The sequence below is a fragment of the Lynx rufus genome, unplaced genomic scaffold (genome assembly GCF_022079265.1).
Source record: "Lynx rufus isolate CCGP_SWC_20201006 ecotype Redwood Valley unplaced genomic scaffold, mLynRuf1.p SCAF_9, whole genome shotgun sequence".
NCBI classification, from domain to species: Eukaryota; Metazoa; Chordata; class Mammalia; order Carnivora; family Felidae; genus Lynx; species Lynx rufus.
In genome coordinates, this window is record NW_025814897.1 from 15,911,669 (window position 1) to 16,033,330 (window position 121,662).

Genomic DNA, 121,662 nt, shown 5'->3' on the forward strand with positions numbered 1-121,662 from the left:
GAGCCCCCAGTCCCTGGGTGGGGGGCGTGATTTCGGCACTTGGCTCTTTTCCCTCCTTCTGCTGGAAATCCCTGGAGGGCCGGGATGGTGTCTTGGACGTAAGCCCCCTCGGCACCCTGGAGGCTTGATCCTTGCTGGTGGCTAATGCACACTCAGGTCCTGGGCAGCGTGCTCAGAAATACCCTGAAGAGCAAGTTTTCAGGGGTTGCAGAGAGGGAGTGGGGGAGATGGGGCCTCGATTCAGGGGGAAGGAGGTTGTCTCCTGGGAAGGGGTCACGTAGGTTCTTTGAAACAGTTAGTTCAGGTGCCCTATCGGTTCCTGCCTTCGGGGAGCTGGAGCGGAGCCAGGAGGGAGAGCATAGGAGGCAGGGAGGGTCGGTGTGTGGCTGGGGAAAGGGGGAGCCCCCAACAGTTCTGGGAGCAGAACCCCAGCCCCGGGTGACCGGGAAATGCTCTCCCAAGGGAAGGAGCTCACTCCAGGGGTGGTCCCAGCTTCTAGCAGGGCAGGCAGATGGGAGGCTCAGTCCCCTGCTAGTTCTCGGAAAGGTGGCCAAGACCCCGGCAGGGGAGGAGGGGAAAGGGCCACTCCTATGAGGTCCCGGGAGCTATTTTAAGAGGAGTTCCTCCTAAGTAACTGGAGCCTGGCAGGGAGCCTCCCCCCACTCCCCCCCCACCCCTGCCCCCACCCCCCAGCCCCTGCGCTGGCTCCCCCATGCCCTTGCCCCAAGGCCCCTCTCCCCCTCCTCCCCCACAGCCCCCCCCCCCCCAAGCGGCTCCTGGCCCTGGCCCTGGCCCGGCCTTGCAGATAACTGAGCTCACTGGCAGTGGTGTAGACTCGGAGACTCGGAGACCACGGGGCTCTGCGGGGAGCCCCCGCCCTCCCACCTCACAGCTCCTCTCCCACCAGCCTGGGATCTACCCCCAGAGGCTGCTTCTCCCACCACCTTCCCTGAGCCGCCCCCGCCCCCGCCCCCTCGCTTATAAACAGAGCCCCAACCTCAGGACGGCGGAACTGCAGGCACCGAGATCCTCCGCCTGCATTAATTTAAAGTTAAATGCCCTCAAACCTTTCCGCCTCTCGGGTTGGGGCTGGGTGCACGCCATCCGCACAAACTTTTGGGAGCCTCCTTCCTAGTGCGCCTGGGTCTGTTCCCTGCCCGTCCCTCCCCGCCACTCGTTCCCTCCAGCTCCCGGTGCCCGCTCAGCCGCCCCCAGCCGCTGGCTCGGCACCCACTGAAGTTTGGCAGGTGCCGAGGGGGTTAACAGGACAGCACGCACCACACCAGCCCGCAGGCACGTGGTCTAGCGGGCCGGCCAGGAGCCGGTCCTGGCCACCGTGCCCCTGCTCCCCAAGCCCACCTCGCCTTGTGGAGTTGGAGTAAAGATCAGCTCTTCCTGAACCCTCCTCACCCACCTCCACTTTCTAAGGGCTCTGGGCACAGGCAGGCAAGGCAGCCACCACCTCCATGCCACCCATCATCCTCTTTTTCTGTTTTCTTCCAGGTTCTATCCAAACATCCTTTCGGGCAAAGGGGGTGGGGAGCCCCAGACAGATGAGCTCATTGGGAGGAGGAGGGCAGAGGGAGGAGGGAGCTGAACCGTCCTGACCAGAGAGGTGCTCACCGGGCGGTCCCAAGCTGGAGAGGGGCGTGTGTGTCCACTTCCAGGAGCAGGCATCCACTTCCCTGCGGCAGCTCAGAGATGGGGTGAGTCCCCGGCATCTCTTTATTCCGGGCCACGTGGGGGTGGGGTGCGAAGCCCCAGGGCAGGGTCTCAGCTACCCCGCCCAGCACCCCAGAGGTTGTTTACTCACTGCTTCGAGGCTTGCCACGACCCCTGCCCTCCCGTCCAGGGAGCCTGGGGACTCAGCAGGGCTGGGGGCTGGGGGCACTGGGAAGGTTTCTTATTCACTGCAGCCTGGTTGCCCCTGGGACTACCTTGTCAGCTGGACGGCCAGGTGTCCTCCCGGACCCGAGACCCGGTTCTGCCCTGAACGGGGCGCTGAGACAGACAGACCGAAACAGCAATGTAAAGTGGTGTGGAGCCCCAGACGGGACTCCCTGAGTGTTCTGATGCGGTCCCGTTTGAACACGGTTGTGCAGGAGCAGCAGCTTTCGGGATTTCGCAAGGGGAGGGCCGGGAGGATGTGGGTAGGAGGGGAGAAATGGCAGGGGAAGAAGGTGGGGGAGATGGAGAGTCGGCTCCTTGGAGTGAAGGGTAACTTGGAGAAGTTGGAGTGTGACCCAGGCCCAGGAGGAGGGGTAGGAACCAGGAGACAGCTGCCCTGAGAGCGAAGAAGGGGTTTTACGTGTTTCCAGAAGCCTAGAGAGGAGAAGGTGGCCAGAGACCAGAGAGCAGAGACCAGGGCTGTTGGCACAGAGCTGTGCGGTCAAGGGCCAGGCCACGGAGGGCGGAGGGGGGGGATGTTAGGAGTCCACCGAGAAGGCTTTGCCTCTGCTTCCAAACACTTTTGCCCTCACCTCGTCCATGGTCATTTCGAGGTTGGCTCTGAGGCACCCTTCCCCCACTCGCTCCTCGATCTCTGGGCTGCGAGAGGCCGGTCCTCTGCCCCTTTCTGTCCTTCCTCGCAGTGTGATGTGATGCCTTTGGCATCGCTCTGCCCTGGGTTTGAGTCCTCTGCTATTTTCTAGCCATGTCACCTTGCGTGTAGACGTACTAAGTATAGCAGAACCTTGGCCTCCCCATCTGTAAAAGTGAGAAAAGGATGCATATTTGGGGAGTTGTCCTGAAGATTCAGTCAGCTGACATCCCTGGAATGCTTAGCTCGGGGCCAGACACAGGGTAGGTATTCAGTAAATGGTGGTTATTCTTACTAGTCTAGCCGGCTCTCTCATCGGTTCCCCCCCACCCCCACCCCACCTCCCCAGCTCTCTCAGGCTGGACTCAAACCCAGCCCCACAACCCTTCCACTGCAGCGGGGTGTCCACACGGTGTGAGTGGGCCACAGGGCAGGGATGGGGAGGCTGAAGCCTTTGGTGAAGCTGGGAGGGCCCACGGAGGAGAAGGCGGTGAAGACTGGCACCTTCTATCTAACAGTCTTGGCTGGAAGGACAGGGGAAGCTTTGCCCTGGCCGGAGGGCCAAGGACACAATTTGCGCTTGGCTTGGTCTTTGGAAAGAAGTCCCCGAGGATGCTTGACCCCAAATGTCCACCTTCTCCCAGACTGTTTCTCACCGCCAATAGGCGCTCGCCACCTCCCCTCTCCCCACCATGGACGAATCAAGTAAAGATGAATAGGGTGAAGGGACACGAGGGTACAGAGGCAAGCTGGGGAAGGCTGGGACTGAGAGGCAGAGGGACAGGAGCTGGCCCGTGCATGTCATGTTAATCTTCAGGCAAGCAAGAGTTAATCCTCCTTCTAGCACTTGAATCTGAAAATGAGGTCTGAAGAGGGTCATTGTACTTAGGAGGCATCCAGAAGTATGCCCTGATGTATGAGTCTTTCGACAACACCCTCAAGCTATGCTTGAATACCTTCCGGGATGGGGATCTCGTTACCTCCGAGAAACTCAACCCTCTGCACAGCTCTGACTTCCATTGGATCTCTGTCTGTCTCTGCCCACCAGCCCTAATGTGTCGCCTTGGGGCACGACGGCACAAGTCTAATCCCTCACCCCGTGGCCACAGACCTGGCCACTGTCTCGGCCAAGAGCTGTGACACACGCTTCCCCTCCTGGTGGGATGAACCCTCTTCGGCTGCCCACGTGCCCACAGGAGGGGCTCGCAGTCTGTTGAGGCAAACAGCTCCTGGTCCCGTGCCACCTGTTTTATGGGCCAGTTGTCCCGGGTGAGAAGCAGAAGCAGCTGTGGTTGGGATAAAGGTGACTCTGTCAGGGCTGCGAGGGAAAGCCCCTCCCGTGGAATCCCGAGTAGCCCAGCTGAGCACCCAGTGCCCACGTGCCCCCTTCCCTAGCACTTCCTGGACGCTCAAAGGTCATTACTGCCAGAGAAAAGGAAGAAGTTACTTTCCCAGTCTTTCTCCCTTTTCTAGCCAGAGGCCTCCTCAGCCCTACAGGGGAGGGGGCTCGTAGGCAAGGCCACCTGGGCCATCTGAGAAGAGCTCCCGCAGCGCCCTGCCAGCACGGACCCTCTGAGCCCTCCAGATGCCACAGAGGAGGGCCAGGGACCTAGTGGGGGCTGGTGCTCCTGTGTTTCAAGTCGCCCAGGCCCCAGGCCCCCGGGCATTGCCCAGCCCCCTCTCACTGATGGCTTTTAGATACCACCCCCACCCCCGCAATATGAGAGGGAGACAAGTCACCTAAGAGGGACCCACATACAAACCGACACGAGGCCGGTCACGCTATGGGGGTGAGGAACGCGACCCTGGGAACTGGAGCCAGGGGACGTGAGTCTTGGCGTCTGATGATGGGTCATCCTGGGGGAAGGCCTTACCTGGGGAGGAGAGACTTGGTTTCCCGCCCAGGCTCTGTCGCTAGCCAACTGTGTGACTCTGGGAGGAACGCTTTCCCTCTCTGAATCTCAGTTTTGTAAACAGCCCTTACAGAAAGCGTGGGGGCCTCTTCTAGCTCAACCAGGCCCAGCGGGGGAGGGGCAGCAGGCTCCTGGGCCGATGTGCCCAGCTGTGCCCAGACTGTGGGAAGAATGGCAGGCCTAGACCTAGAGCCTGAGAAGAGATCCTGTCTTGTCCTTGACCCACCCCGTGGCTTCATGCCAATCACCGCCTTGTGGTCCTCAGCTTCCGCGTCAGGACAGTCAGGAGGCTTGGCCAGGCGGTTCCCAAGACCCTGCCTGTCTCTGATGTTGTAAAGATCTACTCTCCCTTCCCGGTCCTTTTGGCCTTCAGGACTTGCCCTAGAGACTCTGAAAGCCCTCCGGCCACCACGTGGTCTCCTATTCCATGGCAGCAGGCCGTGGGCAGGAGGATGGGGTGCCTAAGCCCTGCAGGGGGCGCCAGCAGGAAGTGAAGGAGCCTTGGGAATCGAGAGACTGGCACGGGCACCTCTATCTCAGTGGGGGGGGGGGGGGGGCAGGGAGGAACCAGGAAGCCGGTGACCAATTCTGAGCACCGGAGTGGGAGCCAGCCCTTCCCCCACGAGGCAGCTCATTCTGCAACATCACAGCTACCTGCCCCCGGGCCCCGAGCACCCTGGGCTAAAGAACATCAGTTTAAGGGAGATGCCTGAGCCAAATCCAACCCTCCCAGGAAGCAGGCCCAGCTCCAAAGTGCTCTGGGAGAAAAGCCTCCAAATGAGGAAGATGCTGACTCCACCCCCGAAAGAACCTGCCAGAATCCCCAGTGCCTTCTGCTGCTCCTCGGTCCACATCCCCTGCCTCAGTTTCCCTATTTGTTAACTAGAGAAGCACCCTCTCTGACATCCCATCCTTGGAAGGACCCAGGCGCTCTGGAAGACAGACATCCTTTTAAAGCAAGGTGTCTTTGGTTCTGTTAAACACCGGGCACCTCCCTTCTGGCTTCTGTCTCAGGTAGCAGCTGTAATCCTTGCCAAAGTTACAACTACCAATATCAGGATCCTTCTGGAATATTCTAAAATGCAGCTGACCACTAACCGCTGGCAAAGGCCTCCGGGTCAGCGGGGAGTAGACAGAAATGACAAAGAAACCAGAAGAAAAGTAGGAACCAGCCACGTCAGCATTTCTTCGCCATTCAGAAAGTTGAGGCTTTTCTTATCCGGTAAGCCCCTGGGCACGTGTGTGTGTGTGTGTGTGTGTGTGTGAGAGAGAGAGAGAGAGAGAGATGCAAAGGCATAAAAACAGGAAGCAAGAGAGAAAAAGACTGAGTGTGTCTGGAACAGTAGAGCTCCTGGGCCAGGGGGTCGTCTTTGGTCCTGAACTTAGGGAGATTCGACTGCATGTAAATAGGATAGGGCGGCACTCAAGACGGGACATGGACAGCCTGACCCTTCCCCACCGCGATCCTCACCCGTGAAGGTGCATCAGGGGAGTCTCTGACCAGCTGTCATCTATTTTCCCTGAACCCAGAGCAGGCAAAAGAAATGTCTGCCTAATCGGACACAGGTTAGAGAAAGGGGGCAGGAAGGATGGCCCCTCCACCCACGGAAAAAATAACATCGGTGTTAACAGTGGTGGGGACTTAAATGGTTGTCAGCATCCCAGAAATAACCAGGCGCCACCCCCAAGAAGTGGGTGTTCAGCCACCCTGTCCTCAGGGTGCTTTCAGGGTGGATGGAGTCCCCCGGGTTTCCGAGACAAGGCAAACGGGGAAAGGGATAAGGCGTTTGTCAACATGGGCAGAGCAGAAGGACCTCGTCCTTGCTGGGGACCCGGCAATGTCAGTGGGGTTACCAGGAAAGGAGCATCAGGGGGCCCCGTCAGGATCCTGGCAAAGCCTCTCCCGCGCTGCACCCCCCCAAAAAAAGCCACACTCAAGGGATGTTCAGGGAGACGATCTGTTTATTGTAGCCAATAGATCCAAGCAATGAGACAAACTGCAAAAGAAACGCGGCAGCTGGGCCCCCGAGGACCGTTGAAGTTTTTCTCCCCACCACCCCTTCCAACCACCCGGTGGCACGTAAAACCTAGAAGGTGCCTAAGTAGTTGGGTTTTCTCCTCCAAGTGCGCAAAGAGCAAGAAGAACATTCTGTAGTTTGCCTTTGGTGAATCGACTCAAAACATTGAGGAATGATTGTTCCCCTCCCCCCACACCCAGTATAACTCGTGGGGTAGATGCAGTGAGATGCTGTATATTTGTGTATATATAATATATCTATACCTATATATAGACTATGTACAAATGCATCAGCAAGCTTCAATAAAGGAAGACATCAGCATGAGGCACAGCAGGAGACACAGGCTGTCGATCCTTAAGACAAGTAGCAAGGGAAATTTCTGGATTCATCCCTCCATCTAACTGCACCACGCCATTCCCATGGCCTGGGACTGTCTTTGGTGACCTGGCCAGTATTCTCAATTGTCCATCTGCTTAACCTGACCTTGTAAATACTTCCCAGCCCGGCTTCCCCAAGGGGACTTAGGAATCCAATTAATCAGCTTTTCCTTTTTTATAAATTGGGAATCACTGTGATTAGTCCCCAGCGAAGGGGCGGATAGCTATTTTCAAAGCCAGTTTCAAGGCACCTCAAGGCATTTCAGTCCTGAAAAAATTGTACTTTGTTCTTATAAGCTAAATCCCATGGGTCGGCCAGCCCAGCTCTTTACAGGGGCCCTTAATTAGGAGGAAGAGACAGACAAGGAGTTCCAAGACAACAGGAGAGGCAGGGGCGGTTGAGAAAAACAGGAGACTGGACCCAGCCGAGAGCGCAGTGACGGAAACACGCAGCCAGAAGTGGGCTTTGCAGGGAGAGGACCAGCTTGCTGGTAGAAACTAGAAAGCAGGAGAGAGAAATAGCAGCCGTGGAAACATGTCACCGGTTTCCCACCTCTACTCGCGCAGAAGCCCCATTTGGTTCCCAACCTCATCGCCCTGGGGGAGGCAGCTCGAGGAGGCCCCTGGAAGAGATTCTAAGCGGCTGCAGGAGAAAGGGCGCATGGGGGTGGGCACCTGGGGCAGAGGTGGCTCCTGGCCCACCTCCATCCGCTCGGGCCTCTGAGGCCCCACTAGGTCAGGGCACTGCAAGGAAGGAACCCGGAAGTCTGGGGCTTCTTTACGGAGAGTGAGGACTTCTTAGAAGAAACCTAGGGGATCGTGCAAAAACTCCCCTAAATGTTAGGAGTCCTGGAAAAAGAAAGCTGCCCCACTTTTCCGATCCTCGGCACAGACTTTCACTGGTCCCGGGAGAGGAGAGCCCTTGAGGGGTTGCCGAAAAGTGAAATCTGCAAGCTGCAGAAGTGCGTCGCCACCTTGGTCTCAGCTGGCATGGGGTGCCCACCACCCGTCGCTCCCCTCTTCGCTGGTTGGCTCCAAGGATGGGCTGTGTCCGCCTGCCCCAGGCATCCTGGTGGCTTAGCCCACCCCCATTGGCAGTGTGTTGATTGGCAGTTAGGTACTGAGCTGGACTCACCTGACTCAGGCTGTCTGTCCCCCACGCTGTGCCCACTCTTCCCGGTCTACCACCCTGTTCCCTGCGGTATCTTTTCCCCCCCTTTCCATCCTTCCTTTCCTTCCCAGGGCCCGGATTCAGGACTTTCTTGCTTCTTCTCCAACTTCAGCCCTGGGAGCAGTGGCTGCACAGGTGGAATTAGATGCACCAAAGAAACCCCAAAAACAAAACAAGACAAAACAAAAGAACTAGTCTTGGCCCCCACGGGGCTGACCTGCAGTTCCCAACTCGTCTATGGCTTCGTGTGCCTCCCTGGGGCCCGGCACAGTGCCAGGCCCACGGGAGATGCTCAATGAACGGATGCTGAATTGGAATGAATTAAACGGAACCTCCCATATCGTTCTCGCCCCAAATCGGCTATCTGATGGGGAGAGGCAGAGGATGGTCCCCGAGACTGTCCCAGTCCTGTCCTCGCCTCCTTTCCTCAGACTCATTCCTGCCCTGGGCACTGACTTCCTGCGCCTGGGTGGCCTCTGAGCCCCTGGAAAGGCTGGGAAGTGCTAAAGAAGGTCAGCCTGGGGTCGGGGGGAGGGGGGCAGGAGTGGGGCCTTGCCAGCAGCTCTGCCCTCCCACTCCACCCCTCCATCCCGCCACCCCTCCACCCGGCCTCAATCACAGCCTGAAGCTGCCGCCCTGGGACAGCAGCAGGCCCGGACAGCCCGTCTCCCTCACCGCACCTCCCTCGTGGACCAGCCCGCAGAGGCTCTTTCCACCCAGAAAACTATGGCTCTGTTGGGTCAAACTGGAGACTGAGGAGCCAGAGGAGGAGACGGCGGGACCCTCGGTCTCTGCCAGTTTGAACCTCAGTTTCCCCATTGGTTGTGAGTGGCTTGCCTGGTTGGTCTCTGAGGGTCTTCCAAGGTAGTGTCCACGTCGGCAGCTTCTCTCTGTCTCGCTCCCTCTCCTGAGGCTTAAATAATCAGTCCCTTCCTGATGTGAGTATAATGGCAGTGAAAGTTGGCTCTCCATAAACGCTACTTGCTTCCCCACAGAGGGAGGCCCGGGGGCCGGGAAGGGAGGGAGCGACCACAGGATCTCAGAGGCCCCAGGAGCCCCCTCACACTTCCCTCAGGGCATTTCCTTCCCTGTTTTCTACCAAAAGCCAGCCCAAACCCTGCTAACTGGGAAAGTTTGAACGGAAGGCCTGAATGAAGCCCCCGCTCTGCACATCGGCTCCCCCATCGTGGCTCCCACCCCTCCTTAGCCCCCCACCTTGGCCGCTCCCGGCCTGGGAGGAGGGAGGGCGGTCAGCCTGTGGGAGAAGGCAGCCTGCGGCCAACTCCACTTCACAATGGAGCCCCTGCCCCTTCAGACCTTAGCCGGCTTCGAAATTTGTCTCCTGTTAGTGGGTAACTATGGTGGGAAATGACCGCCACCTGGGACGCTACAACCCGCCCGTGGCCCAGCTCAGTGACTCTCCGTACAATGCCCACCAAAACTCCCAAGGGATTGGCAGCTGCCAGAAAACCCCCGAGGCTTCCCTGGTAGCAGCTCTGGAAGGAGAGGGGGTAAGAGCAGAGTTTCCTGGGCCGGGGCTCGTCTCCACCTGCCCCCAGCCCCTGCTTGCCTTCAGTGCCCAGGAAATGCACGGTCCTCCCTTCAACGTGGCCTCCACCCAAGTGACAGGACCCATCGGCACCCCAGCCTGACCGGGCCACCCGGCCTAGAGCAGCCGGGGAGCACGGCGATGCCACCGCGCAGGCTTTCTCGAGGCAGCACAGGAAAGCCCCTCTGCCACCCGCCCATCCTCCCTGAGGCCCCACCGGACCCAGTCCACAAACCGGGCAGGCTGGACAGCTGGCCTCCCCCTCCGCCACTGCCCACCCTCCCCGCCTCTCTTTCCAGGACCCTCACACAGGCCTCCTGCCTCCCCTCCGGGACCGGCAGTCCGGAGCCCACTTCCCCCTCCCCCAGGGCCCACGTGTCCCACACCCCATGGCAGGTTTCCCCCGAATGAAAGAGAGGTGGGTCACTCTTGGTGCGGGGTGGGGGACGCGAAGTGAGGGGCTCGGGGGGCCCCGGGTCGGCACTGGGAGCCTGGTTCAAGAGAAGCACACCAAGAGAGGGCAGGCAGGGCACACGGTGCGGGGCAGGGGGAAGAAGACAGGACGCGAGGGAGGGGCGGCCCGGCCGCCGCGTTACTTGGTGCCGTCGTCCGCATTGCCCTCTCCGTCTGTCTTGCCCTCCTCCTCTGTCTTCAGGTCGTCCGTGCTCAGTTTCTGCTCTTTTTTCCTCCTCACGCACTTTACTACCATCAGCACCAAGATGACCACCGCCAGGAAGCCGCCCACGGAGGCGCCCACGATCACCGCCACCGTGGAGTCCCGCTCAGGGGGCTCTGGAGGACAAGAAACGGACCCACTGAGCCCCGGGGCTGGAAAAGGGGGCCTCCCCCGCCGCCCCCTGCCCCCCACAGTATGTGCGGGCTGGTCCCCATGGAAAGAGCCCCATGGCTCCCCATGGAAAGGACGTTGGTCAAAACCAAAATCAACCCAGGCCCTTGACCTCCACGGGCCCGCCCCCAAATCCCCGGGGCACCTAAAAGCCCCAGGGGATGACAGTGAACCGCAGGATTTAAGACCATGGATTTTGAGATCGAATAGACCCAAACCTGAGTCCTAACTGCACTCTTCGTTTATGGTGTGACCTTAGGTAACTGACCGATCTTCTCTCAGCCTGTCTCCTCGTCTGTAAAATGGGGACAGTAACGATGCCTCCCCCACTGAGGCATTCTTGAGGATGACCTGGGATAGCGCCCACGTCGAGGTCAGCCCTCTCACCGAGACATAGCGAGGGCCCCACGCACGAAAAGCCGCTATTTTCGGATGACGATCGCGACCGAGGTCGCGGTAAGGACTCTCCGAGACGCGGCCCCAGTCCCCAGGGAGCAGCGGAAGAGAAGCGGAGGCCTCCCAGCCGGCACAAGCCCCAGGAGGGCACGGGCTCTCCAAGGGCGCCCCGAGGGCGGCCGGCTGGGATCGGGCTCACTCGCCCCTCACCTTCCATGAGGACCTGCAGATAGATCTTGCCGTGGCCCCGGTGGCGGTCGGGCGGGTTCATGATATAGCAGTTGTAGATGCCCTCGTCCTCGAGCTGCACGCTCCTCAGCGTCACCGACACATCGTACTTGCTGGGGTTCCCCGAGAACTCCACGCGGTCTCGGAAACGCTCCAGCTTCAGGTTGACGATCTTCATGCGGAACTGGAGGAACTAGGACAAGGGGCAGGAGGGGAGCTGGATGCAGGAGGAGGTGTGAGAAGAGTGGGGGCGGGGGTCCACGCCCATGCGCCTGTCTTCCCGGAAGAGAGGCGGTTACCTCCAGGTCTCTGTCACCCTCCCGGGCCCCCCCACCCCGGGCGGCACGACACGCCTTCTGCCAAAGCCCTCTGGAGCAGACAGAGCCCCCCCCCACCCCCCCGTCCCCGGGACCACCAGGGTCCTCATCCAGTGCAGGGACAGGTGGTGGGACATGGGGGCTTCGCTCGCAAGGGCTCCTGCCTCCTCTTTCACCCCCACCCACCTCCTTCCCAGGACTCACCATCTCCTCAGAGCAGTTGCTGCACTCCTGGTAGGTCCAGTTCAGGGAAAACTGTTTGTGGTTCACCGTGTAGCAGGAGTTGAAGGTGCAGGGCAGGCGGGCGTCAGAGCCATTGAGGACGTTGAGGGTGGTAGGTACTGTGATCTCCATGCTCCGCGCTGGTGGCACTGCGGATGAAGCCGCAAGCTGGTAAGGAGTCTGGCCGGCAGGGCTGGGGACAGGGCGCAAGCCTTCTGCACCAGGTGGGCGTGGAGAGAGCTCTGGCAGTGGGTGGGGCCCTTCTGGCTGAAACTAGGGAGTGGGGTCAGGTGCGCCAAGCTCATAAGGGGCACCTGATGTGGCCCTTGGGCAGAGCAAGGCTGGGGTGGAGAGAAACCGACCCGCCTGTTGAGGCTGGGGCAGACATGTGGCCCTAAGACTTTCCCAGGACCCTGTCATGCAGCCATTCCATCCGGCTATCCTGCGGTCCTACCACTGCCACCTGCTGGCTGAAAACCTCGGACGAGGGGCTCCGTTGTGCCGACCCCGGCTTTCACCTCCTTCCCCACCGCTTCCAGATGTCTCTGCTGAGCCGAAGCCCCTCCAGTGTCCCCCACGGGGTGGAAAGCCTTGAGGATGGATGGAGACTCAGAAGGCCTTGCTCTCTATACCCCAAGGTCAAAGGTAAGCAGTGTGCCCAGCCCAGCCTCCCTCCCACCCCCGCTCATCCTCCCCGCCCCCCACCGGCCCCTAGCAAACAGGAAAGAAGGCAGACAAGCAGCGGAAGGCTAGAGCCATCCCGGAAAAGTAGGTACGATTCCAAGGGACCAACTGATGGGTCTCCAAGGACAGGAGTCCCTTTGGGAGATGTCAGGCCTGGAAACGCCACAGCAGGGAGCTGATACAGGCTGAGGGGGTGGCCGGGTGGGAACAGCAGGTTTCTGTCACATCCGATAAGCAGCACCAGACCTGGTCCAGAGGAGCTGGGTGCTGGGGCTGAGAAAGTTCTGTCCCACTGAGACATCCTAAGCAGAGCAGAGTCTAGGGGGAGGTGAGCGAAACCAGGCCCTTCCAGCCGAAGCTGCAGGGACCCTCAGAGGGCAGAAAGCCTGGGACACAAAATTTAAGGGGGCGCCCCCCCTCGGGATCAGGCAAAGACCTCCTTAAACCGTACATCGTGGGCACCTCTCTGGCCTCACCCTAGTCCTGACCTTAAGGCTTGGATTTTCTACCAATATCGCCAAAATGTCATCCCCAAAGATTCCTCTTCTTTATAGGGGATAAACAGTGACGTTCAGCATCAGCCATTCATTCACTCATTTACCCGATATTTATAAGCCACCCACCACGCCCGCCCCTGCACTTAGCCTAGACCCTGGGGGACATTGCTGTGACAGGCAGCGTCACTGCTGCGACATGAAGCTTGTGTCCTAGGGAAGGCAACAGACATTAACAAAGAAAAAAATAATAATGTGACTTTAACCTTGGGGGCCAGAACTCAGAGTCAGGATTTTCTTTGGGTGACATACAAAGCCACCAGGGGCCTGGGGGCAGGGAGTCGTGGGCAGAGGGGTGGCTAGGCGCCTGCTGATACAGGAGTAGCATAGACCAGGAGACCCCGTGAGACCCCGTGAGACACGGGGTCCCATGCTGCCTGCAGTCGGCTCGCAGAATGTGGACAAGCCCCTTCACCTTCCAAGCCTCGGTCCCCGGCTCTGCAAAACACGGCTGACCACACCCACCTCCTGGGGTTGCCACGATAATTTTTCCAATTATGCAATGTAAATTGCATGTAAATGCATTGATGGACAGTCTGTCATCCTACATTCTCAAATTCTGCCCCCTAAACAGGAAGGCCTTCCAGGACAGTCTCCTCCCGGCAGAGGGCAGCCCCTTGGAGTTCCCCCAGGTCTGGCACACAGCCCAGGCCCGGCAGCGGAGGCCCTGCAGGGCCTTTGTTTTTCACGCTGCTGTATAGCACAGACCTGCCGGGCCCCACCACACCAGCAGCCGCACCGCAGCCTGGAAGCCTTCTGTTCAGCCCATCCCTTAGGATGCAGTGTCCGAGGCTCGTGGGCAGGACGCTGACGAGCAGGAAATGCAATAAAATGCTGGCCGTAGAGGTCACGACTGAGCCTTCGGTGGAGGGGTTAGGCGTGCGGACCCCCCTGCAAGGCCAAGGCTTCGGGGTGTGGGCTGAATACTCACCAGGGGAACACGAGCTGGGGACGCCGGGTGGGCCGGCTGAGAAGAACAAAGCCCAGTTCCCCCATCCCCGCTTTCATCACCATTATGAAAGCACCTAGCACAGCACCGGGCAAGGAGGAGGTGTGCAGAAAATGCCATTGCCGCCCCCGCTCTGCAGAGGCAGAGAGATCTGCAGGGAAGGAACCTGGCAGGGCCTTGTCCTGAGCTTACCTCTTATCCGAGGACGGCCCTGCTTCTCTAGCCCCTTCCAAGTTCTGCTACCTTCCCAGGGCCCCCTACCCCCAAAAGAGCCTCCAGGTGACCCCAGAAACCAGGTGCTGTGAATCGGGCTGACCTATCCCTGGCCCCTTTCCCACCCCAGCCCACATCACTCAGATTAGAACCTGAACGCCACAGGGCAGCTCCCTCCATAGGGAAGGAGCCAGCACCCTGCCGCGTGGAAGGACAGAGCTGTGGGGAGGCCTTTTCTGGCTGGCAGGAGGGGAGCAGAGGTGCAATGCAGGGTCCCTCTCCAGCACCCCTGCAGCAGGCGCCGGGAGGAACACGCGTGCCCTCTAGTGGTCAGAGAAATCTAGCAAGTCCCAACGGCAGAGAGAGGGATGGGATCACCAAATCAGTGAAAGCCAGGGACAAGCCGGGGCCAGAAGGTGGTTCCTGACTCCAAGGTGCCCACCTCAGCCTGAGTCCCCACCGGGGCTTTAGGCCTTTCACGGATCCAGGCTCCCATTGAAGACGAGGGAGCCGTCGTGCAACAAGGTCAGAGCTGTGAGCAAAATCCTGATAAATTCTGCTGCTTCCGGAAAGTAGCCGAGTCCACAACGAGGGCCACAGAAAGGATTTCACAATAACAAAGTGCTTATTTACTGCAGGCCAGATGCTGTTTTATGCATGCCTCATTAGATGCACGCAGGCCTCATTAGATACGTACAATAACCCTAATACCACCCCACTTACCAGAATATGCAATTGAGCAGAGAGAAGTTACGTTAATAGCCCAAGTATATAGCTAGTAAGTGGCAAAGCTCAATCTGAACCCAAGGTTCCAGACAGGGGTGAGGGGTTGGGGCTGGGTAAGGGTGTGACAAAGCCAGGGACCAGGCCTCCTGCCTCTCCATGGCAGACCCCGCCCCAAACTGCCAGCCCCCAGCTCGGGGCAGGCTGGCCACAGGAGAATGGGCCTATTTAAAGGAACCTCCGTACAAGGAAGCCCAGTGCTCCTGGTTGCCCCACTTGGGACCAGGTCTGGGTCTCGCGATTACCAACTCACAGAAAGGAAATGGGGATCAACAGGGGCGCGGTAAGGATGTGGTTTCTGGTCTTAGTTCCAAAACATCACCGGTGCCCAGCCCTCCCCATTTTCTCCAGGGCGCATCTGGGCACCCCAGGCCCCCTGTTATCGACTGTTCTAACTGACCCATCTCTCAGAGATCACAAAAATTTGCTCACCTCCGGCTGAGCCCTGTCTCCTGCAAGGACAGAAGTGAATTCTCCCACTCCTCTTTCCAACCCTACAGCCCCCTATGAGGTAGGTTGATTTTCTTCTTGCTTAAAAGAGAAAGAATGTGTCTAAGTAGAGAATGCGTCCCCCCAAACTTCTGAGCACACTGTCTCCTGGGGCAGCCCCTGCATCCCAGGAGAGTGTGGCACCCAGATCCTGCCTCCTGCATTCAGACCCTCCCCCGTGCCAGGATCTCCCCCTCCAAGCCCAGTCTAGCCACCCCCCCACCACCACCCCGCGCAGCATGAGCAAGCTGTCCTCATCACCCCTCCGCTTGCTCCCTGTTGCTTTCGGGATCACGCGCAGGCTCCTGGGCACAGCTTCCAAGCCCTTTGCCATCTGGGGCCAACCTAGGTCCTGGCCTCCTCTCCCGCCAGCTCCTGATTCCATGCTTCCTCCACTTCAGTGATCCCTGACTTCTTACTTTTCCCAGCAACTCCACTTTCTCTCACCCCTCCAGGCCTCTTACATTCGTTTTTAATTCCGTTCGGGAAACTCGTTCACCCTTCTACACCCCTTGTATAGCCTACACTTCCCGGCTTATAAGGCATACCTCCGCGGCAGCGGCCCGTCCCTACCGCTTCTACTTGTACATGACCGGGAGGCAGAACGGCATAGTGGCCAAGTGGTCTGATCTCAGGCGAGGTGGTTAACCTTCCAGACCTCAGTTTTCTCATCTGTTAAAAGGGGGGGGGGGGGGCAATAATAGAACCTGACTCCTAGGGCTGCTGTGAGGAGTAAGTGGCTTGCTAACATGTAAAGCTCACAGCTGCCTGGGACGTAGTCAGCGCTTGACAAAGTTTAGCTGCTGTTATTGTTATCGTTGTTATGATTGTTATTATTATGACAGCACCTATGATGTGGCGTTGTTATTGTTTATGTGCCTGGGTCTCTCAGGAGGCTCCAGGGCTGATTTCTAGTCATCCTGGTGTCCCTGGACCCAGAACAGTGTGTGACACACAGATGGGCACTCCGTAAAAGTCTGCAGAAGGAAGGAAAGGCACTCTCCCCTCTGTGTCTGGATCCCCGCCCCCAGCAGCAAAGTGCAGCGGGCGTGACTGAGGACCAGACTCCACTTTCTAGGCCTTGCCCGACATAACCCAGACTTTGGTAACCAGGCTGGGGCTGCGGAGCCAATGGTCTTAAGAAAAACTCTGGGAAGTCCAGTCATGTGGATTGCTTCCAGCTAAAAACTAGTCCCACCTGTTTCTGTTGTGTGTGCAGCAGGTTGCCCAGCTGGTCCCCTTCCCCATGACCAGCTGTAGAGTCATTCTCACAAACCCTGCCCCTGATGCGGCCCCTCCCTTGTCATTTGTTCCTCCATCTTGGAGGCCGATGCCATTACAACCGCCAAAGTTCCATCTTCCACCTGAACCCCTTAGCCTTGGAATGCCAGGGCATACCCCATCTTAGCATCCGTCAAGTTCGAGTTCAAGATCCCCATTCCTGCATTCTCTACCACCCAGGTTCGCCAAGGCTCTAGCTTCCTCCCACCACGACCTCACAACCCCCACTCCCTGACCTCTTCCCTCCAGACCCCATCCTCCCCTGAGACACACCCTGGTCCTGGTCCCAGAGCCGCTTCCTTTCTTCACTCTCACAAGACTGCCTCCGCCTGCAGGAAGCTCTCCTTAACTCCAAAAGGAGTCACCTGTCCTCCATCCCTGGCTCCTTACACACAGGCCACCCACCCAATTCCTCATCTTTTTGCCTGCACTTGATTGAGATTCTTTGATCAAGTATTGTTAATATAGCAGTACCGCTTCTTGAACGTTGGGGGCAGTAGAATTCAACAACTAAGTACCCGCAGTCAGACAAAAGGTTCAAATCTCAGCTCGTCTTATTCTAGTCGTGTGACTTCAAGTTATTTAATTTCAGTCATTTGGTTAATTTCTCTGCGCCTGTTTCGTCATCTGTCACAGGAGGATCATAACAGTGTCTACCTCGCACGATTACCGATTATCGCGAAGACTAAGATACACAGCGCGCGGGTGCTTGAAAACATTCACAAAGTTCAGCTATTATTGAGCACCTGCTTTGTGCCAGACTCACAAAACACACCCAGGCACTCTTCAGTTTACCCATGAAAGAACTGAAGCTCAGGAGGGTCTAGTCACTTGCCTATGCTCATGAAGTAAATGGCCAAGATGGCTTGAAACCCAGATCTGATTCCCAGGCTCGCCCTCTTTGTACTGCCCGAGCTTCCATAACATTCCTGCTCTGTTGTTAATATGTCCAGTAACTCAGCAAAGCCAATAGGCCATATCATACAAGCTGCCAGGGGCTCTGTGTTGTCTCTGTCTAGCACTCTTGCCCAATATCCAACACGGCAAACCAAGAAACAGAGAAACAGAGAGGGAGGGAAGGAGGGAGGGAAGGAAGAAGGGAGGGAGGGAGGGAAGAAGAGGGATTTTGCGATTGGGAATATCCCCACTGACAATCCTTGGACTTGACCAACTGCTACGCCAGCAATGAGTAAGTTTAGGAGCAAGAATGAAACTACCCACAAAGCAGGCTTGCAAATAACTTTGGAGCCCACCTCCTCACCAGGAAGTCATGAGGGGTCAAGTAAGAAATTAACATTTGGATCACTTGACATGGCAGTCTCCAAGGCTGGGCTGGTCTTGAAGCCACACTCAGCCCATGAGTTCCTTTTTTTTCTTCTTCTTCTTCTTTTTCTTTTTTTCCTGATTCCTTCACCTGACCCCTCCCCCACTCCATCTGGCCCAAGTCAGAGGCCACCATCAGCTTCAGGAAGTGTCTCCCCAATACAGAGACCATACCCCGAGCCAACCTGCCACCTGCACCCCCACACATTTCAACAAATCAATGGTACAGATTTCCAGGAAACAAGACCCAGACTCAACTTTCTACCCCCGGCTCCCCCAAGCATTCTTTCCTAATATCCTAAATCCACCAGCTTCCAAAGATCAAGGTCCACAAAAGAAGCCCCTTAAGGGAGCATTAAGGCCCAGGACCCCACATTTGCAGCAGCTGAAAAAAAATCCACGAGGAGACTTGGCAGATCAACCTACCTTTTGCCCCCACCCCCACATAAGTCCGTTTTAGGGAAATCCAAAGAAAAACCACCCCCTGTGATAACTGTCACCCCCAAGGAACACTCAGATCCCCCGACCCAACATTTCTGTGGCCAAGTCATACCCGCGTTATGCAGTCCTCAGCAATGTCTCCCCCGGTCCCCCGGTACCTCCCTTCCCAAGGACAAGAAGGGAAACTCAAGCAATGTCTTCCTTTCTGCCCCCCAGCCCCCACCCTCTTCCAGCTGCAGCTACACTTCTGGACCCTCAGGAGCATGCAAATGTGTCGTCTAACTTACCCAAAGAGAAAAAGAGACTGAGCCCCGTGAGACTGAAGGCAGGGCGAGGTAGCCAGGCATCTCTGTGCATTTTCAGAGACTGAGATGTTAGTCGGGTGGGATATGGGAGAGGGTGGTTTGAGGGGCCAAGGGCTACAAGGGAGGAATGGTTAGATGCTAAAAAAAAATGCACAGATGTACTTCAAAGACACATACAACATTAAGGAAGCTTTATTTCCATCTCTCTAATATGGCCGGCTTATATGTTGCTGCTAAAAAGAGAGAGGGAGTGTGTAAGGGAGAGAGAAAAAAGGGGGATGGAGTAAATTTTGTGGTTGGTGGATTTTGAAAAGCAGGTGGGAGGGCGTAAAAAAAGTCTTTCTGAAAAGGACAAAGTTCCCAGGAATTTTTCCCCTCAAAAACAAGAACTAAAGCAAATCCTGCTTTTCTTCTTCTTCTTCTTCTTCTTCTTCTTCTTCTTCTTCTTCTTCTCCTCCTCCTCCTCCTGAATGATTGTTGGGTTTTGAAAGCTGTTAGAGGAGCTCATTCATTTCAAAACTGCTGTGAAGGGGGGAACTCTTTTTGTCATTTAAAGACACCCAAAAAAGGACATGTTTGTTTTGTGTTATTTGGAAAGGGTTCAGGGAAGTGAGTTGGAGAGACTTTCAGGAAGTAAGGGCTTCCTCATTTTTCTACCATTTCCACTGAAAACAGAACATGTCAAAACAGGCTGATGCAAAACCACCTGAGACTTTAAAATCCAATGTAATACGAACCTTTGGGAATCCTGATATCTGATCAAATCAACAGTGAAAAGACATTTTTTGAGACAACTGGGAAAAAATAAATAGGGACTGGGTATTAAATTATATTAATAATAATTCTTGGAGCTCCTGCGTGGCTCAGTCGGTTGGGCGTCCGACTTCGGCTCAGGTCATGATCTCACAGTTCGTGGGTTCGAGCCCCACGTCGGGCTCTGTGCTGACAGCTCAGAGCCTGGAGCCTGTTTCGGGTTCTGTGTCTCCCTCTCTCTCTGCCCCTCCCCTGTTCACGCTCTGTCTCTGTCTTAAGAATAAATACACATTAAAAAAATTTTTTTTAAATAATAATAATTCTTAATTTTGTTGAACGTGTTAACAATATTGTGGTTTTGTTCTTGCACATCTTTATCTGTTATACATACTGGAGTGTTTATAGGTGAAATGATACGGTGACTGGAATTTGCTTTAAGATACACCAGGGGAGGGGCGCCTGGGTGGCCCAGTCGGTTAAGCGTCCGACTTCAGCCAGGTCACGATCTCGCGGTCAGGGAGTTCGAGCCCCGCGTCAGGCTCTGGGCTGATGGCTCGGAGCCTGGAGCCTGTTTCCGATTCTGTGTCTCCCTCTCTCTCTGCCCCTCCCCCGTTCATGCTCTGTCTCTCTCTGTCCCAAAAATAAATAAACGTTGAAAAAAAAAATTAAAAAAAAAAAAAAGATACACCAGGGGAAAAAACGTGGGGGAGGTGACACAAGACAGGACATCGCTGTTGATTATTGAAACCGGCGACCGTTGCAAAGGGCTCATTGTACAGGTCTCTCTTCTGATGTGTCTGTTTGAAAACTTTTGGAAAAGGAAGGCAAAAATCAACAAGGAGGAGAACTTGGGGTGAAGTCCCAAGATGGCCCTGAACACAGCAGGTGGCCCCAGCTCTTCTGGGGAGACATTTAAGTAGAACAAAGACTCCTGTGTGGCAGTCCCTCACACTTGTGATGGGCCATTGGGCCATGGGCAAGAGGAAGCAATTTAAATCCTTATGCACTAATTCTGTGCCAAGAACTTTACATGTGACATCTCAACTGAACTGTAACTCTGGGCCAGGTGATTTCTTCTTCTCTTTTTATCACCGTAAATTAGGAAACTGATGATGTGGGAAACAGAGGCAGAAGGAAATGGCAGATGAAATGAAATGTCCTGGGGGTGCCGGGGTGGCTCAGTCGGTTGAGCATCCGACTCTTGATTTTGGTCATGATGTCACAGTTCACGGGATCCAGCCCCACACAGGGCTGCACACTGACAGCACGGAGCCTGCTCGGGATTCTCTCTCTCCCTCTCTCTCTGCCCCTCCCCTGCTAGCACTCTGTCTCTCAGAATAAATACATTAAAAAAATTAAATTCCCTTATAACCTGCAGCCCATTGATAAATACTTGAGGCAGGCGGAGTAGAACATGCCTCCAGGAACTCCCTTCCGTCTTAAGGTTCATGCTTTGCTAGAGGGAAAAACGATCTGAGCTTGACAATGGCTAGGCCTCCGCTCTCCTGTGAGTCTTCTTTAGTATATAAACTTTGGAAACTCCCCCTTGCCTTTGCCTCCCCTGGCTCCCAAGTCTATAATCAGTCTCTCCTCACGGTCCCGGGGCAGCTCTTTCTGCCCAGGGTCCCGTCCCCGTGCTTTAACGGAGTCACCTTTTCTGGCACCGAAGACGTCTCGAGAATTCTTTCTTGGCCATCAGCTCTGGACTGCCACCTGTCCCAGGCCCCGTCGCTGCGGCGGACAGAACCGAACCCACCCCAGTTTACGTATGGCCGTCAAGGGCAGAGGCAGAGGCAGGACGCAAGCTGAGGCCTGTGTGAAACACTGGGTTCTCCCGGTACTCTACACGGCCCACGGCGGAGACGCAAGTCCTTCTCTCGGGTTGTTCAGAGGCGCGGGGAAGAGAAGAGCGAAGACCGGAAGGGACAAGGGACGTAGCAAGGAACCTTTGCATAGGATGCAAGAGGAAGGTGCCCCAAGCTGGGTGTGGAGGAACCGAATGGGAGCTCGGAGCAGCGCTTGGCTCATGAGCGGACGCTCCACACACGGGTGAGGCAAAGCTGCCCAGGAGCCCGCCCGAACGAATGAACGAGCGACCGAACGAATGAAGGAACAAGCGAGCCAACGACCGAGTGAATGGATTGGAAGAGGAAATGGGGAAAAGCAGACATCATCGTGAAGGCAGGAAAATCTAGCCGCAGCCGCTAGGCTGGGAGAGGCCAGGTGGCCAGGGTTGGGTGCCAGTCACCGGAGGCAGAGGGGCAGAGAGAGAGGAGGGGCGGCCTAGGGAAAACTGTCCTCCAGTGGCCACGGCCGGTCCCCATCCCTGCTGCCCTCTGGCCCCGGGCCTCCTTGCCACAGCGGCCGGGCTCCCAGGTGTGCCGGGAGGGAGAGGAGGGAGAGACCTCGCCACCAGCCCGGGCCCTGCCACCAGCCCGGGCCCTCCGCTCTGCCGGTCCCGGTCTGTGTCTGCGGAACAGCCACTCAGCCACCCGTGCTGCCGCAGGCACATGTCAGCCAGAGAGTTTTGGTTTGACGTAGCCGGCCTCCTCCTTTTCCTTAATGCAGTCGAGGGAGCCCAGAGGCTCAGGGAAGCAGCTTACTCGGCTCATTGGGTCTCACACAGGGACCAGAAACTTCTATCCTGGCTGGGGACATAAGATAAGACACGACTCTCTGCTTCTCTCCAAAATGTGGCTGAGAGAAACCAGCTGCGTGATTTATAACAGGACGGCCTTTGAGCGACTCAGTCCTCCAGGACTCAGGGTCAAACGATCAGGGGGGCGGTGGCCTGTGGCAGGGTCCCGCGGGAGGAGACAGACCTGGCAACCGTTCATGGCTCGCTCGGGCCTCCCAATGCCCATTTGCTCCAAAAGCGTAAAGCTTCCCCAGGAGCCAGTAAAAGGCTGGGAAGCTGAAACTCAAAGAGGTATTTTGCAGAGTATAGACACCAGTATCAAAGACGGGCTATTTGAGGAGTGAAGCCCTGCTTGTGGCATTTCTACCCGGTGCCATTTACCCCTAACTTTTTACTGGACAACACCCAATCACCTACCCTGCTGGGAGAAGCAGTGTTCTAAATAACCCAAAGGAAGGTGGTTTCCTTTCGCCCTTGGAATGCCTCACTGAGGCTACAGGGAGCCTCCCTAGGTAGTTCGCCTGAAAGCCTGACTTCTCGAAGCGTGGTTGGTCCTTGGACCGGCACCCTCAGCATCACATGGGAGCTCCTTAGAAATGCAGACTCCCAGGCCGCACCTCACACCCAAGAAACCACAATCTGCATTTTTAATAAGATCTCCGGGTGATTCTTGAGCACATTGAAGTCCTGACTTCAACTCGTATTAAAAGGTTGGCATCCCATGAGCCATGGGCGGTGAGAAGCCAGGTTCGGGGGTTGGGGAGAAGGGACTGGTAAGCAGGGACAAGCTTAGGAGGAAATGCTGGTCTCAGGATCTGCAGAGCACCCAGCTGCCCGATGAGAAACCACCAAGGAAGGGATCATCGTTACTCACCTCTCTTCTCCGCCCCGTGCCCTTCTGCAGCCATTGCACACCAGGTGGTTTCTCTGACCCAGGACTTCACACCTTGGTGTCCTTGCCTTCGCTGTCTCCTCTTCCCGGAATGCCCTTCCTCTCTGGTCTGTTCAGCAACCTCCTAGTCTTTCTTCAAAAAGCGGCTACCAACTCACCCGCTCTTTGTCTTCTTCGTACCTCTTCTCTCTACGCAGAGACGTAGAGACGTAGAGATGTAGACGCCTGTGACGCGGGGTACATTCACTCGTTTGTTTATCAACTCTCTCGCTCAGCAAACAAGTATCTATCCAGTGTCCCCCGTGTACTAGGACTAGAAGCTAGAGACTCCGACATGAATGAGATACAGCTCACTCTCGGAGAGCTCACATTCTAGATAGGGAGACAAAGGTATAAGCGCCCCTCTCCAGGGGGCACAGGAACAAAGGCACGCCTGGTATTGCCTGGGTGTCAGAAAATATTGTCACCTTTTGTTTACACATCTTACCCCCCCAACTAAACTATAGCTCTTTAAGGACAGGGACTGGGTCTTATTTAGAGTTTGAGCTAAGCCTCTACTGGTCCCTGAGCACATGAGAATAAATGTCTACATCTGGGGAAAGGGCAGAAACTCCGTCAGCCAGAACTTATGCGGCCAAGGCATGGTAGGACCCGAACTGGAGGCCTCCCGGTACATGCTGTTCCACGCCATTTCCGGGAATCCTATTTAACAAGGGATGGACCCACGTGGTCGCAGAAGAGATGTAAAGAAAAGACACACAAAGCAGGATCTCTAAAAGCTTAAGATCTCTTGGAGAAAATAAAGCCTCACACTCATAAAACAAACAGAGAACATGAGGAGATAAAATCTGGTAAGTGTAGAGACATCTGGGAAGATGGGAGAAATAATCCACTCAGGCAGGACTGAAGCAGGGCCTTGAAAGAACGTTGATTTGGGCAGGCAGAAAGGGAAAGGGAGTTCCAGGCAGGGAAACACCCAGAGCAAAGGCTCAGAAGCAAGAAATACAAAGGTATATGGAGCAGAGGGTTCCATCATGAAAAGAAAATTCGAGGCATGGATGGGTGGACAAGATGGCACCCAAACTCAGGAGGCCATGAACACATGATCTGAAAGTCCTGGGAGAGGCAAATCTCTGTTGTTTGCACCATCTACAAAATAGGAAAGGTCTCTGCTGAGAAAACTCTGAGTTCCCTTATTTTTTGAGAAAGAAGGTACGTTTGGGAGTTGAGTTTTACAGAAGTGGTGATGGACCGCCTCATCTCCCTTGAGGAAGACAGACCACATTTGCAAACCAGCTGGCTAAGACAAAAGGTCAGTAGTGCTTAGAAACTGTGTTTATGCTTCGTAAGAGGATAACTGGTCTGTGTGGGGACAAAACTTGCAACCTAAGGTTCTTTGGCTCTGACTAACTAAGTCAGGGGCAGCAAGACCCCTCCCAAACACACACACACACACACACACGCACAGCGCTAGTATTTTATCAAACAAACTGCCAGTGTAGACATGTAACCATATTGACTGGCCAAAAGGAGAAAAAGTGGGTGGCAAGGGGAACGAAGACTAAAGGGCTGGCGGAAGCTGCAGCCCTTTCCGGGAGGTACGTCTCCAGGTTCCCAGTGGACAGGCTGAAGTGTTTTCAGTTCTGGTAGCCAAGCTCTGAGGCTGCTAGCTTCTCTATTATTCATGGGTGGCCCCACCCGCTCTACTCCTTCAAGGCCAATTTCTGTTGGCAAAAGCCTGCGTACTTCTGGAAGCCTTTGAACATGGGAGCATCTGGTGTTCTAGGGACTTAAAATAGTACAAATTCAAGTAACAAAACTGCTTGCTAAAAGGTCTACTACAAGGAGATCCAGCCTGCATGTTTCCAGCAGCTCTCCCACCGTCCAAACGTGCCCCCTGGGAGCTGGGCAAAACCCTCCCCTCAGCTCAGCTTTGGAGCTCTCTCTTCCTTTGGGTGGGATAGAGGGGTTCGGGGTGCGCGGGGTTCAAGCACTTCCTGCCCACAGAACTAAAAGGTAACGAGAGATGGGGACGGAATCACTAGAAGACAATCCAACTGAGGAAGAACTCATTGGAAGGGGATGGAGGGCCCACACCAGGCACTGGCACCTAAACCACCTCCTCTAGTCGCCACAAAAAACCCTCTGGGTCTCCATTTTATAGGGAAACAGCCTCAAAATCCTGAGTCAACCAATTGCCATATCGAGGAAAGAACAAAGGCAGGGCCAGGGTTGAACCAGGCTTGTTCGAGCTCGAAGCCCATTCCCTCTTCCATATGCCTTCATGCTCCTGGATTGAATAGAGAACCGCCCGCAGGAGGAGGGCATGAGGGAGCAGGCAGCTCTTCCGATGGTCCCCACGGGGCCGTTATAGTTTTAGGCAAAATTAGTATTTGACAGCTGTGGATTTCCACTCTCAACCTTGACTTGAGGCCTGTGTATAAATGAGACATTTGTGGGGAGGTCGGGCTGAGAGACAGAAGGAGGCTTCCTCTTCCCCCTCCTCAATTACAGTTGCTCTACCCAGAATGGAAACCAAACTTTGAAGGAATCAACTTCCAGTTCGGGCGCGTGGAACTCTGGAGGGGGGGGTGCCCCCACTTCCCCGACCCCAGCGCCCTCCGCAGGAGCGTGTGGGTAACTGCACATCCCACCCTCCAGCTCTTACCCTAATTTATTCTCTTTGACCCAGAACATCAGATGTTAAAATCACCATCCGTCCACCTAACTCCGTACCCCGAAGGTCCTCATCCTCTGCAGATAATATTTGAGGAAGTGGAAAGGGACCCCTTAGCCCAGGAGAGCATGTTACTTAATAGCCCAGAAATGAGATCACTTCCTCTCCATGAATCCTTAGGATATGAAAGAGTCTCTCTGCTCACTGTACTTATCGTGGCAATACGTGTCACTTCTCTGATATGTCTCGGACAGGACGCACATATTGCAAAGTATTGACATCCTCCTTATTTAGAGCTAACAGGTGAGAAGGAAACATTTAACGACTCTTAGCCATGCTGCACAAGAACGAAAATGAGGCTATAGGCCTCCGAGTAGACACCCAAGAACAGTTGGTAAAAGAGAAAGAGGCAATAATGGGCGTGTAATGAGAGGGTCCTGATGTATGGAGAGTCAGGGGAATCCTTCAAAAATGTAGCTGCACTTGAGATTGGACCAGAACTCCACGCCCTGAAGGGCTAAGCGGGAAGGATGGGGTACAGAGAACGAGGAAGGGCCTCGGCAGTCGAAGAAAGGAGGCCTGAGCAGAGCCCAGGCTAGAGATGGGAGCCCAGAACCAAAGGATCTTTGAAACGAACCTCGTTACATCTTACAATGGTACCAAACGTATAGGGACCTCCCCCTTCCGACCAAGAGTTAACTCGGCGGCCGTCTACTTTTGGCAAACCAACGAGCTCCACTTTTGAAAAAGACAGACAGATGCCCAAACTCCACCAAGGATGCCTCCGGTGAGGCCCAGGTAAGAGCCACCGGCCATTCTGATACCAGCCAGGCCAACAGCTGCCGGGTTAAATCCTCGAGCCACATTCATTCCAACCCATTCACTCCAACCCATTCACTCCAACCCATTCACTCCCACACTGTCCCAGGGCCAAAACTGGCCTGCAGTCACTTCAGTCTGAGGGACTCCTGACTCTAAATTCCTCACCAAAGACTCCACTCCCCCCTCAGCCGGGGCATAAACAGGATGATTTCCACAAGCCACGTTTATTTAGGGGTAATTTGCCAAAGGAACCATTTGGGTTGTTTTGATTTCTGTGATTCTTCCCAGTAACCCATCCACGGAGACCAACATCCAAGGGGAGGACCTGATGGAATGCAGGAGGCCACTGCGGCGGCTCGGCCAGGGTCCCCAGGGCCAGTGTCCCGCTCCGGAAGGAGCGCCGCCATGCTTCTCTCCATCGAAGCCCGTTCCTCCCGAGCTGTCCCGTCTTTCTGCCAGGTTCTGAACCCTCCTTCTTCAGCCTTTTGACCAATGAGGCAGGAAACCAACTGGGGTGGGGGCAGGGGTCCGGAATGACCAGACAGTGACTCGGGACACACAGAGGACAGAGTCTGTGCCACTGCTAAGGACGAAAGGAATTCTCCTTTCTTCTCAAAAGGCTTGCTCTGGTTTGGGGATTCCCCCAGCTGACTTTTCTTCGGGCGGGTTATTTGGGGCTGACCTCAGAGAAGGCCAAACTGGGTGCTGCAGGGGAAGGGAGGGAAGAAACAGAGCACATTTGTAAGTATTTTGATCATAATAGTTGCCATTTATTGAGCTCTCTCCATCGATCTGGCCTAATTCTGAATTTCACAAGCACTAACTCTTTAGATCCTCACCACCTGGGAGGGAGGTAGTCGTCTTCTCACTTTAAGGATGAGAAAACTGAGGCTCAGAGAAGCTAAGTTACCTTCCCAGGACCATCTAGCTTCTAAATCACAGAGCCAGGATTTGGACTCGCATCTGTCCAGCTTCAAAGCTTGTGACGTCAACCAGTATGCCATACAGCCTCAGAGAGGGGGACACAGGCGTGGTGCCCCCTTCACTGAAATAAATATGATCAATTCAACAACAACAACAAAATTGCAGGTTTATTGTTATCCCTGCTCCCTAATCGAGTATCACCTCTATACCTGAGGTCTCAAACAAATGGCCTGCGGGCCAAAATCTGTCCGGACGCTTACTGAATTTGGCACACGGTCTTTAGAAATAACTTGACCAGCTCCTAAAGGCCTTTGAGTTTTGTGGCTTTGGCCTCTCATCCCCCTTGCTTTATTCGGTTCCGTTTCAAGAGGACAGAAGTGCTGTTTTCCAGTTTCAATCCAAGTACCTACACTGAACATGGGGAAGGTGGACCTCACAGAGTTTCTGCAGATAGTGTCGCCCAGGTGAGGACGCACTCAGCAGCAGCTACCATGCAAATGTCATCAGCAGGTCTCTGAGAGGCCGGACAAGGCCTGGCAGGGACCACAGCATCACAGGGCAGTAGCAGGAGAAGGCCAGAGGGGTAAATATGACTACACGCAACTTCGGAGTGGAGCTACTGTTGCACTTGGTGGAACCAGGCCAGGTCCCTGATCTCATACTTCTTGGCAGGGTCCTTCTCTGCCGCGATCATCTGGGAGTCATGTGTTCTCAGTGCCGCTGTGACGGGAACAAACACAAGCAAGAGGCCAGCCTTTCTGGGCCCAGCAGAACACCACTCCTTTCATGGCCGGGGTGCCTATAATTAGTCTACAAATAGTACCGTGCCCGTCGCCAGCTCACCCCTTCTGTCCTTATTCCTACTCACTGCGCCCCAGTTGCCTTTTCTACGTGCTGTACTTCCCTGTGGAGTGGAGGAAAGGGAAAGAAGGAATCCGACTCCATATTATTGTATGGAATGCAGCAGGCAGCCTTCCTGGCGATCAGGTTATGTCCAAGCATCGTAAGTCACAGAATTTAAAAATGTAAGAATTGGGGCACCTGGGTGGTACAGTCGGTTAAGCCTCTGATTTTTGATCTTGGCGCAGGTCATGATCTCACGGTTCATGAGTTCGAGCCCCACATCGGGCTCCGGGCTGACGTGCAGAATCCTCAGCCTCTCTCCTTCTCTCTCCACCCCTCCCCCGCTGGTGCGCGCTCTCTCTCTCTCTCTCTCTCTCTCTCTCTCTCTCTCTCTCCCAAAATAAATAAACTTTTAAAGACTTTTTAAAAATAAAAAAATAAAAAGGGAAGAACTGGAAGGGACTCTTGGATAGGAAGGAAGATCGCCACACAACGTTTGTCCAAGGATCTACGGTACCCTCCTTATTAGTTGTGTTTAACCTCCAATGAGGCAGGGGTACTTTGCTCATGCCTGATAAAGGTGCCTCTTCTCGCCACTAAAATCCATCACCGTTGGCCCTAGTGACGCTTAACTACTCGAGATTGGGTACGAAGGCAAGATTGGTCTTCTACCCAGCAGGGCTTCAGCATTTCAGACTTCCCTACTACTTAGAAAGCATCACAGGGCAGTAGCCCTCGGCAGAGTGACCTCCCTGGGTGACCCAGCCATGCCCACCGCCTAGGAGTTTGCCATACCCTCGCCAGCTCCTTCTCCAACCCCCGTCACCTGGCTCAGCCAGGCCCAGAACCACTCTCACCATGGTCATGTAGGTGGCCTCTGCCTTTCCACTCGATTCTTCTTCCTCAATCAGCTCCCGTGTGGTTATTGAGGAGTAAACATGTTTCTAGAGGGGGGCATGGGGGGAGAAACGGGATAAACGTTCCCCAAAATCGGCAAATGTTATATGCCAGAGAAAATGGCCATCTGCTACTGTTCACAGGGCATCAACACCAGAGGGTTATTGAGAGCTAGAAAATTATCGTCAATAATGACAATTCAGTCCCCAGTCTTCCCCCAAATTAAGAAAATTGGCTAGTCGGCGAAGAGCACTATCTGAACCACATTCTTTGCTTCAAAAGATAAACATCTTTGGATGGCCATTTAGGGAGCAGCAGGGAACCCTTATCTTGCCAGATTACTTGTACCCTGTGCTTATTTCCTTCTAATTAGAGGCTTGGCACGATGACACTGATCAGCAGCTAACTGCGGTTATCTCTTTGACAGGGTTTATGTGGCAGGAACAGCCCTCCCTGAGTCTCACATCTGTGAGGTCGGTGGTAGTATTCCTGTCACTATTTGGGGAGGCGATGTCATCCAGTGATAAATTCTTGGGCTTCTGAGGCCCCAGTTGCGACAAAATCTACTCTTGGGTCACAAACAGGCCAAAAGATGGAAAAGTAAATACTCAAAGAGGAGTTTTAGAGGAAGGAAGGAAGGGAGGAAGGGAGGGAGAAGGGGGAGGAAGAAGGGAGGGAGGGAGGGAGAAGGGGAAGGAAGGGAGGAAGGGATGGGAGGGAAGGGAGAAAAGGGGAAGGGAGGGAAGGAAGGGAGGGAGGGAGGAAGAAGGGAGGGAGGGAGAGGGGGAAGGAAGGAAGGGAGGAAGGGAGAAAAGGGGAAGAGGGAAGGAAGCGAGGGAGGGAGGGAGGAAGGAAGGAAAAAAGGAAAGGAAAGGAAGTTCAAGGAAATGAATTCATTTCTCAGTCTCTAATAGCAATTATTTATAGCTCCATTACAAACTAATATGGAAGAAGAACTTCTTGATCCTCCTACTTAAGGTCCCTGAATGATTTCATCTGAACTGTTGACTCCTGAATTCACCACAATTCTCCCTCATGGCTCCCTCATGATGCCACAGATGAAGAAGCTCTTGCAGATCATCGGGTTATTTGGACCTTACAACAGGACAAATGGCTCTGAGTCCAGTGCTCCTTCCTCCAGCCCTACCAGGAGGCCCTGTAGCCCCACCCTACTCCCACCCCGGGGGCTCTCGCTCACTTGCTTACTAAAGATTTCCTGAGCCCCTGCTCCGTGCCCAGCACCGGCCAGCATGCTGAGACATAACACTGAGGAAGATAGTTCACAGAGGAATTGATGGCACCACCTGAAATGCTAGAGCCTTATCCACCCGGCCCCGCGCTGGGCCCAGCAGCAGAACGGTAGAGTTCTTCCCTTACCTCTGGATCAGCCTTCTGTATGTTCTCCAGGCTTTTCACCAGGGTTGTGGACGTTGCTGAGCTGCAAGGCATGAAAATCATGGGGAATTAACCGGCCAGCACTGTATGTTCAAGAGTCCCTGCAGGAGACCCCACAGAGCTTTGTGCAGAGGGGGACCTCAGAGGAGGAACTATTCTCTCTAGATGCCCACCGCCAGCACCAGTCAGCCCACCTCGAAACCTGAGGAGTGCATCTCTCTGATGAAGGGCAGGAAGGGATTCTGGACATAGTCTGGGCTGAACAGCAGCGTTGACTTCCCTATTAACCTAACATCTTTCTGCACACACATTTTCAAGTGAATTAACAGTGAGGGCCACGGGATTAGATTTTATCACAACCGAGGACTAGGGAGATGTAGCTGGACCAGCAGGGGGCGACAGAAGCTCAGCGACACCCAGTTTCAAAGGGTTCCCGGCCATCCAGGGGGGGAGGCGGAGCAGAATTGGCGCCACAAACTCCCTGAGCGGCCAGCCCTGGCCCCTTCCCAGCCCTCGGCCTTTGATCTCTTGACCATCTGCCCTCTGCATCTGCCACTGAATACACTTCCTTTTTTCTGCTCTGGCCTAGGCAAGAGCTGAAAAAAATATAAAAATAATAATAATAAAAAAAATCAGGGTTGAAGCTAGAAAAGAAACCGGATTTTTTTTTTGTCTTTAAGTGGAGGAAATATTTTTCGCATATTATCTGAGTATAAAGCTGTGTGTTCTCATTGTAAAATAATTCAAATAATAAAGAAACATAGAGAGGGGTGCCTGGGTGGCTCAGTTGGTTGAACGTCCGTCCGACTCTTGATTTCGGCTCAGGTCATGATCTCAGGGTTCGTGAGTCTGAGCCCTGAGTCAGGCTCTGTGCTAATAGAACAAAGCCTGCTTGGGATTCTCTCTCTCTCTCTCTCTCTCTCTCTCTCTCTCTGCTCCTCTTCCCCACCGCACATGCACACGCTCTCTCAAAATAAATAAATAAAACATTTTAAAAAACAAAAGAAACACAGAGAGTTGGAAATTGAAGTTCCAGTAAACCTCCCACCCTCAGGGGACCTACCTTCTCTTTTCTCCCAAACAGCACTACCAATACTTGGGAATTATTCTCCCAAACTTTCTCAATACGGGCCTAGGGGCACTCACACAAAATATGTTTATTGTATATAATTTTCTTTTTTTATAAAAATGAGATCGTATCATACATTCTGTAATACGGCTTCTGGGACATCTTTCCATGTCGTCCCATTCGGGATTGTGCACCATGTCATTGAATGGAACACCTGTGCGGTGAATCATTACCTTTCTGACTGTCACTGAGGATGATTTCAGTGTTCGATTATCACCCGTGCTACAGCAACCGTGTTTACAAATCTCAGCATAGCCGTCTGCTTATTTCTTTAGGATAAGCGAGTAGACACGGAAGCACTGATTTCATTTCGTGGGAAACTGAGGCCCAGAGTGGGTAGGTGAGTTGACATGGGTGTCTAACTTTGGGCTCAGTGCCACTTTCATGCCCAGCGTAAAGACCCTTGGAGAGGCCAGCCAAGTTCAAACCGAGCCAGCGAGGCCCCGGGGGGAGGAGGTGCAAACCCAGAAGGCACACCAGCACCTTCCGTGGGATGGGTGTTTTACGGGGAAAAGAGACTCAGAAGCCAGAACTACTTAGCCTGAATGGGGGCCTTTGCCCATGAGCAGCATTTCTACAAGACAGCCACAAGACTTCGTCATCAACACTTGGGTAAATGGGGGGGGGGGGCCATGGGCCTGCCAATGGCCAATGAAACACTGCTGCTGGGTCGGAGCACCAAGATCTGCGCTTCGAGGTGAAGTGGGTATTGCGGATAATCCAAAAACCATTTCTCTCGGGCACGGACTGGCACCATTATAGCTCTTGCAAAAGGTTTAAACTCTTAATAATGCTCTCCTTAGGCCACCAGTTACAAAAGAGCTGGCAATCTTTGTGAAATACCAAAGTGAATAAAGAGGGTGTGGGGACGTGCAAGGACTTTCTGGAGCACGGTGAGCAGGGGGTGGGGGTCCCTACCTAGATGACATCTAATTTGACAACCACAAATGATTCTATTTTCAAGTAACCCCCTTCTGGGAAAATGGCACGGTTAGGGTGCTGTCACTCTCCCACTTCGGGTTAGAGGTACCACCAGCGTCCCAACCCAGCCCTGTACCTCGTATTCCTGTGGGTGTTCTTCACGATCAATATCAGAACGGGAAGCAGCAGGATAGTGCCACAGACAATCCCCACAATGATCACCAGCTGATTACCACCCAGGATCTCAGGTTTGAGGGCTGCTGGGGTCACCAATGCTTGGGAAAGGAGAAAAGCAATTAGAGGGTCTTAGTGCTTCGGGAAAAGAGCTGAGAGTCCCACAAGTTCTATACCAAGTAGCAACAGCCAAGTCAGGAAGCTGGGGGAGAAAGCCAGACTCCATCCCATGGGGAAACCCTGGGACTCCAGCGGTCCCCATTAGATGGAGAGCCAAGTCTGGCTCCCTTGCTCACCCCTACAGTATAGATCAAGGTGGGTGGGAGAAGAGAATGGCACCTTACCTACAGCAGAGTTTCCTTTTACATTAACAATTCTATCTTAAAATAAAATAACAGATGCTTCAGAGGCTGTAGATCTTTCTATGAGAAAGTGGTTGCTTTCAAAAGGATAGATGCTACAACACCCAGCCTCATAGTCAGAATGCCAAGTAAGGCCTTCAGGGGCACTTCTACCCATATGGCACCCCTCATTCATTTCCTCATGTCCCTCTAAATACATACGTAAACACCTCCTGGGTGCCAGATATCACTATGCACGGAAGCTCCAGAGACAACGCGTGGTCCCTAATCTCAAGAAGAGGGACAAACACATCGACAGAGAACCACAGACTGCTCTAGGTGCTATGACGGAAGTCCACATGGGGCACAGAGGGGCACAGAGGAAAAAGGGTACCCACTTCTACGGGGGGCAGATGAGAAATCCTCAGCAAAAGTTTTAAAGTTTAAAACCCTTGAGGAAACATCAAGTTTGCTGGGCAGACGATATGGGGAAGGATGGCGGGGCACAGTATGTGCAAAGTCTGGAGGCCTGGCAGGATGGTACATTCAGAAAGTAGAAATCGTTCTGGGGGTCTGGTTCAAGGTTGCATTCGTGGGTACGGTGGAGAATGAGGCTGGATAGATAACAGAGTCCCCAGTCATGAAGGGCCTTGATTATCCCAGCCAGGAGTCTGGTTTTTGTTTCTGTAGACAATGGAGAAACCACTGAAAGATTCCAAGCACTGGACAGAATGCGGAGATCTGTGATTGACAGGATGGCACAGAGAGCCGCAGGACGGATGAGAGCGGGGGCCAAGGATGAGAGCAGATACATGTTGGGGGCCTGCAGGCCAAGCCAGAGGGGAAGACAGCCAGAGCCTAGCATAGGACTGGAAAGAAGGCAGGCCCAAAATCAGTAGTAGACATGACAGGACCTGTTGACCTGTTAGATTGGAGGTCATGGGAAAGGGAAGAATCAGGCACAACTCCCAGGCATCCGGCTAGGTAACCGTGTAGATGGTGACGGCGTTAACGCAGGTGGAGGAGATAAGCTGGAGATGAGCTGCGGAGACGTGTGCAGGGGCAGGTTTGGATATGTTGCGTTTGAAGAATTTGTGGAATATCTGACTAGAATTAGGAAGGAAGGAAGGAAGGAAGGAAGGAAGGAAGGAAGGAAGGAAGGAAGGAAGGAAGGGAGGGAGGGAGGGAAGGAGGGGAGGAGGGAGGAAAGGAGGGGAGGAGGGAGAGGTAGGAAGGAAGGAGAGAAGGAAGAGATGGAGGGAGGGAGGAAGGGAGAAAGGAAGAAAGGAAGGGAAGGAGGGGAGGAGGAAAGAAGGAAAGGAGGGGAAGAGGGAGAGGTAGGAAGGAAGGAAAGAAGAAAGAGAGGAAGAGAGGAAGGGAGGGAGGAAGGAAGAGAGGGAGGAAGGAAGGGAGGGAGGGAGGGAGGAAGGAGGGGAGGGAGGGAGGGAGGGAGGGAGGGAAGAAGGAAGAGAGGGAGAGGGGGAGGGAGGAAGGAAGGGAGGAGGGAGGGAGGAAGGAGGGAAAGGATGGAAGGAAGGGAGGAAGGAGGAGGAGGGAGAGAGGTAGGAAGGGATGGAGGAGTGAGGGAAAGAGAGAGGAGGCAAGGAGGGAAGAAGAGAAGAAGGGAACCCAATATAATATTTACTGAATATAGAGAGGATGCAGTGTCCAATCCTACTCGGGTAAAGGCGACTGAGGACGGGCGATTAGAGTACCATTAGTGATGTGAGGTAAGTAGAGGCAGGAGCAGAAGACAGGTGGCAGTGCACTCAGGAATTCATTGGAGGTGACAGAGGAGACACCACATTCAGCCTCTGAGCAAACTACTTGGCTAAGTCAAGAAAGAAAGACACGACTGATTGCAGTGATGGTCGCACAACTCGGAATTTTCTGAAACCCCTGAGTTGCATGCTTTAAATGGATGAGCTGTACGGTATGTGAGTTGTGTCTGCTTTAAGAGAGAAAGAAAGACACAGAGTGCGAGCTAAAGTAGACGAGGACAGAAGGTAAGAGGAAGAGCTGAGCGTATTTATAGGCCGAGGAGCAGAAGCCAGTAGAAAGCACGAGGTTCCCGAGGGGGAGAACATGTCACCTGAGCACAGAGGTTCGGATCAGCCCGGGGCGGAAGGGAGCCTTGGGGGGCAGGACAGAGGTAAGGAGGGGGGCAGATGGAGGTAGGCCTGCGGGTGGGGAGGCCCTGGAGGTTGAGCGAGCTCCCACTAATGGCGTGTATTTCCTCCGTGAAGTGGAAAACACGATGTTCGTGAGGAGGTGAAGAAAGCCATTTGTCCTGCTTCCCTCTCCGGCTGGGAGCCTGTGCTGTTACAGGGAGGTGCTTCCATCGACCCAGATCTCTGGTCAGAGGTACCGAGCTGTGTTCTGGCCTCATTCACTTCCCCGCCCCCAACAAACCGCAGCCAACCCCCAGGGAAGGGCTCTAGCGAAAGGCAAAGTCCACAGGCCACATCCTGACTGTTACCTGTGCTCTGGTTTAACTTTAACCCCTCACCGATCACCCTCTCCGTCCACACAATCGAGTCTTTATTCTCCCACATACCACTGGCTTTAATGTACAGGGTTGGCCAGAATACAGAAAACACCTCTGTCTGGGGCTCCGGTCTCTTCCTGTTTTCTGTTTGGTGCTGTCTATCCCCAGCTCAGGGTCATTTTCCCTCCCACTACGGAGCATACAGCACCCAAGTAAAAAGTGACTTCGGACACCAACTCCAATCCACCTCTGAGCTCCTGTACCTTTCCATCAGCCTATCACACCGGCAACGAGTGAGTTCTGGCAGAAGGCGTGTGTTCACCAAATACTAGCTCCCTTGACCTTACACATCCTCAGGGCCAGAACTAGAGCGAGGCAAGCAAGGTGCCTAGGGCTCCAAATGCCACTCTCAAGGCCACTGAAGTCTAGGGCACAAGTGCTTGTAAGAGACAGACGCCCCCGGAAATTCTGCACCCTGAATGCCTCTCTGGCCTCACCCTAGTCCCGGCCATGCCCACCCGCTACGAGGCCCCCCATCCCTCCCCAGCCGAATATCAGATACTTCGGGGCTCTTTCAGGATCACGTGCAGCACGGTGGTTTTCTTGAAGGTCAGGTTCCCCAGGTGGATACTGCAGGTGTAGCTTCCTCTGTCAGACTCCCGCACTCCTTGGAGCATGATAGACGCATCATTGCGGGAGGTGTCCCCCACCAGGGTTACACGGTTCTGGAAGCGGCCCCGGTTCTGGGGGTTCCCCACAGGTACCCTGAGTTTGGAGTAATAACGTAACATAACCTCCTCCTAGAAGGGAAAGGCAAAGTATGAGTTTGCAAAGACCAAGGGGGTCGGGGCATGGGCAAGGTTGAGTGGGGGGCTCTCAGGACGTGCAGGGCCCTGCGTGTGTGGGCAATGAAATATCAGACAACATGAGGCCATGCACACACACAGGGGCACAGCCTGTGTCACTGTGAAGGACACCACCGAACCGTGAACGCCTGTCCCCTGGGCAGAAAAGGATGAGGAGAGTGGAACAAGAGGCCTTCCCTTCCCATAAAAGGAAGCACAAGGGCGCCTTGACTTCTTACGGCACTCCCAGTTGGATTTCCGACAGACCCTGGAAACACGTCTAAGACTAAATTCCACATTCTTCCCCCAAACCAGCCCCTTCCAGTCCATCCCACTTTGGTAAGTGGCAATGCCTTCTTCCAGATGCTCCGGCCAAAAATCTTGAAGTCATCCTACTAAACTCCTCGCTTTCTTAAACTCACATGGAAAATCCCTCAGCAAATCCTGTCACCTCTGCCTTGAAGATATATCCCAAATCTAGCCATTTCTCACCTCCTCCATGGTTACCATTCTGACCCAGGCCACCGCATCTCTCACCTCAATTCCTGCAATAAGCTTCCTTACTTGTCTCCCTGCTTTCTCCAAACTGGTCTATTCTCAGCAGATGAGCCCTTAGAAATAGAAGTTAAGGGGCGCCGGGGTAGCTCAGTTGGCTAAGCGTCCAATTTCGGCTCAGGTCATGATCTCGCGGTTTGTGGGTTCGAGCCCTGTGTCGGGCTCTGTGCTGTCAGTTCAGAGCCTGGACCTGCTTCAGATTCTGCGTCTCCCTCTCTCTCTGCCCCTCCCCCATTCATGCTCTGTCTCTCAAAAAATGAATAAACGTTAAAAATATTTTTAAAAAGGGGCGCCTGGGTAGCTCCGTCGGTTAAGTGTCCGACTTCGGCTCAGGTCATGATCTCGCGGTTTGTGAGTTCGAGCCCCGCGACGGGCTCTGTACTGACAGCTCAGAGCCTGGAGCCTGCTTCGGATTCTGTGTATCCCTATCTCTCAGCCCCTCCCCTGCTCATGCTCTGTCTCTCTCTGTCTCTCAATAATAAATAAATGTTAAAAAAAAAAAAAAAGGAAATAGAAGTTAAATCATGTTACCCCTCTACTCAAAACCCTCCAATGCCCCCTCCCATTTCTGCTAAAAGTACAAGGCCCTCCATGATCTGCCCCGCTCCATTTTCCTCTCTGATTTCATCTTACACTTTTTCTTCACTTTACCTCTTCGGGTCACTTCACCACTTCATTCCAGCCACACCGGCCTCTTTGCTCTCCTTGAGTACTGGCCTCAGGGCCTTTGTACTTTCTGCTCCCTATGCCTGGGACATCCCTCCCTCCCAAAATACACATGGTTCACTCCCTCACTTCAAATCTCTGCTCAAATGTCATCTGTTCAGTGAGGGCTCTCTGACCACCTATATACAGTAAGAACCACAAACGTCTGCCTTCTTGTTCCTCATAGCTCTTACTAATACCTGACATAGCATATATTTGTTTCCTCATTATTTTACTGTATATCTCCCTTGATCTTGATTGTAAGTCTCCCATCAGGGCAGGAGCCGTGAGTGTTTGCTACATAGGTGCTTAAAATACCTGTTAAATGAGTAAGTAAATACCTGTTAAAGGAGCCTGCTTAGGATTCTCTCTCTCTCTCTCTCTCTCTCTCTCTCTCTCTCTCTTTCCTCTCTCTACCTCTCCCCCACTCACCCTGTCTCTGTCTCTCTCAAATAAATAAATAAACTTAAAACATTTTTTAAGGCTTTTAAGAAAAGGAAATGGGTATACAGATACAAACATGGATGCGAAACCTCTCTGTGTTTTGAATTCACAGCTCGAAAGGCTCATTCTCAACCTATTTTCTGCTGTGACTCACTTAGCAGTTGACATCTAAACGCATGACAAGCTCCCAGAGGTGAACCTGGGGCCACATGTAATTCCCCATGTGCCACCATGAGGCCCACTCAGACGGCATACAGGAATCGAGTGAGTACAAATGACTTTTTAACAGAGGTGGCTGGGAATATGTCTTAATTTAGAAAAGATAAATCTTGGGGCGCCTGGGTGGCGCAGTCGGTTAAGCGTCCGACTTCAGCCAGGTCACGATCTCGCGGTCTGGGAGTTCGAGCCCCGCGTCAGGCTCTGGGCTGATGGCTCGGAGCCTGGAGCCTGTTTCCGATTCTGTGTCTCCCTCTCTCTCTGCTCCTCCCCCGTTCATGCTCTGTCTCTCTCTGTCCCAAAAATAAATAAACGTTGAAAAAAAAAATTAAAAAAAAAAAAAAGAAAAGATAAATCTTTTATAAACTTTGCACCTTAATTTTTATTAACAGTAACCGACCTGGGATATCCCCCGCAGCGCACCTTGCCCCACATGTACATCAGCAGGCACAAAGGACGCCTATGGTCTCGTGAACTCACCTGTTGCTTGCACGCAAGTTCCCATGAACTAGTCTGCGCGTTGGCCCCCAGGACCTACTAATGCCAACACCTGAAGCACCCATAGAGACAAAGAAAATTCCCTCCATCCCAGAAGTGGGGCGGCGGGGCACAGAAGAAAACTTATAAAAATAACCGAAATAAAAATAAGAATGCAGGGGCGCCTGGGTGGCGCAGTCGGTTAGGCGTCCCACTTCAGCCAGGTCACGATCTCGCGGTCCGGGAGTTCGAGCCCCGCGTCAGGCTCTGGGCTGACGGCTCGGAGCCTGGAGCCTGTTTCCGATTCTGTGTCTCCCTCTCTCTCTGCCCCTCCCCCGTTCATGCTCTGTCTCTCTCTGTCCCAAAAATAAATAAACGTTGAAAAAAAAAATTAAAAAAAAAAAAAAATAAGAATGCAACGATTCTTATGCCCAGCCCGGAGCTTAGAGACAAGGCCACCAAAGTCAACCCCCCCTCATTCTCCCACGGACTCTACAAAGAGAAGGGAAAAGAGGAAGGAAACCAAGAGGCAGTGGCCAAGTCACATACAAATGCTTTGCACGGACGATCCGATACGCGTGTCCCCAGGCCCTAAAAGCTGAGCAGGCAGCAGCAGCAGCAAGAATATCATCCTTCTCCTCTCCCTCATCTGCATCAGAGCCATTTTTCCCACCAGGAAGCTAAAGTTGCCCACAGCCAAGTGGCTGAGCTGAGGCCCAGTTCTGACAAGCTCCAAAGCCCAAGCCCTGCAACGCCGCCACCGCACGGCACCCGCCGCCCCGATTCCCCCTGCCCCCACGCCGTCCTGACGCCATCCGCCAGGGGCTTCGACAGCACAGCAGTGGTGCTTTCTCCTGTACCTCGGCATGCTCTCCTGATGAGAACGTCCAGTCTACCTTGGTCATGCGTTTCTCTCCTGTGCTCTGGAGAACACAGCCCAGCTGGGTCGATTCACCCACATGGGCCATGAGCTCTGGGGATGAAAGGGTAACTCAAGTCAAACCCAAGGTATAATCTACAGAAGTCAAAGAACTTCCAGAAGAGATCACGTTTAGCCAAAGATCGTCAGCCATAAAACCCATGCCACCCCCCAAATACCGCACACATTCACTCCGCAGATGAGCCAGATGATCCCGTGTGGACAAAGCACTCAGAGGCGTCTCACTCACATGACACCCCACAGCTGAGAGAATACCCGTGGCTACCCACACACGTCAACTCTGAGGGGTCTTCAATCTACGGTAAACACATTCTGATCCCCTTTAATTCCCTGCTCCTTCCCCTTCTCCGGAATTTCTCTCCAGTCCCAACTCAACTTCAGGTTTATACTAAAGAAAGGACAGACAATCCTGAAGCCCCCTCTCTCTTTCTTCTTTTCTCGAAGCCCCCCTCTTTCCGATCACCGGCTTAGAAGCCCACATGTGCCGAACATAAACAGGAAGTGGAAAGTTATATAATTCTCATGCTTATATATAACCCACTGGCTCTTTGAGCTGAAAAACTGAATCACGGGTGACTTTCTTCAATTTCTTTCCTTCTTTTTACAGGTTGTCTTAGGACTGGCTTAAGACAGCTCTGGCTATGGTACAGGTCACAGGACTGCTTGCTAATTAGGCCAAGACAATAGACAGCTTTTCTCTTGGCTTGTCTTTCTGTTTTAATCCCTGCCCCCACTCCCCCAACAGATTCCCTTGCCTCTGGCTTCCCAACTCCTAGACTCTTCTTTCTGCTTTTTTTGTACGCGCAACTGACCCCATCATGTGTTTACTGCGTAAATCGTTTCAAGGGGCCCCTGAAAAAAAAAAAAAGCTAGCAAAATGATTCTGATTTTTCAAGAATATGCTACACAAATCAACCCCAAAGTCAGTTAAGAAATGAAAGGCAGGATGGTGTTTGGGGAGACACAAGCCTAGGGCTTAACTGGACAGAATTCCTTCAAAAGAGCATTAAGCAATGCTCATGAAGGAGCAAACGCGGGACCTAAGCCGACCTTTTCATCCAAATTGTTGCTCTGGGAGAACATGAACTTCCTGCCCAGCAGGGGAGATGCACAATAGGAGGAAAGCAAAAGAAAATATTCTGAACTTGAAACTCTATGGAGGGAGTCATTTTGAAAGTAACAAAAATTCACTCCAAAGAAGACGGATAGGGAGGGAAGGTCCCCCTAAATCCAACAGCACATTAAGAGCTGAACTCTATTTTTTTTTAAGTTTATTTATTTATTCTGAGAGAGAGAGAGATATGGCAAGTGAGTGGGGAGGGGGAGGCAGAGAGAAAGGGGGTACGGAGAGAGAAAGAGAGAGAGAGAGAGAGAGAGAGAGAGAGAGAGAGAGAATCCCAAGCAGGCTCTGCACTCTCACCAGGAGCCTGATGTGGAGCTCCAACTCACCCCGTGAGATCATGACCCGAGCCGAAGTTGGACGCTTCACCAGCTGAGCTCTATTTTTAAAATGCAGTAAATATAACTGACCCATTCTGCACCTTTCATTGCACCAGACACGGTGTATGTAACATATCAGCCAGTCATTACAATATTTTGCGACATGCACTAACATTTGCCCATTTGCAGAGGAAGAAGGTGAAAGCGCCCAAAGGCACACGGCCCATAAAAGGCTGAGCAAGCACACACCCCAGACCTAAGTGAAGAAACGCGCAAAAGCTCTCACTCACTGTACCGGGCGCCCTCACGTAAGTGGAAGGATGGCTGGTTCTAGAGCAAAAGTACAGGAAGTTAATACTATTGTTGTTTGCAAGAATACTGTCTGTGATATTTAAAATAAAACCTATGAGGAAAAAGGAATTGAAGGAATAGGATCATGGAAAAAATTCTAAATGGTAGCAGGAGCATAGACAAATTATAAACTGAGGAGTAAACTCTGTAGAGCAAAGTATAGATGACTTCACATGGGGGAAGACAACCTCCACCAAGCAAGCTGGACAACTTTCCAGTGGCCAGCAGGCAGATTTTTAGGAGTTGGCTCTACTCCCTTTCCGGCCACAAGGGAAAAATAAATACAGGTTGCTCCACTGGCTACGGGGGAAATATCTGACAAACCCTAAAATGGTTCTAGCCTGTGTCCATGGATTTTGCAATTCTGAAATTGGCTTCTTTTACTTTATGGCCTCTGCATCTCTTCAAAGAGGGAAAAGGCTCCTGTTTTATAGGCTGTATTTGTATAGACAAGCATTTGGGCATGGCATCAGAGGACAAAGCAGAAAGGAGTAGCCCAAAGATGATCCTTGGGGAAATAGCTGATTCATTTCCTTTCTGGAGAACTACAGCTTTGAAATCAAAAGAAAAATGTCAACTGAAAGAAAGTAGGGGGGCAGGGCGCCTGGGTGGCTCGGTCAGTTAAGCGTCTGACTCTTGATTTCAGCTCAGGTCATGATCTCATGGTTCATGAGATCGAGCCCCTCATCTAACAGGCTCTGTGCTGTTAGCCTGGGATACTCTCTCCCCCTCCTCTCTCTCAAAATAAATAAACTTTAAAACAAAAAAGAAAAGGAAAAAAAAGTAGAAAAGTTTAGGAGGGAGGTCAGAGGCTACCTTCTACAATCCCTTTTACAGCTCCAGTTTTTAGAAACAGGATTCCAAGTGAAGGGTGCTAATTCCAGAATTTCATTCATTCGACAAATGTCTGTTTGTTTTAATTTTTTAAAAACATTTATTTATTTTTGAGATACAGAGAGAGACAGAGCATGAATGGGGGAGGGGCAGAGAGACAGAGAAGGAGACACCGAATCGGAAGCAGCCTCCAGACTCTGAGCCATCAGCACAGACCCTGATGTGGGGCTGGAACCCACAAACCATGAGCTCATGATCTGAGCCGTAGTCGGATGCTCAACCGACTGAGCCACCCAGGCGCCCCTCATTCGACAAATGTTTATCGATGGCTTACTCTGCGCCAGGCAGGGGGTCCAAGGCTGGTCAGAGGACAAAGAATACAGACCCAGGTGAACAGGGAAGACACATCTGGGCAGGCGTGATGGGCATCACCAAAGAGGCGCACACAGCGGGCCAAACCAGCTGGGGGAGGAGAGGAGGTCCAGATTCTAGCAAGCTTTCCCGAGACCGTAGACTCGTCCCTCAACACTTTGAAAGAATACATCTAATTCTAGGGTTTTCAAGGTTTTTTTTAAGGCAGCAGAATTCTTTCTTCAAACAAAATCTTCTCTGGCAGCCCAATGAATAAAACAGGAGAAAGATAAAGGACTTTGGTTGCAGTTGGAGGCCTGAGGTCCTATTAGACCGGATCCTCTATTAACCCTTGCCCTGCTCTCACCCTTTGCACAGCCTACCAGGTTCCTTGGAACTTCAGGGTTCTACACAGCACAGTTTGAACACCACCAGTCTACTGAAGCCACACCCTCCATTTACAAATGGGAAGATGAAGTCCAAAGAAGATACCGAGATCCTCTCATTTCTTTTCTGTCCCCTAGAACGCTTACCAGAGGAACCTACTAAATATGGACATGGCGTCACTGAGGATAACGGATGGGAAGTACCACCAGGACAGAGTAAAAGGAATAGGGGCTTTGATGTCAGAGGCTCCAGGGCTTAAGTACTAGATGCGCCATTTAATAAACATGCGTCCTTAGACAAGTCACATCTAAGCCTCTCTAAGCCTCAAGTTAATTCATCTGTAAAATGAAAAGACCAATATTTCCTCCACGGCATTTTCATGATGATGGGACACATTTAAGGTAATAATAAAATTACCACTGTCAAGATTTTTCTTTAAAGAACACCAATTACTGGGGTGCCTGGGTGGCTCAGTCGGTTAAGCGTCCAACTGCAGCTCAGGTCGCAATCTCACCGTTCGTGGGTTCGAACCCCCCACGTCGGGTTCTGTGCTGACAGCTCAGAGCCTGGAGCCTGCTTCCGATTCCGTCTCTCCCTCTCTCTCTCTGCCCCTCCCCCACTTACAGTCTGCCTCTCTCTCTCTCTCTCTCAAAATTAAATAAACAGAAAAGAATTAAAAAGAAAAAAAAAAAGAACACCAACTATCGCAGATTCACTCTGTGGTAGGGTCTAGACCAAAGGCTGGCATTTGTTCAACAAAGTCGGTTCCCTTCCCTCTTTGCACATCAGATCTCTTGCCCCTTCACCCTTCTCTAGGTAAGCATTTGCATACCTTTGGTTTCTTCTGGTAGAACATGCAGCACCACCGCTTTCTTGAACACCAGGCTCTCCATTTCAAGCCGGATTTCACAAGTGTAGGTTCCCTGGTCGGCCTCTTCCACATTTTGGAGCAGGAGAGAACCATCGCTGCGTGAGATGTCTCCCACCAAGTGCACACGGTTCTGGAAGCGCCCCACAGGCACGCTGAGGTTGGCGTAATAGTATAGCACATAATCATCCTGGAGGGCAACACAACATTGGGGGGAAAATCTAAAGTCACGGGCACCAGACCCAGGAGTCTGGATGCAAAAGACCCTGTTCTGTGGAGGCAACGGCATCATCACCATCGCCATCGTACTTGTCATCATCCTTGTCCTTAGGATTAAAAAGTACTTGGTGCCAGGTAACACTGTAACTTGAACAAGGCCCTGTGCCTTATTTCACACACAAATGGCGGACTATGGTCCACACATATCCATTTCTTACAGTCTGAGGTAAAATGTAACATCCACTCTGAAGGTCACTCTGGGGACTCAAACTCACAACTTTTGAACACCTTCTCTCATCTCCACCCCGTTTTCTGCTATGGCCCCTGGATTCAAGGGCATTCAAAGCCTTGAGGCAATCCCCCAGACCGGTAGTGGTGACGGTCCCTGGCAGGTTGGCCATCACTCCCCACCCCCCCTTCTGCCCTCTTCCAGGCAGCATATCATACAGCTTGAGAAGGAGTCATCATCACGGACTGGCTTGCAGGCTGGGAAGGGGAGCCCTGGGAAATTCTTATTTCTACGTACACCATGGGCCTATCCCTCTCATAATACAAAATACTAATAAAAATTTGAGTGAGAAAAGTATTAAAGGAATAACATGCTATGAGCTACATAAAGAGTATTTCGTTTGTACACTTCGGGACCTTACCGTTAGTAACACGTTACTTAGGATAGATTCCACAAATGATCCTGAGATACAGGCATCTCTACAGAATCTCTGACGGGGTGTATACACAATTCCCCACTCCAAAGAGCTCCCATGAAAGACCCCCTCTCGGCCATGCTTCATCTTCTAATCACAACACCTGAAGCGGCCATGAAGGAGAAAGAGACGATTCCCCGGCACATGAATGGGGCATGGAATGCCGAAAGAATCTGGTCCTCTCCCCGCCAAAAAAGATTATTGTGACATCATTCTTATGCCTCTTCTGTCTAGACCAATGCTCTCACCCTTGTCAGCCCTCCCAACCACCTAAACTACTCTACAAAGGGCAAACATCGAGAAAAGAAACAAAAAGAACTTCATGGGCACGTCTCTCATTGCTTCTCAAGGACCCAAAAGGTAAGCATTACCATTATGATAATGACTTTCATCGTCACAGATGAGGAAGCTGAAGGTCAGCCAAGTGGAGTTACTGGCCCAGTGGGTCGCACGGCCAAAGGGCCGAGCAAGGAAGAGGCTCAGTTCCGACAAGGTTCAGAACCCAAACTCTGACAACACCACCTCATGGCACCTGATGACCTGATTCTCCCTCTCCCCGTGCTGTCCTCACACCATTGGCCAGGGGTTTCTACCACAGAGTTGTATTTACTCCTTGTTACCTTGGCGTGCTCTCCCGATGAGAACATCCAGTCTACCTTGGTCACACGTTTCTCTTCTGTGCTCTGGAAAACACACCCCATCAGGGCTGAATCACCCACATGGACCGTTAGCTCAAGGGAGGAAACAATCAAGTCATTCAGGCCCAGGGAATAATCTATAGAAGCCAAAGGCAAGAGGAGACATCGTTTAGACAAATACCCTCAACCACAAAAATCAGTATTAATCACGAAGTACTATACGTCTTCCCTCCCCAGATGACCCAACACAGACAAAGTACTCAGAGGCCCCTCACTCAAACCAGCAGGGCACTCCCAAGGGTAAGAGAAATACCTTCTAGTTATGCACATGCCTCAAGTTGGAGGGGTTCTGCAATCTTCATATTGCAAAAATGCAAATTGATCCTGTTCTCCTAGCTGGTCCCTTCCCTGTTTCTGGAATTCCTTTCTCCCAGCTCCTTTCTTTCCTTCTATTTTTTAAGTTTATTTATTTATTTTGAGAGAGAGAGCGAGAGAGAGCAGGGAAGGGGCAGAGAGAGAGGGAGAGAGAATCCCAAGCGGGCTTCACGCCCAGCGCAGAGCCCAACGTGGGGCTCGATCTCCCAAACCATGAGATCATGACCTGAGCAGAAATCAAGAGTCAGATGCTTTAACCGACTGAGCCACCCAGGTGCCCCTCTCTGAGTTCCCTTTCAGGGAAACCCTGACGTTCTCCTTCGGGTCATGCATTTAGACACCCACAAACAGGAAATGACATGTCTCCTGCTCCTAGTTTCCCATGGGTTCCCTGTCTTAAAAGCCAACTCACAGGTATTTTTTGCTTCCCTCCTCTTTTCCTTTTCTTTAGTTCCCTTACAAAAGCTTCTCTCTGACTTTGCTGGCTGATTCTGGCTGTCCGTGCAGGTCCTTGTAATTAGACCAGCACGAGCACGGTTCTCCCCTTTGCTTTTTCTTTGTGTCTGTCTCCACCCCCGCTTCCCACCCCAGCTTTGCCGTCAGCCCGGGCTTTTCAGATCCCAGGTGTTTATGCATAGGCACCACTCCTCTATCTATATAAGGCTCAAATCACCTCTCTTTTCATTAAAAGAGGAAACCATTATGCGGCTCTTTCCGTTTGCACAAGATGTGCCCTGTGTGGAGAGACAACATTGAGCAAGACCCCTCTAGGTGCTGGCCAGTTTCTATCGAGGAAGAGCCAAGTGAACACGTATGGGAATAAACAGAAAATGTGCCAGTCTTTTCATGCAAGCTGTTGCCCTGAGAGAAGAGGGTTAACTTCCTGCCCAACAGCAGGCGCGCACAGTAGGGAAGACGGAAAAGAAAACATGAACCCTACACCCTTTGGAGGGAAAGTGTTTGGAAAGACATCAAAATCATCTCCAAAGCCGATCTGGAATTTTCCTGTAAGGAAGAACTGAGCAACTTCACACGCGCTTAAAGGTGTTCTTATACCTTTAATTTAATTTAATTAGTTTAATATTAAGCTAATTTCATTTAATATTAAGAGCGCCCTATGTAGTATTAAGTGAAGGTTAGCTAGAAAGCAGAGGCAGCCACCAAAGCGACGAGAAACTGACACCTGACGGGTAACCTTTGTAGAACAACGGATGGAGAAAATGAGACTTGCTACAGAGGAAAAAGCTTTCTGCAAAGAAATACAAAATGCCCTGATGCCACCGCCTACGGGGCTGAATTGTTAAGTCTCTGGCTGGAAGGGCAGAAATCTAAAGGCTGCCTCCTGTGCCTCTGAGGAAATGTCTAAAGAGCCTCAGAACATGACCAGCCTGCATGGTTCTAAAAGCTTCTCTTAAATACATACCATTTTCATGTGTGTGTGTGTGTGTGTGTGTGTGTGTGTGTGTGTGTGTGTGTCTGCATATTGGTGCACATTCTCTGTTTCCTGGAATTAGAGCAAAGGCAGTTCTTATGTGCACGTTGCTGAGTCAGTGTTTAGGTTACCATGCACAGCTAAAAAACTAATAATAAAGAGGAAAAATAAGAGACTATGAGAGCAAAGCACCTTAGTCATTCATTCTTCCTACAGAGCTATCTCCATGGGATAAAGAGAAAAGGCAGGGAGAAGGATGCCTGCGTGGCTCAGTCGGTTAAGCCTCCGAATCCTGGTTTTGGCTCAAGTCATGATCTCACGGTTTGTGAGTTCGAGTCCTGCAAGGGGCTATGTGCGGTCAGTGCACAGCCTGCTTGGGATTCCGTCTCCCTCTCTCTCTCCACCCCTCCCCCCCTCAAAATAAATAAAAATAAGCTTAAAAAAAAAAAGAAAAGGCAGGGAGAAAGGACGGACAACTTAGAAAGAAGACACGAACTATACACAAGAAGCAGCCCAGAGCACAGAAGTTACATGAACAGGAGACTCCAACCCGACCTGAGGGCCAGGGGCTGGGGCCGGGGTTGGGGGCTGGGGGGCATGGGGGGTGTGTGGCATGGTTCAGAGGAGGTTTCCAGAAGGAAGGAAGCTTAAGGAGAAACCTCAAGGATAAGGAAGCCTTAGGCAGGCTCGCTGGGGTAAGGTGGGGAGAGAAAGTCCTGGCAAAAGAAACTACCCCAAATTGTGAAGAGCTCAGTGCATTTGAGGAACCACAAGAAGGCTGGTGTAGCTACAGCAACAGCAGAGAACAGGGATTCTGGGACTCTCTTCGGTAATTTCGTTTCCTGATCTGAGACTAGCTGTGTTTTTAAGGTCACGATTTAAAGCGCAGGAATGCCAGAGAGCAATTTTCTTCGTACCACATAGGAAGGTCCTAGAACACACAATCAAGGACCCGAAGGCCTTCTGTTTCTAATAGAAACAGAGGAAGATTCAGCTTTCCAAGAAAGAGTTTGCTACCTAGCTTCTAAAACAGCTGCTTCAGCAAAACTAGGATGTTCCAGGTTGGGGTTTCCGTTTTCAGCAAACCAAAGGGAAACGAAAATCTATAAAGCCGGCTTTCGAAAACGCACGAGACTTACAAGAAATCAAACGCCCTCCTTGGTTCCTTGGTTTCTACTTACCCAGTAACACTGGCATCAGGAGGAGTTTCAGTGGGCAACACATGCCTGCTCTCCAATTTTCCAACCTTCAGATAAAAGAAAAAAAAAGATCAGAAAATAGCATCAAGAGAAGTTTGTTAACAAACCACAGTGAGTGCCTCTGTGGGCCAGTCTGTGCCTGAGGCACTGGGCTACAGCCCCGAACAAGGACAAGGACAAGGTGCCACTCACCTGCAGTTTGCGAGTTGGGGTGGGGGGGAGATGGAGGGGGGAAAAAAAGAAGCAAGTGAATGAACAAGAAAATAGCAGATGCTAGAAAGTGCTGTCATGAAACAAAACAAAGCAGTGTTTGGAGAGTCGCTTGGGGGCCGCTTTAGATTGGCTGTAAGAGAAGATTAGATGAAAACTGCTTTTCAAGAGGAAAAAAGCAAATAATTTCAGGATGTCCTTGAGATGACAACCCTGGCCATTCTACAACCTAAGGATGTCACATAAACAAGACGACAGCTTGACTCAGTGTAAGATTTTTGCCTATCTCTCCAACTAAATTAAAATTATTACTTTTAAGCATATAGAGAATGTTCAGGACATGTGGGAAAGGAGCTACACAAATAAGGAGAAAATTTTCAACCCAGTTAAGGCACTCACCACGTTCTGTGGCAGAAAGGAGCTGCATAAAATATACATGGTGAGCTTTTTTTTTTTTTTGCCCTCCCCCCTCCCCCCACCTTTTTAAGGAAGGCAGCAGGGATAGAATGAGATTTGGACTGCACATGGGCAAAAAAGTACTTTTTAAGCATCTATATTATCTCTGTGGTATTAATTTCACTGCGTCTACCAGCTCTGGGAAAGGATTCGTTGTTTTTCACCATGCCCCACAATTTTCTTTTTTTTTTTTTTTTTTTTAACGTTTTTATTTATTTTTGGGACAGAGAGAGACAGAGCATGAACGGGGGAGGGGCAGAGAGAGAGGGAGACACAGAATCGGAACAGGCTCCAGGCTCTGAGCCATCAGCCCAGAGCCTGACGCGGGGCTCGAACTCCCGGACCGCGAGATCGTGACCTGGCTGAAGTCGGACGCCTAACCGACTGCGCCACCCAGGCGCCCCCCACAATTTTCTTAATGAAACAGAACACCAACTCCAGGGAGTTACAATCCAACCAGTTTTGAGTTCCTACCAACCGCTATGTCTGGTCTCGGCCATGAACCCTGCCCCCGGAACATCCTGCCGTTAAAAGAACTCTACCTAGAACCTGCTAGGAGGAAAGCTGCCTTTGTGTGATACCATCACAGTACCCCACCCAGCGCTGGTGGGAAGTCCACATGTTGTGGCCATTTTAACTTGTACACAATGATTAGCTAAGAGATTCCTTACCTGCGTTCTAAACAACAAAATCCTCCATCTGGAAAATCAGGGTCAAACTGTTCAAGGAGGTCCTACCCTAGGTCCCACTTACGCAGAGAAGTCAGTTGACCTTGCGGAACCTCAGTTTCCTTGCCTATAACATGAGGACAATAATGCAAGGATCAAACAGGATAATGTAGATAACAGTGCTTCGAAAAGTAGAAATCATTACCACATAAGATCCTGTTTCTCATAACCTAAAAATCAGATAGGAAACAGAATTTGTAGCGTCGAGAGAGATTTGGGTTCTGAGCGTCTACATTTATAGGAATGGCAAATGATGAATCAGAATGAACTGGAAACTCTTTTAAGTTTCAATTTTTGAACCCCATCACAATGTAGATAATAATTACACTGACTCAGATATACCAAGAGTCATACTAAGTTTCCCCCAAACACCTCTGATAAAAACACAGATCTCTCTCAAGAGAGCAACAGTCGTCTTCTGGCTCCACGACACCCATCCCACCCCACACATCCATGAAAAAGAGCTTCCTTTAGAGCATGCGTCATTGTAATTCATCATATCTGGGATGTCTGAGATCCCTGAACGTTCTGGCTGAATTCCTCTTCAGGGAGTTGGTTGTGTTCCCTCCTCTGTCCGGCAAACTATTCTTGTACATTCCCCCAGAGCAGTGCACCCTCTGCTTGGAGGAGGAACAGTTGATTTACAGGTCTAACACCAAACCGCAGTAAGTCTAGATTCTCAAGAAGGACCTATGTTCCTGTTTACGAGTGTCCCAGGCCTGTGCTGCAGCGCCACTAAAGTGCCTGGCATGTGCTGGGTGAGTGCAAATAGCTGCCAAGATGACCACCACATTGAAACCAACTTACATTCCCTACAACTCGGGCCATTCTATCCTGAGGACACAGGTGATCCCAAAGAGACTCTGAACCTCGTCACCAAACTCCAGTCACTCAGAGCCACACCCAACCATTTTCAAACAAATCTTAGGAAACCTGCAAATAATCTAATAAATACAAGAGATCAATATTTTTTCACTCGTATGTAGATCTTGAGAGACTTAACAGAAGACCATGGGGGAAGGGAAGGGGAAAAAAAATAGTTACAAACAGAGAGGGAGGGAGGCAAACCATAAGAGACTTTTAAATACAGAGAACAATCTGAGGGTGGATGGGGGGTGGGGGAGAGGGGAAAATGGGTGATGGGCATTGAGGAGGGCGCTTGTTGGGATGAGCACTGGGTGTTGTGCATAAGCGATGAACCACGGAATCTACCCCTGAAACCAACAGCACATTTTACACACTGTACGTTAGCCAATTTGACGATAAATTATATTTTTAAAAAAAAGAATACGAGATATCATTTTTGGCTCTAAGTACTCATATGCACCGGTAGAACTCCCTGTGAATGAAGAGAAAAGCAATGAGTTCGTGGAAAAAGCACGGATTTGAATTCCTAAAAAATTCTCTTCCTGGGTCAGACCTTCCATTAACTAATTCTTTGATCTCTGGGAAATCACTCAGTCTCCGGGGCCTCCTCCTTACCATTAAAAGATCGGACCTTTTCGCCTCCCTAGTTAATATAGGACCACGCCAGAAATCAGTAGTTACATATGCATAATTCCGAGAGGGTTACATGCCAGGTACCGCCTGAATGCTCTACACGTTGACCCATGTAACCTTTGCAACAACCCTATGAGGTCTCCAAGACTGGGACGCTAAGGCACAGATTGGTGAAGTGACTTGCCCGATAACTCATAGCAAGCGGCAGAGCCAGGATTCAAGCCCAGGCATTCTGGATCAGAACCTGTCCCCTCACTGCCCTGTACTGCCCCTCGTGTTTCTGAAAGTATTCCATGTTTTAGAGCAAAACTTCGCTGAACTTCATGTATCCAAACAAGATGAATCTGCTCCCCCAACTGAGTGCTTTTCCCGCCCACTTCACCCAGTGAACTCCTGTTCAGCTTTCAGATGTCAAGTCAGTGTGGCTTCCTCAGGGAAATCTCTCCTGAGCCACACTTACCAGGTCAGATGCCCAGCCACATGTTTTGTTTTGTTGTTATTGTTGTTTTAATATTTATGTATTTGTTTAGTTATTGAGAGAGAGAGAGAGAGAGAGAGAGAGCAGGGGAGGGGTAGAGAGAGAGGGAGGCAGAATCCCAAGCAGGCTCCGCCCTGTCAGCTCAGAGCCCACTACAGGGCTCGAACCCACGAACCATCAGACCGTGACCTGAGCCGAAACCAAGAATCAGATGCCCTAACCAACTGAGCCGCCCAGGTGCCCCCACCTATCCCCCGGCAAGCCACATGTTTTAATAAGACTATTTGTCTTTCCTTTGGGGCATTTGTCACAATTTCTAATTATCTATTTATTTGTGGACTTGTTTGATTAAAGTCTTGCTCTCCACGCTCACCTCCCAAGACTATAAGCTCTACTATCTGAACAATGAAGATCAGAATCTTACATACACAAATATATAATAGACGCATAAAATGAATCTGGGTCTTTAGAAATCCAACCAAAGCATCAGATGCACCTTAAGCACCTTGAGAAAAGGACTCCGTTTAAATTCTCAACTTTTACCTCGCTTCTTCAGATCCTGACATCTCCTCAGCAGATGCTCTTAAGATAATTCTGCATGGTCAGAAATCTCATGTGTTGGCCAAACATTTTGACCTGAGCTCACGGAGCTTTCACAATATAACTCCTGGCAAATATCTTCTATCGCTCCCGGTGTGGGAGTGGGGGGGGGGGCAGGTTGTAACCATCGGGATCACCTCTCCCATTGTTAACAGTGCAGAGGAAGGGTTACCCTTGGCACGATTGTGATAGAAAAACCTCTTCAGAAAAGGGACTCGTGACAATGAGACAACCACACAGGATGTGAACAGGACCCCCTAATGTTACAATATCACAAAACCAGATAAGGGGGAGGTGCTGCCTCTGAGTGCCAGTGCTTGCCCCCCATAAGGACAACGAACCACTGAGCAAATAGACACCTGCACAGGCTTCCCTTACCTAGCCCGCTCACCTCGCGATGCTAAGTCCCCTCGATTCACCCCTGGCTGTGCACCTCTGGGCTCTCATTGTTTTGAGGTATAGTTACCCACGTAACCCCTCTGAGGCATGAAGTTCTTGAAATGCATCCTCAGTTTTCCTTCCAAGACCGTTTATCCTACATTGGGCTGGGAGGTCACATGGCTCCTTGTAAGACAGTCTTGACATCACTGGTCAACCCTCTACCTGAAGGGGACTTTGGAAGTCATTGCTCCCGCTCCCTCTTCAGACCAGGTTACACCTAAAGGATCCTACATCAGGCTTCATGAGATCAGAGCTTTGCAAAGGACGTGATTGGTAAGGACAGTATAGCCTAGCTCTCTTGAGAGGTTTAAGTTTCTGACTTCTTAAGGTTAAATATTGGTCTGTCTAGGATTGGGGGAAGAGAAACAGTGAGGGACAAGTCCCACCATGAGTTCAAGGGCAGCTAGTCACTGCTCTACCTAAAACCACAGGCAAATTATAAATGAAAGTCTTGTTCTTCATCATCATCATCATCATCATCATCACCTACTCTTTCATTAAAGGCAAACCCTACCCCTCTTCTCTCTGAGGATCTTAACAGAAGCAACTCTACCCCACAGAAAGGAAAAGTGCACCCACCAGGCTACCTTATACCCATCTCTTCCTACAGAGGTGGAGAGCCCTGCAAACGTGGCCATCAAATTAAAGCCTTCTCCTGAGAGAGCAAAGCGTGAATCCCTGCTTAAGAAATGCGAAGCAATTGCTTACCCAAGATGAGGCGCACCGAGGGGAAGCCAAGCACTGAACTGCGCTACATCTGCAGTACCCAAGTCCGACTGAAGAGACTTCTGCCGGCACAGAAGGTCAGGCTCAGAGCAAACCAAATGCGTGCGTTCTGAAGTGGCTGCAGAGATGCAAACAGGAACCTCTAAATCAAGGTTCTCATTTCAGTTATCTGGCCCATGACCCAATTTTTATTTATATTTTCATTCTAAAAAGAAGATATATATTCAACTTACCGAGGAGAGCCTCATATTCCAGACCTGAGCAGGGGCTGTCTCCCCTTCTAGAGAGCTCTCTGAGGGTGGGGTCTTGAAAGGCATCAGGCACACATTCCCCAAGAGAGAAATCAGCTACATGCAAACAAAGAACAATGGATTTAAGATGAACACAGAACACTTTGCTCTGTTTAAAATACAGCAACCTCAAAAATAAAATAAAATAAGACAAAATAAAATAAAATAAAATAAGACAAAATAAAATAAAATAAGACAAAATAAGGGGCACCTGGGTGGCTCAGTTGGTTAAGTGTCTGACTCTTGATTCTAGCTAGGTCATGATCCCAAGGTCATGGGATCAAGCCCACGATGGGCTCTGAGCTGAGTGTGGAACCTGCTTGAGATTCTCTCTCTCTTTCTCTCTCTCTCTCTCAATCTCTCTCTCTCTCCCTCTGCCCCTCTCCTATGCTTGATCTACAATTTAAAAATAAAATAAGATAATAAAAGGGAAATTACAGCAACCTCTTTTATTTTCTTCTCTCAACACATAGGTGCAACGTAGCCAGGCAATCACCCAATCCCTGCTTCCAAAGAGAAGCCTGCTCAGTCCTCCAGCTTACCATGTTGGTGTCCTCTGACCATGTGATATCAGCATTTCCAGAATGCAAGTAGCATTTTATTCCCCCAGAGAACCCCTTGAGTGATTTGGGCATCGTAGATAAGAACCCAAAGCTTCTTCGCTTCAAACTATCTTTTGCTTTTAAGTCACCACTCCAGCGGTGCCTGGGTGACTCAGTGGGTTAAGCGTTCGACTTCGGCTCAGATCATGATATGATTCGTGGGTTTAAGCCCCGCATCGGACACTGTGCTGACAGCTCAGAGCCTGGAGCCTGCTTGGGATTCTGTGTCTCCCTCTCTCTCTGCCCTTCCCCCGTTCGTGCTCTGTCTCTCTCTCTCTCTCTCAAAAATAAATAAATGTTTAAAATTAAAAAAAAAAAAAAAGAAGTTGCCACTTCAAAATAAGTGTTCTCAGTTGTACACACCTTCAACCTTGCTTGGGTTGGCTTGACCTACCTACACATGGCCATCATGGTTTTTTGGAACTTGTCCTGTATCATTTGAAAAGTTGCTGAATACTTGCTCCTCTCAAGGACTATGCTACACTGTTCTTTTTTTTTTTTATGTTTATTTATTTTTGAGAGAGAGAGAGAGACAGAGTGTGAGCAGGGAAGGGGCAGAGAGAGAGGGAGACACAGAATCCAAAGCAGGCTCCGGGCTCCACGCTGTCAGCACAGAGCCCGATGAGGGGCTCAAACTCATGAACCAGGAGATCATGACCTGAGCCGAAGTCAGATGCTTAACTGACTGAGCCACCCAGGCGCCCCTATGCTACATGGTTCTTGAGGAATAGTGTACTGGTAAGCCAGCAACTTACATAAACACCCACCACAGCCTATTTCAAGCCACCAATGGTTTAACAATCAGTTTGCAAAATTCCTAAAAATTTAACGATCAGCTCTTGCTGGGTGAACTGGCTCCAGCACCCCCACTGAATCCGTGCAGGGTCTTGCAGGGGTAAAGCTTAGACGCGAGTGGCTGCTTGATGCTGAAAACCACAACCTCCTCCCCTTTCACATGACAGCTCTCATTTTACAGGTAGATACACACCAGAAAGTAGCCAGAAAGTGCAAAGCAGTTTATTAACTGTGATGTGGTAAAGATATCAAGAGGTACAACGTCTGTGCACATGGCCCAACGGTGCACACTCTCCCGCAAAACAAAACAAAACAAAACAAAACAACAAAAAAAACCACTGTGAAATGCAGCGGTTAACAACAGTCCAAAGCAGGAATCGAACGAATGGAGGTGCCTCTTCTGGCAGCGAAGTTTCCAGTTGTGCAATTAAATGACAGTCTTGGTCCGCTCTCCGGGGGTCTTCCCGGCTCCCTTTTAGAACCGTAACTGAGTGACACGACAGAACGTTCAGATCGAGGATTTGGCCTCCGGACATTCTCCTTAAACAGGAACATTCAACATTCCCTCTTGAAACACCAGCGCACGATTTGGGAGTTGCGGAGACCTAGTACCTTCTCCACGCAGCCTGGGGCAAGGGGACCCGTGGGAAACACAAAGCATTTCATAAATTCACATTCGCTAACGGAATTGAGAGCTCAATGCACGAAACTTGTAAGATAGTGCAGCCACGAGGAAAGCCTCCGGCAGCCAAAGAAAAATTCTGAAAGGCTTTTAACCCCCTCTGAAGCTTTCAGAATTCAATTCCCTTTCTAGACAAGGCTGGTCTTCATTCGATGTGCTCTGCATACAGAGCAGCGAAAAGAAAACGAGAGAGAGGGAGAATAGCACCTTAGAAGGTATTAAAAAGAGTACGTTTAAAAAAAAAAAGTTATCTTTCTTCCATCTTTAAAAAAAAAAGGAACTGCTTTTTGCTCCTTTTGGGGGTGGGGGGAAGGCTGTAACCCAGACCTCAATGTAAGAGATAAAGAAGAACGCTGACAGAAGCCTTATGACTGGTGTGACCATAAACCCACGGAGACGACTAAATCCCCAGTCTACTCTCTTACCACGAAGGATGCTGTTGTTTGGTCACTTAAAAAGAAAGGGACTTGTTCAAATCACAATCGAGGCTACAAAATAACATGACCAAGTGGTCACACAGCACCGTTTACCTACAGTGACAAGCTTACTACAACTGGATTAATCCTCATAACACACCTGAAAGGAAATTACAAGAAACCCCAGACAAACCCGGTTCCTCAATTCATGAAATGCGGTTTTAACTGGGTTCCTGTCACATCATCTCTTTCTCAGACCCACAAAAAGTCTACCCCACAATTGGGTCTCTATCTTCAAATCTCCCAGAACCCAAATTATTTACTCTTGTTGCTCAAATATGTTTTCCCCTCTCTGCTGTGGTGTCAGAGTGTCTGTCACCAGGCTGGCCCCAGACAACCATATACTTGACAAACAGCCCAAGACTCTGAGGCTCAACCACTGGAAATAAACAGTCAATGTGTCTTTGCCTCTTTCACTTCCTTACGTGACCAGAGGTAAATCGTAATATCTGTTAATGAACCAGACTCTCTTATGTATGGACTAGATTAACAAAAGAGGCCAGGCCAAACCCATATCATAATTCTTAAAGGCTTTACTGATGACTTCCAGAACTAATGACCCAAAATTTTAAACATAAATCTGGGCAAAGTGATTTTTTGTGTAACATATGGGGCGTATTAGGCTATAATATGGAAACCTCCCTAGCCACCTAGTGAAGAACCATGGGAAAACAAAACAAAACAAAACAAAAAACAAAGATGGGAGGAGGGAGGATAATTTTTGTCTCTCATAATCGAGAAGTGAACTCTATCGCTCTTTTACAGAAGACTATACTATCAGCCCTTCCGGACATGTCACACGTATTACTTAATGGCTTGTAGAAAATCCCATGTAAATTAAAATTTGAAATCAGTTGCTGCAGGAAAATGGAGGAAGCTGACATAAGGTACTGAGAGAATAGAAATGAGAAGTATAGACTATAGAGAAGTATAGACCTCACTTCCTTATGTCAAATACGACATAAACAAAAACAGTTTGCAAATGCCTTGGTTCACTCATATTTGGCGCATTTTAGAACTCAAAAAAGTTCTGAAGAATAACAAAGGTCAAAAGATGATTTCCGATAAACATAAGCCTCGTTAAAGTAAATCCAACATATGAACTCTGGAGTGGCATTTGTTAAAAAAAAAAAAAAAAAAAAAAAGATGATTTCCTTGCAAATAACTGATAAAATATTCTATACATTTCGCCACAAAAAAAAAAACCTTTCGAAGCTGCACCTAGCAACACAAAAGAAAGGGGTCCCTCTACGTCACCGTTCCTTTCCTTAATTGGACACTGACGACACTTTAATACTTTAAAAGCCCAGTCAAAGCAAACCATGGGCTCCGGGCCCTACCGACTCTACGGAAATTAGAGTTCCGAGTCACCCAAACACAACGGACGATGTCATTAAACCAATGAGTACATGCTGTGCGCTGATCCGCAGCTGAAAACATTCACGGAGCAAATGCCAAAGAATACTTATCCCAAACATCTCGTCTCGTCGCACATCTGGACACTACAAGCTCCATTTCATTTTTTAAAAATATTTTGGCCTCAGCGGTGTGGCCAACATTTAGGATTTTCCCTCAAGTAACCAGAAGAAAGCACGTAACACGTTCAAGGGCAAAGGCAAAAACAAAAAGTTTCTTTCTATTCAGGAAGAGAATTCCTTCATTCAATTAGAGCATAAGTTATTAGAAGGGGTAGGTAGGAGTTTCTTCTGGGAGTTCTTGAACAGTTCATAAATATAAAAAGAACAGTTGTTCAATAAATAAATGGTTCCTAACGTCTCTACGGATGGCTTCCAGAATCCTCCGGCACAGCGATCCAAGCAGCTTCGATTCTCTGAGAGGCTTTAGCTGCCAGTGGGACGGGATATTTTCTATCAGGTGACTCTTCTTACATCATGAAGCCTTTCATCAATATGTCTCTTCATAGTCTGAATCCTGGAGGGAAAGAAAAGCAGCTGTGGTGTTTATATGAAGTATAATGCCACTGACACCACACCAGGTGTAGTTCAGAGCTTAGACGAAGACCACATTCTAGGACCCCCTCAGATGGAGCTCAGCGTGGGGCGACATTAACGGTGAAATTAACGTCATCGACACACCTACATCCCCATGAAATGTCACAGGACTTCAACATATTTCGTGTCTTTGGGGCTAATTTCTGTCTTGAGACCCTAGTGGTTCCCTTTTCCGTGGCGGATATTCTTTAAAACCTCAACACGCAGGAAAAGGCGCCTGTCTGCAGCAGAACACGCGGGACCATAGTGAGGAGTTGCGGCTTCTGGGTTTCTCTGAGCGCCAACCCCAGCTCCGCCCCTTGCTGGCTGTGTGAACTTTAAAGTTATTTAACGGTCTCTAAGCCTCAGTTTCCTTATTTGTAAAATGAGGGTAATAAAAATACTCATAGACACCTCATAGAAAGGCTATGAGAATTGAATGAGACAGTGTATGGAAATCACTTAGCCCTGTGCCTAACACTGTCAGTGCTGTTAAAGATTGGCTACTGGTACCATTATTTTCATTCTTTTTTTTTTTTTTTCAACGTTTATTTATTTTTGGGACAGAGAGAGACAGAGCATGAACAGGGGAGGGGCAGAGAGAGGGAGACACAGAATCGGAAACAGGCTCCAGGCTCTGAGCCATCAGCCCAGAGCCCGACGCGGGGCCCGAACTCACGGACCGCGAGATCGTGACCTGGCTGAAGTCGGACGCTTAACCGACTGCGCCACCCAGGCGCCCCACCATTATTTTCATTCTTACTCTTATTGTTTATTTTTAAACATATATATATTTTTTTAATGCTTACTTATTTTTCAGAGAGAGAGACAGAATGTGGGCGGGGGAGGGACAGAGAGAGAGGGAGACACAGAATCCGAAGCAGGCTCCAGGCTCTGAGCTGTCAGCATAGAGCCCCACGCAGGGCTCGAACTCATGAACAGCAAGATCATGACCCGAGCTGAAGTCGGACCCTTAGCCCCTGAGCCACCCAGGCGCCCCTCACTCTTATTATTTACATTTGTATTCATTACCTCTAACCTCAAGTGGCCCATTAGAACTACCTGGCAGACCACATTTCTCTAGGCCATTCATTTTCCTGGATTACTGTTCCATAGCCTTCCCTCCTTCCCCAAACCTCCCTCCAGCACCTCCAGCACCTACTCCTCACTTTGTTGTCAGCTGACCACCTTGCTTTCTCCCCACATTGGGAATAGAGTAGTCGGCAGGGAAGCTTCGCAAGCTCCCATCACCGTATGCGCCCACTCACCTGCATCGGGGCCCAACTGTGTGGTCTTCCTTACTATTCTTATGGGTCTGCTCTCCCCGCCTTTATTTAAGGCCAGCATCCCCGCTTGTCCACTGCATCCTGGAGTTACTCCAGCAACCTCCTCTCTCCCTCCTGCAGCATCATTTTTCCCTTTTCTACTGAATCGTTCCCATCACATACACACGTGCCTTAATTTCTCTCATCTTCAACAGAAAGGTAACCCTTGAAACACATCTCCCTGCTACCTATTGCCCTCTTTCTCTGCACCTCTTCACAGCAAAACTCCTTGCAAGAGCTGTTTACACCCACTGTCGCCAATGTCTCTCGTCGTGTTCTTTCTTGACCTTGCCCTGGTCGGGCTTTCTTCCCCGCCAACCCCGCGGAAGCTGCTTCTGCCGAGGTCACCAACGGCCCCCACACCACCAGACCGGCCAGTAATCAACCCTCAGCTCTCATTTTACTTGACCTGACTCAGCAACTGACACAGCTGATCACTTTCTTTTCCCTGAAACTCAAGCTTCACTGGGCTCCCAGGATAGCAAACCCTCCTGGTTTTCTCCTAGCTCGCTGGACATTCCTTCTCAGACTCCTCTACCAATTCTTCTTCCTTTGCCAAGTCTATCCATCTTGGAGAGCTCCAGGGCTCTGGCCTACATCTAATCTACCTTTTCTATCTATTCCACCAGTTGCTAAAGTCAAGAACCAGGGAATTAAGTATCCCTGACTCCTCATTCTTTCCCATATACATGAAATATGTATATAAATCCTTCTGGCTTCACCTTCAAACTATAATCAGAACACAACCACTTCTTACCACCCTGGTTCAAACCAGTACCATCTTCTCTCACCTGCATCATTGCTAAGGTCTCTTAGCTGGGCTTTCTGACTGTCAGGGTCCCCTGACCATGGTCCTACCTCTTGTCAATACAGAAGCCGGGATGACCCTTTGCAAACAGACATCAGTTCACGGTTCTGCTCTTCTCAAAAACCTCTAGCGCATCCCATTTCATTAAGAATAAACGGCCAGATCATTCCCATCACCTGCAATGTTCTATAAGATTGAGCATTCTCTCTCTGATACCAATGAATACAATTCTTCACCTTGCTTGCTTTGTTCCTGCCACGCTGGCTTCCTGGCTATTCCTAGAACATGCCAATCATGCCCCCCCCCCCCAGAGCCTTTGCACCTACCATTTCTTCTGCCCAAAATGCTCCTCCAGAACAGCTATATGGCTTCCTATCTGCTTCTTTTAGGTGTCTGCTCAAATATCATTTCAGTGATGATGATATCCCCGGCCACCCTATGTAATATCATACCGCCTTCCAGCCATCCCGTCTCCCTTCCCTATTTTATTTTTCTCTATAGCATTGAGGACCATCTGATATACCATATGTTCACTTATGTTTAAAAGATTCATTAGTTACTGTTTGTACCCCAATTTATGAGAAAGTGACATTTCAGTTGTGTCTTGGAGTTATCTTTCTTTCTTTCTTTCCTTTCTTGTTTTTTAAGTAATCTCTACACCAATGTGGGGCTTGAAACCACAACCTCGTGATTAAGAGTCCCGTGCTCTACGGACTGAGCCAGCCAGGCTCCCCGAGAATGAGCGTTTTCTAGGCATGGAAAAGAATGTAAGCTATGTGAGGGCAGAGATTTTTGTCAGTATTGTTCACTCGTGCTTCCTAAGTACACAGAATCCTATCTGGCACATGTCAGATGCTCACTAAATAACCGCTGAATGAATTAATATCTGAAAGCTGGATGAAAACCCTCTTACTTTGTGTCATCAAAGTACTCAAACTCCGAAGGGTTATAACTAGGTCCTCTTCAATGGCACTGTCCCTCGCCTTACCCATCACACTCAAGTCTGAAAACGAGAGGAACAAAAGAACGCTGCAGTCATCTGGCCAAGGGCTGAGCTTGGCGATGAGTACAAAGAGAACTCCAGCTTAAACCCGGCAATGACAGGTATGTTTCATATTAGATCGTAAGTTGCTTTTGACCTGTTTCCAATTGCACCACATCAGAGAGTCTTTCCTCCTAGGACCCTGGGACAGCCGCACGAGCCAACCAATCACGGCAAGAGCTTAAAAGGCGAGGGGTGACAGCCTTTTGAAATTTAAATCAAAACTCTGGCCTTCTGACAGGGGTACTTCCTATTGATGAAGCCACAAGTCACCCAAAAGGTTGTATCGCGCTGATTCCCCGGGGGAAAAACTGACACACAGCAGGAAAGTTCAATTCAGGACTCTGAGTCCGACCAGACAAAATCTGCTAGTGTGACCCGGTGGCTGAAAGCACCCATCTTACAGGGTGTTCGCTGTCAGTTGGCACAGTTCTACATGGTCCCTTCCCTAACCTAAGGACATCGCTCTATGCCCATGAGACAGAAAACAAAATAATGGTTAGAATCGGCAGGGGTCAGGGCGCCTGAGTGGCTCCGTCGGTTAAGCATCCAACTCTTGATCTCAGTTCAGGTATTGATCTCAGGGCTGTGAGGTCAAACCCCGTGTTAGGCCCTGCACTGAGCATGGAGCCTACTTAAAAAAAAAAAAAAAAAAAAATCAGTAGGGGTCCCCTGAGACCGAAACGCTTTAAGGGAAGACCTTGCCTTGGATCTATCCAAGCATCCTCTGCTGCCTCTGGGAGCAAGCGTCCCCGTAAGTCAGCAGGAAGAAGGAGCGTGAAGAACAAACCAAGAAATGGCACGGGCTTACCAGGCACTCGGCGCAACGAACACAAAGCCTCGCCATGCAGTCGTCCGCCTCCTCCTGGTCAGTGCTGGAGAAAAAGGACAAACCAGATCTGAACAATGACTGTCCTTGGCACAGTAGAGCAGTTAAGCACGCCGCTGTTGAAGTCAGACAGGTGGCATTTTAAATTCCAGTTCTGCCACTTACTAGCAGGGTGACTAGGCAGGTGACTTAAGCTCTGGGATAAAAAATAACCACATGTAAAACACGTCCCACAGTGCCTGACACATAGGAAGTGCCCAATAAATAGGGGTTGTTCCCAATCGTTCATTTAGAAACGAATGTATGAGCCACCACGGATGAGCCATTGTGCTGAGCTGGGGGTACAGACATAAATAAAACACTGCCCCTTAAAGAGCTCACAATCTCATGGGTGTGTGAAACCTGTTGAAACTTAATGAGTACTTTATGACACGATGTAATAAAATGTTTCAGTCCTTAAGGTCAAACTGCTATGGCAGCAAAGAGGAGGGAGTGGCCTACTCTCCGGGGTGGGGGGGAGGGGGACGACTCAGGGACACTCACGAGAAGGAGACACTTCATCTGTGTCTTCTGGTAGGACAAGGAAGAATTTTCCAGGCAAACAAGAGAGGGAAGGAGAGGATTCCAAGTGAGAGAAAAGCATGTGGGGGGAAAAAAAAAACTTGAGGGTATACAGTGTGTTCAGAGAAGCAAATAAGCTCAATGCAGCTGGTAGGTGGAGTGAAAGAGAAGAAATGTCAGGAAACAATGTGACCTAAGGAGGAGGCTTGTTACATTGTGCTTAGAAATAGACATTTTAGTATTTCTACCAAGAGCTCATTACCTTTTTACCGGTCCCACAGATTCCTTGGAAAGGGCCCTGTCTCTCCTGTGAAATAATGCACACGCATGAACGTGCCCGCACACACACACACACACACACACACAGAACATTTTAGACCCTCCCCAGGTAAGCGTTCCCTCCCAACGTTAGGAACCCCTGGTATAGACAATGGAGAATGAAAAGGGTTTTCATGCAGACTCTGTCACCTTTTTTTTAGCAGATTTATTCTTAGAGAAAATACTGGATCATGCCTGCTCACTGGTAACATGACGTTTCATAAATGTGATTGGATAATCACAATCCCATTAGCCCCTCAGAGCATCTGCTGACCAAGAACAGATCTTGCTGCTTTAAATCGGTTTTTGCCGTCTGAGGCTATTATTCTTAAGGCCTTCCTCACTGCTTAGGCATTTTCTGTCGGGAGACATCAGCTTGGTGTCGAAACAAGAAGGGAAAAATAACCGACTTGTTGGAATTTCCTGGTAAGTTGGAAGGAATGTGATCTCCTTGGGGATGTATACGCAGAACCATAGCAGAGTCTACTCTGATTTCCAAAGGAGAGAGTAGGACCATACTGTTCACCCCTCCACCTCTCTCTCCGAATTAATATCCACCAGTTTCACCTCCAACCTTCCCTCTGGTACTCCTCGGCAGAACTAAACTTGGCCTGGGAAGAAGGAAAGGCGTGGATTCAGATCTCTGGGTACTGTCCACAAAGCACAGCTCCGAAAAAGAAAGGGACAGGCTACTCAGGGCTCCAGCCGGACTTACTCATCTGACACCTCAATAGACGACTTCTTGTAGCCAGACTTGTTCCTCTTCTTCAGCCCAGCTGATTTCCTCCCCATCCTCACCAGCAGCAGGACAACCACCACGGCTGAGGGGACGAAGACAAGGACGGAGAGGAGGGCCACAGAGGAGAGCATGATGCCAAACCCTAGATGGGGGGGAAAGGAAAGGTGAGAGGGTGGGACGCGCAAAAGGGCCTCCTTTGACATGAGAAAGCTTTTACTTTTGCTCGTGTATTTATTTATTTTTTTTAATGTTTATTTATTTTTGAGACACAGGCAGAGAGAGAGGGAGACGCAGAATCTGAAGCGGGCTCTGGGCTCGGAGCTGTCAGCACAGGACTCCACGCGGGGCCCGAACCCACGAACCGCGAGATCGTGACCTGAGCTGAAGTCAGGCGCTCAACCAACAGCCACCCAGGTGCTCCTGCTCTTGTATTTCTTCTGATTACAACAGGAATAAATTCATGGTAGAAGGGGTAGAAAGTACACAAAGGTACAAAAAGAATAAAAACGTAGCCACGGTCCCACTCCCTAGGATTAACGCATTGGTATCTACCCGTCCAGTGCTTTCTTGGAGTATGTGGGTAAGGGAGGAGAGTGCACATTTTTAGAAGTATGGATCATATTTTACAGACTGTTTCCAGACCCCTCTTTTAGGTACCATATAATAAATGTTTCTCGGGTCATTAAAAATTCCTTCTGGGTGTTATTTTTTAATGGCAGCATAGTATTCTAGCACACTGAGTCATTTGTTGAACCAGGATTGGAATGCTAGACATTCAAATTGTTTCCAATTCCTTGAATCTACAAGTTACTTTATGATGATCATCTTTGTACATAAATCTTCATATTTACCTCTATTTCTTTAAGATAAAATTTTACATGGTATTACTGGATCAAGGGGCACACAGACTCATACTACCAAACTGTCTTCCAAAAACACTATACTACTTTCTACTGCAGCCAGCAGCATGAGCGTGACTGGATCTTTGAAACCTTGAGTTACCATCTTTTTTTTTTTTTTTAATTTTTTGTTTTTAAAGTTTATTTATTTTTGAGACAGAGAGAGACAGAGCATGAACGGGGGAGGGGTAGAGAGAGAGGGAGACACAGAATCAGAAGCAGGCTCCAGGCTCTGAGCCATCAGCCCAGAGCCCGACGCGGGGCTCAAACTCGCGGACCGCGAGATCGTGACCTGAGCTGAAGTCAGACGCTTAACCGACTGAGCCACCCAGGCGCCCCTAAACCTTGAGTTACCATCTTAACAAAAGAAAGAAGAGGGGCGCCTGGGTGGCTCAGTCCCTTAAGCATCCGACTTTGACTCAGGTCACAATCTCACAGTTTGTGGGTTCGAGTCCTGCGCTGGGCTCTGTGTTGACAGCTCAGAGCCTGGAACCTGCTTCAGATTCTGTGTCTCTCCCTCTCTCTGCCCCTCCCCAGCTCATGCTCTGTCTCTCAAAAATGAATAAATGTTAAAAAAAAAATTTTTTTTTTTTAAAGAAAGAGAGGGAGAAGGGAAAGGAAGGGAGACAGACAGACAGATTTGAGAAAGACCTGTGAAATGATAGGCCATCTATAACGAACCACAATGCCGTTCTGTATCTCTAGGTCTTTGGCTCCAATCCAACTGAGGATTAGAATGGCCACTCAGGAGTCACCAGGGAATAATGTCGAAAAAAAAAAAAGGTCAGTCCTTAACCTACTTTCCTTGGGTTTCACACCAAAAGGAAACTGCTGCCCTTTCCAACATAAAAGAAGTATGCTGCCCCCCTCGTTAGAGGGGGCACCCTTTCAAGACACGGGCAAGAACACGGCCTCACAACTGAGGGCGCAAACGGACTAGGGAAATCAAATGACCTATCTTGCACACAGGTAACAAGCCCCCCTTTACGGAGGGGTTTGCCATGCATCCCACAAGACCTCTGGTCACCTGAAGTTAAAATAAAAGAGATTCACGGGGAAACTAGAACAACAATTGAATGACAACTGCAGGTTGCAAAGTAAAGATTAAGAAATTCATCCTAAGAGACAATTAGCATGGCAGAAGTCCCCACTGACTGACTGGCTCACAAAGACAGGTAGTTTAGCTTGTCCCTGACCACCCGGGCAAGCGCCACAGGAGGCACAAAGCCCCGTAGCAGGTTGGCGGCAGTTAGCTTACCCCTCTCTGTGACTGTTAGCTCTGTCACGGGAATGTTATGGTGCACGTCTGGGGGATTCTTCACGGCACAGCTGAATGTCCCATTGTCCTTGAGGGTAGGGTTGCTGATGCTTATAGACGCATCCCCTCTGTACACATCTCCAGCCCAGGAAATTCGATCCCGAAACGTGCCTGCTGTGGTTGGATACTGGAAAGACTGATAATGAAAAATCTAAGAAAAGCAAACACCAGAAGGAAAGAAAGTTCATTTCCAAACTGCAGGGACAATGTAAAGCTCAGTAGGTCCAAAACAAAATGCAAATGCATGATGGGTTTTCTCGGTTGGACTTTTTTTTTTTTTTTTTATGTTTTGTTCACCTCCATCCTATTTTTTTATTTTTATTTTTTTATTTTCATGTTTTGTTCACCTCCCTCCTATAGGCTAAAAGAAAAGTTAATACAACTTATCAGGAAAAGGCCTGACAAAAGAGTCCCAGAATCCTAACTCTCAAAGCTCTTCCAAATTCTCCCTGAAGTCCTAAGGCAGTAGTTCTCAACTGGGTGGGGGCAACTGGGGCCTCCAGGAGACATCTGGCAATATCTGGAGACATTTTTGGTTGTCACAGGTGGGGAGACTGCCACTGGCATCTAGTGGGTGGAGGTCAAGGAATACTGATAAAAATCCTACAGTGTGCCATGTAGGCCCCCACAACAAAGAATTATCCAGCGCAAAATGTCAGTAGTACCAAAGCTGAGAAACCCTTCTTTTTTTTTTTTTAATAACTTTTTTTTTTTTTTTTTTGAGACAGAGAGAGACAGAGCATGAGCAGGGGAGGAGCAGAGAGAGAGGGAGACACAGAATCCAAGGCAGGCTCCAGGCTCTGAGCTGTCGGCACAGAGCCCGACGCGGGGCTCAAACTCGCGAACCGTGAGATCACGACCTGAGCCAAAGTCGGACGCTTAACCGACTGAGCCACCCAGGCACCCCAGGGAAACCCTACTCTAAAGTCGCAGCTAATTATTTGTATACCACCTTATGGTTTGCAAATGATTCCCATAGATTTACTCACTTGAGTGTCATAACAACGGTGAACTATCCATGGGGCTGGTACAACTATTCCAAATTTATAGAAAGGGAAACGAGTCCAAAAACTAAGCGAGCTACTCAAAGGCACACAGCTAGTAAGTGGGCAAGGGAAGGTACTTGTTCATTCTCAAATATTCTCTTATGATATAGTCAAGCGTCTCTCAAGTTATCTTGGCAATTAATACAAACCCACCCCAAGTCGAATACGTGATCAGTACTCAATGAATGTCTGTTGAATCAAAATGACATTGCTTCAGATCAATTATCAGACACTTTGTCACCAAACGCACCTCAGTATATGTCTGGTGGTGGGCCAGGCAAGTACTACAGTACAATATGATCTTTCTCTCTTATGCAACGTTTCAAGGCCTTCCTCTTTATCTGTTTACTTGGTACCTTCCCATTTGCAAGCACTCAATTGCCCAATTTTGAAGAGCAACTTCCCGGAGAAGATGCTGAATCACTTCTCAGTTCCATTATCCATGTATCCATTCGACAAATATTTACGGCACCCCTACTATGCGCTAGGCACTGGGTTAAGCAAAAGGATGTAGTGAGAGCCAAACAGGCATAGTCAGTCCCTGCTGTCATGAATCTTCCGGTCTAAGGGGGAAATTCAGATAGGAAGAAATAATAACGTGTGTGACGAGCGCCATGAGACAGGAGGGAGGGAGGGAGCACCCGGCTGTCTCGGTCGGTGGATCAGCGACTCTTGATCTCGAGCCCCACTTTGGGTGTAGAGATTACTTAAAAATCAAATCTTGAAAACAAACAAAGAGGGAGGTGAAGAATGCCGACCACTGATCATCAGCATCTCTGTAAAAGGGCTTGAAGCTCCTCACTGACAAAACAAATCCTGCTGTGTATCTCTAAGATTAATCCAACCTGTAAGTTCCACGTTAAACTGGTGACTCTCTAATACTCGCTAACCGATTACTCAGAATCCTGACTGACTTGGCCTGGACTGCGACATCATGTAACGGGGCTTTAAAAGTCCACTGAGGGGCGCCTGGGTGGCGCAGTCGGTTAAACGTCCGACTTCAGCCAGGTCACAATCTCGCGGTCTGTGAGTTCGAGCCCCGCGTCAGGCTCTGGGCTGATGGCTCAGAGCCTGGAGCCTGTTTCCAATTCTGTGTCTCCCTCTCTCTCTGCCCCTCCCCCGTTCATGCTCTGTCTCTCTCTGTCCCAAAAATAAATAAACGTTGAAAAAAAAAATTTTTTAAAAGTCCACTGATTCCAGGGGGCACCTGGTGGCTCAGTCGTTTGAGCGGCTGACTTCGACTCAGGTCAGGATCTCACGGTTCGTGAGTTCGAGCCCCGCGTCGGGCTCTGTGCCGACAGCTCAGAGCCTGGAGCCTGCTCCGGATTCTGTGTCTCCCTCCCTCTCTGCCCCTTCCCCACTAGCACTTTGTCTCTCTCAAATAAATAAATAAGCGTTTTTAATAAATAAATAAATAAATAAATAAATAAATAAATAAAGGTCCACTGATTCCAATGCAGGTGAGCTTGCTGGCTTTCTAATCAGTCTCACAGAAAAAACAGCACCATATGAGAACTGTTATTTGCATTTAAGGTTTCTGACCCAAGAAGATTCCCACTGCTTGCTCTGTCCTGCTTTTGGCCAAGGAGGCAGAGCCAAATAAGGCCAGCTATAGTTTTCCGATAACTCAAAACAAAATGAACTGTTTTAAGGAAGAGAGACCAGGAATAGCTCCCTTCACTGCAGCCCCCTACCTGGTTCCAAGCTGGGTGGCTCTCAATAATGGGTCCTAAAACAAAACCCAAACCTTATATATTAAGATCAAAGAGAAAGTTTCCCAGGGAAGAACACAGTATAAACAAACTAGGGATACTTTTGAAAATACAGCTATGACATTTGCATCCTCGATAGCATCTATCCTGAACAAAGGATGCTGCTGGAAGCATAAAGAGAAAGCGTTTTTTAATAGCATTGCAATCTCCAATTAGACATCAACAATGGGATCTGGGCCATAAATGTGTGTTATATGTGTGTATAAAGTATATTGCTTCTAACGTTGCAAGGCCATCTGTCACCAACAGCATCTGTCATCAACACGAGGTGCCACCATCCCCTTTGAAGGGAACTATATAAATCAGTGCAGATGTTTACATGCTAGGACACGGTGCCAAGATAAATCTACTGAGTACAGATACACAAACAGATACACCCATTGAGACAACCTCATGCCACAGGAAATGAGCAGCTTTATGAGACAGGATGTCTATGACTGGGACCGATAGAAGTTTTTCTAGCCAGCAGTCCTGGAGATACTCGTGGTAGTACTTGGAATCTGAAAATAAGCTAGGAAAACATGCAAAAAGAAACAACAAACGGGAAACAAAAGTGAACCACATTTCCTCTGAGTTTCTGGCAATTTTTTTTTCCTATATAGCGTATTTACAAAATCCTCCCATAGAAGAATAAAAAGCCGTATGTGACCAAATGGATGCCATATAGGACAGAAGCTTATCTTTGATTCTAAGATGAGAAGGTCTAAGGGGGGCCTGGGACTTGGAGTAAAAGGACTCCAGAGCTGTGGGTCGGGTCACAGAAGACTCAAAGAAGTTTCCTCAAGAGGAAATACTCACGGATTCAGTACGACTGCTGCTGGGGGGTCGGTACGTCCAGTCTATGGTGAGTTTGTCAGTGATAGATGAAGTCGACCTGAAGGTGCATTTCAACTTGATCTTCTCTCCAACGTAACCCCGGACATGCGCATCCGCTTTAATCTCCAAGGAAAGGGCGATGTAAACACCTAATCAGAGCAAAGCCCAAACATTTTAAAGCTATGCAGCTGGGCGGGATATACAGATGTGAGTGAACAGTGCGGAGACACTATCATTTTCAGGGCTCTCGGAGTAACAAATGTCTTGTCAGGCAGGCCCAAAAGGCCAAGGAGCAGATATCTGCGTTAACCAAGGAGAGTATTTTTGTCAGTTTACGATATTCAGTCACAGCATGAATGCTTGGGTAAAAATCTGAAACCTAAACACCATCTAAAACCTAAAAAATCTAAAACACCAGCATCTTTCCAAAGACAGACTGTGGTCAAATGAAGTACAAACAAGTCGGTCTGCCCACAGCAGCTGAAAGGCAACGCCACTCACTCCCCCTCGACACACACACATCCGCCCCACCCCCACTCCCCGCCGGGAATTATGGCAGCTGTTGTGGTCGAAGGGACTTATCCCCAAGTACAGCACAGTTGTAACCCAAAGCTACCGCTGTCTCGACCACCAGCAAAATGAGAACAGGAAACAAGAATAGGGCATTTTGTTTCAAAGAATTTTAGAAAGCTGCTCCGAGGTTCTATCTGGTTGTATTTTATTCTTCCCTCCGGTTAATGAATCCCACATCCATTAAACGTAAATCATGGGGGAAGAAAACAGAACTATTTAATGCATTCTGAAATGTAAAAATAAAGGGGCACCTGGATGGCTCAGTCGGGTAAGCGTCTGACTTGGGCTCAGGTCATGATCTCACTCTTCATGAGTTGGAGCCCCCGTGTTGGGCTCTGTGCCGACAGCTCAGAGCCTGGAGCCTGCTTCGGGGTCTGTGTCTCCCTCTCTCTCTGCCCCTCCCCCGTTCACCCTCAGTCTCTCTCTGACCCTCAAGAATGAATAAACGTTTAAAAAAAAAAAAAAAAAAACAAGATTTTAAAATGTAAAAATAAGATATCGTTTCTAAACCCTCCAGAGATTGAACTCTTTCCAAAACTGGCTCAGATATCCAAATCCGGCATCCCAGTTCCCCCGGGAAGAGCTTCCGCTTTCCTCTGACCCATCCCCTCCGCGTTCAGCGAACGCAGAGGAGAAATTTATCTTCCACCAGGGAGTCATTTTTTAGGAAAGTCACCCGCACTTTGTTTTCACTGCTTCCTTCTCCACTGCAACAAGCCATGATTCTTTCGGCAGGCCAAAGGCGGAACGGAGCTGCAAGGTTTCAGAAGAGCGCAAACCCACACACCAATCTGAAAACCAGCAGGCCCTCCGGTCGAGGCAAACCCCAGCTGAATTACTTGCTCGCCCTGTGGTCTTAGCAAGTTACTTTAGTCTTCAGTTTCTCACCCTGGTGGGCATGAGAATAACAGCGCTGGCCTCAGTAGGTCACTGCGAGGAATAAATGAGTGAAAATAGGTGTAACACTGGAAAGCCTGCCTACCCCTGAATAAGCACCCCGTGCATGCTAGATGGCTTCAACCTTATTATGGCCACCTCTTCGGTTCTGCCTACACTCTCTCAACCCTGCCCGTCACAGACCCAGCTATGAGTCATCAACGCCTTCACCTCTGTCTGCTTTGAATCATTTTTCTTGCTCTTCTCAAGATAATCTAGTCTGTTCGCATTCCTCTTAAAAGGAGGAGACCAAGGCTGAGCTCACAACTCGAATGAGATCTGACCCATCTCAAAGATAAGGATTACTTCTGTTTCCTCCATCGCATGCACTCTGGCTTTGCCATGCTAGATCTGTCGTTCCTTCTATGACTTTGCAAATGATGCTCCTCTGCCCCAAAAGCCTTCATCCCTCAGCCCCTACTCTCTCCTAAGCCCTCACTCCCGATCCACCTTACTCATTACTCAAGAACAAGCTCAAAAACTGGGAGCTGGAGGGGCACCTCAGTCAGTTGAGCATCCAACCTCGGCTCAGGTCATGATCTCACGGTTCGTGGGTTTGACCCCCGCGTCGGGCTCTGGGCTGACAGCTCCGAGCCTGGAGCCTGCTTCGGATTCTGTGTCTCCCTCTCTCTCTGCCCCTCCCCCACTCGCGCTCTGTCTCCCTTTGTCTCTCAAAAATAAATAAATGTAAAAAAGAATTTTTTTTTTAAGTGGGAGCTGAAAATGGATGGATAATCTACACTCTCCCCATACTACTCCTTTATCCTAAAACGTAAGTACAGTCGAGAGATTTGAAAAGCATGGATTTAGAATTAGATAGACCTGGACCTCCGTTCTAGCCCAGCTACTTTCTAGCTGTAAGATTTGGATCACAGTTGCCTAACCTACTCAAGCTTCAGTTTCCTCACTTGGTAAATGGAAGAGCGACAAGGCCTACTTCCTTGGATCACTGCTAGGATCTAGTAAGATTAAATAAGATAACACAAAAATGCTTAGCATAGCATCTGAAATAGAATCTTTCAATAAATGTTAGCTGTTGTTATTAAATGAACACCACAAACATTCAAAAACCTTCAATAATTCCTTCTTGAGCTGTAGAATAAAATCCAAACAGTGAACAGCCTGGCCCCAAACTTCTGCTACACCACCCACTTACCCGTCCCGTCCATCCCCTCCACCATGCCCAGAATATCCACCATTTCCCAAATTTACTAGGTCCTTTCACGCCACTGTGCCTCTCTTCGAATGTGGCATTGTCCGGAAGGCTCTCCCCATTCTTACCAATCCTGCCTGTGTGTACCACCCCCACAGTGCTCACACACCTTCAAGACCCTGTCCAAATAGCAGCCCCCTCTGTGATGCCTTCCCAGATTCATCTGGGTGCAGTTGACTGCTCTTTCTTCACTGTTTTCATAACAAACAGTACATAATGCTCCTCAGGTACATATACTGTTGATTGCCCTCAATTTATAAAGACTATTTCCCCTGTTCGTGAGCACCTTGAAGGCAAAAATTCAGAGGGAAGGGAGCAGACACAGACTGAGAGAAAGAGGTGGACAGGTCACCAGAAATTCTAGTATAGGAACCAAGTGTGCTCATTAGTCACGCAGTCTCTTCCGCTCCCCCTTTTTTACAGTATTTCCAACATTCTTAAGTCCTCTACACCCTTCTCTTTCCAGTGCACCCATTCAGGAAAAGCTCAGCCCAAGACGACCTCCTAGGCTGTGGCTGGTGTACGGTAAAGGAGAAAAATCACACAACTGCACAGATAGTTACCATGAGAAATTCACGGATTCCACCCATAGCTGAGCCCTTAACGAAGCAGCCTTGATCAGCTCCTCTTTCGGATTCCTCACACCTTTGCCATTCTCACCATCCTCTATGCAACCTCCAAATCCCTCTTTCTCAGACGAAAACGTTTCCTCTTACTTTTTTTCAAGAAATGTGAGGCTTTACAAACTGCCCAGCCACGCATTTTCCTGCATCTACACCCACCCATACTTTCAGTCTGAAAGGGTGTGGTATCCCTTTTCCTATGCAAGGCCATCCTCTTTGGTCCTGCCTTGGAGCCCTCCCCTCCAAGCCCTGCTTCAGCAGACAAACCCTCTCTACTATCTTCCACCTCTTCCTTTCCGGAGGGCCCTCTCCCCCCTCAGCCTCTTCGTTTCAACACAAAGAAGTCTCTCCCATCCTTAAAAATGGGTAGACAAATAACAATAAAACAAAATAATAATGATCTTCCCTTAACCCCATGATACTATGTGTTACCAGCTACTGCCCTCTCTTTCGTTTCTAAGCCAAGTTGGTGAAAGAGTAGTATACACCTGGCATCTCCGTTTCCCCCCTTCCCATTCACTTCTGGACCCCTATAGCAGAATCCAGACTCCACTACCATTTCTGGTAAAGAGCATCATGTTCTAAAACTGGAAAAACTCCAATAGGTACCCTTCTATCCTGATTTTATTGGATCTCTCTAAAGCAGTGACTGCTTGCTCCTAGACCTTCTCCATCCCAAGGCTTTCTTGACAATACACTTATTCACTCACTCACTCTTCAAACATATAGTAATTGAGCATCCATTTGTGTGCTACCCTCTGAGCCTGGAATTAAACATGAGCAAAATAAATATGCTCCCTATTTTGGAGCTTAAAATACATCAAAAGTTCAACATATCAATCAAATCAATCATAAAGACAAACGTATAACCACAAAACCTGGCAAGTACTCTGAAGCAAAGACCAAGAGAGTAGCAGAAATGCAGCTATTAAGGTAGGGGAGCAGGGAGTGGTTAATGAAAGCTTCCCTGAAAAAGTTGCTTTTTGAGTTGAGCTCTGAAGGAAGGGTGACAAAGTGAGGAGAGGGAGAGCATTCCCGGTAGAGAATACAACATATGCAAAGGTCCTGTGCCAAGTAGGAACACAGGCAGCCAAGGAACCGAAAGGAAGGCAAACAGCATGAGAGAAAGGGAGATGTGGATGGGTGGTAAGCAGGTCATACAGAACCTTAAAGATTTGGGTCCTTATTCTTAGAGTAGTGGGAAGCCATGGAAAACAGTTAAATGTGGGACTGAGTGAAAAAAAGACATGATGAGGTTTTCATTTTTAAAAGATCACTCTAGGGAAGACACCGAGGAGGAGTCAAGAGTAAATATAAGGAGATTACTTAGAAAACTACTCCAACAGCCAAGTGAAAAATAAAGCTTGAACTAAGACGGTGGTAGTGGACATGGAAAGACCCAGGAAGACCATACTTACAAAGTAAAATCAGTAAGGATTGGTGGCAGACTGGTTGTGGAATGTTAGGGAAACAGAGTATCAAGGACGGTTCCCAGGTTTCTGACTTGGTGATACCCATTCACTGACACAAGAAAGACTAGAGAAGGGAAGGGGAGAAAGCGTTAGCTTGATGTCGGATAAGTTTAATGGGCCTTTGAGATAGCCAAGAGATAATGTCAGTGGACAGTTGGTGTAGAGTGAGGGTCGGCAAACTATGGCCCACTGGCCAAATCTAACGTACGATGACTCTTTGTAAATAAAGTTTTATTAGAACACAGCCACATTTATTCATTTAGATATTGTCTAGGGCTGCTTTTGTGCTACTCAAGCCGAGGTGAGCAGTTGCAACAGAGACCTATGGCCCACAAAGCCTAAAATATTTATCCTCTATCCTTTTACAAAAGTTTGCCGGCCCTGGTTTAGAGCAAAGAAGAAATATGTGAGTTACAGTTATAAGTCAGAATCTCCTTAATGTCCCTCCAGCCCTCCAGCCAACACTCCACACTGATTGTGTCACACACACACACACACACACACACACACTCTCCACATGTGATTTAAGTTAACCCAAAGTATACGTCTCAAAAAATTTGCTGGAAAGTTATTTAAAGACTCTATGCCTTATTCATGTTCCTCTCTCTGTCTGGAATTTACTTACTCCCTATCTCTAACTACTACTTCTCCTTCTCCTCCTCCTTCTTCTTTTTTTAAGTTTATTTATTTATTTGGGGCTGGGGGGGTGGAGAGAGAGAGAGAGAGAGAGAGAGAGAGAGAGAATCATCAGGGGAGGGGCAGGGAAGCGGGGGAGGGGGAGTGCAGACAAAGGATCAGAAGCAGGCTCCACACTGACAGCACAGAGGGCTCAAACTCAGGAACCATGAGATCATGACCTGAGCCAAAGTCGGATGCTTAACCCACTGAGCCACCCAGGTGCCCCTCAACTTCTTTCAAGATTGAACTTCGGTGGCACACCCAGGAAGTCTTCCCTGTAACCTCATGGCTGATTAAGGGCATCTCTTCTGTGCTCCCACAGTTTCTTGCACATTTCTCTCTTAATACCAGACTCTAAAATTATCTATTGGCTTGTCTGTCTTCTGCAATAGAGGCTGAGCTCATCAAAACAGAACCTAGGGCATTGTGGATGCTCAATACTACTCAACTGAACCAAATCAACACAGTTTCCTTTTTATGAAACAAAAATTCTTGCCAAACAAGCATAAAACCTACAAGTTCTGGGCAAGTTTTGGTTACTGAATTAGAGTAAGTACCCCATTAATAAGTCTACCAACAACCAATTTCTTGTTAATATATCTTAACTCCGTATTCATTAGCATGATTTCACCGCAAAGTTATCAATATGTAAAGTCGCTTTACTGAAATCTAAATATTGGATAAGTGGGTCTTAAGTATATAGAGAAAAGTAAGATCCATGGATGAACTAAACTAATGTACCTGTCTCTCCCTTGCAGGGAGAAGGGATAATGACCAGAAGGAAGTATAAGGAAGGCTTCTGGAGTACCAGTGACACTTTAAATCCTGACTTAGGTGCCAGTTACCCAGGTATGTTTAGTTTCTAAAAATTAGTTTCTAAAAATTTAGTTTCTAAAAATTTAGTTTCTAAAAATTAAAAGTATGTTACAATCAATAGATGTAAAATAATTTGTCTACTCTACCCAAAAAATAAAATAAAATAAAATAAAATAATCCACTGTTACATTCATTCAGAAATTTTCATCTCTACCCAAAAAATAAAATAAAATAAAATAAAATAATCCACTGTTACATTCATTCAGAAATTTTCATCCTAAACCCAATGTATTTAGGGATATTTATATTTTCTCCTGAGTAAAAAAGCATTCTTGCCAAGTCAAAATAGCCAACAATAGAAATATAACCATTAACAAGTTTTTTTTTTTTTTAATCTGGGAGGAAAATAAGAATATCACACTGAAACATATGTAATTTTATGCACAGAAGGAAAGAAAAGAATATGACAAAACAAAACTCCAAGTTTTACACACTCAATTTCCCGGAATACAAAGCTGTCAACGTTTGTTTCATAAAAGTGCACACTTAAATGGAGAAAAGTGTAAGAACCCTAGGCTGCCTAAACTATCGTTTCCATGTACTTGACAACTGATATAACGGGACTATGTTTACAAATTGGAGAATTCAAACAAGCTAATCATTTAATGGGTCCTATCTTTGAAGGGGAAAAGCAGATAAACACTGGTGTGAAACAGATTCCAAAAAATGGGTGAACTTTGAAAACATGCTAAGTGAAAAAACCTAGCCACAAAGGAATATATATTGTATGATTCTATTTATGTGAAATGTCCAGAATAGGCAAATCATAGCAGTAGAAAGTAGATTGGTGTCTGCCCCGGGGCGGGGGAAGGGAGGAATGGGGAGTGACTTAATGCATATGGAGTTTCTCTTTGGGGTGATGAAAACATTCTAAAGTTGATTATGGCGGTGATTGCACAAGTCTGTGAACACCCTAAAAAACACTCAATTGGACCTTTTAAATGGGTAAATTGTATGGCATGTGAATTCTATCTGAATAAAGCTATGTTGAACTTATTTATTTTGAGAGACAGCGAGAGACAGAGCGTGGAGGGGCAGAGAGGAAGAGAGAGAGAGAATCCCAAGCAGTCTCCATGTGGAGCCCCCACACGGGGGCTCAAACCCACGAACCAAACCAAGAGATCATGGCCTGAGCCAAAGTCAGCTCTAAAAACAAAAGACAGGGACACCTGGATGGCTCAGTCAGTTAAGCATCTGACTCTTGGTTTCAGCTCAGGTCATGATCTCAGTGTTCAGGGGTTCCAGGGGCTCTGGGCTAACAGGGCAGAGACTGCTTGGGATTCTCTGTCTCCCTCTCTCTCTCTCTGCCCATCCCCTGCTTTCTCTCTCTCTCAAAAATAAATAAATAAACATTAAAAAATAAAATAAAAGACAAAGATAAATCAATTCAAGTACATACAGGTCACAAACTTTTAAGTTTGAATTATTTGGTCTGCTATAATTGATGGATGCTTTTCTATGTGAAATGACATCAAGTTTACGAAACCACTCATCATTTCTAGATTTTTTTTTTCTCAATAGGACGACTTTTGAATATCTGGGGGATGGGGACAGATGAAACTAGGCTTACAGTAGGTCAGTCTACATATTATATTGCAAAATAATTTAGCTGAAAAACTGGACACCTGTGATGACACAGAGAGCTGGGAGGGACCAAGGAGTGTGCTGGCAACATGGATATTAGTCATCAAATAAATAAAAACTTCCTGGCCTTACATGCTAAGATTTAGAACTGATGTCTTTATGTTAAAGCCCCCCTTCAGAAATTCCCTCTTAACCACAGGGAAATTTTATGAAATTAACAATTCACTCTGATCTATTAACATACGACTTCCTGAGAAGACACACACACACACACACACAAATGCAGGACATAATGGCACCCTAAAACGAAGGCAATTAGGTTGGGCTGAAATGTATGCAATTTGAAAATTGCATCAAAGCAAAATGTATCCACATCCTTAGAACCCGCCATAGCGTGAATACTGCGCTTCTGATATTGGTTAATAGATTAAAATGTTAACAGGAAAGGTATGCCCTTTCTTGTAGTTTAAAAATGTCGTTAAAATGCTCCAGCAGTGGCTTTTCCTCAACCAAATGCCTCTCCAGCGTTAACGAAATCACAGCACATCCCTTCTGTGACCAATACCCATTTTACTTCCTAGTCCCTGACAACCACCTACAAAAAACAAACGTGCCAACAGTTACGACTTTCTGTCCCCAAACTACTGAGCACTAGAACTGCCCCATCCTAATCAGGGCACACAGCCCACAAAACCACAGCAGGGTCAACCGCTGATAAGTCATCACAGGATAGGACGGGGTGCCCCCGAAGCCAGAGCCCTCCGTGGTTCTATGAAGTCGTGCCAGCACCACAATACAAAGCGAGTCACGCAAAGGGTCCGTCGTCCCCAGCGCTCAGGAAAAGCAATGATAGGCTGCTCAGTGGGTGGCGAATACTGGAAGAGAGCGGCCTCCCCACACCCTCACATTTCCTGCATTGCCAGAAGCCATGTGGGGGCTTTCCTGAGACCCCCCCCCACACCGGAACCGGAAAACCGACCATCTTCCCTAACCCCCCGGCCGGAAGTTGGGGGAACCAGCCGGCGCACTCACCCTGGAAGAGCAGGACGCCCAGCAGTGGGAGCAGAGCGCAGCCACGGCCTCCACCCGCTCCGCTCTGCTGCATCCCGACAGCTCTCTGGATGCTTGCACACCTTGTTTACAGCTCCCGGTAACCACACAGGTGATACCGGAAGTGACGTCAGGGCGGGAGGTCGCGAGAACGCTTCAAATGGCGATTCGAGGTTGCCATAGGAACGTGGCATCTTTCCAGGGCCACACCTGGAACTTGCTCCGACAAGCGATTCTTTTAAGTTTCGAGTAAGAATTAATTACTCCCTGTTGCTTGACGGTGAAGTAAGCCACCGACTTTGGGAAAATTACAATTTATTTGTGTGGGATTCTGCAGTACTAAATAGTCTCGATTCTGCGACTCTCTTCCAGAGGTCTTTAAATAGGTTTCTAGAGTTTTGGTTAGGAGAGATCTAGGAGATCGTACAGCATCAGTCAATAAATATGTATTAGGCCTTCATGATAAATGTGTATCTCAAGTGTCTTTAGTGCCTGGGTTTTTATGTGTTGCTGTTCGAAAGCCAGCTAAGTGCCTACGTAAATTGGGTGTTTATTAAACTGCCGTTCAAGGTGGCAATGATGAAATCAGTACAACATGTAATAGAGGGGGAAAGGAACTGGATTTGTGTATCTTTGGGTGGGAAAAGTGAGAAAGTAATGTTTTCACCGTGCTGGAAGCTCTGCGATGGTGTCACATTCTTCTAAGAGACGGGATGGTACCCTGCTACAATTGTTGGTCAACCTATTCTCCTGGAATCTGCGTGTTTAGTGAAATCAAGAGAAGAACAAAAGTCCATGTTTCAGCTTTTGGGAAGGCTTAATAACTTTTCATTTTTCAGTTCCCATTCCGTTACTAGATGTGAAAGCTAGTGGTTTTCTCTATGAAAAACGTGATGTTAGAGTACCAAACAGAACATGATACCCTTCCTAAGAAAGAGTACCCAGACTAAGTAGTTTGTTGTGCCCAATTCCCAATTATCCGAAGCAATGTAGAATTCTTTATCCAGTATAAACATTTATTTATCCAGTATAAACTGATTTCACCCATTATTGACTTTCAGGCTCTAAGAAAATTTCTCAGTAATGATAAAATACATAACCATGTGTTTTTGAGTACTTGCTATGTAAACTTTTTAGATTTGTATGTAAGCAAATAATACAATTGATAATTCTTTACTACTAAAGGTTATTTACATATGTGTTTAGGCACAATAAAAAATAAATTACCATACAAAAGTTCTCTTTAGGAAAAAGATACTGAACAACAGGGTCATATTAACCCCTGAATATTTAGCCAAGACACAAGCTACAAGTTTTGCTGAAAAGATTTTCCTTGAGGTTTTAACTACTTCATTACACTTTTGGGACACCATTCAGGCCATCTGTTTGAAAAAATATTGTTATTTTCAAAGGTTGAATTATGGAGAAAAGTAGAAAATGTAATTTAAAAGTAAGATAGACCTGAAAGCCAACTTTTAGTTTTGGGGCACCTGGGTGGCTCAGTCGGTTAAACATCTGACTTCAGCTCAGGTCATGATCTCATAGTTCCTAAGTTCAGGCCCCACATCGCACTGCACTGACAGCGTGGGCCCTGCTTCGAATCCTGTCTCCCCTCTCTCTCTGCCCCTCCCCCGCTAGCTTGTACTCTCTCTCAAATAATAATAATAAATACTTTTAATGTAACTTTTAGTTTCCAAATTGGGTGTGAAAATTTTACTTTTTTCGTGTAAAAGGCAAAATGAGATAGGTAGAGAATGAATGCAGAATCAAGGTTCATATGAATATTGTACCAATTTTTCTAAAAATACTAGAAAAAATATTCAAAGTTCAGCATATTTAAATACAGATAACCTATTTGAAAATTCCAGTTTGTTAAAAGAAAGAACATCTTTGGCCCAGTCAGTGAAAACTGAAGTTATTAGGCTATAAAGATGGGGCAGGGGTGGGGGCAACTAAACTTTCAGATGTTTTCTATTTTTTTAATAAATGCTGCTATTGGGGCGCCTGGGTGGCGCAGTCGGTTAAGCGTCCGACTTCAGCCAGGTCACGATCTCGCGGTCCGTGAGTTCGAGCCCCGCGTCGGGCTCTGGGCTGATGGCTCAGAGCCTGGAGCCTGTTTCCCATTCTGTGTCTCCCTCTCTCTCTGGCCCTCCCCCGTTCATGCTCTGTCTCTCTCTCTCTGTCCCAAAAATAAATAAACGTTGAAAAAAAAAAAAAAAAAATTTAAAAAAAAAAAAAAATAAATGCTGCTATAACTTAAGTTTGGAAAGACACTGGGAGGCTAAACACTTTTGAAAAAGCACTTTGCTTTCCATAGCCTACTTATAAAGTTTGCTGTCTCTACTGGCATAAGGGAAGAAAGAATAAAGTTGGTTTCATATTGTTAGTTTTGGTATTTCTTTGCCCCATACCAAATCCTCCCTCCCTCAAAACAAGCAAATAAAATAATATAAAGAAAAGGAAAGGAAAGGGAAAAAAAATAATCTCATCCAGTTCTCGGAGCTTTATAGAACACTGTACAAAATTATCATCACTTAGGCTTGATTTTTTTCACCAGCCCTAAATTTTTATAGTCATAATATACTATTCCAGAACCTTCTGTGTAACTGCTTGATGATTCCACTCTGCAAAAGAGCACAGATTTTGCTCTGTTGTTATAACTGAACAGTAAGCTGAACAGTATCCACTGCTCACGGAAGACTTGCTCTGTTGGTTGTTTTTTCGGAACACAGAGAAAAAAGGTGACAAGTGATTCATCCTGAGGTGGCATTTGTCAATCCATAAGCATTTACATAAACTCTTCTAGCTACTCTGTGATTTAGATTTGTGCTAATTATAAATGTGGGATCAACCAAAACAGACAATCATCTGGGATACTGAAAGAAATTCAATAAAACAAGATGTGTCCCATACTCAAGGAGAGCCATAAAAATCAAACTGTTGAAGAACGGGATTTAGGGTTTCCTGTTAATTGATCAAAAACGGCAGAGAGAATTGGCTCATCTTTTAGTTGAGACTGAGAAGGAAAAAGTAAACACATTAACCTTAGTAGCAAGAGTGCTGCTCTGAAGAAACTAATACGTTAAAGGAAATGTCATGACTGACAAGATGGCTTTCATCTCATTTGACACCAATGGGCGTGCATACAATTAATAATCCCCAAGGAGTGTTCAAGGGCAAAAATGTAGTTTCTCAGTATAAAAAGCTCATGAGCATTTGAAAAGTATTTGCACTCTGAAATTAAATAAAACCGTAGTGATGGGCTGTGTGTGAGTCTCCCGGTATCAGCTCAAGGGGGCCCTGGGCCTATGCTGGCTCCAGAGAGACGTTGTTTCTCTGGGTGGTTATGTACTGCAGGGCTGGTTGGAAGACAAGTCACAACTGGTAAAGCCAAAGAAAAGCTTCCATTAACTTCAGCTTATCCTAGGGTGCTTGTTCTTGGGAATCTTCAGCTTCCTGAAATACAGAAGTTTAAATGGATTATTCACGTGGGAAGAGTGCATAGAGGTAACGTGGAATTCCAAATTACATCTATTTTATCGAATGTGCTGTCCACTGTGAAGGAAACTATTCTTAAACGTACTTGTTCTCCTTCTAATTCAACTTTTAGAAGATGTTTCCCGTTCCTTAACTACATAGCTCTCAGTGTCCTTAATTCATAGCTTCTGCCTTGCACAGACACTCAGATGATCTATAGCTCGATCACACACATGCATGCCTTCTCTCTCTCTCTCTCTCTCTCTCTCTCTCTGCCCCTCCCCCACTCTTTTATATAAAAAAAATCAAGCACACAGAAGAATAGAAAAGACTGTGTATAGAATTCACCTGTCACCTAATTTTAAAGCATTTTTTGCCTTATTTTCCCAATATTTATTTGGTACTTTATTATATATAAATACATATATAAATTTATATATAACAAATGTATATATGTATTTATTTATATATAATAAAAAAACAAATAAATATAGGGAAAATAAATTTATATATAACAAATGTATATATAAATTTACATATAATAAATATATATAAATACATATTTAAAATAGGAACATTTTCCTCTATAACCACAATACCTTTATTATACCTAATAAAATTAACAGTAATTCCCTAATATTATCCATATTCAAATTTTCATATTCAAGACTCCCAATTGTCCCCCTCCTAATCTTTTTACAACTACTTTGTTCAAACTAGTATCCATCCAGTCAGGACATCCCGTCACAATGCACTTGATCATGTGAGTTCCTTAAAATTTCTTCTCATCTCAGGGCGCTTGGGTGGCTCAGTTAGTTAAGCATCTGACTTCGGCTCAGGTCATGACCTCACAGTTCATGGGTTAGAGCCCATGGGTTGAGTTCATGGGTTTGAGCTGCCCGCTGTCAGTGCAGAGCCTGCTTGGGATTCTCTCTCTCTTCCTCTCTCTCACTCTGCCCCTCTCCCCCTCTCTCTCTCTCAAAATAAGTAAACTTTTTTAAAAGTTTCTTTTCATCTCCATCTTCATTTTCCATGACCCAGACTTGCTAGAGAGTCTTCTTGGTTTTTTTGTCTTTGTTTATTTTATTTTTAATGTTTGTTTATTTTTGAGAGAGAGACAGAGCGTGAATGGGGAAGAGGCAAAGAGAGGGAGACAGAGAATCCAAAGCAGGCTCCAGGCTCTGAGCTGTCAGCACACAGCCCAACGTGGGGTTCGAACTCATGAACTGTGAGATCATGACCTGAGCCAAAGTCAGACATTTTAACGGACTGAGCCACCCAGGTGCCCCAAGAATCTGCTTGGTTTTTAAAAGACAATAGCCCTTGGTAAAATCTCTCTGATACCAAATTTGTTCTTCTGGGTTTACAATAGAATCATTTTTCTCCATATTCGATTTTATAAGTCCTTGAGACTTTTCACTGAGACTTTAGGCTACAAAAATATGACTCTTTTTGAAAATAATAATAGCAGGCCTATTTCAGAGAATAGAAAAAATTCTGATCATATGAAAAATAAGTCATCGTATTTTTTAAGCATAATAAGCCTGAAAACTGGTAAAATAAAATTACACACTACTAAAATGGGATTCATATTCCCAATAACTAGATGAAAGGAGTTGAAATCAATTCCAAATAGTATAAAAGTTCTCCTGCTAAAATGTCAGGCCATGTCAGGGTTCCTGGGTGGCTCAGTTGGTTAAGCATCCAACTTTGGCTCAGGTCATGATCTCACAGTTCAACAGTTTAAGCCCAATGTCGGGCTCTGTGCTGACAGCTCAGAGTCTGGAGCCTGCTTCCGATTCTGTGTCTCCCTCTCTCTCTGCCCCTCCCCCGCTCATGCTCTCTCTCTGTCTCTCTCTCTCTCTCAAAAATAAATAAACGTGAAAAAAATTTAATAAATAAAAAATAAAGATTTATTTACATGTTGAAAGTTAATCTATTATTCGTGGTCATGGTAAACATAACCACAAAGCCTCAGATAATCTTAGAATTTTCCATCTTCAACGGCAGTAGGGTCTAACTCCCTCATCCTTTGCACAAAACATACTGAGAGGGGAAGCCATCCATAACGCTAATAGAAGACTTTCATCTCCCTGACCCAGCTCCTCTAACTTCACGTAGAAAACACCTAACAGTCCTAAAATCTGGAGGATCCACATTAGAGATGGGCCAGACAAGGAAGCTAAGGAAAGAAATCAACTCATTTATGAACCTCACCATCTAAGAATGTCAGTCTGCGTCTTCTAAATAAACAGAGACCTTTTTATCTTGGTTGAGCCTTTCCTCTTCTTTTCTGTAACAAAGAAGCAGAAACTAATGTTAACAAGCAAGGGAGGTTAAAAAAAAAAAAAAGCAAGGGAGGCAAATCTTACAAAGCTGCGGTTGATGTATTTTCTCCCATGTTTTGTGTAGAATTATATGCATCTGGGAATAGATCCAAAGTTACCACTAGTGCCGTCTAAAAATACACATGCTTCCACATGACCCTGGGTATCTGAACTTTGACATGTTTGAGAATATTTTTGGAGGGAAATACAATTTGGGAACTTGAATAAACCTTAGTTTATCATTAGTATGCTGCCTCTAATTGCATTCCTTATTCAGAAAATACAAAGTTTTATGTTGACCTAGAAGTCATCTTTATTGCTTATATTCTATTCAAGCCCTAACCTCAGAGTTGGGCTCATTGAGCTTCTTCAAATCAATTCCATTTTACTCCAGTAAATATTACTTGCGGGAAAAAAAGTGATGGTGCTGGGACAACTCAAGGACTTCAACTGCAAAAGGATGAATTTGGACTCCCACTTCACTCCATGTGCAAAAATTAACTCAACATGAACCAAAGACCTACTGTAAGAGTTAAAACTGTAAAGCTCTTAGAAGAAAACATAAACTTTCATGACTTTGGATTAGGCAATGGATTCTTTTTTTTTTTTTTAATGTTTATTTTTATTTTTGAGAAAGAGAAACACAGAGTGCGAGTTGGGGGATGACAGAAAGAGGAGACACAGAATCTGAAACAGGCTCCAGGCTCTGAGCTGTCAGCACAGAGCCCGACGCGGGCTCGAACTCACGAACACTGAGATCATGACCTGAGCCAAACTCAGATGCTTAACACTTAATCCTGGCACCCCGGCATCAGATTCTTAGATATGACACCAATAGCAGAAGCAACACAAGAAAAAAATAGATAAATTATACTTCATCAAAACTAAAAAGTTCTGTGCTCCAGAGGACATGAAAAAGAAAGTGAAAGGGCAACCCACAAAGGACAAATAACCCAATTTTAAATGGGCAAGATATTTGAATAGATAGATCTCCAAATAAGATATACAAATGGCCAATAAACACGGCAAGATGCTCAACATCATTAGTCATTAAGAAAATGCAAATCCAAACCTCAGGGAGATAACACTCCACACCCATCCGCTGGCTATCATCAAAAGGCCAAACAATAACAAGGGTTGTCAAGGATATGGACAAATTGGAATGTTGCTGGTGGAAATATACGATGGTGTAACTGTTTTGTAAAACAGTCTGGCAACGCTCCAAAAAGGTTAACAGAGTAACCATACATTCCAGCAATTCCACTCCTAGGTATAATATACCCACGAAAACTGAAAACATGCCTACACAAAAATTTATAAATAAATATTCATAGCACCATTAGTCGTGTTGGCCAAAGAGCAGAGAAAATCTAAATGTCCATCGAATGAATGGATAAGCAAACTGTGGTATATACATGCAATGGAATATTACACAGCCATAAAAAGGAACGAAGTGCCATACGTGGACGAACGTTGAAAATATTATACTAAGTCAAGAAGCAGACATAAAAGGCCACATCGGATGATTCTCCATTTATACGAAATGTCCAGAATAGGTGTACGAATGCTGGCCATACTGCCTCCACCTTTGCCCTACCGTCTTGCTGTTGTCTGCTCGATGACCTCGTCAGGGATACATGTTCTAGAGTAATGTATAAGATGTAAAAGGTTAATGTACAAACTCTAGGCTCACCTTCTAAAACCAGAATGTCCAGGGAATCTGTTCTGGATTTCAATGGGCCCATTAAGACACCAGTGCAGATAACATAGTTTTCTGCAAACGCATGGATGGTGCCATAAGGTCTGCTAGACATTAGCCACCAGTCACGCATATGCAAACACGCCCCCGCACGTGTCCAGCTCCTTTAAAACCAGTAAGCTAAAACGCAGGGCTTCTGAGGAGACTGGCTGCGCAGCTGTCCAGATGGCGGTCCTCCTGATCCTCCCTGGCAGGAAGTCACTTAACATAGAACTCTGCGTATTCTGTATCTCTTCCAGTTTCAGAGTGCCTTCTCAGTCGGGGGGGGGGGGCACTTTACGTTCTCCTTGCCTTCGAACAACAGGCAAATCCATGGAGACAGAAAGCAGATCAGTAGTTGTCAGGGGCAGGTGGAAGTGGAAAATAAATAGTGATGGCTAAAACGTATGAAGTTCCTTCGGGGGGTGATGAAAATTCTGGAATTAGTGGTGATGGTTATGTAACTTGGTGAACATTAAAAAGACAAATTTTTATGATAGGTAAATTTCATCTCAAAAAATATATATTTTTTGAGCACCTTATATCAGCATGGCTGACTCTCCTAGGCACTGACTCACGATGCCCCTGCTGCCTGCCCAGCAGATTTTACAAATATACACTTTACATTAAAAAGTAAGGAATAGCAGGGGCGCCTGGGCGGCTCAGTCGGTTAAGTGTATGACTTCGGCTCTGGTCGTGATCTCACAGTCTGTGGGTTTGAGCCCCGCGTCGGGCTCTGTGCTGACAGCTCAGAGCCTGGAGCCTGCTTCAGATTCTGTGTCTCCCTCTCCCTCTGCCACTCCCTTGCTTGTGCTCTGTCTCTCAAAAATGAATAAATGTTAAAAAATTTTTTTTAAAGTAAGAAATATCCTAAAAAAGCTTCACATAAGCAGATTTTGACAATATCAAATCCTCCATAATAAAGAAAGCCTCTAATGAAATCTTCTATACAATTAAGAAAGCTTTGGGGCGCCTGGGTGGCGCAGTCGGTTAAGCGTCCGACTTCAGCCAGGTCACGATCTCGCGGTCCGTGAGTTCGAGCCCCGCGTCGGGCTCTGGGCTGATGGCTCAGAGCCTGGAGCCTGTTTCCGGTTCTGTGTCTCCCTCTCTCTCTGCCCCTCCCCCGTTCATGCTCTGTCTCTCTCTGTCCCAAAAATAAATAAACGTTGAAAAAAAAAATTTTTTTAAAAAGAAAGCTTTTGTGAAGTTACCAGATCACACCCTACTTTCTCCATCCTGTGAATCTGAATTCTTTTATAAGATTTACTCGGAGGGAAAAACATCTGTTCAACAATCATTTTGCCCAAGTGTAAAATACCAAGAGTCACGACAGAAGAGTGTTAGAAGAAGACTGCCCAGAACTGCCCAGCCTTACGATTTTATCTCCACCACTTTATGAGCTCTTTCGGCCCATCGCTTTTTCCGGAAATGCTGGACGAGGACCACCACGATTACTATTATGACCATCAGGGCACAGGCAGAGCCAATGGCCAGAGCCAGGAAGTAGATCTCAGAGAAGCGTACTGTAAGGACAAAAAGAGGATGTCATGATTCTAAAAAGAGAAAGAAGGGGCGCCTGGGTGGCGCAGTCGGTTAAGCGTCCGACTTCAGCCAGGTCACGATCTCACAGTCTGGGAGTTCGAGCCCCGCGTCAGGCTCTGGGCTGATGGCTCAGAGCCTGGAGCCTGTTTCCGATTCTGTGTCTCCCTCTGTCTCTGCCCCTCCCCCGTTCATGCTCTGTCTCTCTCCGTCCCAAAAATAAATAAACGTTGAAAAAAAAAATTTAAAAAAAAAAAAAAAAAAAAAAAAGAGAAAGAATATGATGAAACCTAACGATATAAGAGGGATGTAGTTTCAGCATTAAATGGAATCTTCCTTTCTCCTACCATACGACCTTGTGAACTCTAGCAGCAGTAAGGAAGCTATGAAGGCTACTCTCGTGGTTCTCAAACTATGGTCCCAGAAGTAATAGCAGCACTCTGCAGAACTTTGAAATGCAAATCATCAGGGCCACCTCAACCTCCTGAATTGTAGGTGGGGCCCAGCAATCTGTTTTAACCTGTCTGTCCTCCAGGTGATTCTGATGCTAAGATTCCGAGAACCACGGAGCCAGTAAACCACCCAGTAGGGTAAGGTTATTGCTGACCTAGCCAAACCCAGCGTCCAAACTGTTTCTCCTAGATTCCCTCTCACCTCTGGCATTCATCCGGTCATTTATCCAGATTTATTAAGGGCCTACTATGTTCAGACATTGCAATGGAAATACAAAGCCAAAAAAGACGTTACCTTCAAGGAACTCATACCCACTGGGAAGATAGGCAAGTAAATCTGTAACTATAGTCCAGCAGATAAAATGATGCAAGACGGAACCCAGTGGGAAAGGTCCCTAACACCAGGCAGAGTCTGTGAAGTCTGGGTCTCCTGCCTTTTAGTTTAATTTTTTTAATGTTTATTTATTTTTGAGACAGAGAGAGACAGAGTGCAAGCAGGGGAGGGGCAGAGAGAAAGGGAGACACAGAATCCGAAGCAGGCCCCAGGCTCTGAGCTGTCAGCACGGACCCAGACGCGGGGCTCGAACTCACAAACCGTGAGATCATGACCTGAGCTGAAGGCAGACACTTAAACCCACTGAGCCACCCAGGTGCCCTGATTTCTGACTAAAACTTCAATAAACCCTCAGAGCCAGGAAGGACTTTAGAAAACGTCTAGCCCAGAAGTTCCCAGCCTGGAGTCTGTGAAAGAGGATGGGAAGAGAGCCGGGTCACAAGCCCACAAACTCTGCGTCATAGTGTGTGTATGTGTACATTTTTGTGGGAAGCAGAGCCACGACTTTCCTTAGGTTCTCAGGGTGGTGACCACAATACGTTTAAGAACATGTGTTCTTGTCCAACCTGCTCCTGCAGGTTACACGCAGATGAATTCAGAAACTGAGGTCCAAAGACATTCCATTACGTCTTTTGGTACTCAACTGACTTCTCCAAGGTCACGCAGCCCTACTGATGGAGCCCTGAAGGATGATACTAGGAATGAAAGGAGGAAATCCTACTACTCTACAGGTAGTAATATCATGTGTGAGTTAAGAGCACCCGCCAGAGACAGCTGGGTGAAAATACCAGCTCTACAATTTACTAGCTATGTGATTTGGGGTAATTAACTTCTTTGAGCCTCAGTTTCCTCAATGTATCAAACAGAGACAACAATATTCATTTATTGAATTCTTATTTAGAAAAAGACATTCGTATCCATTGGTTCCACGCTGTGCCCACACATAATAAACACTCACTGTATGGTAGTTATTATAATTTTCCGTGCAAAAAAAAAAAAAAAAGGTTTTTTTGGTGCAATTCAGAGTTTGGGGAATTTTTACATTCATTGTCTCATTTTTCCTTCACCATAAGCCTCGCTAGATTATTCTCACTGTAAGGAAAGGAAAAAAAGATTTATTGCCAACTGGTAAATGATAGCAGTGATTCCAGCCCAGATTTACAACTCCTAAGTTTTATGGTCTTATCTGCACAGCTTCCGGGTTTTCCTTTTTATTTTTTTCCCTTCTTTTTATTTTATTTTATTTCTTTAATATAATTTATTGTCAAATTGGCTTCCCTACAACACCCAGTGCTCCGGGTTTTCCTTTATAAGATTGCAAGCACTACAATGCATTAGTCTAGAGTACAGTTTTGGAGTCAAAGATGCTTGGGTTTGAGTTCCAAATGATTCCATTCCCTCAGCTCCATGAATTCAGACAAACGACTTAACCTCTATGAACCTCAACTTCCTCATTAGTAAAATGTGGGGCACTAAGAGCACAAGAAACTGATGTGATATATAAAGATTAAACAACACATGCAAAGCCCCTGACACGTGGGAGGCACTCAATAAATGATCACCACCATCACTGGATCTGCAGCCTAGGGTGTAAGGATTAAGTGAGATAGTACGGGCCAAGCACAGGACAGTGCCTGACACAGAGTAGGTACTCAGTAAGTATCCTGTGAATAAATGAGTGAATGAACAGATCTATTGTTAGCCTTTTATCAGAGAACTGCTTCCTCTCCCTTTTACAATCTCAATGCCACTTCTGTAACAGATTCCGCAGTCCGCTTAACTTTCTGTTTCTTTCCACAGACAAACAAAGCCTTTCTCTTTTTACCCCAGGACTCTTCAGTCTCCCTCTGTAGATTCCAGACCCGAAGGGCTAGCCCTTCTCGCTACTCTTTCAGCCGTCACAAAAGACCACCCCTCTCCTTTCTATAAGCTCTCAAGCTTCCCAAAACCCTTTTCCCCTGTGTGACCTACCAGTGTGCACGACGCTCAGCCGAATCTCCCCTATCAGCCCATCAACGTCAGGTGGGTTCTTCACCTGGCAGGTGTATGTCCCATTGTCGTCAAACTGCAGCTTCCAGAGGATGATGGAGACGTCGTACCGCTCAGGGTTCCCGTCCCAGACCACTCGATCCTTGAAACGCCCACTCATGGGTTTGAAGGGATCCACATGGTAGTAGAATACCTACAAGGCAGAAGCGGCCAAAAGTCTTATTATTCAGCGCCGGGGCACGGAGGCTGAGAAAGGGGAGCCAGCCTCACTGCCCCACATGCAGCTCTCTTCCAAGAACCTCTTGCTTTCCCCTTGATGGACCTCTCAACTCTGCCAGTCATTCTCTGCCAAGAATCGTGTCTCAGCTTTACCCTGTGCTTATTGCTGAGAAAAAAACACAGGCAGGGCAAGGAGAAATGGACCGGCTTGTCTCCCCAACCAGGGGTCCCCAGGCCTATGACAATAATCTACTTACAAACTGCTCGGGGCCCCCATCTCGAGGACGGAAGTTCCAGGTCACTGTTAGAGCATCACCCACGGGGGCAAAGCTGGAGAAAGTGCATTTTAACCGAACATCTGTCCCGTTGACAGCCTCCAGCACTTGGGAGGTGTAAATTTCCACAGCTGCTATAGGCCAAAGGGCTACCAGAGAAAAGGAGAAAGGAAGATGCAGATTAAGAGAATTTTTGCCCACACGGCCAAGATAAATGTCTGAGTGAGTCTTGTAATGAAGTCAATGTCCCGGATCTCAAACTTACTCCACCCTGAGTCTGCATGCTCCCACTTACGTGCAACCGTGACTCAAAATACCACATGGCGAGCCTTCTCGGTGCTCTCAACTTTCTCCATAGCGCGATACCCTAGCCTCACGGTCCCCGCTCCCACACTGTTGGAACCAACTACAAACGTCGGCAGATACAATTGAAAGCACAAACAAAAATCAAAACTAATCGTAGCATGGATTAGACATGTATTCAGATGAAGCATTATGTATTGTGTGTATAATGGTCCCCTAGAAGGCAAGTTGTCCAGAAAGGGTCCTTGATTTCATACTGTCCCCAATCTTCTGCAGAAATTGAAATTAATTAAGCCCGGACAGCTTCTGTTTGTCTGCACCCCTGGAACCTTTACACCACGTGGCACTTTTTTTTTAACCAGGATATTTACATTTAGAATGTGCATATTAGGGCAGTTTCAAAATCACCGTGGGTCTCTCTCCTTAAGTTTCTCAGCTTTCCCAGGGCTGCTGAGAGTCCCAGACAAGACGCACAGAAATCCAAGCGCCTGATCCTGCCTGCAGTGGGAGGTTGAGAGTAGCCACAAAAAAAAAGGAATAAAAAAATGGTTTGTAACCTGAGATTAGAAAGCCCTCTCTGTGCCTGAATCACTAGCAGCCGAAACACACCTAAACCTGTTTGTCCAAAATCAGTTCACCAAAAACAACCCACCAACTTCGGTTTCAGCAAAGTCAAAAACTAAAGTGAACGGCAACCGTGGCTCAGGCTTCCAAGCAACACTCTTGTGACCACCTTGCAGGGTCGGCCGTGAAGGAGGAAATGGCGAGGGACCCCCTCCCCCCTCCCCGCAGCCCTTACCTGTGAGCTGCACGCCAAGGAGAAGCAGCCCAGCACGCGAAGTGCTCTTGCCATACATGAGGGAACCCAGCCCTGGCCCCAGAGACCAGACCGGGCAGACCGAGGGCTCCAACACCCTGCCAAGGCCGCTCCAGTAAGAACTGGCACCTCGTTTTCCCAGAGAGAAGAGCCAGTCCCTCACCTATGGGAACCTGAGCTCCAGTGCCTGTGACTCATCCCTGCTCCGCCGGTGCACTTTGCTGGAATGAAAGGTGGGGCCTCAGCTCCCTACGCCCTCCTCCCTTTCCTCCCTCCCGCCCTCTGCGCTGCAAGCGGTCCGCACACAGTTCCAAACTCTGCGGTCCTCTCTTGACTTTGCAGTTAATCGGCCTGGGCTCTGGCCTCTGGATGGCCTCAGAGACAGCCAGAGGTGGTGCCAGCCTGAAACTCCCAGGCTGCTTTGGTTTGGCGCACACACACACACACACACACACACACACACACCGCGCGCGCGCGCGCGCGCGCGCGCACACGATTTTTTCTAAGCAGGCTTCCTGCTCGCCTGGGAAGTGAACTGTTGCAACCACCTTGCACTGATTGCCCTTCCCAGAGCACCTCCCTGGGGCCGCTTTGGCCTGGACTGGATTCACAGAACTCCAATCAGAATTCCTTAAGACCCTCTCCAGACAAAAAGTCCTACAGCGTAGACATTTGAGCCAAATGTGACCACAAGGATCTCTGCACCTTTTCCAGCTTGTAGCTTTCCCTGAGACCCCGGGAGGGGGGGTGGGGCGGGGGGGGGGGGGAAGAAACTGACCAAACAAATGTCAGTGTTTTAATGACCCCTTCACTTGGAAGAATTTAAAGCAGCAGAACATCGTCCCTGCTCACTTACCATCTCGGTCCAGTTTGCAGGTATTTTTCTGCTTCTTTCTTCATCTCCACAATACTCCCATGAAGTGTTCCCATTTTTCCAGAGAGCCCAGGGAAGGTAAGTGATTTTCCCAAATTTGCACAGCCAACAGGTAGAAACATCAAAACTTTTCTGACTCTCAAGTCTAACGCTCTTTCTGCAAGATTATACCCGACGTGGACCAGCAGACCCAGAGGACTCTCGCAGAAAAGGTTTCCATAATAACTTTTTTGGCAGGGCCTGGGTGGCTCAGTCAGTTAAGCATCCGACTTTATACCAGGTCAGGTTGTGATCTTGTGGTTGTGAGATCGAGCCCTGCGTGGGGCTTGGCGCTGGGCATGGAGCCTGCTTGGGATTCTCTCTCTCCCTCTCTCTCTCTGTGTCTCTCTCTCAAAATAAATAAATAATCTTTGAAAGAAAAATAACATTTTTGTGCCTCAGATTTCACCTGCCAGTTTGAGGGCAGCCATCTGTCTGAAATCTGAAGAGTGGAGGAATTTAAATGAGTAAAGGTGCCTCTTTGTCTGGAAAGAGGGTGGGTAATTGTTACAGATTAATGAAGCAGCATGGCAAAACAGCAGAAGAGAAGGAAGATTCCACATGAAGTTAAGAAGCAAGCTTGACAGGAGTCCAACCCTGAACAGAAACAAATTGCCCGGATTCCCTGGATTAGCAACCTAGAAACCGGAGTGATTCATAACGTCTAGTTAAACCCTGAAACAGAGAAGTTGCCAGAAAAGGAAGGAAGGGGCAGGCTGACTAGGAAAGAGAAAAAAGAGAAAACTTCATAAAGAGGGAGGAAAAGAGAAAATTCCACCGAGGGAGAGGCAGATTGCAGAAGTGAAAAAGAAAAGCCAAAAAGAAAAGAAAAGCAGCAGGAGAAAGATGTCATGATCATGGGGCAAAAAAAAAAAAAAAAAAAAGGTAAACAACAAAACGCAGTTGTTGGGGGCGCCTGGGCGGCTCAGTCAGTTAAGCAGCCGTCTCTCGATTTCTTGATGATCTCTTGAGATCAAGCCCCGTGATAGGCTCTGTACTGAGTGTGGAACCTGCTTGGGATTCTCTCTTCCTCTCTCTCTGCCCCTCTCCCATGCCCATGTCCTCTCTCTTTCAATAAATAATAATAAATAAACAGTTTTCAATTTTTTAACGTTTATTTATTTTTCAGAGACAGAGACAAAGCGTGAGCAGGGGAGGGAGAGAGAGAGAGGGAGACACAGAATCCAAAGCAGGCTCCAGGCTCCGAGCTGTCAGCACAGAGCCCGATGCAGAACTTGAACCCACGAACTCTGAGATCATGACCTGAGTAGAAGTCGGACACTTAACCAACTGAGGTGCCCCTAAATAAACATTTTTTAAAATAAAAAAATAAAAAAGAAGAAGGGAAAGAACTGAGAAACCCAGGGGCTAACCAAATGAAGTGTTTCCTAACATGAGTATTTTATTGTGATGAGTGTTCCTGAAAATCGAGTGGCTCCTATGTCGGCCTCTAGACCAGAGATGAACCTAAAATCAGAATGCTGGGGGAATCTTCAAAATGGGGATAGGATTGGGGTGCCTGGGTGGCTCCGTCAGTTGAGCATCCGACTTCGGCTCAGCTCATGATCTCACGGTTTGTGAGTTCAAGCCCCGCGTCAGGCTCTGTGTTGACAGCTCAGAGCCTGGAACCTGCTTCAGCTTCTGTGTCTACCTCTCTCTGCCCGTCCCCTGCTCATGCTCTGTTTCTCTCTCAAAAATAAATAAACATTTAAAAAAAATTTTTTTTAAATGGTGGTAGGATAAAATAGAGGCTCTCCGGCAGTAGGTCTGTGGAGTTCAGCTCCAAGAGCCCCAAAGAAAAGGAGTTAGAGAAACTTATCCGCTTTGTTAGCCTTCAGCTTGCGGAGAAATGCAGCTCTAAAGGAAAGGGAAGTAGAGCCTGAGGTCTTGAAGTCTAGAACAAATTGCAAAATTTGGTGAGAGATAGAGTTACCAGAGAGCTCAAGGACACAGAGAAAAGCAGCAGGAGAGGAATCAGGGCAGGCAGCACTGAACAAACTGCCTGTTGTCAGGAGAAGAATCTCTCCCCCAGGTAGCCAGACGCCCTGGGTGCTGGCCGCCGGCCGTGCTCTGAAGGACAGCAGCTGCCCAGATCCCATTCTTCAGCAGGGTTCGAGTTCCTGGCTTTGTGCCCAGCGACGCCCAATTCCTTCCAGTTAGCAGGAGTGGCTCCAGAGTCATCCAGTTCCCCTCCCTGGGAGGGGAGGGAGGAGACCAAAGGCTGGACTCCTTCAGTAGAGAAAACACTGAATAAAAAGGACATTTGCCCCCGAGGGTCCCCAGGGTGGCGGTAGGCAGGACTTTGATCAAAACCGGAGGCATCTAGATAAGGCCTCTGGTGCATTTAGTGTCTCCGCGAACAAGAGAAAAGGAAGAAGGCTGTTGGAGATTAAAATGAAAAAATGAAGTTTTCAGAGCTATCACTTTTTTTCCCTAAACTTTTCCAGAGAAAATCCTGATTATCATTAAAATTGATGGCATACTCTAGTTTTCGAAGCACTTCATCTGTCCCCACCCCCTACACATTTCCTTTTTAAATATTCCTTTTTTAAAAAAGTTTATTTTGAGAGAGAGTGAGAGTAGGGAAGGGGCAGAGAGAGAGGGAGAGAGAGAGAGAATCTCAAACAGGCTCACACTGTCAGCACAGAGCCCGAAGTGGGGTTCACACTCATGAACCGTGAGCTCATGACCCAAGCCAAAGTACCACTGAGACACCCAGGCACTCCTCAAAAATATTTTAAAAAATTTTTTAAGTTTATTTATTTAGTTGGAGAGAGACAGAGCACAAGTGGAGGAGGGTAGAGAGAGAGAGGGGGAGAGAGAATCCCAAGCAGGCTCCGTGCTGTCAGCACAGAGCCCGATGTAGGGCTCGAACCCACAAACCACGAGATCATGACCTGAACTGAAACCAAGCGCTGGACGCCTAACCGACTAAGCCACCCAGGCACCCCATTAATGGATACCTAGAAACCCACTGGCCAGTTGGAAACTCACAGCGGGGGCCCAAAAGACATAAGGGACAACTGGCTTGTGTTGAAATTTGTAAAAATTGTCATCTTAACATTCAAGGCAAAATGTCTTTTTCACCACAAGATGAAATTAGCATTCAAAGCAAGGGAAACAAATGATTTCGTTCTTCGGCTGGTTCAGATAAAGGTCTGTTTACTCAAAAGTTTCTGCCCGTATGTTTTCTTATTACGAGAGATTTTATTTAATTTTTGTTATATGCTGGGCGAGCCATATAAAGTAGAATAAGATATTTCTGCCTGGGGTGGGGGTGGGGGGAATCAGAGTCCAAAGAAGATTGGGAGGTGGAGTCTTATGTTAACAAATAATTACCATATTTGTGACTTTTGCGATGGGTCCTTAGAGGACAAATAGGAATTAGAGAGAGAGAGGAGAAACAAAGCCGCTCCTTTGAAATAAACAGGGGTGGGGGGCGGAAATGTAGTCCCCACAGGGACCTACAAATGAGTTCTTAACCCAGTGCACGGGGAGGGGTGGCTGGCCAGGAGGCTGGAGAGAGAGGCTGGGTCCAGATGTTGAGGGTCCTCATTCTGCATTTTAAGGAGTATGGACTTGATCCTGACAAATACACCATTTGGAAGCGGCTGATACGTGATCCAAAAGGAGTGGAATGACTTTGGTGTTTACCGGACCAAAAAAAAAGTAATGAGGGAGGGACGCCTGGGTGGTTCAGTTAGTTAAGTGTCTGACTCTTGATTCTGGCTCAGGTCCTGATCTCACAGTCTGTGGGATCGAGACCTGCGCTGGGCTCTGCGCTGACAATATGGGTTTCTCTCTCTCCCTGTCTCTCTGCCCCTCCCCTGCATGCTGGCTCCCCTCTCCTCTCAAAAATAAACGTTAAAAAATAATAATCATAATGAGAAAGCCTTGGAACCTCAACCACCACATACTCAAACAGCTTTCTCAGAGGTCCCCTGGCCAGAATTTGAAAAGTACAAACTTCATACCCATTTTCAGATGACTCAGGGACTCCCAGCCACCCCTCCCAACAACAGTGCCCCTCTATAGCTCCTTTCTTTCTTTTTCTTTTCTTTTTTCTTTTTTTAAACTTCTGGTGAGCTTTTCACAGATGAGAGAGGGAGGTCAGAATGTCAGAGTCCTAGATGAGAGTTGAGCTCTTAGTCCAAAAGAGGAGGTGTGTTCACTTTGGTCCTCCTGGCCTTGCCTTCCCTGGAGATACTCCAAAGCAAGTCTGGATCTGAGACTGAGCTCTAATAGCTTAGAAAAACCATGCTCTCTGGCTCTCGAATCTCCCTCCTCACTGCGGCTTGTATACCTCCCCAGTAAAGCCCGGGGCTCCTTTCTTAATTATAGAGGAGGGGATCAGGCTCTTATTAACTGGCCCAGAGAAGAGACTCTGAAGTTTAACCCTTCCCTTACTCTAAAGAGCAGCTAGATGGATTTGCACAGGGCTGGAGAGATGGGTGTCTTGCAAGATAACCGAAGAACCTCCCTGTTCACCAAAGGTACTACATCGAAATAATGGGTGAGAATTTACATTTATATCCTGCTTACTAAAAAAAAATATATATATATATATATATATATATATATCCTGCTTACTGATGAAGATAGTATCTTCTGGTTACCATGACCAATTTTCATTCTTAGGAAATTAATTCATTTCCTGAGAGAAAACACAGCAACTTCTTTTTTTCTTTCTTTCTTTTTTTTTTTTTTTTTTTTTGGCTGCTATATACTAGGAGGCAGGAGGCAGGGGCTGGAATCTCACCTGCTTTGCTTTGATCCGAATCCATCCTTGGCCACTCACTAGCAGTGAGGAGACCTGGGTAGTTATTTAATTCTCTGTGCCTCAATAGTCCTTTATGTAAAATGAGAATAGTAATATCTGCCCCACAGGCTTGGTGTAAGAATCAGATAAAGGGGCACCTGGGTGGCTCAGTCAGTTAAGCGTCCGACTTCGGCTCAGGTCATGATCTCGCGGTCCGTGAGTTCGAGCCCCGCATCGGGCTCTGTGCTGACAGTTCAGAGCCTGGAGCCTGTTTCAGATTCTGTGTCTCCTTCTCTCTCTGACCCTCCCCCGTTCATGCTCTGTCTCTATCTGTCTCAAAAATAAATAAACGTTAAAAAAAATTTAAAAAAAAAGAATCAGATAAAACACTGCATTTAAATACAGCTCTGTGCTTGGTGCCCATAGAAAACACTCAATAAGGTTGGTTGGTTGTGATTGTACTTAGTTAAGGTTTTGAAAAGTGCTCCCATGACCACTTTGGGAAAAAGTCTGAGAGTTTCTTATAAGGTCATGTTTCAGGGTGCCTAGGTGGCTCAGTCAGTTAAGCATCTGACTTTGGCTCTGGTCATGATCTCACAGTTCATGAGTTCAAGCCCATGTCGGGCTGTGCACGGACAGCACGGAGCCCCGACCCCACTTTGAGTTCTGTGTCTCTCCCTCTGTCTCTGCCCCTCCCCTGCCCCTGCTCATACTCTGTTTCTCCCTCTCAAAAATGAACATTAAAAAAAATTTTAATAATCATATAAAGCTAACCACCTCAGCATTTCCACTCCTAGGTATTTATCCAAGAGAAATGAAGTTATATATCCACAAAAAGACTTGTATGAGAATATTTGTAGAAGTTTTAGTCATAATACTCCCAAGATGGAAACAGCCCAGCAGTCCATCAGCAGAAAAATGGGTACTTTGTAGAATACTCGTCCAATGGGATACTACTCAGCAAAAAAATAGGAGCAAACTTCTGATATGTTCAGCCACATGAGGGCATCTCAAAAATACTATGTTGAACAAAATTAGTCAAATGTAAAGCAGTATGTACTCTTTGGTTCGATTTATATGAAGTTCTATTACAGGCAAAACTAATCTTTGGTGGAAAAAATCCTGACAGTGTTTGCCCTTGAGAAAGTGAGGACAGGAGTTGACAGGAGGGACATGAGGGAAATTTCTAGAGGATATTAATGTTCTCCATCTTGATAGCAATTTGGGTTACACAGGCTTGTGCTTTTGAAAAAAATCTTTGAGTTAAAAAAAAATTTTTTTTAATTTATTTAAGTAATCTCCACACCCAACGTGGATCTTGAACCCACAACCCTGAGATCAGGAGTCACATGCTCTGACGACTGAGCCAGCCAGGCACCCCTGAAAAACCTCTTTGAGGGGTACACATTGAACGTTTTGTGTGTTTCATCGTATGAAAATTTTATTTTAATATTTTTTTAAAAAAGAATGATAAATATCGGACTCTCATTAACGCTGAAGTGCGTAGGGGGCTGTGTCCTGATGTCTGCAATTTCATTTTTAAATGCATCAGAGGCACCTGGGTGGCTCAGTCGGTTTAGCATCTGGGTCTCGGTTTTGGTGCAAGTCATGGTCCCAGGGTCATGTTATAGAGCCCTGTGTCAGGCTCCACACTGAGCATGGAACCTGCTTGAGATTCTCTCTTTCCCCCTGCGTCTCTCTCCTGTCTGCATGCTCTCTCTCTCTCTCTCTCTCTGTTTTAATAATAATAAAATAAAATGCACCAGAAAAGTAAGATGCATTGCTGGATGGATGGGTAAAGGGTGGACGAGAAACGAGCAGATGTGTGATAAAATGTATAGTAAAATGTTGCTCAAAGAACCTAGGTGGGGTATACAGATATTCACTGTAAGATTCTCCCAACTTCTCTGCGCGTTTGAAAATTTTCATAATAAGATGTTGGCAAAATTTATTCCCTCTTTCGCCAAGTTTCCTTCACATTAAGTAAATGTTTATAAAGTGTTGGAGATTCATAATTTTATAGTATTCTAGTAGAGACATCATTCCTTAGAATACGGGTAATTTTTAACAGATAAAAATTACCATTAAAAAAACATTTCCATTTATCAAGTGCCTACTTGGGGTGCCGGACTGGCTCAGACAGTGGCACTCTTGATCTTAGGGTTGTGAGTTTGAGCCCCACGTTGGGTATAGAGATTACTTAAAAATAAAGTCTTTTGGGGCACCTGGGTGGCTCAGTTGGTTGGGGGTCCAACTTTGGCTCACATCATGGTCTCACGGCTTGTGGGTTCAGGGCCTGTGTTGGGCTCTGTGCCAACAGCTCAGAGCCTGGAGCCTGCTTCGTATTCTGTATCTCCCTCTCTCTCTGCCCTCTGCCCACTCATGCTCTGTCTCTCTCTGTCTCTCTCAAAAATAAACAGTAAAAAAATTTTAAAAAGTTAAATATTTTTTAAAAAACATTTATTTATTTTCAAGAGATAGAGAGACACAGTGTGAGGGGGGAGGTTCAGAGAGACAGAGGGGGACAGAATCTGAAGCAGGCTCCAGGCTCTGAGCTGTCAGCCCAGAGCCCGATGTGGGGCCGGAACCCACGAACCGTAAGATCACGACCTGAGCTGAAGTTGGACGCCCAACCGACTGAGCCACCCAGGCACCCCCAAATAAAATCTTTTTTTTTTTAATTTTTTTAGCGTTTTTTTTATTTTTTATTTTTGAGACAGGGAGAGACAGAGCATGAACAGGGGAGGGTCAGAGAGAGGGAGACACAGAATCTGAAACAGGCTCCAGGCTCTGAGCGGTCAGCACAGAGCCCGACGCGGGGCTCGAACTCACGGACCGCGAGATCATGACCTGAGCCGAGGTCCGCCGCTTAACCGACTGAGCCACCCAAGGCGCCCCTAAAATCTTTTTTTTTTAAGTGTCTACTGCGTACCAAGTTCTGTGGTAGGCATGTTACGTATATTCTGATCTCCGTAATTGTGAGATTTTATAGAGGAAATTGAGACTCAAAGAGATATATTCATTCTAGTACCTATAGAGCCCTATGGTAGGTAGAGAGAAAAGGGTAAAAAAGAAGAATGATTAACCAGAGGTGAGGCTGAAAATCTAATCAGAAGCCAGACCCTAACAGCTCTTGATAAGGGTTAAGGTGTTTGGACTTTATCTTGAAGACAGTAGAGAGACATTGAAAACTTAAAAAGTGACCTGATCAGATTTGTGTATTAAAAAGATCACTTGGGGCGCCTGGGTGGTGCAGTCGGTTAAGCGTCCGACTTCAGCCAGGTCACGATCTCGCGGTCCATGAGTTCGAGCCCCGCGTCGGGCTCTGGGCTGATGGCTCAGAGCCTGGAGCCTGTTTCCGATTCTGTGTCTCCCACTCTCTGCCCCTCCTCCCCCTCAAAAATAAATAAAACGTTAACAACACAAAAAAGAATGTTCTGGGTTCTCAAGAGCATCCTGATTTATAGCTGTTGTCCTGCCATAATGATTAATAGTACCCCTTTCCCACTCCGATGTCGGTGTTACAGTTTGGAAAATAATTTACATGGTCAACCTAGATAAGGGGAACCCCAGGATGGGCACAGATCAGGCTCACTCCGAAGGGAAAAGGGTCGGGAACACAAGCTGAAGGAGATTTCGTCTGTGTGTGTGTGTGTTTATAAAGTTCTCTCCCCTCCTGAGGGAGTTCTCCCCTGATAGCTTCTCCTTTATGCACTTCATAGGAAAGAAAGTTCCAGAACGAGACAGGAGATGGGGGGGCAGATGTCTGAAAGACAGAGGAGGAGGTCTGCCATGGGTGGTGACAGGAACGAGAGAGGGAATTCGCCCAAGTCTGAGACTCAGAGGTCAGGTACACACCCAGGGTTTCCTATCCAATGATGCGACCAGAATCCAGGGCCAGGCTTAACTCCCAAGCCCTCTCCAGAGCCAACTGGAAGCCTCTCTATGATACTAATCTCCCTTCCTCGTTAGAATTTACCAAACATGTCTACAGTCAACCTCAGCCGTAAAGACAGGCCACTCTGTGACATGTAGTGGCCTCCCTTCCCTCCACACCATTACCACCTCTACCGTTCTCTAAGGCTTTTGTTTTTTTATGCTTATCCTTTTAAGTGTATTTATTGAGAGAGAGACAGAGAGAGAATCCCGAGCAGGCTCTGCACTGTCAGCACAGAGCCCAACGCAGAGCTCCAACTCATGAACAATGAGACCATGACCTGAGCCAAAACCAAGAGTCAGACGCTTAACTGGCAGAGCCACCCAGATGCTCTTGGAAGACTTTTGAAGCAAAAGTAAATGAAGCAAACATTAGGCATCCTCTTCTCAGTGTCTCTCCTAAAAGAAAAGATTTGATGGGAAAATACTTAGAAATTGTGTCTGTAATGAGGTTTGGATTATGCCAAAATATCATCATTTTGGTCCTTCCGTACCCTATTACTCATTGATATTTTTTAAATTAAATATTAATTAAATAGTTTTTTTAATTAAATAATAATTAATAGTTTTTTTAATTATTTTTTTAATGTTTATTTACTTTTGAGAGAGAGACAGAGCGTGAGCATGGGAGGGGCAGAGAGAAAGGGAGACACAAAATCGGAAGCAGGCTCCAGGCTCTGAGCTGTCAGCACAGAGCCCGAAGCGGGGCTCGAACTCACAAACTGTGAGATCATGACCTGAGCTGAAGTCGGATGCTTAACCAACTGAGCCACCCAGGTGCCCTGAAAAATAAAGAGTTTTGAGCAATGACAGGAGTCCAGTGCTGTCCTCGGGAATTCCAAGGTTAAAGAAAAGATAATATCTTAGCTCTCAAGGAGTGATCGGGCTTTTAACAAGCAGTCACTCTATGGGGTGATAGGCAATGGTAAAGTACATGCTGGGTACAGCATTAGCACAGGACTAGGGACAAACCCTACCTGGGAGCACTGGGGAAGCCAGCTCCAAAAAGGTTAAACATCCCTGGCATCCACTTGACGAAAGGGCAGGGCCCTCTGGGCCAAGGTCTTATCATTAGTTTTAAGACAGCAGGGCCTGTAGAGGAACTTCAAGTTCAGCGTCAAGTAGAATGCTGAAGCACAGTAATAATAACCATCGTTTGTTACATAACTTTTCATATCTTTATATCTCGCTGCAACCTTAGAAAGTAATTTGTTAATATGCCCATTTCACGGATGAGAAAATGAGTCTGGAAGATTTAGTACCTTGCCCAAGATCACATAGCTGGGAGACGGTGTAGCTGGGCTTTAATTCCAAACCCTGTGGTCCCTCTTCTACAAAGCAAGTTTAGGATGTAAGAGCAGGACAGCAGGAAAGGAGCTTTGGAAGGTGGGATTCTTTTGTCTGCATTGTATTACAAGGGTTCTCAGTTAAATTCAGATAATGTAAGAGGAAATTCTAATAAGTAATGGAAGTTCTATTCTGTTCTATTCTATTCTATTCTAATTTTTTAGCAATCGCTACACCCAGCACTACACCCAGCGTGGAGCTCGAACTCACAACCTTGAGATGAAGAGTGCTCCACTGACTGAGACAGCCAGGTGCCCCCATAATGGAAATTTTAAATGTGCGTAAAAGAGAAAGGCAATAAGGACTTACTTGTCAGTAATGCTAAGGAGACTTGACTTTTTCTAAACGTAATAGACATTTTACATCCACTTAAGGATTTAAGCATAGGTCATCAAAAGTGTTTGCCTCAAGCACCCGCCGAATTCTAACATTAAAAGGGTGGAGAATAATCTGCTGGTTAATTAAAAGACGGAGTCTCCACATGAGCCACACTCTGCCAGGCAGAGTGGGGGAAAAGCTTCCCTTTTTCCAACACCTGCAAATATTTGGCTCCATAAACATCACTGAGACAGCGCACTTATATCTTTGAAAACAGACCTAACCTTCTTGGAAGAAAGCTGAACTTGCAATTAGCCTGTTTACAGCATGACTGCAAGTGGAGGCTTCCCAGAGAAACGTGCAGCAAGTCCTGACTTGAAATCTGAATCAGCAGGTCTGTTCTCCCCTGGCCGCAACCTCAGCAGTGTTCTGCCCTGGGCCCTGGATATACCATAACCCCGCCTCTCATTCTTCACTATTTTTAGCAAGTGTCTGCTGGGGGGGAGGGGACAGGGGGGTTGCAGACACACTAGGTTTAAGCCGGTATCACAGGCCAGAGAAGCACGGCATCCGCAACCAAGCAAGAGGAAAGATGGTTACAGGAGTCAGGAAGAGAGCGCAAGATCAGGAGTCCAACTCTTAGAACGGCGAGGCATCATGGAGCTCTGTCACTACCACTAAGATGCCCTCAATGATCATTCAGACAAACACCACTCCTCCGGGTGTTAGTAGGTACTGAATGAAAAGAAAATTCTATGCGCAAGGGGAAACACTAGGTGAAACAAAATTAAACGGTTTTGTTTGTTTCGTTTATAGCTACAGTACTTCTCAGGGTTTTTATTTTATTTATTTTTTTTTTATGTGTATTTATTTCTGAGACACAGAGGGACAGAGCATGAGTGGGGGAGGGGCAGAGAGAGAGGGAGACGCAGAATCCGAAGCAGGCTCCAGGCTCTGAGCTCAGTTCGAGCCTGGGCTCGAACTCACCGACCGCGAGATCACGGCCTGAGCCGCAGTCGGATGCCTAACCGACTGAGCCACCCAGGCGCCCCGACCATGGGATTCTGGTTTTAAATGGCATCCAGCGAGCAAATCGTCACAGGGCCCCACCCAGCAACAGTACAACGGTGTGCCGTGGCAACTCAGGCAAATGGATCACGCTAATGCCAAAATCCGGGAGGAATCTCCAGAATGAACTGGATTGAGGAAATTCAACCTCGAAAGAGCACACACCTGAACAAAGTGGGAAAGCCATGCGTTGACCCAGACCCAGGTGTAGGCAAGGCAACAAATGAGTGAAGCTGGCCAAGGATGAGACGATAAGGCGTGAGTGGGGACTGTGGCGAACAAGAAAGAACACATGCCCGTTCGCAGACGCATCTGCTCCCCAGCTCCAGCCACTTGTTGCCGTGAGAAAGGCAGGCCTCATACTGTCACATCGTTTTGTTTAATTATCCTTACTATGTTGTTTGTTTGAAGTAGGCTCCGTGCCTGGCATAGAGCCCAATGCAGGGCTTGAACTCACAACCCTCAGATCGAGTTGGACACTTAACCAACAGAACGACTCAGGTGCCCCTCTCAATATGTGTTTTCATTTAACTGTTTACGCTGAGGGGCTCCCGGGTGGCTCAGTCAGTTAAGCATCTGACTCTTGATCTCAGCTCAAGTCGAGCTCCAGATTGATGGCAAGGAGCCTGCTTGGAATTCTCTTTCTCCCTCTCTCCCTCTCTCTCTGCCCCTCTGCCTGCTCTCTCTCTCTCTCTCAAAATAAACATTTCTTTAAAAAAAAGTCTCGGGGCGCCTGGGTGGCGCAGTCGGTTAAGTGTCCGACTTCAGCCTGGTCACGATCTCGCGGTCCGTGAGTTCGAGCCCCGCGTCGGGCTCTGGGCTGATGGCTCAGAGCCTGGAGCCTGTTTCCGATTCTGTGTCTCCCTCTCTCTCTGCCCCTCCCCCATTCATGCTCTGTCTCTCTCTGTCCCAAAAATAAATAAAAACGTTGAAAAAAATTTAAAAAAAAAAAATAAAAAAAAGTCTCTACACCAATGACCTTACATTTTAATGAAGGTACACCGTAACAAAGAGAATTCCAAACCGTAAGCCAGATGTGACATTCTCATAAAATATTTGTAATCGTTCACTGAAACACACGGTCATTAAAAATTTACCAGCCTCTTGAAAAGTAGTGCCCCAGCTCACTGATCAAACACAGTACTTTAACACAGAGTAGGTGTTCTGTGAACATCAGTGAGTGAGTAAACTGATCTTGGCTTAGCAGAAGTGAGTTCTTTTAAGGATAATGGTGAAAGCCTAAGTTTGGAGTAAAAATTCTTTCTTCCTGGCAAAACTAAGGTCAGGTGGCTCTTTCACCAAAAAGCCACTACCTGGGTGCCTGGGTGGTTCAGTCAGTTAAACATCCAACTCTTGGTTTGGGCTCAGGTCGTGATGTCATGGTTTCATGAGTTCGAACCCTGCACAGGGCTCTGTGCTGACGGTGCAGAGCCTGCTTGGGATTCTGTCTCCGTCTCTATCTGCCTCTCCCTGACTTGCGTTGTCTCTGTCTCTCTCAAAATAAATAAATAAAGTTGAAAAAAAAAAAAGAATACCTTAAAAAAAAGCTACTACGATTTTGAGTTTTTTCCCCTCGTTTGTTTCTTTGGTATTCTTTTTTTTTTTTTTTTTTTTTAACATTCATTTATTTTCAAGGGACAGAGTACAAGTGGGGGAGGGACAGAGAGAGAGGGAGACACAGAATCTGAAGCAGGCTCCAGGCTCTCAGCTGTCAGCGTAGAGCCCAACGAGGGGATTGAACGTACCAACCGTGAGATCATGACCTGAGCCGAAGTCGGACGCCCAACTGACTGAGCCACCCAGGCTCCCCTCTTTGGTATTCTCATATGAATGATTTGTAGTAATTTGCTTACACAGCCAAACAGAATTCAACCATAGTACTAGTATGAAGAAATTCCAAATTAGCTAAAATTTTTAAATTTATATTTATGATTCTTTTATCTTGAGAAGCAAAAACTCGTGAAGGAAAATGTAATTTAGCAACAGAACCACTGAAGAAGAGATCTGACATGCTAAATTCTTTCTTACTTTCATCTTTTTTTTTTTTTTTTTTTTTTTTTAAGTAATCTCTATGGAGTACCTGGGTGGTTCAGTTGGTTGAGGGTCCAACTTAGGTCATGATCTCCCTTCTGGTGAGTTTGAGCCCCACGTGGGTCCCGCTGCCATCAGCATAAAGCCTGCTTCAGATCCTCTGTCCCCCCTCTTTCTGTCCCTCCCCCACTTGCACTTTTTCACTCAAAAATAAACATTTTTCAAAAAATTAAAAAAAAAAAACTCTATGCCCAATGTGGGCCTCGAACTCACGACCATGAGATGAAGAATTGCAGGTCCCAAGGAACCTGGGTGGTTCAGTTAGTTAAGCGTCTGACTCGGTTTCGGCTCAGGTCGTGATCTCACAGTTTGTGAGTTCAAGCCCCGCATCAGGCTCTGTGCTGACAGTGCAGAGCCTGCTTGGAATTCTTTCTCTGTCCCCCCGCCCTGCTTTTTCTGTCTCTCTCTCAAAAATAAATAAATAAGAACTTTTTTTTTTCAATATATGAAGTTTATTGTCAAATTGGTTTCCATACAACACCCAAAATAAGAACTTTAAAAAAAAAAAAATTTTAAAGGGGCGCCTGGGTGGCTCAGTCGTTTAAGACTCCGACTTCGGCTCAGGCCATGATCTCACTGTCCGTGAGTTCAAGCCCCACGTCGGGCTCTGTGCCATCAGCTCAGAGCCTGGTGCCTGCTTTAGATTCTCTGTCTCCCTCTCTCACTGCCCTGCTCATGCTCTCTCTCTCTCAAAAATAAAGATTAAAAATAATAATAATAATTTAAAAATTGGAAAAAAAAAAAAAAAGAATCACAGCCTCCACCAACTGAGCCGGCCAGGTGTACCTTTATCCCTTTTCATACTGTCTCCTCCCTCTAACCTTCCTTCTCCACTGCTCCCCACCTATTCGTAGCCTTGCTTTTCTTTTAAGTCAGGGTGTGGGTGCCCATACGATTTATTGTCCAAGCTGGGACACCTCAGAGAGTGTAAGCAGCATTATTGATACTCACACCCGAAAAACAGACACCAGGACTGCCCCAGGGACACCGGGAGGTGGGGTCACCCTATTTTAAACTCTCGGGTCCTCGGTTTCCACATTTATAAAAGGAAGGGAGTGGACCAGGTGACTTCCAAGAATCCTTCCGGCCCTTTACATTCTAAAAGTCTATGTCCTGATTTAAAGGGCTTCATCCTTCGAACTTGGTCTTAACTCAGAAGAGTCAGGCGGTTCTGTCACTAATAAGCTGCTCCCGGCCTCAGGGCGGCTGGTGACCATCAAGGATCTGCGGAATGCTGAGCAAAGGCGCTGAGTTGGCTAAGGCGTTTTAGCCTCTCTGGCCTCCCCTCCACTCCCACTGAGGCCTGAGGCCTTGAAGGGAACCAGCAGGTTGGACTTGTCTGCTCAGTGTTTCTGGGTGGAAGGGGGCAGCCAGCCGCTTGCCCAGGCAAACAGGATGTGAGTCTCCTCAGGTGAGTCAGAGCAAGAGAGGGACAGGCCCGGTGCCCCTCTCGGTGGGGGTCCCCCCCTCCCCCCCAGCTTCAGTACTGGGAAAACTCAGGGAGACTTCGGCACCGTTGCTGTTTTCTGTCTCCTCCCGTGTCGTAGGCCCAAGTGTTGATCTCTGCTGGGCCACACTAGCAGGTAACCGGAGGAAATGTCTTCCTTTTAAAGGCAGAGCAAAAATTATGGTTTAAAGCTGTCACCTTGGCCTTGGGTATCAACTGTACTTCCATTTTGTAAGTAAATTTAATTACCTAATTAATTAAAACTGTCACCTTCAGCACAAGCTTTTTACTCTAATGCTGCTGACATCCTCCCAGACATTTCTAGAATGAGTCTTTAGGAATTGCCTCAGAAGGCTGAACCACGATTTTTTACTTATTTATTTATTTTTTGAGATCCTTGATCGTGGCAAATCTCCCTGGTTTTTGAGAGGGTGTTTGATTTTTGGACACATTTAAGTCACAAAAACCAAATCCTAAGAACGTGAGAGAAAGCGAGCACCAAACTGGGCATCGATTATGAAATCATGAGAACGCTGATCTTGTGAAGTGTGTACATGGTCCCTGAGGACCCTCTAGAAAACAAAAAACTAGGGGCACCTGGCTGGCTCAGCCCGTGGAACATGTGACTCTTGATCTGGGGGTTGTAAGTTCGAACCCCACGTTGGGTGTAGAGCCTACTTACAAGTAAAATCTTAAAACAACCACCACCGCAACAAAAACCCACAGAAAATTAAACAACTATTTTGTGCACAAGTATGAGAAGGCTATAATCTCTCATACAGTTTAAGATCTCTCATATAGCTATTGAGTTGATGTACACACTAAGTGGCTCTTCTCTTTTCACAGATTAAGGCCTTTGATGATCTGGCCCCTACCAACTATCCAGCCCCTTTTCCGCTTTCTCCAGCCTCCCAGAACCTTAATTCTTAGCCATTCCGAACTCATCACATGCTTCTTCTTATTTCCCCACGGGTATCTGTATAAGCTATGCCCTACCTGATAAACCATTGTCTACTCTGTCCACCTGATAAACTCTTGCCTTTCAAACTTCAGCTCCCAAGTCTATGAAGACTTCCTGGCCCCCTGCCGCCAGAGTTAATAATCCCCTTAACACCTTGCGACACGCTTTTATTATAGCCCTCGCTAGACTGTGCCATCGTTACTTGTTTACATGTCTGTCTCCACTTTAGACTTGAGTCCCTGGAGGGCAGAGTCCTCCGCAGGGAAAACTGCTAGGCGCATAGTGGACACTCAATACACATTCGCTGAACGAGTGAATGCATACTTGCGGAAGAGTCTCAGTAAAGCTAAGCGGTATGGAGCTCCCTCTGGTGGAACCCAAGGAAGTTGCAAGAGTGAAGCCCTGAAACCAGTCTCAGCTTGAACTTGGCCTGTTTTCACGAAGATCCTCTCCAGGACTGAAAAATCTACACTGCACAAGAACTTCTCACTGTTTCCTGCCGAGGAGCCATCGTGAAATAAGAGGAGCAAATATAATCTGTAACATATATAACAGGTTCTACTTGGATGTGTATAATGTAACATATTCAACAACTGTCAGAAGGTCTCGCCTACTTTTCATTCATTCATTAAAAGTCTTAATTGGGGCGCCTGGGTGGCGCAGTCGGTTAAGCGTCCGACTTCAGCCAGGTCACGATCTCGCGGTCCGTGAGTTCGAGCCCCGCGTCGGGCTCTGGGCTGATGGCTCGGAGCCTGGAGCCTGTTTCCGATTCTGTGTCTCCCTCTCTCTCTGCCCCTCCCCCGTTCATGCTCTGTCTCTCTCTGTCCCAAAAATAAATAAACGTTGAAAAAAAAATTTTTTTTTTAAAAAAATAAATAAAAAAAATAAAAACAAATAAAAAAAATAAAAGTCTTAATTATTGACTGCATGACAAAAAATTATTAAATGAATGCTCTAGGTGTCTGGAACCTAGAATTGGGAATGTGCCTATTTATCATTCATTTAATAAATAATGATTTGATTGAATAAGAATACTGAAGCTAAACACTTACAAAGCACCTGTTATATGATCAACACTGCTGAAAAATATATATATATATATTAGAAGATGCCGGGGGCGCCTAGGTGGCTCGGTCAGCTGAGCATACGACTTCAGCTCAGGTCATGATCTCAGGGCTCCTGAGTTCGAGCCCCGTGTTGGGCTCTGTGCTGACACCTCAGAGCCTGGAGCCTGCTTTGGATTCTATGTCTCCCTCTCTCTCTGCCCCTCCCACGCTCGTGCTCTGCCCCTCTCTCAAAATAAAGACATAAAAAAAATTTTTTTTTAAAAAAGAAGATCCATATCTGGCTTCATTGAACTCAGTCTGTGGATACTAGAACCTTTGCAAAGCTTTGTGCAAAGCATTTGAACACATCATGTAATTCTCACCACTTTATTTTACAGATGAAGAAAATGAGGATAACAGATATGAAGCGATTTACCCAGCTACCCACCTCACTCCCGCTACAAAATAAATGGGCTAGAACTAGGGCTCATTCTGGCGATTCTGTATCTAAACCCAAAATTCTTCCCATGGGTTCCCACAAAGACCCCCAAAGGCAAAGGCATTTCTTTCCTTAAGCTTTAACGATGACGATTTTCAAACATGTGCAAGATTAGACAAAATAGTATAACAAATCGTAAATAGTAAAACAAAATAACAAAAAAGCCCACTTACCGTCAACCCATGGTCAACCTTTTTCCATTTGTACCTTCACCCACCCATCCAATATTATTTTGACCAAATTGAAGGCATCATTTCACCAATAAATGTAGCTTCAAAACCATCATCATGCCTAAAAAGAATTAACATTTCCTAAATATGAAATATCCAATGTGAAAGTTTCCAATTATCTCATAAACGTTATTTGAAAATTCACAGTTTGTTTATTTGAATTATCCAAATCAGATCCAAAATTTGCCATTGGTCCGTATGTTCCCCAAGTCTCTTTCTTTTTTTCTTTTTTTCTTTTTTTTTTTAACATTTTTTAGTGTTTATTTATTTTTGAGAGAGAGGGTGCAAGTGAGGGGGGCAGGGGAAGAGGTGGTGGGGGAAAGAGGATCCAAAGTAGGCTCTGTGCTGACAGCAGACAGCCTAATGTGGGGCTCGAACTCATGACCTGATCCGACTGAGCCACCGGGCCCCCCCCCCCCACCACCAAGTCTCTTTTAAAACATAGGTTGCCCTTCATCTTTTATTTTCTTACGATTTAAATGTAAAGAAACTGGGTCATTTGTCTGATAACGTTTTCCACAGTCTGGATTTTTTTTTGCCTGCAATCACCATCATGTTGTGTAATACGTTCCTTGGTATTTCCTAGAAATTGGTATTGTGTTTAAAGCAGTGAGTCTCAGTCGTTCCCAAAGGTATCAGAATCCTCTGAAAGGCTTGTTGAAACAGATTGCTGGGCCCCACCTTCAGAGGGTCTGACTCTGGTCTGATGCAGTCCTGAAAATTTGCATTTCTAACAAGTTGTCAGCTGATGCTGGCCACACCCAACAGCCGATGACCTTAACTACACTGGGGCTCATTCAGATTCACAGTGGACTTTTTGTATCCAAGACTACCTGTCCTGTGGGGTTGTGTTCTTCCTTCAAGAGGTACATAACGTGTGGTTGTCTTTTTTTGTGATATTAACTGCCTTTGATGCCCAGTGCTTAGATCTGTTCCTTCATTTGGTATTGCAAAATGGCGATATTCTAATTCTATCATTCCTGTTTCATTTACTGGCTAGGAAAAGAAACTTCCTCATGTACTAAATAGTTGCCCAATGGAATAGTTCATATAGGAAAGATCCAATTTGAGCATAATGAGTTAGTTCACTGATATCATCCAATGGTTACCAGTTAAAGATTTATTTTTGTTTGTGTTTATTTGTAGTGTCATTACAAACTCGTGTCATTAAACATGTTTGATGCAGTTCACACATTATAATTATTATCCTTATGGATTCTCAAATTTTCCCATCTTTGAGCAGTGGGACCCTCTTCAAATTGGCTCCTGAATCCTTGTAATATGTGTTTGTTGCATTATTTAAGAATATTAAGAATATTCAAGTCTGGGGCACCCCGGGGGGGGCTCAGTCGGTTGAGCATCACACTCTTGATTTCAACTCAGGTCATGATCTCACAGTTCGTGAGTTTGAGCACCGAGTAGGGCTCAGCACAAACAGCACAGAGCCTGGTTGGGATTCTTTCTCTCTCCCACTCTCTCGGCCTCTCTCTCTCTCTCTGTCTCTCTCTCTCAAAATAAATAAATAAACTCAAAAAAAAAAAAAAAGAAAAGAATATGTGGGGCAACTGGGTGTCTCAGTCAACTAAGCATCCGACTTCGACTCAGGTCCTGATCTCACGGTTCATGGGTTCAAGCCCCACCATGGTCTCTCTCTGCTGTCAGCACAGAGCCTGCTTCCGATCCTCTGTCTCCCTCTCTCTCTGCCCCTCCCCCGCTCCCTCCCTCACTCTCTCTCAAAGATAAATAAACATGAAAAAAAAAAAGAATATTCAAGTCTGCTATAGAAAATAAGAGAAGGAAACAAACAAAGACGACAGATGAAATTAAGTGTGGAAGCAAGTGGCTTGTGAAACAAGTTAGGCCTTGACGAGTAAAACAGATGTCTGCTGATCTGGGAAGAGACGGTCAAGCTAACTCGGCACCGGATATTCACCAGCCACACAAAACTCCAAATGTGTGTGAGACACTCAACATGTATAAGATCTTACCTCGGCTATCTCTTTGTGACACCTATCCTGTCACTGCGTCCTCTGCCTGAGGTTTACAGATAAAACCCATAGCTCCCGTCATGGTAATTTGCAAGCTCCAGCTATTGCCTGGAATTCTTGCCCTTGCATTCCCACAACAGAGTGTAGGAGAGGAAAAGCTTTCTTCTCCCCGAACTGACAAAGACAGAATGACAGGAGAAAACCCTGCACGTTCATTTACTATGAGTTTTACGTGACACAGGAGCCTTCACAAGGAAATGAAAACTCCAAGACAGAGCTGAGTATTTGGCGCAACGTTGGATGAAGAGTGGACACTTGTCAAGGAAAGGTAAGTAGAGGAGTATGAGGTAATTGCAGTAAACAGAGCGGAACCTTAGCAAGGACTGTTTGTTCAGATTCCTCTTGAGGCTGAGATGAGGGTACTCCTTTCCTGCAGGCACAGGGAAGGCACCCCTTACAAGGAATTTATGGTCTGTCTCAGGGGAGAAGGAACGGGAAAGATCAGAGTGATCTTGCCTTTGCCATTTTCTCAGATCCCTTCAGCTCAAAGCATTCACTATGCCAAGGTGTCATAGTTGGGGTAGCGGGTCCTGATCCTCATCAAGGGTGAAAGCGTTTGGGGCCCAGTCACCATCAGTCTGCTGAGGCCCCTTGCTCACCCACAACTCCAGTCCCTGTAACAGGCTGGTGCAGCAGAGAGTAAGATAGGATTTATGAACACCGTAGAACACAGGATTCAGGTCCTTCTGCCACTGATGTGCACCCTATCCTAGGGGGATGAACCTTCCCCACCTCTTTTCCACGGCTTTTCACTAAATATTTTTCCTTGATTTAATAAGCCAAATGACCCAAGGATCTTAATTTTGCCTATGAGCCATACTGTTCTGTGATCTCTGAAATCGCTTGTTATATAGTATGGTAAAGGGCTATCAAAGCATCACGGTAATTTCTCACATGCTAATCCTTCTGACCCATGACAAGATGTTCCAGGCTGATCTCGTACACTTCTTGCCCCAGACCTGAAATCACCCGTAATTCTCCAAGGATTCCGGGTTACTTTTAGTGGGAAATAGTACTCGAAGCTACGGTCTGCGTACTGAGAGCGTGCATTGCTCCTGGGTTGGTAAATTGTCTTTTGAGTTATATACCATCTTATGGTACATAAAGGCTTCTTAGGTCATCTATTTTTTTTTAATTTTTTTTTTAACGTTTATTTATCTTTGGGACAGAGAGAGACAGAGCATGAACGGGGGAGGGGCAGAGACAGAGGGAGACACAGAATCGGAAGCAGGCTCCAGGCTCTGAGCCATCAGCCCAGAGCCCGACTCGGGGCTCGAACTCACGAACCGCGAGATCATGACCTGAGCTGAAGTCGGACGCTTAACCGACTGAGCCACCCAGGCGCCCCATTAGGTCATCTATTAAAATGAATAATTTAAAGTTAAACATACAGGCTCGGACCTGAACCTACTCTTTACTATAACCAACCCTCAGGTAGTCAAACTTTACAGATAAATGCATAAATGAGAAAGGAAAGAGAGATACCAGATTTGGGGTGAAACGTGAAAAACAGAACAAACACTGATCTTCAACGTCTGAAACCCTGCTAAAATGGCATATACGCATAAAACACAAGGAGAATAAGAAGACAGCAGCACATAGGAAGCGGAACAAAACTTTAGAAGTTGAACAATAAGTGAATGAGTGCTAAACAAATTAACATGCTAGAAAAAGCTAAATTCTTCTAGAATACTGAAGAAATAAGATACTATTCAATGCATTCTTTGAGGCTAGCATAACCTGATGCATCAGATAAAGACATAACAGAAATATCAAGCTTATTTCACTCATGAAAACAGAAACAAAAATCCCACACAAAATATTAGCAAATCGAGGGGCGCGTGGGTGGCTCGGTCGGTTAGGCGTCTGACTTCAGCTCAGGTCATGATCTCACACTCCGTGAGTTCGAGCCCCATGTCAGGCTCTGTGCTGTCAGCTCAGGGACTGGAGCCTGCTTCAGATTCTGTGTCTCCCCCTCTCTCTGCCCCTCCCCTGCTCATGCTCTGTCTCTCTCTGTCTCAAAAATTTTTTAAAAATTTTAAAAATTTTTAAAAAATATTAGCGAAACGAATCTAACCAGGTGAAGACAGGAAGAAAGAAAAAATCACCACTACCAAATAGTTATACAACAATGTTTAATATTAGAAAATCTATAAATGTAATTGACCACAAAAACAGATTAAGAGAAAAACCATAGGAACATCTCAATAGAAGCAGAGAAAGCATTGGATAAAGTCCCTTCCTTGCCTATTCAGGATTAAAAACTCTTTTTGTAAATTGAAACTGTAGGGTGTTCCTTAACCTGATAAAGAGGATCTATTAAAATCTTACAGCAAATATTATCCTAAGTGGGGAAATAGGAGATTCATTCCTAAATTAAGAATTGAAAAGATGGCCTGATGGCCTCACTTTTATTTACTGTCGCGTCAGAGGCCCTACATAGAACTGTACGACACGAGTAAGAAATTAGAGGCTTACAGAACGAAAAAGAGGAAATAAAGCTGTAATTGTTTGCAGATGACATGATTTTTTTACTTTACCAAAGCTATATCATGTTCATGTAACCAAAGACTTAACATCATAAAGATATTAATTCTCCCCAAATTAAGTTTATTCCATTTTCTAACAAAATCTCAGCAGTTTTCTTTTTACATTTATTTATTTTTGACAGGGGGGGGGAGGGAGGTGGGGGCGGGGAGGAGTCAGAGAGAGAGAGGATCCCAAGCAGTCTCTGCACTGTCAGCACAGAGCCTGGCGCTGGGCTTGAACCCCTGAACCGCGAGATCATGACCTGAGCTGAAGTCAGACACTCAACTGACTGAGCCACCCAGGAGCCCCTCAGCAGCTTTGAATGAAATTGTGAAGATGATTCTAGCATTTGTATGGGGAAGTAGGAAGCCAGGAATAGCCAAGACACTTCCAAAAAGAAAGATGAGGGTACAGAACTTACTCTATCAGATATCAAACTTTATTACAAAGCCATAAAAATTGAGACGGTGTGGGACTGACGTAGAGATGGAACAATGCAGAGGCCATTAGTTAGACCTTTACACATATGACACTTTGATATATAATACAAGTGGTGCTTCAGAAGATTGGGGAAAGAGAAGACAACAGTATGGACGTTGGGAAAATGCCATACGGGAAAAAATGAAATTGAATTTCTAGTTGTATCAGATCCAAAAATCAACTCCAGGGTCACCTGGGTAGCTCAGTCAGCTAAGTGACCAACTTTGGCTCAGGTCATGATCTCACAGTTCATGAGTTCGAACCCTACATCGGGCTCTGCGCTGATAGCTGGAAGCCCAGAGCCTGCTTTGGATTCTATGTCTCCCTCTCTCTCTCTCTGCCCCTCCCCTTATTGTGCTCTCGCTCTCTCGCTCTCTCTCTCCCTCTGTCTGTCAAAAATAAATAAATAAGCATTAAAAAAAAATCAACTCCAAATGGTTTAAGGGGTGGAAGAGGCAGGCAGGAGATTATTGGTTTCGTTATAAGCCTTGCAGTGCTAATATGACAGCTATGTTATTTAGATGAAAATATACGTCCAATTTTAAAATACAAATAAAATTTTTAAGAGAGAAAAACTCCCAGCATTCACAAAGATATGATGAAAAACAACATTGATACACTGATTGAGTATAAATTGGTACCCCTTTGTGGTAGGGCAATTTTGAAAATATCTGCCAAAATTTAGCGGCACATAGCCTTTGGTCCGGCAATCTCTCTTCTTGGGGCTTATCCTACAGATATACTTGCTGAAAGCGATAGGTGTATGTGAATTTTGTTGCAGCATTGCAGCAACAAAAGGTGTGTAAAACCCAAACGACTACCAGTAGAGGACTGGTCAAATAAATAACAGTACTCTGGCCAGTGGGATGTTTTGCAGACAGCACAAAGGAAAAATAAAAAGCTCGAAAGTTTGGGATTTCAGATGTGGAGAGATACCGGTGGTGACCAAGTCAGCGTGTCTTGGCAATTACCTGAGGCGGAGTGGGGATAAAGGCCGTAGAAACTGAGGAAGTCAAGGATGTGAGAAGCCAGAGTGGGAAGGATGGCTCATCGGGTTTTACTCAAATATTGAGGGCAGAGGAAAAAAGTGCCAACCTGGTGTATAAGTCACTAGCGAACGGGAAGGAATGCTGGAGAGGTAGGTTGGCAAACCCTCGAAAGAGGAGGGGGAGAAAGCCAGAGGCAGGACTTAGACACTTGCGGTTTATTAGGGAATTGATCCTACCAAGCCAAAATGAGGTTGCAGGGACAGTAAGCGAGAAAGGGGAGATCAGGGGCGCCTGGGTGACTCAGTCGGTTAAGCGTTCGACTTCGGCTCAGGTCATGATCTCACGGTTCGTGAGTTCAAGCCCCGCATCGGGCTCTGTGCTGACAGCTCAGAGCCTGGAGCCTGCGTCGGATTCTGTGTCTCTTTCTCTCTCTGTCTCTCCCCCACTCTCTCTCTCTCTCTCTCTCGCTCATTCTCTCTAAAAAATAAATAAACATCAAAAAATTAAAAAAGAAAAAAGAGCAGATGAAGCCCCACTCTCTCTCTCTCTCTCGCTCATTCTCTCTAAAAAATAAATAAACATCAAAAAATTAAAAAAGAAAAAAAGAGCAGATGAAGGATGTTTTAGTAAGCTAGTTACAGCTCCAGTCACCTGCAGCTCAAAGTCTCTTAGGAGACCCTCTGAGGAGCCACGTAGAATGCATTTCAGAAATGAATCAATCTTCTGACTGATAGAAGGCCGGGGACGGGATCCACTGTGTCCTCTCCCATCAGATCAGGGCTGCCTCTGGGGGCAGCAAGTCCCTACTCTTTCCTGCTCATTCAGGCTCACGCCTGCCTGCACAGGCTTTTGAGGGGACACCACATCAGTGTGCATCAGAAGTGACCACAGAGCTGCCACTGAAGTCACAGATGGGCTAGGGGGATGTGGCATAGACGCCAACAGCATCTCCGCAAGGGGTTTGTGCGAGAGAGTGGAAATACAATGGGCTGGAAGAGATCATGAAGAGCGAGGAGTCAGACTTTTTATTCTTGTCCTATAGCATTTGGAGAAAGAGCAAGAAAGGAAGTGTCCTGAGGAGGGAAGGAGAAGAGCCAAGCTTTCTGCAAGATAGGCAGTATGGAGAAAAGCATTGTGGGAAGAGGTTGAGGATTTCGGGCCATCTCCGTACTGTGGAATTCCAATGGCACGAGGGAGATAGATAAACGAGGGACAATAGGGTAGGGCAGATGTCAGCTCGGCATGGGGATGCAAGCCGAAATGAACAGTTACAGCCCTGAATGCCCACTCGGAAGTGGGCCTTGAGAGACAGTAGTGTCCTCCCAAAGGACAGAACTTCTGGCACTGTCCATGGTCATCCACTTCATGTGGAGAGAGAAGTGGCCTGGTATTAGAATATATAGAGATTCGTGGACAGTGAAAAGTGGCTTAATTTATTGGTCAGGGGACAAGAACGAGTAAGATTAGAAGCTTGGGGGCAAGGGAGTAAGACACGTGTATATGGACCCATGGAATCATAAAATGTGAAGGTCTTTGTGTCATATAACACCCACCAGAGAACATCCATCATGGAAGGGCACTATCACACAAAGTAGAAGAAAATGGCTTGGCCAGCTAGCCTCTTGGCTAGCCTTGGCTAACCCGTGGCCTCTGCCCTCGGCCATCCCAGAACAGCAACGTTGGGGGTTAGAAACGTAGCTATGGCAGCAGCGGTAAAGGCTGTACTTAGGTACAACAGTGTGGGCTCCCACCAAGGCTGGTGTAGATTTTGTTGCTGCTGAAACAGTCCAATGCTGAGCCTCCTATGTGGTACCCTCCCTAGAGGAAACCAAGGAGTCCCTTCTTAGCCAGTTAATTACATTGGATCCCCTCCAGACGAAACCTGGAAAGGACTTGATTCATTTCATAGGAGTTGGTACATGTTCTGGGCGTGGATTTGACTTTCTTGCCTGCAAAGCTCACCAGCCACGAGTTCGCATATTGGCGGATCCATCAGCATCAGATCCTGCGTAGCATCACTAGGGACCATGGGACCTACCTGATTTATTTATTTTTTTAATTTTTGTAACGTTTATTCATTTTTGAGAGAAAGAGAGACAGAGCATGAGTGGGAGAGGGGCAGAGAGAGAGAGAGACACAGAACTGGAAGCAGGCTCCAGGCTCTGAGCTGTCAACACAGAGCCCGATGCGGGGGGCTCGAACTCACGGATCATGAGATCATGACCTGAGCTGAAGCCGGACGCCTAACCGACTGAGCCACCCAGGTGCCCCGCATGGGACCTACTTTATAACAAAGCTATATGGACACGTGACCATAGGATCCATTGGTACTTTGTCCCCAGGAGGTAGAATCCATGCATCCAGGAACTAAGGGTTGGAAATAACAGTATTCGTGCTTACCATTACTCCCAGTGAACCATTCAGGGAATTCGTGCTTCCTGTCCCCATAACTCTAGACTCTGAGTTTCTAGAGGCCATGGTTTCCAGAAGCAGGATGCTTCCATCATGGTACCCAGCAAGAGTTCCATTAAACTAAGCTATACCTGTTCCCTACCATGGCCAAGAGACTGGGAGGCAAAAAAAAAAAAAAAAAAAAGATTCTCTTGGAGCGCCTGGCTGGATCAGTCAGTAGAGCATGTGACTCTTGATCTCAGGGTTGTGAGTTCAAGCCCCACGTTGGGCATAGAGCTTACTGTAAAGGAAAAAAAAAATGATTCACTCTCCCAGCAGAAGGAATCTCTCTTTATCATCAGGAGGAATCAAGGCTGCAGGGAACAGGAGAATACATACAAAATGGAGGGGTTCACTGCCTGAAAAGGCCAGGCGACCAGACTCTTGGGGCTCAGACTCCTCAAGCTAAGTCTTCCCGTAGGTTAGCAGAAGTGCTAGCCGAGGCTGGGAGCAATCCAGAATACGGGTAACAAAGGAGGGAGATGACTACCAGATGGGGCCCCAGAACTGCGGTAGAGTGGGACCGCAATTTGTCCCACTAACTTGCCATTTATAAGCTTCTCCGGGAAAAGAGATCAAGCGGAGTCCTGAAATGGTTGTTTAAGGATTGGGTGAAATTATTACACAGCAAGGGGTGAACTGTGTCGTGCCATGTGGTGCTGTCCAGGCTCCCCCTTGAGGACTGCTCATCCCCCAGCTGCTGGCGTTGTGTCCCCTGAGGGCCCTCGGCTGAGCTTCTCCACGGGCAGGGCATTGTCCTCAGCAGAAGCAGCCGCCTTGGCCAAGTTCTTACCCCCTTTCTAGAAAGAGTTCGCATCCAAGACTAGATGATGGGCCTGGTGCCTCAATTCGGGACCGTCCGGAGAGGTCGTCCCAGCCTGAGAACTCCCTGTGGGATTGGCCGAGCTCTCTGTTGCTACCGTGACTTAGTGCCCCTTCTTCCTGTGCCCCCTCAGTGGGCCTCCCGCACACAAGTCTCCATCTCAGAGTTGGCTTCCCAGAGAACCCCAGTGATGACGGTGCACGTTCAGAGATAAGAAGGTAACCACGAGAAGAAAACAGTTCACAAAGTTAAAAGTGGGAGAGGAATAGGGCTGAGGCGAGGTGGGGTAGGAGGCTGTCGTTATGTACCCTTCCGTGCCCTTCGTTCTTTGTAACATGTGCATATATTAATTCTGTCATTAAAACCTTTTTTCACTCCAACTTTTCTTTAGGTTGTTTTTTTTTTTCGTTTGTTTGTTTTTAAGTAGGCTCGACACCCAGCATGGAGCCTGGTGCAGGGCCAGAACTCACAACCCCAAGATCAAGATCTGAGCCGAGATCAGGAGTCGTTGGCTTAACTGATTGAGCCACCCAGGTGCCCCAAAGATTTTTTTTTTAATTTTTTTTAATGTTTTTATTTATTTTTGAGAGAGAGAGACAGAGTACGAGCGGGACGGGGGCAGAGAGAGAGAGAGGGATACACAGAATCGGAAGTAGGATCCAGGCTCTGAGCTGTCAGCACAGAGCCCGACGCGGAGCTCGAACTCACGAACCGCGAGATCATGACCTGAGCCGGAGTCGGACTCATCCAACTGAGCCACCCAGGCGCCCCAAGATTTTTATTTTTAAGTAATCTCTACACCCAACGTGGGACTCGAACCCACAACCCAGAGATCAAGAGGCGCATGTTCCTTCCACTGACTGAGTCAGCCGTGCGCCCCGAAACTTTTTTAAAGAAGTTGACACCATCAGGGCGCCTGGATGGCTCAGTCGGTTAAGCCACCGACTCTCTGTTTTGGCTCAGGTCATGATGTCACAGCTCGTGAGTTCGATCCCCTGTGTTGGGCTCTGTGCTAACCGTGCAGAGCCTGCTTGGGATTCTCTCTCTCCCTCTCTCTCTGCCCCTTCCCCACTTGTGCGCTCACTCTCTCTCTCTCTCTCTCAAAATAAATAAATAAGCTTAAAAAAAAAAAAAACAGGTTCTAAGAATTTCATACTGTTGCTCTTTGATTTAAACCTTTCAATTGTTTCCCATTGCACTTGGAATAATCCTTAAGAATTTTTAACATGGTTCCTAAATCCCTCCCCGTGTGGTCCCTGCTGAGTTGTCCTACCTCATTTCTTGACACCTTCTGACTCTCTCAGTTACCGGCCTTCTGGACTTCTAGATTC

The 121,662-nt window shown here is 47.8% G+C and overlaps 4 protein-coding genes and 2 long non-coding RNA genes across 13 annotated transcripts; 2 read left to right on the plus strand and 4 right to left on the minus strand.

The window, feature by feature from the left end:
* Nucleotides 1-6,447: 6,447 nt before the first annotated feature.
* On the minus strand, nt 6,448-23,414 carry SCN2B (sodium voltage-gated channel beta subunit 2). 3 transcript variants are annotated; one of them, XM_047070300.1, is made up of 4 exons: nt 22,865-23,414; nt 11,560-11,726; nt 11,021-11,231; nt 6,448-10,359 (listed from the first exon to the last, which is right to left on the minus strand). In XM_047070300.1, the coding sequence occupies exons 1-4, from the start codon at nt 22,896-22,898 to the stop codon at nt 10,160-10,162; spliced, it is 612 nt and encodes a 203-aa protein (XP_046926256.1). In that variant the 5' UTR covers nt 22,899-23,414; the 3' UTR covers nt 6,448-10,159. The 3 variants fall into 3 exon arrangements, with proteins under 3 accessions (XP_046926256.1, XP_046926258.1, XP_046926257.1); XM_047070302.1 differs by lacking the exon at nt 22,865-23,414 and adding an exon at nt 18,582-19,442; XM_047070301.1 differs by lacking the exon at nt 22,865-23,414 and adding an exon at nt 14,701-15,046.
* A 714-nt stretch (nt 23,415-24,128) lies between these two features.
* On the plus strand, nt 24,129-26,700 carry LOC124504779 (uncharacterized). Its single transcript, XR_006960514.1, has 2 exons — nt 24,129-24,194; nt 26,231-26,700. It is a non-coding gene; the product is annotated as an uncharacterized LOC124504779 (long non-coding RNA).
* Nucleotides 26,587-53,724, minus strand: JAML (junction adhesion molecule like). 3 transcript variants are annotated; one of them, XM_047070295.1, is made up of 11 exons: nt 53,595-53,712; nt 49,811-49,934; nt 48,456-48,520; nt 45,450-45,604; nt 43,871-44,096; nt 39,596-39,708; nt 36,056-36,293; nt 32,627-32,765; nt 30,423-30,483; nt 29,006-29,092; nt 26,587-27,086 (listed from the first exon to the last, which is right to left on the minus strand). In XM_047070295.1, the coding sequence occupies exons 3-11, from the start codon at nt 48,496-48,498 to the stop codon at nt 26,994-26,996; spliced, it is 1,155 nt and encodes a 384-aa protein (XP_046926251.1). In that variant the 5' UTR covers nt 48,499-48,520; nt 49,811-49,934; nt 53,595-53,712; the 3' UTR covers nt 26,587-26,993. The 3 variants fall into 3 exon arrangements, with proteins under 3 accessions (XP_046926251.1, XP_046926250.1, XP_046926252.1); XM_047070294.1 differs by lacking the exon at nt 49,811-49,934; XM_047070296.1 differs by lacking the exons at nt 29,006-29,092; nt 49,811-49,934 and having other exon boundaries at nt 53,595-53,724.
* Nucleotides 53,725-55,499: 1,775 nt separating this feature from the next.
* On the minus strand, nt 55,500-78,981 carry MPZL3 (myelin protein zero like 3). Of its 4 annotated transcripts, none has more exons than XR_006960511.1 (7): nt 78,909-78,981; nt 69,904-70,070; nt 66,228-66,438; nt 64,047-64,212; nt 63,482-63,942; nt 62,435-62,648; nt 58,355-58,389 (listed from the first exon to the last, which is right to left on the minus strand). XR_006960511.1 is itself a non-coding variant. In XM_047070297.1 (6 exons), exons 1-6 carry the CDS (start codon nt 78,979-78,981, stop codon nt 58,363-58,365), a joined length of 708 nt encoding a protein of 235 aa, XP_046926253.1. In that variant the 3' UTR covers nt 55,500-58,362. The 4 variants fall into 4 exon arrangements, 1 of the variants encoding a protein (XP_046926253.1); XR_006960512.1 differs by having other exon boundaries at nt 58,370-58,389; nt 62,435-62,498; XM_047070297.1 differs by lacking the exon at nt 63,482-63,942 and having other exon boundaries at nt 55,500-58,389; nt 62,435-62,498.
* LOC124504778 (uncharacterized) lies at nt 64,444-76,477 on the plus strand. The gene is made up of 4 exons (XR_006960513.1): nt 64,444-64,484; nt 65,675-65,752; nt 69,708-69,949; nt 76,175-76,477. It is a non-coding gene; the product is annotated as an uncharacterized LOC124504778 (long non-coding RNA).
* Nucleotides 78,982-81,164: 2,183 nt separating the features above from the next.
* Nucleotides 81,165-92,740, minus strand: MPZL2 (myelin protein zero like 2). The gene is made up of 6 exons (XM_047070298.1): nt 92,379-92,740; nt 91,259-91,425; nt 90,765-90,975; nt 87,844-87,991; nt 84,621-84,696; nt 81,165-82,382 (listed from the first exon to the last, which is right to left on the minus strand). Exons 1-5 carry the CDS (start codon nt 92,434-92,436, stop codon nt 84,633-84,635), a joined length of 648 nt encoding a protein of 215 aa, XP_046926254.1. The 5' UTR covers nt 92,437-92,740; the 3' UTR covers nt 81,165-82,382; nt 84,621-84,632.
* Between the last annotated feature and the right edge of the window lie 28,922 nt (nt 92,741-121,662).

What these genes read in the sequence shown, in the direction of transcription:
- JAML (XM_047070294.1), bottom strand. Translation starts at nt 48,498, where the DNA reads ATGTGTTGCCCACTGAAACTCCTCCTGATGCCAGTGTTACTGG. An exon ending in CCTGATGCCAGTGTTACTGG is followed by an intron (nt 45,605 to 48,455) that starts GTAAGTAGAAAC and finishes TGGCTTCTATAG; the next exon opens with ATTATTCCCTGGGCCTGAAT. An exon ending in CATCGGGAGAGCACGCCAAG is followed by an intron (nt 44,097 to 45,449) that starts GTAACAAGGAGT and finishes GTTGCCCTCCAG; the next exon opens with GATGATTATGTGCTATACTA.
- SCN2B (XM_047070302.1), bottom strand. Translation starts at nt 18,651, where the DNA reads ATGCACAGAGATGCCTGGCTACCTCGCCCTGCCTTCAGTCTCACGGGG. An exon ending in CAGTCTCTTTTTCTCTTTGG is followed by an intron (nt 11,727 to 18,581) that starts GTAAGTTAGACG and finishes CTTCATCCGCAG; the next exon opens with TGCCACCAGCGCGGAGCATG. An exon ending in GCAACTGCTCTGAGGAGATG is followed by an intron (nt 11,232 to 11,559) that starts GTGAGTCCTGGG and finishes CCCTTGTCCTAG; the next exon opens with TTCCTCCAGTTCCGCATGAA.
- MPZL2 (XM_047070298.1), bottom strand. Translation starts at nt 92,436, where the DNA reads ATGTATGGCAAGAGCACTTCGCGTGCTGGGCTGCTTCTCCTTGGCGTG. An exon ending in ATGGGGGCCCCGAGCAGTTT is followed by an intron (nt 90,976 to 91,258) that starts GTAAGTAGATTA and finishes TCTGCCTTGTAG; the next exon opens with GTATTCTACTACCATGTGGA. An exon ending in AAAGTGGTGGAGATAAAATC is followed by an intron (nt 84,697 to 87,843) that starts GTAAGGCTGGGC and finishes TCTTTGTTACAG; the next exon opens with AAAAGAAGAGGAAAGGCTCA.
- MPZL3 (XM_047070297.1), bottom strand. Translation starts at nt 78,981, where the DNA reads ATGCAGCAGAGCGGAGCGGGTGGAGGCCGTGGCTGCGCTCTGCTCCCA. An exon ending in GCAGCAGTCGTACTGAATCC is followed by an intron (nt 66,439 to 69,903) that starts GTGAGTATTTCC and finishes TGCTTTTCTTAG; the next exon opens with ATTTTTCATTATCAGTCTTT. An exon ending in TCTATTGAGGTGTCAGATGA is followed by an intron (nt 62,499 to 64,046) that starts GTAAGTCCGGCT and finishes CTTTTTCTCCAG; the next exon opens with CACTGACCAGGAGGAGGCGG.